A 134,601-nucleotide genomic window follows, 5' to 3' on the forward strand; every position below is an offset into this window, starting at 1 on the left:
CGCACCATGTTGTGTTCTGTAGTCGCCCTGATAAAATGATTGTGGCACATCTTTGGAACTTCTTGAAACATAAGGATGATGAGCACAGGCACTTAAAAAAAACCAAACAAGTGAACAAGTGCTGGTACTTTTAATGATGGGGGAAGGAGGAAATTTAGGCAAAACTTCAGTCAGTTTAGAAAACATGTATTTCCAAAAGGATCAAATATGTAGATATTTCATTATGGTCAATGTTTAAACCCTGAAATGTATTTTGAAAGTCTTTCAGCTCTAAGTATATAAAAGGTCTTTTTCTGGAAGTGCTCTTGATAGTGAGAATTTGGCAATTCAGGGCAGTTTGTGGGGCAGGACCTGCAAAAAGAAGATGCTTCTAGAGGTGCTGGATGGGGTTTGTGTAAACGCATGTCCTCTTTACAGCTGGAAAGGAAAGACAGCCATGTCAATGCCATTTTATCTGGACAGCTGAGGTTTAATACTCTATGGAGTTAAGCAGTGAAAGTAGAGAATCATGAGTGAGGCTTCCCACCATGCAGGTACATTGGGGGGCATAAGCATGATGATGTCATCCAGGGCCTTAATGAAGGGAGTGTAGCTTTGTGAGCAGCAAAAGCCAGAGGAAACCTCAAACCCCCAATCAGGCCAGTTCGCATGATGTTGGTGGAGTAACTGTATTAGTAGAAACCACATTGCTGATTAGTGTGTTAGCAAAACACATTATGTCAGTACAGCCTAACTGGGCAAGAAGGTCCTTCTGCTCGTAGCCTGTTAATTGTGGATCTGTACTGATCTCTTTACTGCCATGTTAGATGTCAGTGCTGACAGGGTTTTTCTGGGAGAGCTCCCCCAATAACCCCTTTTAGAGCCCTGCCCATTCCTGAGGAGCCAGAAGGGGAAATAATAGGGAGCTGTGTCTTCAGAGACTGGCTCTTCCTCTTAGAAACACTTCTGTCTTGGAGCTGTTTGGATGATGAGTGTTCAGTTGAAGTCATTGTTTGTGCTTCAGAGCATAGCTGAGGTCAAGGAGAGGGGTGTGGAGCTGCCGGGCTGGTGGACGCGGGGGACAGTTGGGTGCCTTTGGTGTAGAGCTGGTAATTAGTGTTAAAAGGAAAATTACACAAGAAGAAAGAAGGGAAGGAGCAAGTGGCAGATAATTGAACCTTTGGGGAGCCTACAGAGAAAGGATGTTGGCACAGAGCTAAAAGTAATTTACAAAACAGAGAAACAGTTGTTAGATAACTAGAAGCAAAAGCGTAACAAGAAGAATCAGGGATGCACAGAGGCCTAGCTAGAGAGGGGAGCTGGAAGGAACAGGAGATGCTCGTCCTAAAGTGCTGTGCTCATACCAAAGGCTGCTTTTATCACGAGGAAAAATAACCAAAACAGAAAATAAACAACCCAAATAAAGCACAGATTACTCCAGTTGGCTCATGGGGCAAATCGTCACTTTCTTTGAAGCAGGTATTTGGGGTAGGCCAGGAGAGGTGCATCCTGAAGGAAGAAGCCCTCTGCCCAGTGTTCCGGGGTGGTCCGTCAGGGCCATCAGCACTGCCGGCTCCCTAGCTGGGTCAGTGGAATGTGACACAGGCCAGGCTTCTCCACCGCCTGCTTCCGGCTCCCTTCCTGCCCCCCTCCCTGAGGGGGCTGACTCCAGCATATGGGATTATTATTACAAGCCATAGTTTCCAGCTCCTGCCGCATTGCACCCAGAGAGATGAGAGATGTGGAAGTCTGGGCACGCGCTCGTGTGGTGAGGCACTTGAAAAACTGGGAATACAAGAATTGGGGTAAAAGCATTTATCTTTGAGGTTTTTAAAACAGTGCTGTAAGTGATAATCTTACTTCTGGGCATTAGTGCTTTCTACAGTGAGTAAGTGGTCCAAAATAAGTTATTTTACAGTGTAAGGCTATTCAGATTCCTCCTTTCACTATTTATTACACATCCAGATCAGTTTTGTTCCTTAATATTGTTCTACTGTAACTATATCATGAGAGAGATATTAACATGCCACACTTTCTCAAGCTTTTTCTCCAGAGACAACAGCTTTTTTATAACTTCATCATAGCACAGATCTATCAGGAAAAAGATGTTCCTTTACAAGACAACATTACTACCTGTTAGCCTACAATTTCACTCTCCCCTTCCCCCTATTTTAGTGCCATGTTTACAAAGAAAAATGTGCTTACTTATTTTAATGTGCAACAGTTTCCACAAAGTGCAGTTGTCATTTTGCAAACTTAAGGTTGTCCATTAAAAAATGCAGATGACTTCCCACTAACAATACATCATTTCAATTCTCATTCTTGAAATGGCAAATGAAGCTTCACTTAGATCTGTATTTATTACACATTTTCCTAGCATTTTAACCCCCCTTTTTCTTTTAACAAATGTGAAAATCTTGGTTTATTTCTCTCATGCTGGAAAAAGACCCAAACCAACACTCCACTGGCCTTCAAGTTTTTAGCCATATGGATGCCAGTGTTGGCTGGGTATTGTCATTCTTTTCTGTTTGCACCAGAGGAAGTAGCCCCATGATTCAAGCATGGGTTGGTGCCACCTGCAGCTCCAAGAAGGAGGAATGCAAGTGTTGCATCCCGGAAAGCTGCAGAAAGGACTTTGTCCCTCCACAGCCCAAGGGCAGAGTTACTCTCCAGCCTCCTCTGCTGTGGGATTTGTTCCACTCTTGAGAAACATCATGTCTTTACACCTCCACAGTGAAGTTATAACGTTCTCCAAATGCACTTTTACAAAGTAAGAAAAGTCTTCCCAACACAAAGTTTGTAGGGAGATGGATCTGAAACCTTTGTGAGATGTCCAGAAAAAGGAAGCCTATTGTCTGTCTCTCCCTCCCCATGTGTGACAGGTAATCCCAGGGGTTCTAGAGCACTGTGAACACAGTATTTGGCAGTTCACGCCAGGGACTGCAGGTGCAGCTTCTGCCCCTGGCCATGTACCACTTAGGATGCCAGCACCCTGCCAATGCTAGCCTGTCCCTGCTGGGGCTTGTGCCACTCCACTGTGGCCCACCATGCCATTCACAAGGCCTCTGGCACCTTTCCTAAAGCCCTTTGCTATGAAGGGAAGTGCTTGGTGCCATGCACCATGCATGTTTGGGAAGAGACTGTTGCTCTGGATCAGCTCCCCAGGTGGATGCAATCCTGTATCCTAGGCAGCATCATCCAGTTTTCTTTCACCCAGGAGGAATCCAGCCTGCCTCCTCTGAGAGGGCTTGACGATGTGAACCCTCCATCAGCATGGAGGGCTGGGAGAGTCACTTTGAAAGTGTGATTGAGATACGGAATGGATACCGTAAGCACACTCAAGGAGCATCCTGGTCTTTATGGCGGTCTCCAACATTCTCTCTGCTGGGTCTGAACAGTGTAACATCACATCTAGCCAGCTGCATCTGAAAGCACATTTGGAGGCTTCATGTGACCTTTTCCTCCTGACCGAACAGAGCACTTTGAAGCAAACACACTTGTTGCACCAGGTGAAAACACTTAGATTCAGCTGTGTGTCACCGTGTGAATTTGAATCGCCCCGCTCTCATCCTTCCTTCCCTCTGTGCACAGGAGTTACCATCACCCGTCCTCTCACCCGAGGGATCCACCAACGCTCCCAGCGCTACGAAAACCGGCTTTGAGGAGGACTTGGAGCCGGGAGAGCGCGCTTGCCTCCTCCGCCACAGAAGCCGCTTTCCTGTCGCCTACGGCAGGAGCGGAGATCTGTGGCAGCGCGGGCCCCGCAGCGCGCTCAGGGACGGCTGCGTCTCCCGCTCCAGCTCCCGTCGCAGCGCCCGCCAGCCCCTAGAGCGGCCGGAGTGGGGATCGGTGCCGGGGCAGCCCCGGAGCCTGGGCTCGGCCCCCGCGGGGCGGAGGCAGGTGCGGGAGGCGGTGGCAGAGCGCGGCCGGGAGCTGCCCCCGCGGGGGCGCGGCACCGCCCCGCACCTGGGCCCGCCCCGCGGGGGAAGGGGTCCGCGGCAGCGCCTTGCGGTGCCCGTGCGGTGGCGGGAGCATGCCCCGGGGCGGCGGGGGTCGGGCGCTCTAAGCAGCGCCATGCGGGGCCGGCTGCTGGCGCGGCTGCGGCGGCGGCGCCGGGTGCTGCTGGCCCTGGCCGCGCTGGCTCTGGGGCTCTGGGCCGTTTACCTGGAGCTGGTGGCGGCGAGCGGCAGCGGCGGGGCTCTCCCGGACCGCAGTGAGTTACCCTGCGGGGCGCCGGGGGAGGCGGGGAGGGGAAGGCAGGGCGGGGGCCGTCCCGTCGCGTTCTGTCCCTCGCAGCCCGGCGCGGCCCTGGGCTCCCCCCGGCGCTCCGTCCGCTCGGGAGCCTGGAGCGGTGCCCCGGTCCCAGGCCGGCGAGGGGCGAGGAGGGGAGCGCCGCCGGCCGCAGCAGTGAGCGGCCGAGCGGTGCTGGCCGGCGGAGAGCCGCTTCCTGGGGAGCCGTCGGGGACGGAGGTGGGTTTTGTTCCTCGGGAAGGGGATGAGTGTTAGGGGGTTTCACTTCTGTGCCTTTGGCCGCTGGGGTCTCGCCCTCCGCTCTGTCAAGAGACCTGTCAAAACGTGACCTTGCTGAAACTGTTGTGCCCGGAGTCACGGCTTTGAGTGCCTCTGGTCCTTGGTGCTCTAGTGCAAACCTGGAAGGCAGCAGAGATGCTTTGAATACGGCTTTGGTGAGAGAAGAAGTGTATGCAAACGAGGAGGGAATGCATACCCTGGAGATGTGCACCGCTCGCCTAGTAACGAGTTCATTCCGTGCAGACTTCAAGGAGCACAGCAGGGATGGTGCTAAGTGCACCATCAGTTAGCTGCTTTTTTTTTTTCCGCGAAGTAGAGGAAGCCAGTTATTTCTATGCGTGTCATGCGGGGGTTTATGCTTCTCTTCTATTTTTCATTTACAGGAAAGTTTTGAATGGCCCAAAGTTTTGTAAAAGCCCATGATGTTGTTGCTGCTGTTTTTAAATATCAGTGCTTGGTGCCAGTCTAATTTTATAATAGTTTGTCAGATACACACAACCATTTAACTGTTAATGCTTTTCTGTATCTTGGTCCCTTCATTACACATTATAAGCCCCCTGATTCTTAGTGCCATGAGTCCAGCTTGGTTTCAGTCATAAAGCTTTAGACCCTGGTTGTGCAAGTTGCTCCATGAACATTTACTCCCACAAAGTCCATTACAGTACTTCAGCTTATCCATTTGTTCTGTATTATATGTGCTGTTATGGCTAAAACCAGGTTTATTGTTCCAGCAGCGTAAGAGATCTGATTTCTTTGGCTAGGATAAATCCTCTAGTTATAATCCACTTTTTGTGCCTGGTGGAATTAGCTGGGACATGAGAAGATGGGTTGCATCATGACTCTACTTGCCATTACACCTTTCATGCAAACTTCTTAGTGAACGCCACTTTACCAGTACCACCTGGAGATACTTAGAGAAGGCTGTAGAGATATGTAGTGGACTTGTGTGGTGCATCAAAGGAAGAAACCAAACCACATGGAGGTATTCTAAACAGTGGTTATACGGAGATATGAGGGGCTGAGTCAGGTGTTTGGAGACATCCAGCTGACCTTTCACTGCCAGCAATGCAAAGGGAGAGAGAGGAGATGAGAGAAAAACAGGCAGAGAGCATGAGGACAGAAGAGATGTGCAGGAGCAGATGACTTTTCTTATGAATTGAGTTCTTCCTCTTTGGTTTTAGATGGGGTTGTTTTTACATCTCTGTTATAAAAGTCATCCTGCTTTAAGACTGAAACTGGAAACAGTGACATGACTACGGTCACTACCAACTAAAACAGAACACGAGGAAAATAATTACATTATATTAAAGTTCAACTATGTAAGAGTCCAGATTCCCCCAAATCCACCAGTGACGTTGCTGCTCATTGCATGTGGAAAACATTTAAATGCTGCTGGAGAGAGTGGGAGCGTGAAACCCTCTGGCAGGCAGCTCTGCAGCATCACGAAGGGAGAGCAGCGTGCCCAGAGAGCTGAGGCTCTAAGGGCACTCTGGGCACTCAGCATCATGTTTTCCTGTCCTTCTGGCCAGTATCCTGGAGCCTGCCAACAGGAGGAAGGTTAATCTTTGACCCTCTCCACCCTTCTTCTTGCCCGAGTACCTCTAAGAGCCTGTTTTGTTTTAAGAGAAATCAGAAGTTGGAGTGAAAGACAAATAGTGTTTGTTTTCCTTTGGCTGTTAACACTAAGTCATGTTTTCTTCCCTGGAGACTGGGGCAGCTGTGTTTCTGACTCCACGTGGTGACTCTTTCCAGAGATCTCAGGGAGATGGTGCAGGAGGGAGTGACTCCCTGAGCAATTAATACTTTCCCCCTCTCATTTCTGCACTGTTTTCTGCTGCATGTCCCAAGTGGGAACCATAGGGTGAGTCACACCTGGAACCAGCCAAGAGCTACCACCTTGATGTACCTGATGCAACAGCCTCAGCAGTTAGTCTTGACAAAACACAGCACCTATTTATTGGGTAATTTTTCTGGGCAAAAGGTGAAGAGGCTCCATCCATTGTGGTCAGAAGCTGAATAGCTGCTGGGCATGGGAGATCTACAGGAGATCACGGTTTCCATCTCCTATGTCCGTAACACAATTTCTTCTTGCCTCCCTAAAAGCTCTTTGTAGAACAGCCTGGGTATGGAAAGCCAAGTATGTTTTCTTTTTCCAGAGACATGAGCCCTCCTCTTGGAAGGCTTAGGGAGGCACAGAAAGTACTCACTTTCCTCTCAGCCACTCAATGGGATGAAGCACAAGCACTGTGATGCCCCCATGCCACCCCTGCTCCTGGACCAGTGCTTTAGAGCAAGTCTTGAGGCATAATGGATGCTCCCCAGCTTTCTGCTCCTCTTCCCTCACCAGATCAGTGTGTGGCAGAGGAACCAAATGTCAGGTGGCCAGGGTATGGGATTTTGAGTAAGCGATGCTTAAAACTTGGGGCCTTGACTGTCTTCCCTTGATGTATGTGCACCTCTGCTATGGAACAAAGTTAAGCATATAAGTAAGTTTGAATGAAAGAGAATAAGCGGCCTAGGAGAATATGCTGTAACTGTTGGTACCCATTGGTTTCCGTGGTGCTGCATCACCATACACTGGGGAAGTCTATGGGTGTGAAGCTCATTTTGCTATAACATTGAAGTCAAAGGTTGAGGGAGCAGCCTGAGGTGCAGAATTCATGCTAGGTATACCACGTGTTGGGATTCGCATGTGCTTAAGTGGTCTGGGCCTTTTTCTAGCCACTGGGAATGGTTGGGATGGGCTGGACAGGGCCAGATAATAGTATGGGCTCTCACAAGTGACAGCTTTCCTTTGAAGGTGATGCTGAAGTGAGCAGTTGGGCTGGCAAAAAGAAAACAAGTTACATTTTTTCTTGTGATGTGACTGCATCAAGGTATTCCTTACATACTCTTCCCAGGGAGCCTTGCTGGCAGGACTGTGTCTCTTATGGGTGTTCCTGTTCCAGTTCTTGTGGGGCTTGCCTTGTTCTCTTTAATTAAGCATATTTGTCTGACTTGCGGCCCAATAGGCATTTATAGGGATCTTTGACGTGTTTACAGCTGAGCGAAGAAAAACAAGCAGGCTGATACGAACTGAAGATGGGCACAACTCTCCTCACATGAAATGTGGCCTGTTGTCATCCAAAACAAGCTGTAACGGGCAGGACACTGCCTCCCTGCCAAGACACCCAAGGAGCTGGAGGCAGCCTGTTTACTCCTGCTGCTGACAGGCGCTAACCTCTGTGCAGTGGGGTCTCCAGTAGAAATGTTTTTCTCATCTTTAGTAACTGCTACACAGCACACTTTGCTCCTGCAAATGAATGCTGGAGACAGGGAACCTTTCCCATTTGAAGAGTGAATGAGGTGTTGGAGAGGGAGATAATGCCAGTAAAGCACAGAACAGCCAGGTCTGGTGAGCACGTCCTGCACCCTGCCTTTACTGCCTAAAGCTGTTGGCTTGGCAGCACGGCTAGAAGAGGCAATGGCAGGGACAGATCTCCAGGAAAGACCCCCACCCCCAGGCACTGCCTGCTCCCGGAGCTGCTGCCATGGTCTGCTTGGATGGAAAGGCTGGTGGGTCAGGGAACCTCCTCCCGCTACTTCTGCTTTTCTCCTCTGTGCCCAAAAGTGCCTCATCTTGCCCACCCATGCAGAAAGGTATGGCTGAGGGAACAAGGCTGGCATCAGTGAGCTGTGCTTGCAGGCAAGGAGGATGTACAGCGGTCCCCCTTTGCTTTAAGGCCTGTGTCAACACAGTAAAAGCAAACCCCAGTCCTTGAAGAAACTTGGAGGTGAGGTCATTCCCAGCCGTTGCTGTGCAGACTCTGCCTTTTTTTGCTGTAAGGACCATGGTGTCTTTGGAGGCTGAATCACTTGCACCAGTTTCCTTTATGGCAGGTGGGAGCACCACACTCAGCCAGGCACAAGCAGGGTGTGCAGCGTTAGATTAGATTGCTGGAGGTGCAGCTTGCAGGAGCAAGGGATCAGGGGCCCTTCTTCAACCTGCCTCCCCTGTCTGCTTCAACCTACCCCTGTTCTTCCACTTTTTATTGTTGTGTGTAAATAACACTGGGAGTATGTTATCTTCCTATCTTGGGTTGTGATGAGTGGTTCTGTCTCGTTTCTGGTGTCTCAGCCTGCTGCTTTTCTAACTCAGCAGTGTGCAGTCCCACTCTCTGAAGTGAGAAAAGGGAGGTGTTTGGAAGAAACCAGAGATCATAGATGTGCAACTAAAAAAGTCCTTATGGCAAGGCCTCTACCTCCCCAGTATGTACATCTTTAGTGTCCCTTTCCTTCCTCAGAAAACTGGTTTCTTACCCCAATCCCACCATGGTGAGCTCTCTGATATTCGGGAATCCAGGCCACTACAAAGCAGCACTACAAATGGCTTTAAAACTGACCCAAGTGTTGGTGTGAATGGGCAGGTGCTTGTGTTTGTATGAGAAAAACAGCTGGCAGAAAGCTGAAGTTGCTCGTTTAATTTAATGCATCAGCTTCCTTCTCTAGCCTCCTTCCCCAGGCACCTTCAGAAGCAGCTATGCATCGGGGTGAGCACACCTACATAATGCAGGTTCATTCACATGCACACAGGCTGACTTTGGCAATCACACACACACAAGGTGACTTGCCTCTACATGCAGAGTATCGCTCCTTTGCATAGCTAATTGCACCAAAGGTTACTCCGTGCCCATAGGGAGAGATTGGACCCTGTGGCTTTCCAGTGGTGGCTGAAGTATCTATTTCTTCTCTGTGGAAACTGTTAACCCAGTTAAACTAGGTATCACCCACAAAGCACCTCTTCCTGACTGAAGACAAGTGTGGGAAGCAGGGTAACATCTGTGCCATGCAGCGTGAGTATAATATTGCTGTGCTTTTAGAGACACTAGTGAGACCTTCATCTGCAGCTCCCCATGCCAAGCAACACTGCTCCCCACAGCACATGGTGGGCTGCTATAGCTGTGAGGAGAAGGATGGGCACTGCAGTGCCGCAGAGTTTTCACGTCCAGGTGGGCAGTTCAGTCTCGCTGGAGGATGATGAGAAGTGCTGGCACATCTTGCTTTGCAATGGTGCATGTGAAGTAAGTTGGTATCCCCAGGCCCATGTTCACAGCACAGACCGCTATTGCTGACTTAGCGGGGAAACCCCTGAGAGCAATTTGGATGCAATGAGGTTCATTGACACCGTAGCCAGGAGGTGCCTGGACCTCATGCTGGCTGTGCCATACTTGTCCTGGGTGAGTGTATCCTTTCCCTGCTGCTGGGGCAAGTGCTACAGGTAGTCTGTGAACCTGGCTTTTTTCACCTCTTGGCATGAAGTGAGGTAGGGATTTGGCACTAAGTAACTTTTTTTGTGGAGCAGCACTGAGTTAGGAGTTGCAAGTGTTCGTTTTCTTGGAACTTGGCCCATACTTTTTCTGGCTCCCAAATCATTTGCAAAGATCACACATTATCATTATAAATAAACTCTTGCAACACGCATTTATATACACGTTACCTGTGACAGACTTGTGTGGTGCTGTGCCAACACAGGATGTATTCCTGCACCACACCTTCCTGTCTTGAGTCAGACTGGATTAGGATCACTTGAATCTCATGGAGCAGTGCCCTCCTGTGCATCTCCTTCCTCCCTGCTGTGGGGTTGGCAGAGGAACACTATTGTCTTCTGGAGGTGTGTTTCTGCATATGGTGTAGTAACGTGAAGGCTCTGCCTTCTCTTGCCTGCAAGTTCAGGCAGATGTTAAGGAAGAGCGGTGCTGGGAGAGATAATGGACGTTGCCTTTCATCTGGCAGCTTGGAATTACTGACATCTGCAATATGGCAGAAGGCAGGATGTTTTCCTGGGGAGAGATGTTGCTTTGTAGGTCATGGCAGTGATGATGGGGTTCTTTCACCAGTGCTTACAATGATAGTACCAAGAACTGATGGGGTTATATATTTTGTTATGCTTTGAGTTTCCTTTCCTATTTGTTCTAGCTATGCTTTGATGTTCCCTTTTCGAATCACTTCCCAGTCCAGTTGCTTTTTTCAGGCTTGCAGTAGTAACAGCTGAGAAGGGCTTTCCAGAAAAGGAAATAAGCTGTCTTATTTAGATGTGGTGTGAGATTTAAGAAAGATCCCTGTAAAGCCTTGGGTGGAAACAGATGTGAACCTGGTACTTAGTCACTTATGCTTTTCATGATAGAAATTCATAGTCTGTGTGTGTAATCAGCCAAACCAAAATGCACTAGGATCTTGACCAGAGCTCCTCTGTGCTTATGTTTCCCTGAGACTCTCCCTTGCCGAAGCACAAAGGCTTTAATATTCCCCACCTGGAGAGAGTCCCCTACACTTTGAGATGCTAAGATGGTCTGGCGCAATGTAAATCAACTTTCTTCTCCAAAAACATCTCAGAACAATAATTTGTGTTGACATAATAAAGAATTTTGCTCACCTACGCATAATAATGATATTCAACCAGTTTGAGGATGTTGGATTATTTCAGGCTATCCAAAGATTGTTGGGTTGTCTTGCGCATCAGTGCAAAAGGTCACTAATTTTGATTTTATAATCTCCTAAGGCTCAGTTATTCCAGCATTCTGTGAATATTTCTAATTTGAGGTTTTTTTGAGGAAAAATAGGTCAATGTGGCTTCTTATCCCCCTTGTTTCTAGAAGCTGGAAAAGCTATCACCTATTACTTTACTTTGTAAGTCTACCTGATACCCTTAGGTGGCTAAAGTATTCTATCTTGTTCTATTCCTGCTTTTCTGTGTCACTGTTTTCCATCAGAGATGCAAATGGTAAGTCTCAGGCCTTTACATCATCCACAGGGGTTTTCTTGCTTCCTGGTTTCCATCTCGGTGACCTTGATGTTGATTTCAGACAGTCTAAATATTCTTGGAGGTGTTTTTCCAGTTGAGCCAAATATGAGCAATTGACAGCCAGTGCTACCCAATAATGTAAAAGCACTGCATACGAATCAAAGACTTGACTATGGGGCCTTCTATAACAGGAATGATTTATCTTCTGTCTTTCTTTTCCGCTAGCCCCCTTCATTGTCTTAGGAACTAGTGGGCTTATAAGCAGGCCTGTGTTTCACTGAAGTTGTGTACATTCATGCACACTAAACAGTAGTTTATTGTCAGATATTATTGTAGTCCATTAACCAGTAAAAGTATCTGATCTGCATCATCACCTCCTAGGCTGCAGAACTGCCTAGTAGAGCTCTGCTGAAGTGTGGATGATTTACATTAATGATACATGTATTTTTTCCTGCCATTCTAAATAAATCTGTTTCTGCCTTGCTTCAAGAGGCCACTTATTTCCATGTCATTAGCGTGGGCTGTTTGACTTGGCCCGTATATTTGGTGTTGGCAACCCTGACAGCTTCCTCAGTGCTGCTGTTCATTTAAGCCTGGTTACGATATCTCCAGCCCTTCTCGTAAATACTTCACTTCCTAAATTAGCTTTATTTATGTTTTGTAATGTTATTTTCTGTAAATTTGCAGTAGTCATGTCTGGGTGCTGTTAACCCCATCTCAGCTGCAGAACCAAGTCCACAGCTGGCTGAGAATAGCCTGTCCAGACCACCCTGTACTAATAGCCTCAATTACCTGCTGTGGCAGCTCACCCAGCATCAGCTGCCACAGTCCATGTTTTGTTGTAAGCAGGCCAGCTGGGAGGGTTTTATTTGTTTTCAATCAAAAATGCAAAATAAACCAGGAATCTGCCGAAATCAAGATTTCCTGTACAACCTGACTGAACTGTAATTTCCAGAGGGGCACCTTGAAAATAAATGGCCTGCCTAACATAAGGAGTAAATATAACAAGTCTCATTATGGGATTGCTATGTCTTGAAAACATAAACGCATGTCTATTTCAGAGGGAGTTTTGTGAACAGCAGTCATGACACAGTCTGTACTCTCCTACCCATGGGAGAGAGTAGTTGCATCTACTTAGAAATTCAAAATAGCACCTAAGCCAAGGTGTTAAGAAAGAACACGTTATTAAAGTCTTTCCCAGGTCCTATGTTGTCTCTTTATTACTGGGGGGAGAGGAGAGGAAAGCAGTGAGAAAGTTTGTCCTTAAAACTAGAGAATAGAGCAAAGGTGAACCTTGGAGTGGAAAGAAACCCTGCCATCTGCAGGCCCCACAGATCTCCCTTGCTGGCTTCCAACAGACTCTTTGTGTTGTGCCACCACAGCAGCCCCAGGGATGCCAGGCTCTACCCAACCGCCTCTATTGGGGCTCCATGCAGAAGAGATGGAACCTCTACACCTTTCCAATTGGGAAAGGAAAGAAAGGCCCATGCAACACTTGGCAATCAACAGTGACACTGAGGAATGCTGGTATGTCTTATGCAGGCTGTCTGTGCCTCCTTTTCCTGTTGGTGGGATGTTTGGATGCTTCATCCCTTCACAGCCAGTGTTGAGCGTGGGGAAATGAGTTTCTTGCAGGGAGCTGGGTTGGGGGGAATTATCACTGAGGAGCCCTTACCCTCCTGGAGCCCTGTGGTCATCATCTCCTGCAGGCAAGCCCAGGCACAGGATGAAGAGAGGGTTGGAACCTAGGGCACGTAAGGGGAGGGAGGTGTAGGGCAGTCCCCACAAGGACAGACTGAGGGAACTGCCTCTGGTCATGAGGGTGGTGAGGCACTGGCACAGGTTGCCCATAGAAGCTGTGGCTGCCTCATCCCCGGCAGTGCTCAAGGCCAGGCTGGACAGGGTTTGGAGCAACCTGGTCTAGTGTGAGGTGCCCCTGTCCATGGCAGGGGGTTGGACTAGGTGATTTTTAAAGGTCCCTTCCCACCCAGGCCATTCTATGAGTCTGTGAGACAAGGAATGGTGTAACGCTGCTGTGCGCAATCACCATCTCTTCCTTAGGCTTATATTCAGTTTGCAAAGCAGGCTTGTACAGCAAAACCAGCTGATATATCGGCTGTGGATCACTGAATTATTGTTTATTCTCAAAACACTAAGCCTGCATCATTTCTTTCTCAGTTTCTCTGCTGAAACTCAAGCCCTGTGCTTGCAGGGTGCTTTAGATCTGAAGGACATTTTTTGAGCATTTATAATTTCTCTCATACAATTCACTACTCCAAGAATTGTTGTGTCTCTTCCTGCTGATTTTGAGACCCGCATCCTAACAGGAGCCTCAGCATTACTGCTTCCAGCTGCTTCACCTCGTAGCTTGTAATTTTCACTACACTGGTTATGTAGACCTCTCTTGCTTCAACCCAGCAGGTCTAGCTTTTCCCAAGCCTTGAGTGATGATCCTCTAGGACTGTCCCCCTGCCTGAAGTAAACACCTGCATGGATCTAAATTCATATTGGTCCTAGAAAGCGTTTCAGTGCCAAACACAGCCCAAATGGTGGTCTGTGTAAAAAGGTTTTGTCAAGTTGATGCTTGGTTTGTCTCTACCACCCGATGCAAGCACCGGAAGTGATTTGGTATCAACCCTTGTTCTCCTAACCCCTCACAGGCAGGGACAAAACCCTCTTTATAAAGGTGTTGAATTCTTCAGGGCCTAAGCAGTCAGTTTTGTGTGAGGAGGAGCAAGGCAGGGGTTGTTTCATCACCTCTTTGTGCCCAGGAGCCTTGGCTGCTCCAGCTCCACCACCAGTTCCTGGGGATGTTTCCGATCCAGCTCTTTTGCAGCCACTTCCTGAGGACAGGAAGAGCTTTGTAAGGTGTGCGAGTTGAAGGACAGTTGTACTGTTCCAGGTTGTGCTATGTTGGGAGCTCATTTATCCTTGGATAGATGTATTCTAATTCTGTCTCTGGTGTTTTGGTGTCCTGCCTCTTCAGGGAATTGGGCGTGTTTTGTGAGACGAGGGCTTGACAAACTTTAACCTTAGTAACCTGTGTTTTCCTTTTGCCTGCGGTTACTGGCTGTAGCTGATCACGGGCGCTTACTTGTCTGTATTGCTCACTAGTCGTGGGGTTAAGACACCAGCATTCAGCCTGGATTAATTTGCTTTTCCTGCCTGTGCCTTTTCACCCATTGGCAGCTTCTCTGTTGCCGCTCACCTGCACTTAGTCCATTGCTAATAAATGCCTCTGCCTTTCATGTTCTTTTCCCCTCCCTCTCTGAACACTCATCTTCCTCTCTGCTGTTACTTTGAAGAAGTCCTGAGGGATGGAGTGCAATCCAGAGGGACTTGGGCAAGCTTGAGAAGTAGGTCCATGCAAACCTCATGAAGTTCAACAAGGCCAGGTTCAAGGTCCTGCACCTGGGTCAGAGCAAACCCTGGTATCAACACAGGCTGAGGGGTGAAGAGATTCAGAGTACCCATGAGTAGAAGGACTTGGGAGTACTGGCAGATGAAAGATCGGACATGAGCCAGCAGTGTGCACTTGCAGCCCAGAAGGCCAATCATGTCTTGGGCTGCATCCAAGGAAGCGTGGCCAGCAGGACAAGGGAGGTGATCCTGCCCCTGTGCTCTGCTCTGGTGAGACCTCACCTGCAGTACTGCATCCAGCTCTGGAGTCCTCAATACAGGAAAGTTGTGGACCTGTTGGAGAGGGTCCGGAGGAGGGCACAAAGCTGCTCAGGGGGCGAGAGCACCTCTTCTGTGAGGAAAGGCTGAGACAGTTGGGGTTGTTCAGCTGGAGAAGACTCTGGCAAAACCTTATTGTGGCCTTTCAGTTCTTGAAAGGGATCTATAAGAAAGATTGGGAGATACTTTTTAGCAGGGGCTGTTGCGACAGGATGAGGGGTGATGGTTTTAAACTAAAAGAGGGGAGATTCAGGCTGGATGTGAGGAAAAAATTCTTTACAATGAGGGTGGTAAAATACTGGCACAGGTTGCCCAGAGAGGTGGTGGGTGCCCCAACCCTGGAGACATTCAAGGCCAGGCTGGATGTGGTTCTGAGCAACCTGATCTACTCCTGCTTATTGCAGCAGGTTGGACTAGATGACCTCTGAAGGTCCCTTCCAGCCCAAACTATTCTATGAGTCTATGCTAAAGCTGACCCATAGTCATGCGCAGCACTTGTGATTCCTCTGAACATGCTGCTGTTCCTTGCATGTCTTACGAGGCATTTCCAGATGCATCTCACTGACTCACACCACTTGCTGCAGTGGGAAGAGGGTCTTTCATGTGTGCTGGTGGGACAAGGAGGGATGCACTCCCTCTCTGAACTCCCATTGTCCCCTGCCTCAGTCTGGCTAGTATTATTTCAGTTTGTCTGTACTGTCTAATCACTGTCTGCATTCCATCAGCTCCGGCCATGCAGCCGATTTCCTTTGCCTTGCAAATTGTAATTGCTTTGCCAATTAACTCTGGGTCTTCCAGTGCTCTCTTTCTTGAGTGCTTTGTCCAAAACCCTGTGCTTCCCAAATGGCACGATAAGTTGGGTTTTCCCTAAACTTAATCCTTTTTCTTGTAACTCTGTGTTTGAATTAGATATCTGACATAGGCACGTCAAAGAGGGAAAGAAATATTTCAGCAAGTTTTGCAGCTCATGCAGAAGTAGAGAAAAAAAGACAAATGAAAGACAGGGTGAGAGAAGAGGCAGCATTGGAAATGAGGATGATAGGGATTACTTAACAGAAGTATGAAGTGGCCAAAAATAGGGCATAGTGAGATGAGTGCTGAAGTGATCAGAAAACAAGCCACTAGAACGTTAAGGGGCCATTAACTTTCCTTAGGAAAAGACTTAAGGAGAAAGAACTGAAGGCTAAATCAGAAGCAAATACTTGGGATTTCAGTGGAGCAGAGAGGATGGAACTGATAGTCTTGGATGCAGAGATCAAAAAGAGATGTAGAAAGGACTCAGAGGGTACAGAGTAAACCACTGACTCTAAGTTTTGAAAGGGGTGGAGGAAAATGCAGGGATAATAATTACAGAAGCTGGTGGGGACCATAAGCAGCTCCACTGAGATGGTTAGGAACGTATTTGGTATCACAAGGGCATTTGGTGCCTTGAAAATTAGTGCCTTTCTACTGCAGTCAGTGTCTGTGAAGACATCTGATTTCCCTGTGTAGAGCATTGTGCTCTGTACTGCAGGTGCTCTGCTTGATTTGCAGCGTGTGGTTGCCTGTTTTATCGTGGGTGTCTGGCAAGCGCTGAGCACTTGGCCAGTTGTTACTGTAGAAAAAGGATTTGCAAATATGGTCAGGGTTTTTCACATGTCCCTCTTTATTTACAAAGGATGTAAAGTCCCTTTTCTCTAGGTACAGTGGAAAGTCAATGAAAAGATGTTTGGTGTGTAGTCCTATGGTCCATGGTTGGGTAGCATTTAATCCTGAAACTCTGAATTTGATGAGTTTCATGCTACCGCTGCTCCTTTCATAATCTCAGGGCTCCATTTCTGTCTTTCTTTCCATGCCCTTTTGGGGTTTTTCTCTTGGGTGTTGTTTGCAGAGGTACAGCCCAAGTTTGCATCCAGGCACAGGAGAAAATTCACCCCACTCGACTTCCACCTCAAGCACCAGCTCCCACAGTAAAGCCTGCGATGTTACAGCCATCAGGCTCTGCAGTGAGGGCATCCCACCCCTGGCTAACTATCTTGGAGTAAACAGTGTGGTGGAAAAGGGACCCCTGGGGGAAGGAGCCAAATCAGGCTCTCTTAGGAGTAGTGTTTGTGAAGTGGTGCTTGCTTGGCGCGATGCACTAGAGTCTGAGGTGCACCAGCCCCGGATCTGTCCAAAAGTATGTAAAACATGTGGCACGTTATTGCGAGCTTGCATCCTAAATTATCCCTCTGGGCAGAGAGCAAGTCCTGCGAGCACTGCCTGCGTCTGGGATCATATCCCCTGGGGAGCTGCAGTTTGTCCTTGCTCCATCTCCAGGGGAGGGATTTGCTTCAGTGTGGTTCCCTCCTGCCTGCCACGGGTTTATATTTAGCTGGCAGTGTGTGGCCGCATGGGCCATTTGAAGGCAGTGTCTTCCAGCCCTCACATCAGTGCTGCCCATAGCTTTCCATAGCGGTTGAGCTGCTGCTGCTGCCTGGGTGGAGAACAGGAGGCTAAAATTAGCAGGGAGCAATTCTCTTGCCAAAGGTTGTGTCTGACCCAGGCGAGTCTGGCGAGGGGGAGAGGAAAACAGTCTTAAATCTCTCCATGCAGAGTGCCTAACGTGCCTGCTGGCTTCTCTGGGGTCTCCATGTGATGGGTAGGGATGCCCTGCCAGGGGGAAGCTTAAGCAGAGGGGATAGTAGGGCATTGCCAGGATGGTCTTGGCACATGGTAGGAAATCCTGATTCTTGGAGCTCTGTTTCATTCTCGCTCTCCCTTTGAATATCAGATAAACAGTCAGGGAGGCCAGTTCTTGCTCCTGGATGTCTTCAGAGCTGCAGGCACCTCCCTGCTTAGGGAGAGGTTTTCTGGGCAGATGTGGGGTTTGGCTGCCGTAAGAAAACCAGTGTGTATTCATTGCTCCCACCCCACCAGAACCAGCTGCTGAGGACCTTGCTGCCCCCCGGAGCTGCCCACCCTAAATGAGCACTTGTGCACTCTATTACAGGGCAGTCTACCGGCAGGATGGGCTCCAGGAGGGGCTGTGGCCTGGTGGTTACAGCACAAATTTGGGTGAACAGGGAAATGTGCCATCCCTGTCTCTGCTGGTGAGCAGACGAGGCCTCAGAACAAGCTGCTTCAGCAGCCTGTGCCTCAGTTAGCCTCTATAGTAATGATGTTGATAATTGTTATTTATCCTTTTGAGATACTTAATGCCCATGAATGGAAAAGCATTAATTGGTCTCCAAATGACTTCAGTGCAAGGGGAAAGCTTGTTGTTTCATTAGTGACTCTTCTGTTGGACCCAGCCTGCCCTGCCGCTACGGTCTTGCTGGTTCGGCTGCCCCAGGCATGCCATTACCTTGTCTTTTAAGAATCAATGTTGCTAGCGTGTGATGCAGCATTAGGAACTTGTCTGGGCCCTGAGAATGCAGTTTTCACCTCTGACCTTTCCCATTCATTGCACTTGCCTGAATTGCACAACCCGGGGCAAGAAATAGGTGGAGGGTTGAAGCTGAGGTGGGGACCCAATCCCTAAACCCTATTCCTTTTATCCATGGACTTTGGAAAGACCTGTCTGCTGTATGTGCAAGGGCAGCACAATGGCAAACTGTGGCAGTTGCAGGGACAACTGCTGTGCGGTTTGCATGTTATCCGTCCTGACAGCTCAGGAGGAGGCAGTCTGAGGGATACCACGGCTGTGGTGGAGCAAAATGAGCATCCCCTTGAGCCTAATGAAGGTCAGAGCAAACATAAACAAGGTCTGCATTGAGATTTCTGTATTTTTCAGCAAGGGTTGGTGGGCACTGTGCATGGGGAAGGCTGGGCCAACTGAAAAGGAAGGAAAAAACCCAAGAAGACAGGTTCAAGGTCTACCTGACAACTGTTTCTGCTGAAAAGGAGGTGAAATTCCCTTTTTCCTGTAAACAGCAGAGAAACAGGAGCAGCTGGGATGGCTGCGCTAGGTGTGACCAGCTATTTTGGAATGTGGCTTCTCTGTTTCTACAGACAACATGTGCTAGTCCTCTGTCAGGTCCCTATTACAATGAGTGTATAGGAAGGAGAGAACTCCAAGAACTGGAGGGGATGTGGTACTGGCAGGGTCAATTCTTGCTCCCATCTCTGCTGCAGGCACAGGTGCCTCCTGCTAGCACTGCTCTGCAGTTTCATTCTGGTGAAGTGAAGGAAACAAAGCTTTCAAGTGAGTGCCTGGCTTCCCTTTCCTTTTCCCTGCTCAGGGTAGAGTGAGGAATGTCTGTGTGTAGGACATCAAGGTATTTTTAGCAAGGGTAAAGAAAAGCAAAATATGAAATACATGCCAGCTGAAGCTGCAGGAGGAACTGCACTCTGTGTAGAACAGTCCAGGGTTATTGCCTTTGCTAAGGATTTAGTTGCCTGGTACCCAGCAAGGTGAAGAAGGCACCACCATCTACAGACTTACCGGGAGGCTGGGAAGAAGATGGCTGTGTCCTGCTCTTTCTCCTTCACACAGATCTGGCATTTCGTCTAGTACAAGATTTCATCCTGCACTCCTGGCAGCTCCTGCCTCTCTGTGCTGACATCAGGAATGCACTACAGAGCTAGAGCTGGGGCGACCCTGTGGGGCACTGGCATGGATGAGACCAGGGGCTTCCGCAAGTTGTGTCACTTCAGTCCACAAGACTGAGATGGTGGACTTGTCTTTTCCCTAAATGCTGTTCTGTGATGGAAATACCACTTTTTTCCTGCACTTGCTGATAACAATGAGAGGGACCTCCTTGCTCTTAATAATCATCATTTACTAAGGAGCGGGAGGGGGAAATTGTTCTTCCATGTTCTCTTACCCTCGCTGACCTCTGTTTTGGCATTGACTCCTGATAAAAACACTAATTTCTAATCAGTCAGCCACTTGAAATTGCCTGCCTTTGTTGTCTGAGGCTATCCAGGAAGAGCCTGCCTTCCAGCTGCAGCGCAGGGCTCCTCTGTCCACACCAGGCAGGCTGTCAGCCCAAGGTGATACAGAGCTGCTGGGAAGATGCTATGTGGCAGTAAGTGCTTTAGGTGTTGTGTAGCAGGGAGGCTCCCTCACTGCCCTAGAGAAGGCACTGGTAAAGGGCTGGTGCTCCCCTGAAGCTGGGACAGCATTTTATAGGTAAAGGAAGGAGGGCTGGAGTATGGCTTGGAGGGTGCACCTGTGTTCTTGTGCTAAATTCACTTCTGCAACCAGTCTGTTTAAAATCCACCATCCCAATATTCTGCTGCCTTCTTCCTGCAGAGCTGGGCATTTACAAGGTCTGCTGAGATCCATGGCAGCATGGTTGAACTAGATGATATTAAGGTCCTTTCCAACCCCAACTGTTCTATAATTCTATGATCTGTTCTAGAAGTCAAGTTGCTAAAATCCACAGAGGTGACTTTCTTGGGCTCTGCAGGTCTGGATACTGCTTATAATTCTTGTCTTCAGACCCTAGAACTGGAGTGGTTTGAGTGGGGTGAGCTGGCTCCGTTTCCCTGGGTGGTTCATTAACTGGCTGAGCAGGACCCCATATCCCATGGTGTTTGATCTGAATGTATTTCTCTATTTCTGAGTGTAAAGGCAACTTAAGGCTTTGGTTACTGGAAAGTTTTTGTCAACCATTGCTTGGCTGAGGTCAGAGGTCCCTGTGGGGAGCACAGCTCAGGTGAATGATGCTGCACTGGTCTTTGACCTGGGCAGTGCTTGGGGGTCTCCTAGAGCAGACATTTTCAAATAAAATGAAAGAATGAAAAAGAGAATGAAAGACAAAGTGGTGATGGGGGGAGGAAGGATTTTGAACCACCTCTTCTGCTGGTGGCAAATGCTCACAACAGCCCTTACCTAGCCCTGGCCACCTCGGCAGTTCCAGTGGAGCTGCTCTGCTCCGAGGACAAGGCAGAGGCTTGCAACATCAGTGCTTTCTCATAAGCATAGTAGATGCATTTGTACAGTTGCAGGCCCATAGGCTATGATTCTTCTTTCAAGCTTTTGGATTATACCAGCTATGGATTTATGGGTGCTAGGGATTTGTCACCTCACTTATATGGTTTAAATGGAACTGTAAACATCCCCATGTATGTTTCTTTGCATTAGTTTGGAAATAATCCCTATTTAAAATCTATATGTGATAGTATTTCTGGATCTGTAGCTTTGTAAAGAAATGGCGGTAACTTTACTCTCTGCGGGTATGTGTATCTCAGGTTCTAAAGGCCTTTATCCCAGAGTCCAGCAACTAGACCAAGAAACCAAAGGTCTAACATTATTTTGCATCGTGTGCTAAGATAGTTTCACGACAGTGACTTTTAAATGTCCTGTGCTCTGAAGGCACCTGTGCTCCTTGTATCTGCTGAGCACATCTAACCAAACCTGTTTGCTCTGGGTTAAGAATGATTATTTCCCAGCAGAAGAATTGCCCCACCGGCACTCCACATTGTGTTTTTTCAGATGGACAGGGAATTCGATACTGAGCTCTACTGCACAGCAGACAGCTAGTGCTAAGGCAATTTTACATACCCTTCACTGACCCAAGGTGGCCTCCATGGAGCTGATCTGTAATGAACATCTCTTCCTTCCTCCCTCCAAGCCTGGAGGAGGCCACGATGTGGAGGTGAGGTCAGGAGTTTAGCAGCTGAGCAGTGTGCTTCTGCTCTTCAACAACCTGCTGGCAGTGCTTGGTGCATTTATAGACCAGAGGCATATCTTCCATGCCAGCTTTACTACTCTGCATAAAAGCCTTGCGGGCTGCAGTGGTTCTCTTTGAATAGGACCAGGGTGTGAGACACTTCATTATACTCTACCCTGATGTTTTAACATTAGGGTTAATGTTAAGATGCAGCTGTGAGATCACAAACTTGGATGCTGTGTTAAAATACCAAGTGATGGAGGCTGCATTCTCTACTTGCCAGTAGAGAACCACTTACCAGTGGAGTAAGTGGTTTCAGGCACTGTTAAATGAGCTTTCTCTCCAGTGTTAGTCCATTGTCAACACAGGATCTTTCTTGTTGTCTTCCTTGTTGGTGACAGCCAATGATCCTCTCTGTGTAAGATACTCATGCAGTGAAAGCACGACAGGCAAGAGACTTTAGTAAATAGTATTTGCTTAATAGGTGCTGCCGTCTCTCATGTAAAAGTGTGCTAAGGAATCTTTGCACATATGGAGGCACGTCGCAGATGTGTGCTGCAACTTCCATACCTGCTCCCTGCCCAGGGGGAGTCAGCAGCACCTGGGTAACCCTGACATGTTCCATCAATGTCTGCTGTACGCACTCATTCCTATATGCTGCTGCACCAGTTTTCCTCACCTCCCAGCTTCCCCACCCACACTGGCATGGAGGCAAAGCCCTGCATCGCTCTGCCTCTCCCTGCAAAACATCTCTCTTCCCATCCCTTCATCTCTGAGGCTGTCCACCCGCCTCGTCTCACAGCTTCACGCTCCTCTCTGTTCTCTGGGCGTGTAGGTGTGCTCCCCATGTATTCATTCCCCTTCATATGTACGTACCTGTCCACCCCAGCATGTGAGTACCTGCATGTTGCTGACTTCGCCTACTTAGTGCTCTTTCATAGTGTTCCCCTGCATGTTTTCATGACCTTGAAAGCCTTGCTCTTTCCTGCCAAGCTCCTGAGACTGCACAGCTTGCTGTGCATTAGAGTGTTTTTCCCTTCTGGAGTCCTTTAAGGTGGAGAGCAATGTTCACAAATGTGGTAGACCAGATCCTGGAATAAATAAGAGATGACATGGCTACGGCATTGAAAGTTTCCTTTCTAGGGTTGCAACCATGCATTTCAATTTCAAATTCTGACGCTGCCCCACACTGGCTCCTTGGTCTGTGCACTGTGGAGGGGAATCACAGCCTCCCTCAGCACTGCTCTGCCACTGCATCTGAACACAGACCAGCCATACCTTCTGCTGTTGTGATCCTCCTCCTCTGGACAGGCTGTTCTCTTTAGTCCTGCCCTTTCCCACTCTGTACGTGGGTACCAGTACATGTGCCTATTCACACCACAGTGTGGGTTTTGGCTGCTCAGCTGAAGTAGTGGAGCTGGAAGAGGGTGGGAGGCTCTGTGCCGGTAAGGACAGTGCAGCAGAACAAAGGCAATGTACTGGCACTATACGGTCATCTGCCATTTTCTTTGTGGCCCCCTCAGCTACTCAGTGCAGCTTACTCAAAGCTTTCACGTGGCTTTTCCTCTCCTTGACTTGCAGCATTCCTTGTTCACCCCACCTTGGGTCTTTCTGCACCATATATGCATCTCTGCAGACCAGGAGGCACAGGTATATTTAAGCTTGTAGTTAATCAGGGAGTGTTCTTTTTTAGCATCCTGTTCCTCAATTGTTTTACAAAGGCTTTCTTAATCTCATTTTGCTTAACCAAAGCCGCAGGATCTTCCTGTTTTTCTTCACAGTTTCTTTAGTTTTCGAATACTGGCATGTATGCAAATACCTGAAGGTGTTGAGCACCTTCATAAAGAAAACACAAAGAAACTAGTATATCTCAACAGGAAGCGACATTAGAGCAAACAATCGTCTCTTGTAGCTCACTAAGATGAAAAACGACCTTTCTTTTTGTTGCTGAAAAAAAGATAAACCTTTAAAATTGTAAGAAATCATTATTAATTTTTGAGAGTCTTGTTTGTGCTCCCATTAACCAAGATAACAGATATTATTAATATATACAATATATATTTACACATAATATATAATTATTATATTATTACTAGTTGTCCAGTCACTGCAGGACATTCTTAGAGGTTAACAGGGCACAGCACCCACAAACAGCACCAAGGCAGTCTGTAAGGATCTTAATATTTCAACCCCATACCAAATTCTTCTATATAAAAGTGGGTGATGCTGGCTGAGGATGGGTGGAAATGGGGCAATTAGAAGGATGAATCCAAACCATAGCTACTCCCTTGGCTCTGGGTGAGTTGCTGTTAGTTTCTGAAGACCTTCCTTGGTCTCTAATGAACCAGAGAGAAGTGCAAGTGAATGATAGACCTTGTTCCCACAAGACCGCTGCCATCTGCTCATATCCATTCCTCAGTTTGGTTCTGCCACTGCTCCCACTCAACCTGGCTTGGACAAAGCTGCCACCTGGGCCAGCAGCACATGAAGTTGAGCTACTCCTGCTGCAGATAAAAATCATGTGGAGAGTGCCACAATTTGGGACGCTTCCTCCTGGCCATATACACATGGTTGTTTTCATCCATGTACTTAATCTAAGGACAGATGCTGGCTCTATAGGGTCATTTGGGCTTCTTGACTTCGTGGTGACTCCTAAAAACCTCCTCGCACATCTACTGGTGGCAGTAAGCAATGGTAACTGAGCTATCACAATGCCAACCTCATGAAGTTCAACAAGACCAAGTGCAAGGTCCTGCACTGGGGCCAGGGCAATCCCGAGCACAAACACAGGCTGGGCAGAGGCTAGATCGAGAGCAGCCCTGAGGAGAAGGACTTGGGGATGTTGGTTGACAAGAAGCTCAACATGACCCAGCGGTGTGCGTTCGCAGCCCAGAAACTAACCGTGTGCTGGGCTGCACCAAGAGGATTGTGACCAGCAGGTCAAGGGAGGTGATTCTTTGCCTCTACTCCACTCTCATGGCACCCCACATGCAGTACTGTATTCAGCTCTAGGGCCTCGAACAGAGGAGGGACGTGGACCTGCTTGAGCGAGTCCAGAGGAGGGCTGTGAAGACGCTCAGTGGGCTGGAGCACCTCTCCTATGAAGACAGGCTGGGAAAGTTGGGGTTAGGGTTAGGGATTTCCTCTGGAATCAGTGGCAAAAATCCTATTGACCTCAAGCAGAGCAAGATGCTCTGCTTGCTCTACTTGTAGAGCAAGATGCATCTTACTGCAGCTGAGTTTTCAGTGCCTTGTGTGAAAGTGAGGTGTCTAGTAAAACAAAATGGAGCTCTTTCCTTACTCTGGGTATGCTTGGCTTCCGCTAGCACAGATGAGCAAACCTGCAAAAATCACACCTGTCCACCATGCAGACCTAGTAGAGCATTTCAGTGCTGATTAGTTTAAATGAGACCTGTATTCACATTCATCAGTTTGATGCTGTTGGAGTTGCAGCATTGTTTGTTGTTGGTTTGGGGAAAAGGGCTGTAGGTGATACAGGTCTCAAACAAGTGAAATGGCTAACAGTGCTGATAGTCCCAGAGGAGAAGGCTGCCTGTCTCCTGGAAGGGGTACAAAGGGAGCAAGACACAGGGAGGCCGGGGATCAAGAGGAAATAGCCAGAGCATGAGCTAGGGCTAGGGTTACAGATAAGCATCCAAGGAAACAACCGCAGAGCAGTCAGGATTAGTGGGTAATGGAAAAGACTAGGACTGGGACAGCTGGGTGGGAATAGTCAGATCCAGCAGGTCAACGCCATCCCCAAGATGGATGAACTAACCCCTGGCACCCCTTTTGGGATGGGAGGTGGTGAGGAACTGTCTGCATTATGTTTGTACAAGTGTATTTCCTACATGAGTGGCCAGATGTCATCGGTTGCTTCCAAGAACCTTTTGTAGTTTCCAGACCTTCCGCAGGACCATGCTTTAGCCAGACTATTTGTGGTACACAAGGACATGGTAACAGTCAAGCAGCCCACGCTGTCTGGACATCTGTATGAAGACAGCACTGGACTGGCAGGAAGATGTCCACGTAGCAGCAGCATTTGACAATGTTGTGTGCTGCAAGGACAAGATGGGATCATGGGCCCTGTAAGGCTGTGGGCCAAGCTCAGCTTTCATTTAAGCAGATGAACTTCTGCTGAGTTCCTCATGTATGTGCTAGCACTGAACTGAACCCCTTGGAGTAACACCCCGTTGCTGCACCCAGCTTCAGCTACTCCACAGCAGGACACCCTTTACCATCCTCCCCTTTGTGCTGTTGTCAAGCCTGGCTGAAGTGCCTGGGTTTCTCCAAGGGTTAGCTTTAGGCAAGCCAGTCTCATCTCTTAGAGTTCCTATGGGAGGGGAGTGTAGGATGCCACAGCAGTCTCCTGACTGCAAGAAATGCTCTGCTTGACATGGATGAACTTGCTAATTTTGGGGCACCTGGGTTTGAAAGCTGGGCCCTGTAAGTCTGGTTGAGCCTGAAGCTGCTCTCATGGCCATTTACTGATCGTGCCTCATGGGAGCATAAAAGAAGATCAGAACATCACTGCAGGGGGCAAACACTGTTCTCAAAACTGTGCTCTTCAGGGGAGTTACTCCAGATTTACCATGGCATTTCTGAGAACAAAACTGAGCCATAAGGAGGTGATTAAAGTCAGGCTCATATAAGATTTGATATGGTCAAACCAATACATCCTTCATGTGCATAACTGAATCCCCCTCAGTCACTGGAGTTGTCTGGAAAAGCCGCAGTACAACCAGGCACCATTTACCTGAAAACAAAAAATCCAAGCAAACCTCTTTCAGGAGTTGTCATGCAGGTGGCTGCACGGGAGGGTGAGTGACCCAGCAGTCAGTTACTCACTAGGCTGCATGGTAAAAATTGGCTAAGCAACAGAGCCGTCTGCCTTGCTTGCTGCAGCTAATCAAAATGTACATAGAGTGAGGGCCAAGGGCTGGATCTCAGCCCACAGAAGCCAGTGGAAGAGCTCCCACTGGGCTGAAGCCAATGTGGTCCAGAGCAGCTTTGTTTTAAATATGGAAGAGAACGTAAACAGGCATGACTGAGCTGTGACATTCCCTTGAACCCAGATACATCTCCATCTGGAGAAGGGCAGCTAGCCTGCTTCAGTACTCAGGAATACCAAGAAGTCTAGGAAGGACCAAGGGGAAAGAACAGTGAAGGTGGCTGCGGCAGAAGAGATTTACTTGTGACAGGATTTACCTGTGTAAGATATCTGTGTCTACTTTGTTGGGTTGTTTTTTCCCTCCCACAAAGACAAAAGGGTTAAACCTGATCCTACAGCAGAATTCAAAGTGGCTCTAGAAATTAAATCAGTCTCGGTTTCCTCCAGCTCCATAGCATAAGAGTTACGCCATTAAATTAAAAAGGATTATTTGGAAGATAAGCCCATTGTGTATGTGCTGGGTAATTTCAGCAGAGTTAATTCAGTGCTGCAAGAGCCAATGATGTAAGGTGGTGCAGCTGGATTTTTTCAGTTTTTTCAGGGGTTGGATAATTTTATGACTAATAGCAACACTTGCAGCTACGCACGGTAAGAGGAGAGTCATCACAATTTGTGCCGGAGGCCATAACCTGCCTGTTTGCATAGGTCATGAGGACATTTTTTTCTCCTCTGTAAAGTGATACAGCTAAAGGTACTTCTGAAGGTTGTTTTCTTCTGCCTTTTAAACATTAGATGCTGGCTGCTGGTCAAAGGTGGATTATCTGATGGGATGAACCGCTGGTCTGATCTGCTAATTACTGAATTCCTACGTAAGGCTTTTACTTCCTGCACAGGGAAGTACTGTGCTGAGCCTTTTCAGCAGGACCTTTTTCTCCTAAGGCAGAATTAAAGCACCAGCTCTGGTCCCTAATTGAAACCAGCAGCGTTCAGTAAGTTTAGACCACATTTGCGTGCTGAGTAGCCCTAGGCGGGCCTCTGCAGTTTCTGTTCCATGCACGGGAAATATATTTCTGGCAGAAGCTGTTAGAGTTGAGTGAAGAAAATGCAATAAATAATCTACCATATTTATTTCACTTTGTGTGTTTGCTTGTGGAACTTCCAGGAGCAGATCAAAACCTCCTCACAAGTATTTGATCTTGTTTAGCAACACTTAATCACATGGGCTTTCCTTTTTTCTCTTCCTGATTTGACTGAGGCTAGCTCTTTGATAAATCCTGTTGTGAATGCTCACAAGAGGTGAAATTGGCCATCTCTGAGTAAACAAAACAACAGGTTGAAACATGTTGGGGTTGATTCTTCCAGGGTGGTTCAATGGCCTGGAAAACTGGGAGAAACTACCTTAATCACCAGGACAATGAGTGGGGAAAAGAATCTTTTCAATATTGGTGGCTGTGGCCACTTGGTTTTGCTCCATTCCTTCCGCTCCTGTAGCTGTGCAGCTCCACACAAATCATATACAGCTGTGCAGACAAATGAGAAGCTGGGCAGTTCTGACCATTGGGCAAGGTCCCTTGTGGGTCATGTTTGGGTCCTTTTCTTTTTATAGAGCAAAATATAACCTGGCTTGGTTTTTGAGCTTGTGGTTTGCAGCACCATTGGTTAGAAACATCCTTTTGAGTTAAAAACTCAGCAAACTGGACCAAGTTGCTGAAAAAGAGAAAGTGCTGGATAGTGAGATGCTGTCCTATATCAGCTCTTTACTGTAATTGCATTTTGGTGTCTCCTGGGTCCTGATTAAAGCCTGCACATTGGGTCGCTGAGCAAGTGTGTTCTGCAGTGGCTCCTGCCTTGCTTGTGGTGTTGAAGCAGTTGGGATTTCACTAGGGATTTAGTCTTCCATCTCGGGTTCACAAGTACTAGGGTCTCCCCAAATCCTGCTCCCACTAACCCATTTGAGCTCAGTGGTATGTCTTGCCAGACTGGGGAGAGGAGAGGACTCCCACCGCTGTAAGAAATGTGACCCTACACTGTGAGGACAGTGTAGCTCTAGGAGTTCCCCTTGCCCTTGTATCACGCAGGAGTTAGCATTTGGTGTCCATCACACGCAACCCTTGCTGGGGTTCTGGGAGTGTGCCGGAATGGGTTAATTGGTGCTTTTCTCATGTCTGAGATTGGGAAGTCCTGGGTGGGAGAAGAGCTTATAAATTTTTCTCATATGACAGTTACTCTTTTCCCTACCTCGTCATTGCTTGTTTTCTTAGCTTTACCCTAGGGTGAGGGATGAGTCATGAAATCTAATGGGTTTTCATGAAAAGAGCCTTGGGCACCGAGCATGGGAGGACCAGGGAGTGGTGGCTGATCTCTCAGGGCCTGTGACAGAGAGCTGTCCTCAGCACAAAATGTGGTGATGCCTCAAGCTCTGATGATACGGGAGGCTGGTGGGGAAGGTGCCAGCAGGAGGCTGGGGCAGCTGAGGAAAGCAGTGTCAACCTGTTCAGATGGCAGCCTGGCCTCGAGTCAGCCCTAGGGCTTGCCATGGCAGCAGCACAGCCTGGACCAGGTGGGTGGTTGCTCATTGCCTCAGTAGCAGGCGGATTGCTTACAACCAGGGAAGAGGGGATGAAAAGGAGAGGAGGGACTTAGCTATCACTTATTAGTGCTATCGGGTTGTGTTTCTTTCCAGTGCTGTAAGACTGAGGCAGGACTTGCAGGCAGTTGATGAAAGAGGAGACAGAACTCACCAGGAAACACAAGAGAACTTGGAGGAGGAGTCTCAGGAGGGTCACTGGGAGATGGCAAGGTCTGGGAGCTTGCCCAAAACTGTCAGAGGCTGGAAGAGTCTGAGAGGGCAAGGGATTGAGAGGGGGAAAGAAATTAGATAGACAGCATGGGGAGGCCAACTGAAAAGTAATGGGAGAAACTGAACAGTCATCTTGTTATTGCAGAGTTGGTAGAAAAAACTTGGGTTTTTTTTTGTTCTCTTCTGTGCTGTTTCCTGTTCACTAGTAATTTTAAGCTAGTGTTACGCCTGGGGTGTCTTTCCTGTCATTTGAGCTGTTGTTGAGTGAGAGAGCTTACCTGTGCAGAGACCCTGCCATATTGCTATCACAACTGAACTCCGGTTTTATGAAGAAGACCCATAGGAGTTTCTAGGGTTAGCTATAGGGCTCAAATTTAGAAGCATCCTAAAAATTTCTGTAGAGTTTGCTGGAAAATTATGCATGCTCTATATGGTTTTTGTAACTTTCTTTAAGTCTGTAGCACGGATGAAGTTTCTAATTAAACTTTCCTTTCATTCAAGATAGCCCAAAATAGTTAGAGATGTTCATAAAGAGCATCCCTCCGCAAGGGTAGCTTACAGCATCTGAATGCTTTAGAGACCAGATTTCACCAAGGGTCTGGGACATGCTGTGTGTGTCTCATCTGTTTTTGTGACAATCGTGCTTTTGATCATATGCAAAGCTGCATAAAAAATGTTACCCTGACATTTCCCAATTATGCAAAGTTAGAAGCATTTGAAGTTAAACCCAGTGAGGCTTACTTTGCCCGCTTCAGAGCTGCGGAGACCTCTAGATGAGATTTCTTCTCTTCTTTCACTAGAAAGATTTTGTTCTTATTTGTAATGAGGATCAGAGTGCCCAGGGGCCTGATTTTTTCTGATAGAACCAGCAGCATTCCTGTGACAAGTCCATGTGAGCCTGAGTGCTCAGACCCTGTGAGTCCGACTCTCCATCCTTGTCATTTTTGGTGTTTCAGAAAGTGAGATAATCAAGCCCCACGGTACTCCTGGGAAGCAAACAGGTTTGTGTTATTCTCGTCATTAAAAGTGACTGAAAAACAGTTAAGGAGAGCACACCAGCATGCAGGACATGCCCAGACTTCACCAACTGTGAATGCAGTTGCATTCATGGGCTAGTGCATCCCTTTTGACAGTCATACAGTAATGGCTTGTAGTCAGTTTGTATTTACTCTTCATGATGTTTGTCCTGTTACTTCATTGATAGTGCAGTTAGGATTACTGAATTTTCCACCATCAATGCAGCTGTTTTTCAGGCAGGGTGAAAGCCCCATCTTCACAGTGACGAGATGTAAAATCAGCGCTGAACGAACACCCAATATTTCAGTCAGTATCGCAAAAACAACATGACAAAATTCAGTCAAGCAGTCCAGATCCAGGTAAAAATCAAGTGTGTTGTTGTGTGGGTGTTGCTTTTGGTGTCAGCTAAAAGAGCAAAGGTGTAAGAGATCCTCGCTGAGCCATTCTGAAATGGTGTTGTCTCCATTTCATGCGCTACCCTAAGTTTTCCTCCTTGCCTAACTGTCACCAAGACCCAGGGCAGAGCAGCAAAGAAATGAACATGGCAGAGGTGAGCATTTTGTTTGTTTGCCAGTTTTCTTGCTCGCATATTGCATCACAGCAGGACTTTTTTTGATGGATAAGCTCCCAGACAATAGGCTGCTGACAATCCCCTTGCATCATTTTGGCATCAGTACTCAAAGTACAGGAGCATGTCTAACAGTGGCAGCTATGTGTATTATAAAATATATTAGACAAAGCCCTTACGTCCTGCAGCAAATGGGATTTGCATTCTGCTCCAAGTATTCTAAATCCTGTGAAATGCTGATGTGGTAGCCTGGATATTATTCTGTAGTTGCTTTATTTGATTGAAAAAATCAGTATCTCATTAATATAGTAGGGACATGAATCACAAACTCAGCTTACAAAACCTCTCATTATTCCTTCTAGCATTCAATCTCTTTTGTCCTTCCATTCTCATTTTTCAGAAGATTTTTGATCACAGACTTGAAACTTGCTGTGGAGAAGGTGGATTTGTAGTGGGGAGGTGGAAAGCACAGAAAGGCAGAGGAAGGCTCACAGTGATTTGCAAACTCTGAAGTAGTTACTTGTATTGCCATTTTAGGTTGGGATCTAAAAAGGCCCCTGTGTGGCTTGGCTCAAATCCCAGCACTTTCCCTTGAGACTTCTGCTTCCAAGATACGTACAGGCAGATTTCTCAAAACCAGTGAAGTTGTAAACTTCTGGGGGTCTGAGTTATCAATGTATTTAGGTGACTGGCTGGTTTAAAACTACTTTCACAAATGATTTTTGCCTTGCGTGGTGAACAGATTGGAGTTCACTTGGAACAAGGCAAATAACAGTTCTGTACTTCCGGAGAGCAGACTTTGCCATGTTTGGGGACTTGCTTCAAAGAATCCCATAGGAGACAGTCACAGGGACCAGAAGAATAACCCTATGCCCCTGTACAGGCAGCTTTACAGGAAAGGACCTTGGGGTCGTGGTGGACAGCAAGTTGAACATGAGCCAGCAACCTGCCCTTGCAGCAATGACCAACAGCCTCCAGGGCTACATTAGGTCAGATTGAGAGAGATGATCCTTCCACTCTTCTCAGCCAACAGGAGACATCTGTAGCATCATGTCCAGTTCTGGGCTCCCCAAATGAGAGACATGGACACCCTGGAATGAGTCCTGCCAACAGCCATGAAGGTGATTACAGGACTGGAGCATCCGACATACAAGGAGGGGCTGAAAGAGCTGGTGCTGCTCAGCCTGAAGAGGAGGCTCAAAGAGATGTTAAACCATGTGTATGAATACTCCCTTCTGGGAGGGAGTAACTAATAAGGAGATGAACTCTTCTCACTGGCATCTAGGGAAAGGACAGGAGGGAAAGGGCACAAAGCAAGCCAGAAGAAATTCCCTTTAAACACAAGAAAAACTTTTTTTGCTGTAACACTGGAAAAGTATTGGAATAGGTTGCACAAAGAAGCTGTGGAGTCTCTGTCCTTGGAGGTATGAACACCTGACTGGACATGGCCCTGTGCAATCTGCTCTAGGTGACAGTGACTGCTCTGAGCAAGAGTTCAGACTAGGTGATTTCCAGAGGTGCCCTCCAACCTCAGCAGTTCTGTGGTTTTGTATTAGAATGCACAAAAAAATAGATTAAAAGAGAATAGCCCTGGGTTATTTGTGGAGCCTGGGAAGTCACAGGCACATACAGTCCTCATCTCCATCCCAGGAGACACCATGTTAGGAACTACTCCCGTAAACCAGGGTGTAGCACTGTATTGTAGTGTTTCAGGGCACCAGAGATGAGGTCTTCTAACAGTGTAATACCTGGAGTTTTGTGAGTGACTGGAGTCAGAGGCACACAAAGGAGAGATAGATGATGAACAGCTAGACCTTTGGCAAAATGCAGCAGAGAGGCCAGCTGCTTTCACTTGCCTTCAGTTTTGGCAGAACATGCTAGAAATGGGTATTTTGACATATGTGGTTTAAGTTATATGAGGCGGTACACTCATACCATCATGGAAAGGAATGAAATTGAACAGAACCAATGGAGCTCAGTAGGAATCAACACCAGGAGCCTGTGGAAAAGGTCAGTAAAACTTAGCAAAGAGGCTGAGAACAGAGTTTGGATGAAATCTCAGGTCAGCATGTAAATAACCAGTGTCAGACAGCATTTTCATTGGGTATTTATCCTGGAGCTGGTATAGGAATTACTGTGTGAGTTTCCTGTACTGAATTACACAAGAGGCAGATTGGACAGTCGTTGCGGTTCCATGTGTCCTTAAATTCATTAGGCAGTTGCTGGATGAGTGCTGGGCAGTAGGAGCCCCTCTTCCCTGACCTGTGGAAATTTCCAGTGTGTTGTAAAGAAAACGGGAATTTTGCAATCAGTCCTAGCAAGCCACCTTAAGCAGTTTGCAGGGTATTTTTAATGCTCTGGTAGGAGACTGTGCCACGGTTAAATATTCCACTGAAACAGGATAGCTCTGTAAGGCACGCTGGCCTGGCTCCAAGGCAACTAACCCGGCCGTCTCCTTCTGGATGAAGGATCACCTCCTGGAAGGCCTCAGGAATGCCTGCTGGTGGCAGGGATTGCTTGCAGAGAACGGGGGCCCTGCAGCAGCATTTGGCTGGCCCCTGCAGTCTGGGCTCTGGAAAGTTCGTCTGCATCTCAGCTTGAATGACTCCCGGTTTGTTCTTTCTGGGACAAAGAATGGTTTCTGTGAACTCCTCATGGTTCCCACATTCTTACTGGGTTTTGTCAAGTGTGTTGCACCCCCTGGTTTGGGACCCAAAGCAGGACACTGATGTGCAATTTAGTCAAGAAAGAGGAGAAACAGTATTTCAGACATTGGTATTTTGGAATTGTGTCATTGGGTAAAAGCTCTAAAATGAGTTTACACAACCCTGATTCTTCCCCATAGCAACCCATGTTATGTAAATAAAGCCACCCCAGAAGCAAGTGTCAGTGCTTTGCAGTTCTTCCCTTATGCACAGCAAACATTTGCTTGAAGGCAGGATGCCTGGAGGGAGGACTGGCAGCTTGTTTTGTCCACATGAATTCTGAGCCTGTGTCGTGGAGGAGCTCAAATGTGCTCTTGTCCACTTAGTACTCTGGGGCTTCATACATTTTGTAAGACTAGGAGACTAGGTAAGTGTATAGGGTTTTCTGTAACGTATCAAACCGTTAGTCATAGAATCATAGAATCCTAGAATGGCTTGGGTTGGAAGGGACCTTAAAGATCATCTAGTTCTAACCCCCCCTGCCATGGGCAGGAACACCTTCCACTACATTAGACTAGGTTGATCAAAGCCACATCCAACCTGGCCTTAGTCCATCTTGTATGTCTGTCTGTCCTGACTAGTAGTCAGTATCTGATGATGATATGGAGGAAATCAGTGTTAGAAAAAGCACCTTTGCTAAATAGGGATGGTGGTGTTGAGTTGAGAGGCACACGTGCAGTTCCTCTGCAAAGAAAGATTAAGGCTGGCATTTCTGGTTAGAGGCCAAATGAAGCTTTGGGCTTAGATTTAGTGTTGTCAACATCTGATGAGACATTTCAGACATTCTTGAAGAATATCCCAAAATTCCAGTTGCTTTTTGCTGGTATTTTAATCAACATTTGATCATGCATAAACCTGAGCCAGGAACTGCAGCTTCAAATTTTGAATCAGAATCATGCAAGTAAACTTGTACACAGGGATTGCATCCAAGTTTCTGAAACTCTTGGAGTACTTTTAGAGCTTTATCCAAAACCCATTAACGTTATAGAAGGACTTCATCTGACTCAGAATTCGGTCATCGAATTGTTTCTCATCTGATGTACCTAGAAAGCAATACCACAGCAGTACCTCAACCACTGCACTGTCAGGTCCTCTTTGTTATTTAGAAGGCTTGTTATATTTCTCTGGTTTTGGTATTCATCAGTATGCCTGCTTTTGTTTCCTCTTCAGCATGACCATCAGATAACTGACAATGTTGTCCCATGTTTAGGGGTGTCTCTGCCTTTGGTGTCAGAGCAGGGCATCCAATGCAGAGCCCTGGGAAAAGCAGTCATTCTGCTACCCTTAAGAACGGAGGCAAATTAAAATAGTTTTAACAAATCATAAGTTATTTCTGGGATGGCCTTCAACAGTGTAGGTTTAGCTTGTTTCCTTGCCTCGAGGTTGGGTCAACCCTACCTGCACCATTTCTGGCAGATGTTTGTTCAGCCACTTCTTTATCTTTATTCCTCCCTTCCTTTAGTCTTGTCCCCAGACTGCCTCCAGTCACCACTGGAACTGATAATATAGGGTAATAATTCTATCACAATGCTCACAGAGACCATGGAAATAACGTATTTCAGCTTGAGTGGATTACTGCTTTTGAGGTGAATTCAGGGGAAGAAACTGGCGACAGAAGCTTTGAGAAAAAAAAACGAATAGAAATGGTAAGTAAAGAAATAAATAAGGTGCGTTTTGGGCTGGTTTTATTTTTCATGGAAGCAGTGGATGACATTTTTTTACAGCACAAAATTCCACAGAACTTGACTGAAAATCACTCTGCAAGCACTTGGGAATGGTGCATCTACATGGAAGTGCCAACCTGTTGAGTCTTTAGGAAAATCCCCATCCAAGGTAAAAGAGATCATGTGTTAGCTTTGTTTGATTAAGCAATAACAAATGCTGACTTGAAGGTCTGTTGCACAGTTGATGTTCAGCTTAACATCCTAGACAGCTCCTGTATAAAAATAAATCTCTTGGAAAGCTCTTTGAGGAGCGTGTGTGCTGCAGTGTTTGGATCAGTTAAGAAAAATGCATTTACCAAAGCTTTCTGGATGATGTATGGTATGGATGACCTTGTTGAACTTGCTTGGGCACAGTCCTATGGCATAAAGAAAAACAGATGGCAGAGGTTGCTGAGCATAGCATTGCCATTTTCTTTATTTACTTACTGTTGCAGGTACCTCCCTGTGCTCAGGGGAGGGAAACCACATATATATGTTGCTTGTTATTCACTGCATTTATTCAGATACCATGGACATCAAGGTTCATGGTTGAAAGCATTTAGAAATGCGCTTCTTTTTGCAAGAAATCTTTACTACTGTCAATGATGATGCTGTACGTACAAATAAAAGCGGAAAGGAAGCATCCCAACTTTGTCTCTGAATGCAGTGCATGCGATTTGCTGCACTGAGCTGGTGATATATGGAGGCAAATGTTAGCTTTCATTAACCTGTTACCAAAGTAGAACAGGCCTTTATGGCTTCTCGTGTCTCTAAGGGCATGGCTTCATGGGTGCCTCCAGATGAAGGGGAGAGTGCCAGGAATACCACTTTCAGTGATCATAACCAGGTGGAACATCTGATCCTCATGCTAGTCACCTTGAGGGCCAGATAGGAATTGTTGAAGTTGTTATCGTTATTCGTATTAAAAAGGTAAAAAAGCAGACTATGCAGAGCTGCAGAGTGAGTCAGTGATTGAGGATGTGGTCACTGAAGTGATTTGGTAGAAACCCATGTAGATGTTCCAGGATTAAGGATATTTTTCTTCAAAAAATAATGTCAGAAGTTACTGTATGGCAAAAAAAAAAAAAAAAAGAAAGGTGGGGAAAAAAGAGAAGCATGAAACTGGAGTCCACAAAATAGCAAATTATTTTGATCTTGAAAGCAGGAATAAAAATCAGAACTTTGACTTGTATCAAAACACCTGATCCTGTGCTCTTCTGTCAACCTGCCAGTTTTTCCAAGCACTGCAAGTATTGTTCACGCAAGCCAAATATCTTGATCTCAGATCAGTAAATGGTTTGATGTAAATCACATGTTTTAAAGACAATGACTGGCAAAAGCCTGGCTTGGTGAGTGCAATACTGTGACATGAACTACTCAAATACCCTTAATCTTGGTATGACTAGAAGCAGCTCTTTTTAACAGTTGCAGAGGCTGCTTTGAGAAAAATCTATTGCTGTGCATGGAGAACATAAAAAGCAATACATATATGTTTGGTTTTGATGACAGTGTCTTATGAGGAGGCAGATACAGAGTTAGACTGCATGTAACACAACGTCTCAGGGTCAAGCACACCGTAACTGCAGGACAACTGCCAGGCATTCTGTAAAATACAGTTGAACTTGCCAGCAGTTAATGATTTTAACTGCACAACTATTGTAGTTGTAACGTTGAAAATCTATTTTATTATTTAAAAGCTTCTACATGTGTTTTGTGAGGAAAAGATGACCCATGGATTACTGGGAAAAACAAAGTGCCCTTTCCCCCTCCCCAGTTTAATTCTTCAGGGCTCATTAGTGTAACTTTGAAGAGGCAGAAGAGAGGAAGATGTATGGTCAGAGGGGTGCATATGGGTAGGAGAGGACATGTGTCTGTTGCTCAGGGCCCCTGTTGGCTGCAACTGCTCTGGACAGGGGATTACAGCTGCCGAGCCTCTCCTGGCTGTAGTCTGTAGCCACCCTCCCATGCCAGCATCAGCTCCTGAACCTCCTCTGCCTCCAGCTTGGCAAGTGCAGGTAAGCAATAGCTTGCCACTGGTTTACTGTAGCACACACTAGGTTGAAACAGAGGCATTTCTGGACCTGGCTTAAGAGCTCAGCCCCGTAATTTTGAAGGGTAGTGCAACTGGCAGCAACATCATGGGCTTTCATCATGGGCTTCCTCGCTCAAATCCAGCAGTGCATGTCCACGTGCATAACGTCGCTGAGCTTCCAGGAGGCAGCCAGTATTTGTCAGATAATCTCACGGCATAGGTGGATTCCATTGTTTAGCTAGGGCAATGGAAAGTTTTAGTGGCAGAAGCAAGGTCTGAATTTTATCTTCCGCAAAGCAGGTTGCTGCCCCAGCCATTGCTTATCAGTTCCTCCCTTCCTGTATGAAATACACTTCCTATACCTAGAGGGCAACAGCAACAAGGTATTATTGCTGTGTGGGTCTGCGAGTGAAACTGCATGGGTGCCCTGGGTAGTTAGGTCTGCTCATTTTCCTCTTGTTTTTGAGAGCACTGCTTTGCCTTTTCCTCCATCATATTTCATGTGCTTTTAATGTTCTCCAGAGAGCAAGCTCACAGGCAGCAAAGCCATGCAGTTTCACAAAGGGAATCAGAGTTGTAAGAGGAAGGAGGAAGAAGGGAGTAATTTATGTCTGCACACACAGCCTCTAACTTGTGCTTTATCCCTGGAGGAGGTCAGCAATCATATTTAAAGGGCTCTGCACTGATCAGAAATGGAATGGTTTGCAGGGCTCCCTCTGTTACGCCAGGTTTCATAATTTATTGAATCCTTTTAACTTCAAGAGCATTGTTCTGATCTAGATCTGAGGGCAAGGAGTTAATTCTTTTCTGCCTATGCATTTTATTGACTTAAATAAGTAGCCAGGGAGAGTCTCTTGGCCTGACTCCAACCTTGAATGACTTTTTTGTAGTTTCTCTGTCCTCCTGTCTGTGATTCATGACTTGACCTAACTTCCACTCACCCCTATGGCCAGAAAACATTTGTTCTTCCTTTCCACTTTATCCTTCCCCCACATCTCTGTTGTTAGGAGGTCAATTTTTACCTCATCTTTACACTTTGTATGCTTGGTGTTGTGGGCCTGCATACTTGTGTGAGTGGTAGACTAGGAGGTGGGTGTTGCTTCCCCAGCAGTGTGGTTCTAGCAATAGGGGTTTGCTCTGTTCAGGGTGCATGAAAGGCATGTCAGACTCTCTAAATACCCTCTTCCCTAGAGCATGGTGCAGTGCTGCCTTGGCCAGGTGACAAGGAGGTGGCCGCTATTGGGCTGCAGCGACAAACCCGTGCTGCCTGGGATGCACAGCAGTGTGGCAGCTTGTCCCCATGATCTCACTGGACAGAAGTACTTGGTTGCTGGACCACAACCTCACTGCCCATAACAACATCATGTGGTGGGGTGAAGGCACTCCCAGCGCGTTGCCTGTGTGAGTGGGGCATCTAAGTGAGAGTAACTGAGGCAGGGGGTAGAGTTGGGGATTGCGTTCAAGGCAGGAGGCTTGACGCATATGCATGTGAGAGACTGCAAATAGCTCTTTGAGTTGAGCTCCTATGTCATGTTCAGTTTCAAGCAACCTTCCTCAGCATCTTTTGGACTAGTATGTTTGCGAGGCACCTAGTGGTAGTATTTGGGAGTATTTGGTACCGCACCTGCATACCTGTTCAACCAGGAATAATACTAGGAAAGACTTCAACTAAAATTGGAAATCATGTGGGATAACAGCAAGTAGAACAAATTCAACAAGGATAAGAGGAGAAATAAGACTGTCCAAGAGGGGTTAAAACATCATGCCAATACTGAGGGGTCTGTGGGCACTGCAAGTAATGAGAACAAAAGCCTGTTTTATACTTGCCAGATTTGTCCTTGAAACAAAAGAGATGGGGGACAGTCTCGGATTAGAAGGAAAATGCTTTTTTGTGCAAACCAGCCTGTGGACCTGCTGTTTCCTGAGGCTGCTGAGTGAAATCATTTAACAGGGTTACAAAAGGGCTGGATAGCATGTGGGTGCTAATAGCATTTGCAGCTATGTAAGCAGCAGTAACAACAGTGGAGTAATCAAATCTCATCCTTCAGAGGAGAAGCTGATCACCTGAGTGGGTCTGGGATTTCCTCCTTTCACGATTGCCAGGTACCGTCACAGGCTAATTGAAATGTTGACTCCTGCTTGGGACCAGGGGCATGACAGTGGCTTGATGGATCTAATCTCTGAACAGACAGCAGCTCTGGTCACACTCCTGCCCCAAGGCCAGATAGCTCCCCTGGTTCTGCCACTATCTGTTATCTCTGGCTGTGGCTTTCTGCTTTACTAATTCTTTATTAATTTTTGTTCCCTTGAGCCAGGCTTCAAGTACATTGCTCTGGCAGAGCCATAACTGCTGGATGAGATTCCCTATCTCCACTTGCTGTTCCTGCAGCTTCCTTTACTTTTAACCTGAGAGCAGTAAAAAGCATAGCTGAGAAGAGGCAGACATGGCCCCGGGCCCTGAAAGGACCCAAGGCAAGAAACATCTTCATCATATTTTCTCTTGTTACAGCTTTTCTGTCCCTTAACAGTTGGTTCACTGGCTCTGCAGGCAACTGGCTCCAGACCGGCTGCCTTTTGTAGGTGTTTCTGCTGTAAGATGCAGATCTGTCTCAGCCTCCTCATCAGCCTCTTTTCCTTTTCTTTGTGTCCATCTGCCTCTATTCTCCGAAGCAAAATCAAGCCCTGAGGGCTGCCCATCTCAAATCCAGAGGGGCAGCTGAGGCTTAGCCCCGGTGGGCATTAGAGGGCCTATGAGGATGCTGGGGAGGGACTCTTCATTAGGAACTGCAGTGGTAGGACAAAGGGTAACAGGTTAAAACTTGATCAGGGGAAGTTTAGATTGGATATAAGGAGGAAATTCTGTACTGTGAGGGTGGTGAGGCACCGGAATGGATTGCCCAGGGAAGTTGTGAATGCTCCATCCCTGGCGGCGTTCAAGGCCAGGTTGGACAGAGCCTTGGGTGACATGGTTTAGTGTGAGGTGTCCCTGCCCATGGCAGGGGGTTGGAACTAGATGATCTTAAGGTCCTTTCCAACCCTAACTATTCTATGATTCTATGATTTGGGTCCCCAGCAGGCAGCTGCCAGCCTGCCTGATGGGAACAGGGAGAAAAAGGACTACTTTGCTCTGAAGAACCACTATCTTCATGTTTCTGGGCAATAGCTGATCTCCAAGAGGCTTGAACCTTGGACCACCAGTGCATATAAGTAGAAAGAAAGGTGGATCTCTGCTTGTAGAAGGGGGGTTGGCCAAGTGTCTGGTTTTAAACATAGGGAAAATGTCCTAGAGGTTGGCTTGAGGATAGAAAAAGTAGTTTGAGTGCCCTCTGTGCAAACCCACTGTCATTGACATGAATATGTCTGCCCTTCTGCCCCCTACCTACAAGGCGATGTTTTGAATCCTGTGGCCTGTGATGGGGAAAACCTTGGTCAGAAGTTGGCCTCAAGAAGTATTCTGGCTGTAGGAAGCTGGAGGAGATATGTCTCTTCTATTACACCCTCTCTTCTCCTAGCAAGGAAAGCATGGGCAAAGCCAGGTCCTCCTCCAGGGTTGCCCCATGGAAATCCCCATGGAAAAGCCAATCTTTTGAGAAGGAACTGGAGCACCAAGAGCTTTCTCTGAGGGGAGTGTTTATCCTATTACTTTTTGAAAAGTCTTTCCTACCATGCTGGAAAATTAGCTTGCCAAAGTACAAATTACCCGGTAAGGAAATCTCTACCTCCAGATTAATTCCCCACTCTTTTGTCTCCTCTCTGTTTGGCTGATGTATGTGTTAGGTAAATATTTGTACAACGCAGAGAATTGCCCCCCTTTCTTCTCTTTTCCAAGGGTCAGACAAATGTCAGCCATTGGCACTTGTGTGCAGCTGGGCCTCTGTGTTTGCTGTGAGGCGGGCTCAGTGCCAGCCATGCACAGGAACCAAAGCGCCAACGAGCCTGGGGGTCACCGCAGTGGAGCAGTCGGAGCGCCTGGCTCTGGTGGCCAGCATCCTCTTCCCAGGAGAGGCAGGTTCCTGATGCTTTGTCCTGAACTTGTTCCACAGAGCAGCAAAGTCCTGAGTTTAACAATGAAATCAAATAACCTTTGCACAAAGAAGAAAAACCTGCTTCTCTTGGTGTCCTTTCTCAGTGCATCCCAAGAATGAACTGACTTTTGTTGCTGTTTTTTTATTTGCATAGAACCATAGACTGGTTTGGGTTGGAAGGGACCTTAAAGCTCATCCAGTTCCAACCTCCCTGCCATGGGCAGGGACACCTTCCACTAGACTAGGTTGCTCGAAGCCCATCCAGCCTGGCCTTGAACACTGCCAGGGACAGGGCAGCCACAGCTTCCCTGGGCAACCTGTGCCAGTGCCTCACCACCCTCATAGTGAAGAACTTCTTGATGTAATATCTAAATCTACCCTCCTATATTTAAAGCCATTCCCACTTATCCTGCCAGTACATGCCCTTGTTAAAAGCTCCTCTCCAGTTTTCTTGTAGCCCCCCCCGCCTTACGTACTAGAAGCTGCTTTAAAGTCTCTCCAGAGCCACCTTTCCTCCAGGATGAACAATCCCAGCTCTCTCAGCCTGTCTTCATAGGAGAGGTGCTCCAGCCTTCTGATCATCTTTGTGTCGCTCTTCTGGATTCACTTGAGCAGGTCCATGTCCCTCTTGGGGGCGCCAGAGCTGAATGCAGAACTGCAGGTTGGGTGCCACGAGAGTGGGGTAGAAGGGGGAAACCCCCTCCCTTGACCCGCTGGCCAAGCTACTTTTGATGCAGTCCAGCATAAGGTTGGCATTTTGGCTGCAGGTGCACAGTGATGGGTCATGTTGAGCTTCGTGTCAACTAACACCGCCAGGTCTCTTCAGGGCTGCTCTTAATCCATTCTCCACCCATGCTGAATTTGTGCTTGGTTTCTCTCTTATTTAGCCAGTCACACTCTTCTGGGTCTCTCTCCTCTAAAAAAAGAGTGTGCTTCCATCTCCAACTAGTACAATGAGTCAATGAAGCAGTGAGTGCTGAATTTCATGCAAACTTCAAAGTCTGTTTCAGCCCCATTGCAAGTGGGTCTGTGTGTCCAGCTTCAGGACATACAAATAGTGGTTCCTGCTTCGTTACTCACCCAGGGTGTCAGACTTTTTCAGTCTTCTGCAGAAGATAAATATTGATGTTGAGGTTTTTAGCCATAGATTTAAACTCATAGTTTCCTATCAGAATCTGAGATTGGGAAGAACTAGACCATAAATGTGTGGTCGTTCAGCATCTAACAGGGTCTGAATTGAATCCCATATATCTAAGCCAACACTCATATCAGGAAAGCAGGACAGCATAGTTGCCTCTAGGTCTCAGTTGTATCTCTGACTATCTACTTTCACATTTTCCACATTTCTTTCATTTTCTTTCCATTTATTGTCCCTTTTTTCTCCACATCATAGGAGACAGCTTCAACATCTGTGCTTTCTGCTCACCTGTGCCAGACCCCACAGAACGAGGTTCAGGAGCGAGTAGAGGCAGCGTTTTGCAACCCTGTTTGTAGGTGCAATAGCAGGCCAAGAGCTTAGCACAGACAGAGAGAGTGGTTGGTCAAAGGGTCGTTTGTGAATTCTAGTTCCTGGGATTGGTTTGGGTTTGCCTGGGCCTCTGCATAGCTCAGAGATGGTTTGGAGCTGATCTATGTCATGTGCCTTGTAAATGCCCTCCAAAGTAAACTGATGGAGCATGTTTCTTCTTAAGCCACAGTGAATCTCCCATAGAATAGAATCATAGGATAGTTTGGGCTGGAAGGGGCCTTCAAGGTCATCTAGTTCAACCCCACTGCAATAAGCAGGGACATCTTCAACTAGATCAGGTTGCTCAGAACCACATCCATCCTGGCCTTGAGTGTCTCCAGGGATGGAACATCCACCATCTCTCTGGGCAACCTGTGCCAGTATTTTACCACCCTCATTATAAAGATCTTTTTCCTCACATCCAGCCTGAATCTCCCCTCTTTTAGTATAAAACCATCACCACTCATCCTGTCACAACAGCCCCTGCTAAAAAGTCTTCCCATATTTCTTAAAGGCTCTTTTTAAGTACTGAAGGGCCACAATAAGGTCTCCACAGAGTTGTCTCTTCTCTAGGCTGAACAACTCCAACTTTCAGCCTTTCCTCATGGGAGACATGCTTAAGCCCTCTGTTTATTTTTGGGGGCCCTCCTCCGAATTGTCTCCAACAGGTCCATATCTTACTGCTGGGTTGAGTGGGCAGGGTGAAAATGGGCATGCTGCCTCCAAAACAGTCGAGGTTTCCCCAGCAGTGGACTGTGCTGCCTCCTCAGACCATGTGCCCAGCACTTCTAGCTGCAGGAGCAGTAAGGAGGGCTGAGACCATTTGTCTCAATGCTCACTTGAAGCTGGCAGGATGGTTCCCTTTATATACCAAGGCAGCCAATTTCTCTGGACCTCCTAGAGCTTTAGGGATGATTTCCATTTTTAAGGAAAATGGGCAGAAAGCCTGTCTCTGCTCCCTAGTGTGTGGGTATTGAGCTGGTCTGCCACCAGCCTGCATGAACCAAGTGCTTGTGGAGGTTTTGGCACTTGTGCTTTTCACAATTAAGCTATCGTGCTGTGTGGGCAGAGTGCTGAGCTGCTGGCAGGTTGGTTCATTGCTCACTCAGTGCCAAAATGTTTAGCAGATTGAAAACTGCATAGTGAGAGCCACCGTAACACTGCTGAGAGGCGTGAGCTCTGCTCACCAGCACCGTCTTGTTAGTGATATGGACGGCAGTTAGGGAGAGCTACAGAGTTATGCTGCATCTGCTCGTCTTTGTCCCTCTTGAGCACGGGAGGCCAACGGAGTTGTAGAAGAAAACCAGAATTGACCTAGCTCCTGGATCGAGCAGACTGGGAGTGGTGGGAGCATCAAATGAAGTTGTTTTGGACCTGGAAGCTGACTTCACTTAAATAGTGATGACCTTAACTGCATCACTGCTACTATTTTAGGCATTACAGCTGAATGTCCCATCAGGTGCATACTTTGCCATCATTTCCTTTAAGAAAAGAAGATTGAAAGCTTTTATTGTGCAAATAGGTGCATATTCGGAATAATTTTATTTTGATGTTTAAACTGATTAGTAGTCTGGTTATTTTTCTTTGGGATTGCTGGTTAAAGAAGTTGGATGTTTTTAGCTTGACCAGTGGGATTATCTGAGGGATCTACAAAGAGGTTCCCAGTCCTGTGGTGATTAATGAAATCTCTGACATGTGTTTTAGAACTGTGATAAATCTTTAATAGAACAAATTAGTAAGAAGGAGGGAAGTGCTTTTTGGGAAGACAGAGGCAGTTTCTGTCTATGTCAGTCTGACAACTCCAAGTAACGTAAACAGCTTCTGGTCTCCACTGGACCATTGCAGAGTGTCAGTGGTCTCTCAGCCTTGTAAAGCACCAGTTTGTTCTGCTAACTGCTGCAGCTTCTTTTTTTAGCCTCTACTCTGACATCTCTTTCTGTTTCCTCCGCACAGGATACGAAAGCTGGAGGGAGCTGGCTAAGGCTCTGGCAGACACCAGTGTCCCAGGTGGAGACCCAAGTGCTCAGGTTTACTCTCCGCAGAAGCCAGGACAGCAGGTGAGAAGGCTTGGGATGTATTCCAAGCATTTAGAAGGGCAGACCTTCCTTTCTGCTGCTGGCTCTAAGAGACAGCTCTTCTTTCACGCAGGAAAGAGAGCATGCCACAGGGCAAAATCTGAGCTGACTCACAGCAGTGCGAACATACAATGACTCCACTGTAGTCAATTAAGTTATTTTAGATGTACTAAGCTGCAGCAGTGGGCTGCAGCTGGCTCAGTATGTGGCACAGGAAGATTGCACTAAGCAAGATGGAAGCAGAAATGGAAGGTCAGGAGAGTTTGTAGCTCTTTAGTGAAGCACATCTCGGTACTGTTGCCTGAATTAAGTGTTGGAAGAACTATTGCTTGGGCTATTTTGAAGCAAGGATGGGAAGAGAGAAGAAAAAAGGAGAATGGCACAAGTTTTAATTCTGTGCTAGCAAACAGTTATCAAGTGCTAGTATCCTTTCCCCTCAATAGCTCACCATGGAAATTTGCTGTCAAAAAAGCCAGGGAGCATTTTCACCCCATTGTGGCCATAATAGCTGGTCAGTCCTTTGGAAAGGGAACTTGGGAACTTGCCTTTTATTCACAAGTTCTTGAGCCCTCTTGTGTAGGTGTCAGTGCTGGGTCGTTTATCAGGTTATTTTGATTTTTCTCTGCTTGTATTTCAGAAACTAGAGCTGCAAAGAGGTGGGAGGAATAAATCAAGTTATGCAGGTGTGAACAACCCTGTCCTGTGGATGCCAGAGGTGGGTGCCTTTCTCCAGTGTTTTGTATGAGGGAGCTGTAGCTAGAGACCTGTGCAGCAAGAGAAGACAGGTCATTTGCTTCACTAGAAGCCCACTCCCTATCACCCCTTCCTGGCTTAATAACACTTACAGACCTGAGTAATCATCTGGAAAGACAGGAGTGTCCAGATTCCTGATAATTTGGTGCCTCCTCCAGCCTCCAAGGCACCGAGGACCCACCCACCATTCCCTGAGAGCAGGCAGCCCGCTACCTTCCTGAAAGGTGAAGTTTGTTCAGGGCTGGGAGTGGGTAGGGCCAAGCATTCAACAAGCAAATACATGACTGTGGCATGCAGAAGTGTCACACTCTGCTCTTGCGCTGGCATTTGCTTGCTATCCAATCCCTGTGTGTCATAGGTAGAGATTTCTCCACTTCAGTGACACTTCTGATAAACAGAGACCTTCTTTGGTGACCCTTGAAGACTGGTGTAAACATTCCCTTTGTTTCCTTCATGCCTCATTTATTCTTTCCTCCCCTGTTCCCTTATCTCATCATTCCTCTTGGGATAAGGGAGCAATGCAGCCTGCTTAAAATGAGAGGGACACCAGCCAGGGGGCATTTAGCTGATGGAGTCAGTTCACTAAATTCCTCAAGGTGATTAGAGACCCGCACAAGTTAGAAGGGCCTCTGTGGCTCCCCGGGGGCCGGAGCAGGCTGCTGTCCCTGGGCTTAGGGCACTAGATGATCAAGATGATTGCTGGCCCGTAGAGAGAAAGCACTGCCTTCCAGCCATCGTGCTGAGCAGTTTAGGTCCCTGCAGCATAAGCTTAAGCCTTCCTGTAAGCAGCCAGCGCCAGTCACCCTCCAGTGCCCAGAACCAGACCAGACCATTGATCTGTTCTGCTGCATTGACTCTGGCGAGTGAATGCTGGTCCCACCTGGAGCCTGGGGGCTTCCTCTGGCCTTGCAGGCAGATGAGCAGTTGTTGTTGGCAAAGAGCCTGTGGGACATCAGGGGCAGGACTGCTGCTATGCACGGGAATGACATGGAGCATTAAATGCTCCCCTCTCCCACAGCACTGGGTGATACAGGCTCTGCGTGGCATCCACCAGCCACTATGAGGCTTTGCTCAATGTCTCTGATCCCCTCCCTACCTGGTGATTTCACAAGAGCACATTAGTCTTGAAACCTGCTGGCTGTGGTGTGCAGTGTGGTTGGAAATGCAGCTGGCATGGTATGCAATGTGGCTTGGGTGAAGGTATGTGCTTAGCACAGGGCTGACGTGCAAACCCCTCTGCTTTGCTGGTGAGGCAGCCTCATGCCCTTGCATGCCATGGCACTGGGCAGGGCACCCACCAGCCTGCAAACCTACCACCCTGGTGTGCTGCTGCCAAGGGTGGAGCAAGCAGAGAGGTGTTCTGGTCAAAGGGAAGGGGTAGGACTTGAGGTGTGCCGTGCGGGATGGCCCCAGTTCTGGAGAGGTGCTGCGTGTCTCCTGCCTTGTCCTGCACTGCTCCCTGTTGGGGAGGAGCAATCTGCCAGGTAGCAGGGCTGCTGCTTCAGACGGCTGTTGGGAGTTTGTGGGTGCCCAAGTCCCCCCATGCCCTGTGTCAGATAGTGCGCAGCAGATGCTTCATAAGAAAACTTTGAGCTCCAGAGCATTCCAGACACCAGTCTGGGGAGCTGGTTTGTGTGGCTGTGCCCCACACACATCCTGCCATTCTCCCCCATTGGTCCTTCCCTCTAACACTGCTCCTGTGAAGCATTCACCTCCTTCACCAGTTTTCGCTTTATCTCTGTAAGCCACCCTGACTGCAAACAGAGGCCAGCAGTTTACCAGCACCAGCTGCAGGAGATGGAGAGCGATCTACAGACACAGCCCTGCACAGAGCCGCTTGCTGTCCTCTTAACCGCTGGCTGAAATTACTCCTGTCCCGGGGATTAAGTTTTTCTGTAACTCTGCCCAAATTAATTAGCCAAGGGTCTGTGATCCTATTGTGCTCTCCCAGCAGCATCTCTAAGAACTCAATTGCAGCCTGACTCCTGGGGTGAGGGCAGCAGGTTGCCTCCCACAGGTCAGGGAGCCGGGCTTTGTTTGAATGAAGAGGTATATTCTTGACACGTAAATAATTAACAGGGTTGCAGGGTGAGTTGGCAGCCAGCACAGCCAAAGAGGAACAGGTTTCAATTCTCCTCATTCAGTTTGAGGAGATTAAATCAACACTTTAAGTCTTCAGCCTGGGATAATGTGATGGGAAAGTGTGCTTAGGAAACCCCTAATGAACTTATACCTTGTCTATGGTGGGACAGTGGGGTTCAGCCTCACTCCTGAGTTCATCCAGGTGCCCATACACATGATCTTGACCCTCACTGTCCCTTTTAGAGCAAAGCCGTCCAGCTCCCAGTGTCACCCAATGCCTCCTCAGGCTAGAGAGACATGGGGAACTTTGTTCCATTAGTTCAGAAAGGTGCCTGCTGTAAACTTGCACGCTGGGGCCATGAGCATCACTATTTGGCACTGCCATAGGTGTGGGGGTGAGGACTTTCACATATGTGCTTGATTAGCCCAGTCATTCTCATTTACCTCTGCAAAAGCCTCTATTCATTTCTGAGAGGTGAAAGGTCCAGGCAGCGCTGACGTGCATTTAAAATGTCCACTTCTCTTCATGTCTGCACAGCCTCAGGACTTCCTTCTCACTGGAAGGTGTAAGGGAAGTCCAGGAGCACAGCCCTTTGAAGGCAATGTCTGTACAGGTGCATAGGTGCTGCACAGAATCGGAGTGTTGTGGTAGGGCATCCTTCTGCTACCAGACCTTCCCTAAGAGGAAGCCTCCTTTCCTAAGAGGACTAAAAGACAAAGCTGTTGCTGCTGGCTTTGTCCCTGCCCGTGTCCCTTCCCTCCCGGCTTGCTCCCATCAGGGCTCAGTGGGGCAGGGGCACTTTGTCACTAGTTTGTCTTGATGGATTCCCACAAGTGCCCGGCGCGGCAGAGCTTGCAGCGAATGAAGCCCAGCTGCTGGCTGCTGAATGTCAGCCAGTCAGGGGAGCTGGGGCAGCAGGAGGAGGGGCTGCAGTCGCTCTGCAGAGACAGAAGAGTCTTATGAGCTCCGGAGTTTCCAGTTGGCAGCACAATGTCGCCTTTCTTCCCTGGCTCAGGCCCTCTCTGTGCCCTGTTTATCATCCCCGGCGCTGTGCATTCCCTGGGCTGCTCACAGCTATGCAGATGATTTGTCTCCGTGACGCCAAAGCACCAGGTAGTGCGTCCACTGATTGCAATCCTTCCAGCTTGCTGCTTGTCCCGGTCCTTGCTCACCAGGAGGGGCTGGCTGTGTGGTGCCACTTCCCTGGATGGTTTTGACATGATAGGGTTTGGGGTAAGAAGAGATGTTTGCATTCTTCTGCGTGCCTGATCCTTCTTTACGGTCCGTTTCCTTAGGAGGGGCTGATAATGTAAAATTCCTTGCTAGAAGGAAGCAGAAATTCCAAAGTCTCTTAATACAAAGCCAGGGCTGCAGGGGGTGTTAATTCACCATGCTCTGCAGGAAGGGTTGGCAGTAGGGCTCAGAGCACGGCTGCACTCCCAAATTCATGGAGGCTGCTGCATCAGCACCAAAGTAAGGGCCTGTCCCAGCTCCCACCTCCCTGCACTTGTTGAAGTTCAACTCTCCCTTCCCTCGGGCAGCCCTGTCACTGTGTGTCCATGGTCTGTGCTCAGGAGGGTATCAGCGTGCCCAGGCCTCCTAGGGAAGAACAGTTCTGTGTGCGTGCTCCTGGCTGTACTCGTGCTGTGCTGACAGTGCCCTTGGTGTGTGACCTGTGCCCATTTTGGATCCAAGCTGGGTTCTTGCAGTGCTGCTATTTCAGCAGTGTGGAGATAAGCAACTGGGAGGTGGGGTTGGGACAGGGATGGAGCCAAGGGCACGAGGAGCCCTTGAAATGGGAATGCACAGACCACGTAGTACCAGCTCCCACTGAACATCCAGACTCTTGGCTTCTATTCCTGCTTCTGGTCCAATCAGTCTATCCAAAATTTTCAAAGCAGACATTTTTAAGGGGAGGTGGAGAACTTCATTTGTTGCTTACCACGTCCTGAATTTCCAGCCCTTTGAAAGCCAGGGCCAGGTTGTTCCAAGCTGGTAAGTCAAAATCAGTAGTCATGTTTTAGAAGGTTCATTGGCATTTCTCAGGAGCTGTGTGCGTGAACTGGGAATGATGGTGCCATTTATCTATTACTGCAATCTGCAGAAGCAGGAGATTTTTACTGCACGTTCCACAGGAGACCCAAATAGCAAACGGAGGAATTTCCCGGCTGCCTGCAGTGGGCAGCCATGAGTTGAGTTGGAGGGACAGAGGTGATAGGGTTTCAAAACAGCTGCTGCACTGATGACTTGTGGGGGCCTAAAATTAAAGCTGAGCTCAGTTTTCAGTCCCAAAGCAGCGCTTTGGGCAGCCAACACTTATCTGTCAGTAACGTTCTCCTTTTCCCTTTCAGAGGAAGCAGAGAGTAAGTTAGGCTGCTGTAGCTCAGGAGGAAATCTGTGGCTTTAGAAAAGATTCTGAAACTGCATGCAAGAAATGCTTGCTATTTATGTTAATTATTTCTAGTAGCTTGAGTGCAGGAAAGCAAAACTATCTTATTAGAATCTCCTCTTAGGTCGCTTTGTAAAGACCTTGGAGACAGAAGTTTTGGGCTAACAGTCTTAGGGACCATCTTTTACACCACTGATGGAGTACCTGGTACAGTTGGCAACAATAAGTTGCCTTATTTTTTAGTAGCTGCCAAACTTTGCAGTCAAGTATTGTATTAGAATGGGACTGGTCCAAGTTTCCCTTGTAAATATTTGAGCAAGTCTAGCCACTCTTTTGGGACTTCCCTCATACAAATTTTGACATTTGGACTGCCCCTTGCCAAAGCCAGCCCAGCTCCATTGCAGTCCTTAGCCTCAGGAGCATGCCCTGGGTCTGTCTTTAGCACTGCAGTGCCAGCCTCTCCACAGTGTGGGAGTGTTGTGCCACAGTTGGTAGAGTTCTGATCCTGTTATCTGCAGTGTGCAGACAGTTCTCTTAAGAAGAAAAAACAGCATGACTTGTGGATAGCAGCAGACTGCTGTAAGACTCAGTTTCTGGCAGTGACTTCTTGTGGGAGCTCAGCTTGTTCACCTCACTTCATGCTCCACAAGAAACAGCAATTGTCATTATTTGATTTGGCTGAGAAAGGTAGTGTAAGATCCTTGGGTGTGAACCTGGATTTGGCCAAGGGACATGGGACTGCACAGCAATTATGTTCCAATTGAGTGTCTGTCACATTTGCAGTGATTTATTTGTATCGCAAATCCCTGCAGAGTCCCAGGTTTCTCTTGGCTGCATCCATCGCCCTGAGCCCTCTGTGATTTTGTGCAGCATCACTCTGGGGAATTGCATCCACTTTGTCTCACTGCTTTTTCTCTTGCCTGACGGGCAGAATCCAGGCTGAGGGGGATGTCAGCAGAGGAGGAAAGGAGATAGTAGTGGGGGACGCCACAGGCTTGCAGGCATCACTTAAGCCCTGGCAGTGCAGACACCAATGAGAGAGGGCTGACGAGAGACCGCTCAAGAACAGCAGTGGTTGTGAATGTGTTTTGCCTGGCACATAGAGTTTTCACGTGCATGACTAAAGCCCACAGCTCGCAGGGAGCATTACTGCATAAGCTGGTGCCAGGCCAAGCCTGCTCTGAGTCTTTCCTTCAAGCCACGGTTCATTACAGAATGAAACCCCAACCCTCTGCCCTGGGAGACATAATTCAGTGAAGTGGTTTCTCTGTCAGGAGCACACCGAGGAGCTGGGTCCTCCCCCACCGTGCTGCCTAAGCCCCGGAGAGACTCCCCAGCCAAAACTAAGAATTTGCTGCCATCTGTAGACATCTGGGTGCTGTTCAGGCAGTTTCCCCGGCACTGCTCACACAGCCCTTATATAGGCAAGGCAGACACGGACAAACCTCCCCAGTCCCAAAGCAACCTATTCCTTTCTTCAGCATTTTGCCATCTAAGGTAGCTTCTAGAGTCTCCAGCTTGTTTATTTTCCACTGTTGGATGCTGCTCCTGTGAGGAGGATCCCTGTACTGACTGTAGGCAGAGAGCTTGGACTTTGCTGGGGGGCAGCCAGCTCCTCCCTTCTGAATGCCTCTGACAAAGTCTGTCCATTGAGGAGTATATTGCTGAAGCCCCACAGCAGCCAGCAAGCTGCTCCCAAGCTGTGCTCCAGGTCTCCATGGGGCAGTAACAGCCCCTCCTGGTGGGGTCAGCTGGGTAGCAGGGACAGCCACTCATACCCACACTGCACACCCTCCTACACTGTCCAGGAGGCGGACCCCCATTTCACCCATTATTTCTGTGTCTCTGTGAGCACATGGAGGCCATGCTGCCCACTGACCCACCTGTGCTGCTGCTCCCACCCTGCTGAGATTCAGTCTCCCTGTCCTACCATCCTCCATGAGCTTTACCTTCCTGACAAGTTTTGAGAGGGTGATCGGCCATCTACCGTCCTTAGGGTGTCCCTTCTTCCTTGGGTCAGGAAAATAGCCCTGAAATGGTGAGAGAGGCCAAAACACCTTCTTGGAGAACATAAGATCCTACACTCTCTTTGGTGGATCATGGGGGACTATTGCCCCCTTAGGGCTGTCCCACACCATGGCCTCAGAGCACAGCCCTCAGGTTTAACACCTCTTTGGTGGAGCAAACTGGAGTGAATGGCAGCCATTTAACAGAGACATCCTAAGCATTATCACAGTTCCCTGCTGCTATCCAGACTGTCACCTGTGCCAACCCCAAACCTTCAGGAGATGAGAATCAGAGGCCTGATCCCATGTCTCCTGCAGACCAGCCTGCTGCAGCAGCGGCATCTTCCTTCACTCTTACAAGCACTCCAGTGCTGAGGGTTGTGGATGAGGTTGGCAGAACAGGGGGAGGGATACAGGGGATGGATACAGCAGTTCACAGTGCCTCACTTCTGCCCCCCAGTTCCAGGGCCAGGCTAATCTGCATGTGTTCGAGGACTGGTGCGGCAGCTCCACTGAGCAGCTCAGGAAGAACCTCCACTTCCCCCTATTCCCCCATGTGAGTAAGACTGTGACACCCTCTGTTCCAGTGCTTCCCAGATTTGCTTCCCACTTGCATCACTTTCTCTCTTCACATCCTGTCCCTATCCCTCTCCATCACCTTGTCTCTCCTCGTGCTCCTGAGTATCCATCACCTCCCTCTCCATCACTTCCTTTGACCTCCTGTGGGAGTGGGAAACTTTGACAAGGGTTCAATGGTGGCAACTCTGCTGCTGCGTGGGGAGGGTCATTTTACCCATGCATCTGCTATGTCCCGTCCCCACCATCTCACCAGCATCCCCCATGCAGCTCTCCCCTCCACAGCAGCACTTGCTCCAGATTGTCTCTCATCTGGCCTGCTCTTTACTGCTGCCTCTCTCACACTCCATGCCCCATCCTTCTCCCAGTGCAAACCTCATGCTTCCCCCTGTCCACCTGTCCTAGGGTTATTGTGTCCCTCTTTGTTACTGTCACATCTAATTAACTTTATTATTTTTTTCTTCTTCTGCATCAGACACGAACGATACTGAAGAAGCTGGCTGTGTCCCCAAAATGGACCAACTACGGTCTCCGGATATTTGGCTATCTGCATCCTTTCACCGATGGTGAGGGCTCTGAGGCTGCTGTGCTGCTGCTCTTGTCTCTTCTCAGCTGTCCCTCCCTCCCCTCCTGGTACTAAACCACTGGTGTCCTCACTCCTGCAAGCCCAGAGCCAGGTCCCTCACATGGGCAACGCGACTAGCTGTGCGTGACTGGCTGTGGCCTTAGCATGGATGGAAACACATTTGCCTCCCCTGTAGGGTGGCAAGGAAAAGCACAGAAGAAAACAGATGGGAAGTGGTAGACAAAAAACAATGCTGTCACGGATGCACAGCCCCATGGTGTGTACGTGAGCACAAGCAATCCCTGAGCTTTCTCCCTCTCCCTTGCATGCACAAGGCTGTACGTGACATCATTGATGTTCCTGCTGCTCCCTGGGTGCATGAATACCATCTGACAGCAGCTGACATTTGTATCACCCAGCTGCATGCTTCTGCCCAGAGCAGCCTCCTAGCACTCACCCGCATCTCCTGGTCCCCTGTAACCCCAGCCAAAACAGTGGGACTCATGCACCTCTGTCTCCCTTTGGCTCCACATGCACATTCCTCCACCCAGACACAGCATCTCACACAAGAATTTGCTCTGGAAACAAAAGAGGAGTCCAGGAAACTTTGAATGGATGTCTTAGTTTTCCAGGTTAGATGGGAGGTGAGGCCAGTGCAGAAGGGATAGTGAACCAGTTGCACCAGTAAAGTTTTGTTTTCAGTCACAGCAGAGTTGGAGAATTCAGAGAGGTTCAAAGGGATGGGGGTGGTAATATCAAAAGGGAAAAATGGAAAAGGGCAAAGACAGCATTTTAGAGAAGCAGAATCCATTTTGTGCTCTTATCCCAGAGCCCTACTCACTCCCTCCATCTCTTGACAGGGGAGTTTCAGTTTGCCATTGCTGCGGATGACAATGCTGAGTTCTGGCTGAGTCCAGATGAAAAGACCTCTGGTCTCCAGCTGCTGGCCAGTGTAGGCAAGGTACAGTGCATGCTGCATGGCTTCTTCCATCAAGGCTTTAATGGTTCTGTGGGGATGGAGACCCTCCTGTCTTACTGCCTTGGACTACTCAAGTTTCTTTTCCTGCCCAACTACAGACAACACTACCACAGATGCCAGATGGGTACGACACGACATATCTTAAGGCAGTTACATGTTGGCAGTGCTATTGGGAGCTCTGTGTTCGTGATTCAATCTGTCCTTAGGTTACCAATCTCACAGACAACTTCCCAGGAGGAATAGCTCAGTTTTCCCTCTTCATCACTCCTAGTGCAGTAATTATAGCAGGAAGAAACTCAACTATAGCTTTTTCTGTCTCTTCACAGACAGGGAAGGAGTGGACTGCACCAGGGGAGTTTGGGAAATTTCAAAGCCAACAGTCAAAGATGGTGAGGTGAGTGAGCAGAGCCCCTTGCTCTCAGCATCTCTGCACGTGGCCAGGAAATCACAAGGAGAAGGAAAAGAAGCTCAGGCTTGTTCTGAAGAATTTAGCAATATAGAGGATGGGATTACTGTGGGGTATCGGCAAAGCTGAAGTGACACATCCACACCTATGCCAGCTACTTTGCTGCTTTACTGCAGCAATGCAACACTGCATTTTTCTTCCCTGGAGGAGGCAGCCACCAGCAGATCCAGACTGCTCTATATGAACTGTATCTCAAGCTTCCTGCTTTGGAATGGCCAGGTTTCCCAGAGGCCAAAACCCAGCAGGCAAGACTGAAATGGAGCTATTCAGACTTAACTGAGAAGGGGCTGGAGCACTCCAAGTGCTCAAGGGAAGCTCCCTATCCCACTGTCCGCATCTGGGTTTTCTTGGCAGCCCTAACTCTGCTCACCCCGAGAATAGGTTGTTTCAGGGGTGTGGTTGTTCTCATCTCATTGTGTGCTGACAAGCTAAGAAATGTTCCATAATGCTCTCAGTGACAGACACGTTGTTCTTCACAGGTTGTCAGCTGCAGGCAGGTACTATTTTGAGGTGCTGCACAAGCAGGATGACAGAGGAACAGACCATGTGGAAGTAGCAGTGAGTCTGTGCAAATGGCTGTGCTTGTATGCATGTCTCTGCAGAGCTCGGGAATGACTTTTGTAACCATGTCCCTCCTTTCCCAGGCCCCAGCACCTCTTTTCATGAAATTAATCTAATCCCTGCCAGAGCCCTTACCTACTTCTACGTGGGATAGTCCTCGCTGCATGTCAGGACCTTTTCCTCTGTTTGCTTAGGATAGTTCTGCCCTGTTCAGTCTCTGCTGCAGCTCTTTGTCCTTTCCTACTTTGGATGTGTCCTGGGGGATCTCAGCTCATTGCCAGTCTTTTGCTGCTAGGTAAACTCGGTCATAGGAAGGAGAAAGAGGAAGCTGTGAACCCATCTGGTGAAAAAACATCTTGTGCCTGTTCCTTTTGTTTAGGCTTGGTTAACTCCATAAGCACTTCATTTTAATGTGTTTCTCTGTTCCAGTGGAGACTGAATGACCCAGAAGCGAAGTTCAAAGTCATTGACTCCAAATATCTCTCCCTTTTTTCTAGTAAGTATCTTCACCACATGTTTCCATGAGCACCTCCCCATTCTTCCAAAACATATCAACAGTGTTTCACCATGAGCCATAGTCTAGCCAGGCAAATACCATCCATACAGATCATTACAAGAAAGAAGTAGAGACAGGTCAGGAGAGAGATGTCTTAACAAGAGTGTGACTCATGATTAGATATAGGAAAATTGGAAGTAATTGGGATTATTTCAGGGAAATCTAGAGGCAGTGAGGAAGGGCACCGAGGAGAGTCTGCAAGGGTGACAACTTTTCCAGATGTGCAAGTAACATGGAATGGAGAGTGCCTGCAGAGAGCTAAGGGGAATGTAAGGCCCAGAACATGGGAGCTGTGGTGATATGTTGGCATCTGGACATGATCGGGGAGAAGGGGCTGCTGTAGCACTTCTAGGAGATTTCACTCTAGATGCTGGACACAATGGGATACACCAGTGATATGGGGTTTGCTGCTTTCTTCTATATCAGCCTCAGGTCTCTTCAGGTTGCTGCTGGATTGCAGCAAGCACATAAGCACAGTCTCTTCTGTTTTGTAAACCCTTCTTAGCACATCAAGTGATGCCTTTATCAGTTAAGGAGCTCCTCAGTCCTGTTTATCTAGCTTTGTCAGCATTGCTTTCCTCTGCCAGCATTCCCCCTTTCCATATCTACCACTGTTTCCTTCCAACATCTCTGGGCTTTTTTCTATGCCAACACTTTTGCCCGTGGAAGACTCCCTGATGTAATCAAGACATATGTTTGCTGTGTCTTGGATCACAACCTGCTGCTGTATTTTCTGAAACCTGCCATTTGGCCAGGCCTAGGCTTTCAGTTAGTCTTCTATGCCCATCCTTTTTCCTTCTGCTCTTTTCTTCTTATTAATTCTGGAATGACTCACATCCCAGAAGATCCCTTTGTGGCTGGGCACAGTGCTGCAGTCTCATCTTTACCTGGAACCTTCTGCCCATACAGTGTTTCTCTCTTCCATACCAGCCTTTGGCTGTATCACATGTCATCCCATTCCTTCTGGGTTCCCATGTTCAGTACCCAAAAGCTGCTAACCCCAGTGTCCTTGGCAGCATCTTACCTTTCCCTCCTGGTTATTTATTCACTTCCCCACATCTCAGAGCAAGATCCATGGAGAAATGAAGGCCCTTAGCAGCAGCACCCAAGAAAAAGCATAACTAATATCCAGTTTTGAGTTTAAGCTTCCCAGTGCTCCTAGCTTACTGTGGGTCTCCATTCCCTTGCTGGCGTACCCTTCTCCTTGGCCACTGAAGGCCTTGCGCCAGGGTCCCAATCCTTTTCCAGCAAGACTAGAGAGAAAGCTCTGCTCTTCAGGTTTCTCCTCCCATTCACGTGTTCTGTCTCCTTTTAGAATAAATTTAATACTAATAATTCAGAAGGGTCCAGTGATTCCTGCCAGCATGGGGCTTCTTCAGCACACCACTGCTGCTGTGTCCAAGGTAGAAGGTCGTGTTCCTCCATTACTCAACTACCCTATAGCTTCTGTATTTCCAGCTTTCTGAGTCAAAGCCTTTCCTTTCCATGGTGCCTTTGCAGTGAAGCTCCTGACCAGCCCCATTTAGGCATTACTATGCCAGAGATAGTGTTAGTGCCACGGATGCAATGCTATTTGGAAAGGGCTGACACTGGACAGGGGTGCCTTTTGGGGCCAAGGGACGAATTAGCTCTTCCTCCCCCTTCCGTTCTCCCTCTGGTTTCTAGACGAGACACTTTTAAAGATGGATGAGGTTGGACACATCCCGCAGACATTGGCCAGTCACACGAGGCGACCCGCTGACAGCACAGGCAGCAAGGCACACCCAGCTGACATGTTGAAGCCTGACCCCCGGGACACTCTGTATGAAGGTAAGACTTGCAAAGCAGATGAGGAGGTAGCTACAGCCTGTCACAGCATGTGCAGTAGCACAACTGAGAAGGATTGTCCTCCTTTGTCATGGTTATCAAAGGCCACCTATTTTTCTCCCCATTGCAGAAGAGGGGGGCAGCATACAATATCTGTCACTGTAGGAGACAAAGCACAGACTAAACCCAGCTCCTCGTTCTTGGCATCCAGCTCATACAACATCCCCAGGCATAATGTTTTTGTGTAAGTGCTGTAGAGGAATGTGAAGAGATGAGCTGTGCAAGATAGTTTACTTGATGTATCTGTTAGTATTTCACATGGATAAGTAGAAACCAGGCACAGAAGTAGCTAAGCTGGTGCACTGGTTGCAGCAGGACTTCTCCAACAGCACTTGCCTATGTGTTTCTTTTTCTCAGTGCCTCTGCTCAGCAAGTCTCGTGTGCGCCGAGCATTGCCAGACTGCCCATACAAGCCCAGCTACCTGGTGAATGGATTCCCTCTGCAGCGCTACCAGGGACTCCAGTTTGTAAGTTTTACTCCTTAAGCAGGTATTTGCCCAGGGGAACACAAGGAGGAAGGAGGGAGATCACATTAAACATGAGGGTCTCTCCACTGACCTGAAGCTCCTGGGCAGATTTGACCATCAGCAGTTCAGGTCTGTGCATCCCAGTACAGGAAAAGGGCAACACTAAGAAAAGGGAGATGAGTGCTACATGCTGTTTATGGGTGTCACTGGGGTACAAATGTGTGTGTGCCTTAGAGAGCTCCTCGGAACTCAAAACAGAGAGCAGAGCTTGCCTTCACATGGAGCCTCAAAATGTCCAAGGATTTTCTTCCCCATGGGTGAACTGTAGTCTGTGTGAACTACTAAATACCCTGACAAGTCTTGAGGGGGAGCTCACGTTTATGGGGAATGCAACATAGCAGGGATTCATCCCCCATATTGCAGAGCAGACTGAAGTCACCAGTGTGGTTTGTCCTCCCTGGATGCCAGCACAAGCCTACACTCCCTGAGGGACTTGCATCCCTCAGCCTTGTCTGGAGATCTCCACACATGCTTCGTCTCCTCAGGAGGACTTTCCCACCTCTCTCTCAGCTAGTTCTTGCTCTGTTATAAGATTGAGATGCACAGTTACAGAGATGGACAGACAATGCTGAGAGAGAGAGAGAAAAAGGCATACCCATGCACACATCCCAGCATGCTTCCTTCTGTTTTCCATTCTCACAACTTGCTTCCAGGTGCCTCAGAGAAGCAAACAGTGAGCAACCCCTGCTCTGTCTCAAAAGAGCTAGTTACCCTGCAGCTGTGTCTGGATCACCTTGTGACTGATACTTGGCATTTATGAGGGTTTTACCTTATTTTCCTCCCTTCTTTCCAGGTTCATTTATCCTTTGTTTACCCAAATGATTATAGCCGCCTGAGCCACATGGAGAAAGATAACAAATGCTTCTATCAGGAAAACCCGTATTACTTGGAAAGGTAGGATGCTGCAAATGAAGGGTCCCTAACAGGGTGGAAGGAGATGGTTTGAAGGCTGGAATTGGGGTGGAATTTCATACTTACTTCTGCAGGACTCTCTTAGTTCTTCAAGATCTCCCTAAGCTTTGCAAAACATTAAAACATTTATAGTTTATTTCGTTAACTTATATCCCCTTTAAATGAAAATATATTTAGGTCTCAAGGGGAAACTGCCACTGCTTTTCCTGCTCCGTTAAGCCAGTAGCTGGGTCAGAGCATGTTTATTCCATTATATCAGAGAGTGTATTTCCGGCAAACTTTGCCTGATAGCAGCTGGAGCCTCCTGATGGCTGTTACTGTGAAAACCAAACCATGATCACCATCAGGCATCTCTCTGGGGGAAGAAATGCTTGTCATTCATCTTCACTGGGGTCCAGCTCTCAGTGGTGGTCCTGTGAGGGAACTACCACTTGTGTGCTCCCCAGTGCAACCTTGTGTGAGGACTCTGTTCCGTGCAGGAGGACTTTTTTGCAGGGTAAGGAGAGTCACTTTTCTGGTGACATAGCTGATAGTGGCCTTCCTGTCATCAGGATCGTCTTACTCCCTACAGGACTGTTTTGAGGGCTGAAACAGCAGATCATAAGTTTGGGAGGGAGCTCCTGGGGCTGAAGTTCTTATCTTAGTAAAGGACGGACAAGGTGGCTGCTGTGGGCTGGAAGGTGCCACCCAGGTCTATTGCTTTCACAGCTTTAACATTTGTATTGTGATAGGGCTTGGGAATAGGGGGGCATTTTGCTTGACATCAAGCACGCAGGGAATGAAACAGTCCTGGAAATCCCTCCCAAACAGTTGAAGTACAGGCATATGAGGGCAACACAAAGACAGTGGTGGTACGAGAGAAGAGAAAGAGAGATCATTGCAATTGCCTGCCTGAGCTGCTTTTGCAGCATGATGACTTGCATTTGTGAGCACTATATCATAAGTGAGCAACTTAAAGGAGGCTAAAGAAGTGTTTCAGGGTACTTATATTGGGATTTCCTCCTGCACTTATGAGAAAATGTCTGAAAGGCTGAAATGGTAAACAAGGAAAATGGATGTCTTTGACAGTGCAGAGTAAGGTCTGATTGACCAAAGATATGAAAGATGGTGATGGTGAAGTAGGATCTAGAGGTGCTGGGTGGATGTAATCAGAGTAATGGACCATCACCCCTGAAGCAGTGGCCATAATTTATTTGGAGAGGGCAAAGTAAATTTTCTCAAACTTGTGATTTGCCCTTCCCTCTGCAGATTCGGATTCTATAAGTACATGAAAATGGATCGGCCGGAGAAGAGCCTGGACTCTGGAGAAAAGACAGAGCAGCCAGGTAGGGGCCATAATGTCAGAACCTGGAAGATCCTTTTATCCGTCACTTTGGTGTGTGATCTTCCAGCACCAGTTGAAAGAAGTAGTGGACTTTCTGTACCAAGGAAGTCACAGCCCTTCACTGCCAGGTTGCTGTGGCTGGGAAGAGTTTTTTGTGGCTACTTTCACTTCTTTTACGGGCAGGTTGGGAGGTCACCAAACAGTGGGCTGTAGTGGGCAACGGGACAACTACCTCTCAATCCCACATTTAACGATGCAATTCCAGCAAAAATGTGGGCAGAAGTGACAGAGCCAAAGGTGTGCAGCATGGCTTCCAGGTGTGCAGCGTGGCTTCCTGTGCTCATACCTGCCCTGCAAAGCTGTGGCCAGAGTGATGACTAAAGGCAATGGCACACACCTCCTCAACCTTTGGCAATGCTGATAGGCTAATAGGTGCTGAGGAGGGTGCACAGCTCCCATGTGTTAGAGCATCCCTGTCCCTCTGAGCAGGAGACAACGCTGAGATGAGGCAAGAAGTAGCTGCCTGTGGTGGGGCTGGTGATGGGTCAGGACGGAAAAGGTAGTGGGAAGGTGTCAGAGATGTAACTGTGATTACTCCCACAGGCTCCCAAGAGGAGAATCTGGATGATGTGCAATATGCTGAGCAGGATGTGGAGAGTACCAGTGCCCCCGACCTGCCTGGCACAGGGAAGGCAGAGCTGGCGCACAATGCTGCCAGCAATGTGGTGGGCAGTGATAATGTTCATGAGGACTATTCCCTTCGGGAGCACCGTCGGCTCCTCTCAGTAGTGGGTGGTGACACAGTGGGGGGGACACAAAGGACAAAGAGGTCTGCTGTCAAATCAGCCACGGTGGCCTCTGCCAACCACAGCCTCAGCCAGGCTGGCTTAGAAGGGAACCCAGTAATGAAGAGACCCCGTCTAAAAGCTGGCGTCAAAGACAACTCCAGGAGCCCTCCGCAGCACGCCAGGGCTGTCCAGGGGAGAGCAACTGTCAAAAAGGCAAACCCTCCTTCTAAGACTGTGTCTCAGCAGCCTCTCAGTGTCCCCAGGAACTCAGGGGTCATGAGTCCCAAAGGACTGAGACCTCAAGGAGACCTTAGCACTACTAAGGATGGGCTGCAGCCAGTAAGCACTGTGCCAGCCAGGAAGGGAACTCCAGTCTCTGGCAAGGCTGGCAGACGTGCTGTAAGCACTGCCAGCCCCAGCCACCAGCCTGGGCTGACACAGTGGCTGAAGCAAGTGGAGTCCTACATTGCTGAGCAGAAGGTGGCCAATGATGGGGACATGGCTAACGGAGAGGTGCAAGCGGCATCTCCTGCAAAGGACAAGTCTGGGCCTGTGGCGGCAGAAGAGGAAGAGGAAGAGGTGGATGGGGAGCCAGAGGAGGAAGATGAAGAGGATTTTGATTACGTACCAGTGTTCGACCAGGCGGTGAACTGGGAGCAGACCTTCAGCACAAGCAATCTGGACTTCCATATGCTGCGCACAGATTGGATTGACCTGAAATGCAACACGTCAGGAAACTTGCTGCTAAAAGAAAGGGAGGCCCTGGAAGTCACACGTGTCTTCCTGAAGAAGCTCAACCAGAGGACTAAAGGGTAAGGCACCATGTAGAAACTAAGAGGTGGTATTCCAGAGCTGGTGTACCATGCTACACAGGGAATACTTGTCACGTAACGAGACAGTGGGAATCAGAGGATAAAGTAGATGTGGGAAATAAGACTTCAGGCAAGGAATCTATGAAACAAATTGGGCTTTAAATTCCTTTTTGTCTGAGAAATTGGACTAGTTGGACACCAGACCATGTCTGGGGGCTGAATATTGCCCTCCAACAGCTGGTGGCAGTAAACCCAAAAGATTGGAGGTTTCCATCCAGCTGGTTATCACTGGCCTTTTGCTGGCTTCCTCCTTGCAGAGTGTAAGTATTGAGAACACATATTAGCATTTTACCAGCTGAAGATTAAGAAACCCTGGTGATACGAATTAGGACTGGACCTCCTTGTGCTCGTTGTTTGGTGTCTGCCACATCTCAGCTTATGAATCACTTAGGACGTAGGACCAGAAGGAACCTGTCAGATTATGTGGGTCCGTATACTGACCTCATACCCTACACTGTTATCTGAATGTGTCACAATATGGTTCTTTTTCTTCCCAAGCCTTACCATCTTGATTGCCTTTCTGGCAAAGATATACCTTCTCTAAGCTTCTATAAGCTAAACAATCCAGCTCCTGACCCTTCTGTTGAGTTGGCCTCTATTTCCACAGTATTCCTATCTGTCCTTCTCCATGCGGGTTTTGGTTTGGGTCAGTTTTCTTGTACATTAGTGACCAGTATCCCGGATGTGCTTATAAAGTGGATGTTATTAGTTCCCAATCCCTGCTGGAAGTAGCTCTAATGCTACATCTTAAGGTTGCGTTTGTTTTTTCAGTATCATATCAGTCATGGTCTAACTGATCAGTACACATAAGCTTTTCTCAGCATTTTAACTGTTGAGTGTCTATTTTACAGCAGGAACTCTTGTGATCCGAAAGGGCATGACCTGACATTTCATCCTGTTTTGACCATTCTGACCATGTAGCTCACCCCCATTTTTACAGTAGAACTGCTCAGTCCTACTCTGTGTAATTGGCTGATAAGCTGTCATGAGCCAATTTCACTAGCCCAAACATACTCCTTGTGCCAAGATCGCTGTGGGAGGTGTCAAATACACTTACTATTCAATCATTCAGTCACATTTGTTATTTTCTGTGTCACCTTTATTTAATTTCCCTTGCCAACTTGGCTGGCTTCCCAGGTCTAATCCCACACGCTTGTACATTTAGGAAACAGGTGCTAAGCCTTCCCATGGGACTTTGGAAGTGATGCAGCAAAGCAGAGGGAGTCTGGGGACAGAAAGGTTTGTGCTAGCCAGGAGGAAAGAGCCTAGCAGAGCCGAACAGGCTGGTGGAGGGCGAGGGGCTGGTGTACAGGGGATGTGCTCACCCCCGCTGTATCCCCTGCAGGCGGTTCCAGCTGCAGCGTATTGTGAACGTGGAGAAGCGCCAGGACCGCATGCGGGGCAGCCGCTACCTGCTGGAGCTGGAGCTGCTGGAGCAGGGAGGGCGACTCGTCCGCTTCAGCGAGTACGTCTTTGCACGGGGCTGGCAGGGCATTGGTGGCGATGAGGAGGAGGAGAGGAAGATGAGGAACCTGGCGTGGGGTCGCCGGCGGCACCTGATGGCTGTGGCAGACGAGCCAGAGCTGTGCTGGCCACAGGGCTTTTCCTGGAACCACCGTGCTGTGGTTCACTTTGTGGTGCCAGGTAAGGGGGACATCGAGGGATGGCACAGTGGGAGGTTCCCAGCAGAGCACTCCTGAGCAGCGGGTCTGGGCCAGCCTCAATTTTCCTGTTTGAGTCACTTCCAATTTCTGTTCTCTCCAAATTAAACCCCCTCAGAAATAGACTGAGCCCAAATTCCCAAATTTGGCTTGTAAGCTCAAAGAAAACTCCTGTCACGCACTGGGAAAGAACTAACACTGATTCCTGAGCTCTTTGGTCCAGGTTTTCAGCCTGGGCCTATTTCAGCATCCCTGCAAGGCTAGTAGGGTTTGAGGGAAGACAAGAAGCCTTGACTGTTGAGAAGCCACAGGATCATTGAAATTAGCTTTGCTTTGATTCTCTCCTTCTTGCAATACAACCAGTGAAAAACCAGGCACGTTGGGTGCTGCAGTTCATCTCCGATATGGAGGAGCTGTTCCGAGTCACTAAGGATCCGTACTTCAACATCATCATCACAGACTACAGCAGTGATGACATGGATGTAGAGAAGGCTCTGAAACGGTCTGCCTTGCACAGGTGGGAGTACTGCTTGGTCACAAAAACCAGCTCACATGCACATGCCTGCAAACACTGCACGTCTGCCAATCTCTGTGTATTGACTAGCCACAATTTCCTGTGATATCCCAAAGATATCCATCCATATACATGAATATGTTCTTATTATAATGTATAATTATGTATATGTATAAATTATATACACTACAGTGTATATAATAGTCTTATAAAACGGTAAGACTATACTTACTGTATTCATCCATACAGATGCATCTCTTTTCTCCTGGCTTTTGTTCAAGTTTGCAAGAGAGAAGAGAAAGCAAGTCTCACAGCGAGGGGGCAGGGGAAGGACAAGAAAGCTCTGACAAATGGGACAGTGTGGAGACCTCTGGGGACTCCGCTTGCTGGAGTAACTGTCTGGCTTACTCTACTCTGTTGTGTACCAGCCTTTGCTGGTCATTTCTCTTATGTACCAGGGTTTCCAGTAACAGGTCTAGCCCTAGGGTAGAGCTGGACTAGAGCTGAAAAGACTGGCTAGGGACTGCCCTATCCCTGCTTCACAAGAGGGAAGACCCTCAGGGTATGCTGGGGCCTCCAGCAGTGCTGAGCTTGTGCACTCCCACAGAGCAAAGGCTTTCCTCCTCCCCGAGAGGATACACAGGGGCATGGGCAGCTCCACAGCCCAATGCCTGCAGTGTACCACTGCTAGTGGTGCTTTCTGTGCTCACCAGCATATATCACTCTACTTTACCCTCTGACCCTCAGCTATCGGTACTTGAAGCTCACAGGGAATTTCGAGCGTTCTGCCGGGCTGCAGGCGGGGATAGACCTTGTGACGGTAAGCCTGGGGGCCTTGGGGTGGAAGAAACAGGGAAGGTTCTAGTATGTGTCTGGTGCTCTGCCTTTCACACTGAACATGCTGGGGTTTTAGGGAAGGGAGTAGCCTAGCAGAACAGATCAAATGTAGATGTGTTTCCTGTCTCTCTAGAATAAGGGTCTCACCCTTTATTCTAAGGAGCCTGTGGTCCATTCAGTTCTCGGTCCGCCTGCTGGGACTATCGAACAGGAGGGAGGACAGCAGTAGCAGCTTTGTGATACTGGCTTTGACAAGTCACAGTTACAGTATTTCACACCCTTTGTTGAACAGCCCCTCAGTGGCTGTTTTGCCAGCCTCTAAGATCTCAGTTTCTGATGTAGCAACAAATGGCTTTTTAATTCTCTCCCACATTTCCCACATCTTCCTGCCCCTCAAGAAAGACTTACTTAAAGTCAACCAATTTCTTTCCCAACCTGTGTGGCTGGTTCCAGGACCCACACAGCATCATTTTCCTGTGCGACCTCCACATCCACTTCCCAGCTGGAGTCATTGATTCAATCCGGAAGCACTGCGTGGAAGGCAAGATGGCTTTCGCACCCATGGTCATGAGGCTGCACTGTGGCATGTCCCCACAGTGGCCTGATGGTAAGAGGGAGTGGAGCCTCTTTGGCTCAGATCTTGGGGAATGGGGAAAGAAGGAGGGTGCCTGCCACCTCTACAGTTGTTTCTCTGGTGCTGTTGAGGTCTGGAGCTTAAGATACTTCTAGGGGCACTAGTTGAGGGTACATTAGAGATAGGATGGGTTTTAACAGTGTCAGGAATCTGCAGTTTGAGATCAGAGAGCCAGCAGAGCCCTTTACATGACACTTCTTCTAGGGCTCTCTATGGGTTTGAGAACCTTGACAAACTCCTCTTCTGCTTCTTTCTGTCCATTTCTTTCTTTGATAAGGGGGCACAGCCTGTCCTGAGGAGAGCTGGTTGCCTCGGGATGAGGGAAACCAATCCAATTCAGGGGGAGAAAAGTGGGTGGCACAGATCATCTGATGTTAGAATCATCCCGATGTTAGACAGGTGGCCATCCTGAGCCACCCAGGCACAGGGACAACCCTTTGAAGCTGGGGTGGTCTAAATATACTAGGTACTATGCTGCCAGACAGGAGATGTGAGAGGCTCTGCTAACAAGTTCGTAGGGCAGTCCTAACACTTCCCAAAGCTTTAATATGGGTGGCTCTGCCTTGGTGCTGAGCTGAAAATCTGGTATCAGCATCAAGCTGGCGTCATCAATGGTTCAAAATGCCCACATACCTGTGCCTCTTTGTGTCATTCTCAGGCTACTGGGAGGTGAATGGGTTTGGTCTCCTGGGCATATACAAGTCTGACCTGGACAAGATTGGAGGCATGAACACAAAAGAGTTTCGGGACCGCTGGGGAGGAGAGGACTGGGAACTCCTGGACAGGTAGGAGTCCCTTGTCATCCTGAGCAATCCCATGTTGACAGCTGTCTTTCCTTCTAGCCTGTCATATGTAGGCTGCTCCTGACCAGTCCTGCTTTCAAGGGTGCATAAACACTCAGCAAGTGTCATTAGATAGATTAGATGCCTGAGCTATTCCTTACTCCTCAGTTTGATTGAAGTCTCTTGACAACAGCACAACTTAAGAGAGATTTCCTGGGGCTGAGCCCCCAGTGTATCTTTGTTATCCTGTTTTCCCTAAGTGTATCCTTCTCCTTTATCCAGGATCTTGCAGGCCGGCCTGGAAGTGGAGCGTCTCTCCCTGAGAAACTTCTTCCACTGGTTTCATTCGAAGCGGGGCATGTGGAACAGGCGCCAGCTGAAGACACTGTAGCCTTCAACCCCAAAGCTGCTCGGCAGCACCGTCCACCGTCTCGTCTCAATGTGCACTTTATCAAGGCGCAGAGCCGAGCACACAAACTCTTCCTCTGCCTTCAGAGCCCTCTAATGGGCCAGCACAGCCGAGGAAGGAATGGTCAGGCTAGGGGAGCAAGAGCTTCTCCTGTGAGCTGTTGTATCCAAGACATGGGGTCTGTGTCTTGCAGGGGGAAGTTGTGCAGGTGAGATGTTGACAAGTGAAGGACTTGTATTTCCTGCCGTGCGGTCTGGCGAATGGTACAGTGGGAGAGGTGCCATATTTCCCATTGAGTCTTGTGTAGCGCAAACCAAACAGACACAAATCCCAGCTAAGCCCAGAATGGTTTATTTAGAGTAACACAGCTTATCCTTCAATACTTGAATGGAAAAAAGAAAAAACAACAACCCTTCCATTTCCCCTCCTTCCCCATCTCTCCAGTATCCGTGCTTTTGGACAGGGGACCAAAGGAAGTTCTCTGGACTGTACTGTGTCCACATGCCCATATGCTGACCCAAGGAAATCTTGGGAGGAGCTCTTAGGCACTTTAGGCTGCTGGTGCTTAGACGTTTCTCTGTGCTTTTCACTTTATTCATTAGGAACAACTGTGCTCATATTCAGCAAATTATGGGCCACGGGTGGAGATGCAAGTACACTTCCCTTATGAGAGCCAAGTTTGCCCGCAGCTGGGCAAAGTGGCAGGGATTGATGTTACAAGCCCACTTAAATTATTGATCCACTGCCTGAGGATAGTGGAGGGGTTATACAGAGAAGCTAGGAGGGCATCTCAGGAGGAACTTTGCAGCCTTATCTGACAGACCTGTGTGTTTGTCCTAATGATATCAGGGAAACTCTAGCAGGGAAGAAGTGGCAATATTTTATTAGTTGAAATATTGTGGATTTGTCAGAAAAAGAGGAGACAGAGTGTTCTGCTCTCCAAATCCTGTACATTTATGCCACATCTAAAGGTTAATTTAATAAGTTATGGCCTCACAGTTATGTCTTGTCATAGTTTGACTTTTCTGTAAAAAGCAGGCTTCATGGTTCAAGAACCAGCACAGCTGTTGGTGCTTCATGGTTGAAGAACCAGCACAGTTGTTGGTGCTTCATCGCTGGAACAGCCCTGGGAGCATTGGCCTGGTATAGAGGAGGTGGCCTCAGGTCTTAGCATATGCCCTGGGTGCAAAGAACAGCGAGGAGAGAAGAGGGTTGAGTGAGTAAAAGGAGGTGCAGACCTATGCTGGCATTTATCCAAGGACTGTGAAAAGAGCCCTTGTCCACAGCTGACTTGATGCTACAGGGAATTCTCATCCCCTGTAATTCCTGTTAATGCAAGGCAAGATTTTTTACCTCTGTAACTATTTTACAAGACTACAGAAACCCAGAAACCCCGGCACACTCAGTGCTCTACATTAGAGCTTCAGTGTTCCCATACCATGCAGAAAAGGCTGCTACTGGTTGCAAGCTTCAGGGAAGAGCATGACATAGGTTCTCATGGCACCCATCTCTGCACAGAGTGAAAAGTGAATAATGAAGGATGTATACTGTGCTGACAAGGTACTAAAGTTGTTTGCTGATGGAATGAATGCCAGTTCAGAATAGGCATTCATTTATTATTTATTCTGTGGTGCTTGACAAGTCCATCAGGCTCCACTATTGCAGTAGAAAACTGAACATGCAAGTTCCGGCACATGAGGTAGAGATCTCATCAAATCATCTGCTTGCCTCAGTCCAGGTTTTGTGACTGATGGAGTCAGAAGAAGTCAATCAGATTTCAGCAAGATTTACTGTGCAGTGTACAGCTATGGTGAGAGCTGTGTCTCTGTGGAGCCTTTGCCAGAGTGCAGACACTCAGTATCTCAGAAGAGGCAGCCTTAGCCTTCTGCCCAAGCCAGGACAGTCTCTTTAATTGAGGGAAAGTACTTTACCCATGCAGAGACCAGGAAATGAAACACTGCAGTTGGGGTGAGAGGGAAGAGGCTGACATGTCTTATGGGAGTTTAGGAGGCCAAAGCCCTTTGATGCAATAAGCTCTGTGTCTGCCTGGAATGTGCAGTGTCAGTCATGCTCCTGGTGCATGTCAGAGCCTGTGCTTCACTCAAATGCAGGCACAACCCCACGAGTGTGCAGGTGAGCTGCTCTCCAGGCCCCAGGACTGTGCCTCCGCAGCCTGCCTGGGCTGGCTCTGTCACGCAATCCCTGTGGAATGGGGAGAGGCTGGCAGGGAAGGCAAGCTCTGGGATGAGGTGAAGCACCAGCAGGACCCAGCTGTGTGACCCCATCAAGCAGAGAACAGCATGATGCCCATTTTGGAAATGGAGACCCAATGGATTCAGTGGCAGCTCTTATGTCATGCATAGAGTGTGCTTTCACATCTGGCTTAGATGTGGTCTGCAGCACCTGAAATTATCAGCTGGTGTTCATCTGCAGACACTGGCAAGAATTAGGTGCATCCAGAAGGTAACTCACTTCGCTTAAATTGTATGAGTAACCCCTCTTTCTCACCAGAGAGGACAATCAGGAAAGAGTGGACTGGAAAGTAGAGTGCAGCCCTCACCCCAGCACTGCCAGCAGAATGTGAGGATTTAACCCCCATGCTTTAGCTGTGACTGTGCTCCTTTAGGATCATAGAATCATAGAATGGTTTGGGTTGGAAAGGACCTTAAAATAATCCAGTTCCAACCCCCCTGCCATGGCAGAGACGTCCTTCATGCCTTGTAACCCAGGCCAGGGGCAAGTAGAACTGTTTACCTCATGAGGACTCCTTGGTGGAGATGTAGGGAGTTTCAGTCTGGTTTCAGTCCAGTTTTCTGATGGCCAATGTCAGCACTGTCAAAGTTGCCATCACAAAAGTTCTTCCCTTTCAAGCGCAGTGGAGATTCTTAGTTGGTGTTTAAGCATTGCAGTAGTAGATGTGATCAATGCTACTTGGCACTAGTTGGCAGCCTCCATGGAGGAGCTTGGAGAGGACCCATGAGGACAAAAGCTGTCTTCCAGCCAACATGCTCACAAGACCACTGTAGGTTGCAGGGAGAGAAGGGGCTACACACTCCCCAGCTTGCTGGCCAGCAGCAAACCTTGCAGGAGCGGGTAGTCCCACAGCTGTGCACTGAAAGGATGTGGCCATGTGGCCCACCATGGTCCCTGATCAGAAGGCGGTTTGCCCTATCACTAGTGTTGCATGGCATGCACTGCTGCTGTGAGGAGGGCTCATTTCTGGGTCTGGCACAGCTCTCAGAGAGCAAGAGGGAACCTGGCTTCACCATGGCTTGGAAGGTGACTCCCCCAACAGTGATTTTGTTTCTGTCACCAGGATCCTTTTAAGATGATGGGCTATGCTGCAGCAGAGACTTTCCCTGGGGCAGGATGTGGCCAGGCTGGGGACTCAGGTACATCAAGTGGGATCTGCTCACAAATGCTGACTCTGTCTTCAGGACTATGAATTGTGGGGCTGAGGCTTGTTTTTCAGGTCAGCAAAGGGAAATAAGAAGGGCTGGCTTTTATTCTGAGAGAAAGGTATTGTGTGAAAATTACAATGTGACTTTTTTTGTCATTGTCTTTAACATTTGCATGGTATGAACATCTCGTCTCTTCTTATTGCCTAAAAATGTCTCAAGTTGATTGTTTTTTAGATACTGATGCCTTGTGTCAAAACCTGAATTGTACCTTTGAATTATCTGCCTTAAAGTGGCTCTGTGCCTTCAAGATGACTCCTGGGCCATCCCTCTGTAGAGCTGGGGGATATACTGGTTCTTCCTCATGTTTCATAAATACATTGTCTTCCTACAAGAGCTTAGTTCTGTCTGTGTGTTACTCACTCCTGCGTCACCATACAGTAGGGATTAGGAACCAGGTGTTTCTCCTCTGCTTCATATAACCGAAGACGTAGGCAGTACCAGAGAGACAGGTCACTCTCTGCCCAAGCCAGCAAGAGCTCTGCAGGAAGAGATGGGGTGCAGCGAGCAAGGTTAGCCAGGAGCAAGACCTGTTTTGGTCCTCTCTAGGGCTGTAGAAAGTGGTGTGGCAACAAAACAGTTTTTCTCCTGTGTTCCTGGGTTTATCACATGAAACAAGGTAGAAACATTAGATAAATACACACATCCCAGAAAAGCACAAGTGCAACGTCATCATCACAGAGAGAAAGCGGAGAGCGAAGCGGTCCCTCTCACAAGCAAGGAACAATTCCTGGAGAAGACTGCAGGTCAAAGCTTAGACCTGAGTTCAGTAGTTGGTATAGCCTACACAAATGAGAGGTCAGCTCTTTCACTGCAGCTGGTTATTTAGATTCAAATTTGGCCCCTTTTCATTTCAGCTGCGCCTCCTTTGAGTATAAAAAGCTTGGCAGGGATGGGAGTCAGCCCTGGAGAGGGAAAAAGGCAGCCAAGTTTGCTAATGAGTCTGATTACATTATAATGGTAAAGATTATTAAAGGTGATGGGGAAAAGCATTCCAGTGTGCTGCTATTAGTCTTCTGCTTGCCTGGGCTGGGTGGCAGGAAGTCCTCTTTCCTCAGGCCACATGCTGCCATACCTGATCTGGCAGCTCTCTGAGATGATGATGCTGAATTCAAGATCTGGTAATGAAATTCCCTTCACTGCTTCTTTCCCAGCTGAACCTTTTCTGTCTTGGGGTTTTCCTCTCTTTACATTCAGTCATCGATGCTAATTGCTTTGCCTCCTGCTCTGAGAAGCAATAAGTCATAGGATTTGGGATCTGCACAAGATGCATAATTTTCTACCTTTTCATGAATCCAGATGGTCAGTAATGGCTGAAAGCCTTTAGCTGGTGGTTTTGCATTGGCTAGAACTAGTTTTGCTACCTCTGCAGTGAAGCCTTTCTCTAAGGGAGAGCAGAATAACAAAGGCTTCCCAGGAACGTTCAGCCCTGTTTGCTGTCGGTCTCACCAGAGACCAAGGACCAAGATAAGGAGCAAACTTCAGTGTTGCTCCAGACCTACCATCTCCCGGATGGATGAGTCTTTACCTGCTTCACCAAACAGATCCCAGACTGCGCTCAGCTTTGTTGATTTAGATTCTGGTAAATGCACAACTGGTATTTTCCACCCTACTCTTTCCATGCAACTTTCCCTCAGCTGTCAAACTCCGCTGCCATTTGCAGGCACCAGCTGATGCTGGCCCATAGTCCTGCCCAACAGCCCTTGTGGGCAAAATCATTCACACCCCCTCCAGAAACAAAACCACCAACTCTGACTTAAACAGAAACTTAGTCCTGGAAATTCAAATACAGACTACCAATGAAATCTGCCTGTGTCTGGTTTTAAGCATCAGGCACTCCTGTAGCTCCTGAGGACCAATACGTGGGCACTTTGGTGGCATTTCTTTCTCAGTGGTAGAAAGAGTATGGAAATGAAAATCCACATTGAATGCTCATTCTGCCTTACAATGAATAAGAAATAGTTTAATAATCAGAAAAGCATGTCACTGTTTAAATAGGCTTACACCAGGCTATCAGAATATCAAGTTTTTAGCATGATAACAGAGTTACAAAATTTAGGATCAAAATTTTACTCTTTAAAAAAAAGTATCTGTAAAGTCGTTAATTCAAAGACATATTTTAAAGGAAACAAATTGTTCTAGTACAAGAGAATTCCCAGCATCGTCAATGTAAAAATGATATATTTAAACCCATTTATGTTAGTGATGAGACCTTAAATTATAATGGTGATGTTTTTAATAAATTAATACACCATGCACCTGCCATTTCTCATTGTGGCAATAAGCCTACAGCATCTCCTTCTGTATAATGTTTCTTCATTTTCTACTAAATATTGTCAGGCTGTTTTTACATCATTCCTGATTGGTCCCTGGCAATGACATCATACCAGAATATCTATTTTCTGTCATTGTTAATTTTCCAATGCTGGAATATCTGATTGTTTCCTTAACTGTGTCACGTTTAATTTCAGACAACTAGGAAAATATATGAACTGGTTTTAGCTGCATTGATATACACACGCTTTTCTATCCTCCCATGAGAACTTCTTTTATTTATAGTTTGAGAAATCCATTCCAACATTCGGGAGGTAAACTACTGGATAGCATTGCTGTAAGTGTAGCAAATTATGCTTGAGACAAAAAAGCTGGACTTCCCTTGTTTACTTAGCCTACAAAGTAAATTGTTTAGTCTTCTCTACAAAGTGAGCCAATATTGAGTATATGATGCATAGAACAAAAATAAGAGATGAGATTTACAGAACTGTGCTTTGAAACTGTGTACCTGCTGCTGTTCCTGCAGATTTCTCTAGCAAACCTTGCACTAGCTTGGAAAGGCAATGCTTTTACCCCTTCAGAACTGCAAAAGCATTACGGTAAGGGGCTGGTATACCAGGACACAAACACAGTCTGGAAAGTTTAACCCAGTTTTCTGGATTCATCAATGGGCTCCTGCTGAGGTCGGTGAAAATGTAGAGAAGGAGAGCTTTCCCCACCAGCTGCACTGCTCAGATCCTGCAGGGAAGACAAGAAATACCAGTATAAGGTTGCAGCAGGCTCCTCCACGTTACATGGGCAGAGAGGCACAGTCATAGTGTACTGGGTCACTTGGCCACCCCTATGGGTGTGGGGTGCTGCTCCACAGTGCTCACACCCTCCTTGACCACAAGCCAGCAGTGTTTTTATAGAGGCTTTTGGCCTCTGTATCCTCCCTCATCATATTATGTTGTCTTTCAAGCTTTCTTACTAGCTGTTGGCCCAGTATATTGCATTTAAACTATGTTTACACATTGCAGGTCATGTAAGCAAGGGATGTGAACTTTGCTTCTTGACCTAAAGCACTTTTGACCTAAAAACGTATCATTCCCTCATTGACCTGACACAGGAACCCAAACATTTGGTTGGACTCTTATTCACAAGACTCTTGAAAATGAAAGAGTCTTAAAACAGCCCCTTGCAAACCACATTGGCTGTCGTGAAGAGCTCTTCCTCCACCCCACCAGCACCTTCCTTTTCTTCTGCTCAGATAAGGCTGCCATCTTTGGATACCTTCTAGAGCGCACATAGTTTTCTTTCCCAAATTTAGCTCCTATCCACAACTCCTATCCGTAACTATCATGAGGTTGGCAGCCTCCTGGAAACCACTTGCTGCTCGTAAATCCCAACAGTTGGGATATTTGGTGCTCTTCCTTTAAAGACAAAGTAAGGAGAAATCCTCCTCCTCTGAGGGAATTTGTTCATTGGCTCCAGATGCTTGTGGGACAGGAACATGCCCCTGGAAAGGCTTTGTTAATTTGTGCAGCTTTGCCTTCTCCTTTTTCACCTTGAAATTATGTTTTCTGAGTCCAAGAGCCTTTCTAGGGGCTGGCAGTGATGGGAACTCACCTCTTTCTTACCTGACTCCATTTGCCAGTGACTTAATAAGGTCTAAAATTCCTGTTAGGGTAGAGGCCGGTCTTCTGCACCCCAAAGGCCGTGATGAAGATGTTGAGGATGACTGTGATGAAGATGAGAGCTGTGGCAGCATTGTTGAGTATATTCAGGCGGGGTTGTTTTGCAACATCATTCAGGTTCAAACGAGCTGTGCAGCACGATGCAAAAAGAAAGGCAGATTTGTAGCTTGACTCCAAGTCTTCCAGCCCCTGCAAGCCTTCCCTGCCCAGTAAATGTCCATGGTGCCCTGCAGCTGGGGGAATAGTCCCAGGAACTTTACAGGGGCCACAGCTGATGGGCATTGATCAGTTCAGATATGGGAACGTGCTGGTTACTGGGGCTGTCTGGTGAATAAGCCATGTGAATAGCAGCCTTGTGGCCCCCTGTCCCCCTTGGCCTCACAGCTGGCTACAGCCACTGCGGCTGCCACCAGGAAAGGCTGTGCCATGTGCGGCAGCAGAAGGAACACATCACAGGATTTCAAGTAGACTCTGATCCCATGTCCCACGTTAAAAACCACATAGGTTGTACAGGAAAAAGCAGCATTCTTCACATATTTAATACTGGGCATGTGTTGAAGGCCAAAGTATAGCAACTCCTGTATTAGACAGAGCACTGGACAAGCCTGTCTGAAATGGTGGTGTTGCCTGTATGGCATTAAGAAAACTGTGGGATTGGTTAAATGTGAGGTTAATATAGGGTTAATATCTCTTCCTCAATTGTTCTCTTAGGCCCCAGCTTGAGTGAGGTGAACGATACAGCTAAAATGCAGTATCTGCAGGAGCTGTATGAAGGAGCATGTTCCAGGATGGTCAGCAAGAGGTAGAAAACTTAGCCCTCTCCCTGCAACAGGGATTCAGCAGTGGGGAAGTAAGGGAAAAGTAATGCTCAGTGCTGTTACGCAAGAGAAAATCCCAACCCACTCACCACTTAGAAAAGCAGTAACACAAACCTCCCCACTGCCCACATCAAGCTGTCTTCAACCCCCCTGCTTGCAGCCAGGGGGAATGCACTGGGGAGACAGGCTTCTGCCTCCCACCCCCTTGCCAGCCAATGGGGTGCCCTGCCCCTGCAGCACCTTGCGAGGGTTCACGCGCCTCGGTGGCCACCTTACCAGTGATGATGAGGAGAATCCCGATCACCACCTGGAAGAAGAGGGAGATGCTGATGAGCACGATGAGGGTGGCATAGTACTGGAAGGATGACCCCTGCTCCAGCACCGCTTTGAGCTGCGTGACATTTGCCATGAACAGTGCCACGTCCAGCATGCTCTCTGCCACACTCTTCTTCGTTGCGTAGTGGTTGATGTTCATTGGCCCATTAATCCGGAGCCGGGGATTCATGCCCTGGGGAGACAGGAGAAATCACATAAATGATTGCTAAGGTGACAGACCCGTCTGCATCTAACAGGCTGCTGTCTCCCCATGGGGCTTATCTAGAAATCCTGGAAAAGAGTCAAAGTTGCAGTTAAAGCGTGTTGAGAGTGCCCAGTCTCCCCTCACAGTCGCCTAATGATACTATGAGGCACAAGGTACCTGCAGGGATCAAGAGCTCAGCAAGGTTAGAAAAATACCGGGTATTTTTATGGAAAACAAATTTGTCCACAGTTACAACAATGTAGATTACCCAGAGCCAGGGATTTTGCAAGGAATATTAAATTCTCTTCCTTCAGGACACAGACAAGCCTCAAACTTACAGGGAATTAGAGAGAGATCTTTTCGCTGGGTCAGGTGTTCAAAGGCCAGTTCAGCTTAATGTCTTTATCAGTGACGGGGATCAGGGAATTGAGTGCACCCTCAGTAAGTCTGCAGATGACACCATGTTGGCTGGGACTGTTGATCCACTGCAGGGTAGGAAAGCTCTGTAGAGGGATCTGGATAGGCTGGATTGATGGGCCAAGGCCAATTATATGAGGTTCAACAAGGCAAAATGCCAGGTCCTGCATTTGGGTCACAAAAAGCCTCGTGGAATGCTACAGGCTTGGGGAAGAGTGGCTGGAAAGCTGCTCAGTAGAAAAAGACCTGAGGGTATTGGTAGACAGCTGGCTGATCATGAGCCAGCATGTGCCCAGGCAGCCATGAAGGCCAGTGGCATCCTGGCCTGTATCAGAAATAGCGTGGCCAGCAGGGCCAGGGCAGTGATCATCCCCCTGTAATGGGCACTGGTGAGGCCGCACCTCGAATCCTGTGTTCAGTTCTGGGCCCCTCACTACAAGAGAGACATTGAGGTGATGGAGCGGGTCCAGAGAAGGGTGATGGAGCGGGTCCAGATAGGTGTAATGGAGCTGGTGAAGGGTCTGGAGCACAAGTGTGATGAGGAGCGGCTGGGGAACTGGGGTGTTTGGCTAGGAGAAAGGGAGGCTGAGGGGAGACCTTATCACTCTCTAGCTGAAAGAAGGTTGTAGCAGGGTGAGTGTCAATCTCTTCTCCCAAGTAGATAGAACAAGAGGAAATACCCGCAAGTTGCATCAGGGCAGGTTTAGACTGGATATTAGAAAAAATTTCTCCCCTGAAAGGGTTGTCAAGCACTGGAGCAGGCTTCCCAGGGAAGTGGTTGGGTCACCACCCCTGGAGGTATTTGAAAGATGTGGTACTTAGGGACATGGTTTCGTGGTGGACTTGGCAGCGCTGGGTTAATGGTTGGATTTGATGATCTAAATTATTCTGTGATTCTATGACTCTGTAACTGTCAGTGGCTGGAATTTGTATCTCCTCTGAGCACTTTTTGCTTGCTACTGTCTTAGACAAGATGCTAAAGTAGATGGGGCAATCCACATTTTTGTTTCTGAACTATTTCTTCAACTCACCAGGCACCATAAATGCACTGAGACAAGGGGTGGGATCCATCACACCTAACTTTAATCATTCAGGCACATTTTTTTGTCATTAAAAAGAAAAGGTATTTACAAGGGGGAAATCACCTGGTTGCTCTTAACCAAGTGCAAGCTGTAGGTTATTTGGCTGCTTTTAGCCATCCACCTTTTCTCCACAGTTCTTGTTAAGGGAGTTCCTCTGTCAGCTGTCTTGATCCAAATGATTGAAAAAAAAAAAGATAGAAAAGGGAAAAATAGTTTTCAATTCACCCAAAAATATCATTAGCTGGTAACTAATCACCAGCAAATGCACCAATTACAAAAGACTTGGATATATTTGCAGCAAGCTATGATATTCTTTCTTAAGAAGAAAGAAAAACAACACTTACACATAGCACACAGTCTGCAGTTCTGGGTAATCATCATCTTTCTGTCAGCTGTAGTCATGACTGGTAGCTTTGCCCTCAGTGCTGTCAGATGGATAACCCCTTAAAGCTGGAAATAAAAGCTAGGTATGGGCCTCAGGTTATCACTTTTGATTGGAGGGGTGGAAGAGATTTCTCCAGGTGCATACTGGAAGTAGGACTGTGTCTACAACATAATGGTAAGTCCTGTTGTGGTCCTTTTATATCAGATAAAGTACAAACCATAAGCTTTCCTCTATGTTCTGAGCATGGCACTGAGAGAAGGGCTCTGGCTACTGCTTCACGCTGCTGTCCCTGGTCTTTGTGCATCCCTGTGCAAAGGCGGCTTTGTCTGTGCCAGGGTGGGAGGATGTGCAAGGCTAGTGATCCTGGGAGAGTGCTATATGTCATAGTGTGTCTGATACTGAAATTGGGTCTGAATTTCAGAAGGGGTTCATGGTCTGTGTCAGTGATGACCCTCATGTGAGAAAGAGGCATAGCAAAAAGTAAGCAGGAAAGAATGTGTCTGGTTTGAGCTATTAGTGAACTGTGATCCTGAAGAAGTGGCTGGCTTGAGGTAAGGAAGTGCTTTTGGGGATTTTTAGGTTTTTTTTTCTGAGAGCTTTAAGCGTGTAATTCTTGTGGTTTCTAACAGTGAAGTTACTGTGGTTAAACAACTCCTTCACAAAGCCCATATTGCTTGCTGTGTGGAAGGTAGAAGTTAAAAGATACTGGAAGGAGATAAAAGTACAAGTCTAGAGAGCCAGTAAAGACTCTAAGGCAGTGCGTAGGGGTTAAATACTTCTTAAACATTACTGTCTGGTGTCTGGAGCAGACTAGAGGTATCTTGTATCTCAGGGAAAGGAAGCCAGCAAAATGTCAGATCCTGGAAACACATCTTAAAAATCTTTATTTAAGTATTGCCCCCTCTCAGCTGGCTCAACAGTACATGATCCTGTTGCAATAGAGTAGTACCCCTACCAACTGGTGCAAGGTTTGAGATTTGACTCCTTTCATGTGTTTTCTTCCTTCTTCCTGAAGAGTCAACCCTCCTCCCTGAAGCATCACAAGGCTGGGCATTGATAGTTTATGTCTGTGTAATGATGAGTTAAGGGTGTGAGAACAAGGACGCTGTACAAACTAGACAGAGCTTTTGTCAGATGAGTGACTGGTACAAAAAGGCCGAGACATCTGTTCCCAGTTGCTTGTGTGGAGACAAACAAAGCAAATCAGGAGCTCTTGTTGAATGAAAACATGTCCTTCTTTTGAGCTGCTCCCACGCTTATTTACCTGGAGCGTGGAAAGAGGCAGAGTTGCAGTGAACTGAGCTCTGTGTCCTAGATGATTGGGCAGTGAAAATAAACAGCTTTCACAGTGGCTTTTCCAGTGTGTATGAGCACAGCGGCACGTTCCCCTCTTTGGGACATTGTGTCACAGGCAGGGACGGCCACCACTCTCCACTGCAGAGTTGCAGGATGTGGGAAACGATTGCACTTGGCAATGAGAAACTGATTCCTGTTTCAGAGTTCTGTTAGTCCAGGCTTAGTAGATCCACAAAGGTGGCCAAAAGGTTACTGCATGGTGAAAGTTGGACACCAAGCTTTCGTTTAGGCAGCTAAACAAACAAACAGGATGCGTAATGTAGGTGGCCTTTGCAGAAATCCAGCTTCTCTATGGATTTGGCTCTTCCAGAGTATTCTGCCTAGTGCAACAGCTACAAATGCAAGCCTGTAGTCTCAAATAACAACAGGCTTAAACAAACCAGAAGTCTTCAGAGACGCAGCATTTGGGTTAATGCAGGAGGATGATTTTGCATGGGATTTCTTGGTGCCATAGCTGTCACCAGCTAACCACTGGATCTGTGGGGTATGAATGCATGGCTGTGACCCCACTTTTTGATTTGCCACAATGCATGCCCAGCTTTTCAAAGTGGGACTACTGCTTTTGCTTAAAGTTCAGTCCTATAAACTGCTGGGACTCGGGAGCTGATTCACAAGCAACTCAGTTTTCCCTGCAGCAGGATTGCCCAGACAGCTGTGGGATCACTGGGGAGATAAAATTATTCCATTTTGGCAAGGAGAGCCGTAAGTCAAGTTGCAGGACATACCTGAAGGCTCATCAAAGTGATTTATGTCATCAGGCTTGTGCTGATGTCTTTCTAGTCACTCTGAAAGTCTTCCCCTTCTGAGAGTGGGGATCACTGTTTTTTCTTCCCCATACTGCATCAAAGAGAGGAAATCTGGATCTGGCAGTCAGACATCAAGTTTATTTTGCAAGCATTGTTGCATAACCAGCATGTCTGCTGGAAAGCACCACCTACCAGTGTTCCTGAGATATGGCTGTATCATTATTGCCCCCTTTTTAAGGGGAGGGAAATTAGGAGCTAAAAAAGAACAGCGCTGGCTCAACTGGTGCTGGACTTCGGCTGCCGTGTCCCATTTCAGGACATTTTGTCTTCCCATATGAGACAGTCTCTTTTCCTGCAAAGACTCCACTGGCTTCAGTCTGACCTCAGGCAAATCCTCTTCTGCTTCCTTTTGTGTAAACGTGGCACAGTGATACAGATCATTACAGGGGCCAAAGAAGGCACCCGTCTATGTTTTATAACTCTGAGTCTTTATTCTTACTCAAGGCACACACACAAATATTTAATTCTCACTTATTTTTAGGTTTTGTATGAATTTTTCTAGGAAAAAAAGCCTGAATATCACCACAAGAGTGGGATTGGGTTTATTTTTTTCCTTATTAAACTTATCTCTGGTTTTGCCATAGGGAGCTGGCAGGTTCCAAGGCCTGTGAAACCTGGCTTTGGCACCAGAGGGCATGCTGAGCTCCACAGCTCACTGAAGCTGCTTGAAAAGTTTCCACTGAAATTAGATTTCAAGGGAAACTTTTTGCTTTCTCTTATGCATTTATTTTTGCAAGAAATAGCTAGTTTCTTCTGAAAACTTTGGGAGGAATTTCAGCTAAATATGGGCAAAGGGGGTGCAGAGCTTTCTTAGCTTTTTCTAAAGCTGCTTGGACTGTTACTGTAAAACCTACAGTTTCTCCTGTTGTACTGTTCAGAGCAGATCTAATTGCAAATCTATGTGCTTTGTGGATTTTGTGACCTTATCCCCAAGGGAGAACAGCCTGAAAGAGACAGTGGGGCAGCATGAGGCTCACAAGTATGAGAATGATAATCCTCTTCATGGGAGTGCTCTGACAGAGGGGGATGTCTGAGGAGAAGCTATACCATTGGCCACTAGTTCCAAGGGAAATGCTGGAGGCAGCCAAAGAAAACAGAGACATGAATGCAAGCCATGCTCTCGGAGGGGTAGGTGCGGAGACGCCTGCTGCGGGGATCCCAGCTGATAAGCAGGCAGCCGCACACAGGCGAGCGCACACAGGCACGCACACACGCAGCATCAGGGACCTGAGAAAATCCAGGGTATTTTTCCACAGCAGCTGCCAGTTGGCAGCTTTAGAAGTACTTTGTATACATCAGTTGATGAAGGTTAAAGCACTCAGAGAGTCGTCATCTTGCAAGGTAAGAGAGGAGCACGCCTCCCTTTCTACGAGCAGAAAGCAGAGATTGAAGGCCCTCCTCTCAATCAATACTCCTAAGTGCACAGTGATTAGCTACTCTGCTTTTTCCAGTAAAGCTCGCTCCCTGCGCATCCTCATAAGCTCATTTGGGATGAAGGGAGCCAATGTCGTATTTCTGCCATGCCTGGGCACAGACAGCATGAGTGGCAACGCTGGGAACAGCAGCAGACCAGGAGTCTGCCCACCGAGCTGGTCAGGCTTCTCTCACAGAGCCATATGTGTCTGCTTGCAGGCAAGGAAGCAGGTTTGTGCATAGCCACATGTGTGCAAGAGAGGGGACACACAAGGAATGCTTTGGTTAATACCAGCTATGTTGTGAACTCTGGGAGGCAAGGGCTGCTTTTCTCCAGTCTGGCACTGCAGCAAGCATCTTGGCTGCTTTCCACAAACAAAAGTAATAGTAAACCTTATCATGGATGCTGCAAGCAGAAGGAAAATGGAGTGCTTAGGGCCAGTCAGACTCTTCAGCCTCTGTGGAGGCTGTCAGCTAGTCCAGTTGTGCTCAGGGCTTTTTCCTTTTAATATAGCCATCTGTTCTGCTCTCTAGGGGTCCTGTTCAGAGCCAAGTGGTTGTGTTGCCTTCAATTCATATTGGATAAACCCCAGAAAATAAGTCAGGGATTCTTTCCTGGTACCCCAGCTCTCCCCGTGCATGGTGGAGATCATTCCCCTACACTTCTGTGACAGGTCACTGCTCAAGGTAGCAGAGGGATCAGACACTGTTTGGATGAGAGCTCTCAAACCAAAAAGTTCCAGGAGCTGAGAGCCAGTGCCTCGTCAGAAGTGGGAGCCTGGGTGGTAAATAGCAGGCACAGATCCTGTGTGCTTGCTAAGCAGTTTTCATATTCTCTAGTCTCACCAAACTCCTACTTTCCATTTGCTTCAACCACCTCCTGCGTCTCATCTCACACCCACAAGCAAGCCTGGTGAGCTTTCTTGGGCAGAGATGTCACAGCATGATGCAGCACTCAGGACCTTCATCCTTGACCTAAGGGGTGCTGAGGCAGGACACTACTATCATTCAAGGAATGAAAGTGTGGTTGGGTGAGACTGCCTGCACAGCCTCTCTGATTTACCCAGCTGAAAGGCTGGCCTCATATTCTCACTACAACCTCTTTAAATGAGGTCACACAGCAAAACCTAACACCACACAGAGCTGAAGGGTTGGAAGTGGGTAGGGAAGCCAGGCAGTCCCCTGGCTGTGGCTGGCAGGGGGAGCAGAGCCCCATGAGAGCTGGGGTGCCTCTCCTCGCCCTTGCCCTCCGGCTGACACGGCAGTCTGTTCTGTTTCCCAGCTGGCTGCGGCACTCGCAGCCTGCAGAGACCTGCTTGTCGCATCAAGTGTGCATGCCCTGCTCTCCTTTTCTCCCTTTTCGTGCTTCTTCTCATCTCTTATTCATCCTGCAGACCCTTTCTGCCCCAGTCTGCATTTTCTGTTCAGCTCCTCCTCTCTCCATACTTTCCTCACCCTGTGCCTTTCACCTTGTCTTTCTTTCACAGTTCTTCCTGCTACTAAGCCCTTCTCCTTCATGCACCCCCTTCCCTCTGCTGTTCTCTTTTTTCTCTCCCGGTGTTTTCCCCATCTGGCACTCTGTGCTGCTGTATGGCAAGTTTCTTGAATCCGTTCACTCTCAGATGCCACTCACAGCTTCCTATGCTACAGGGCAACATAAATTATGTATCACTCAAATCCATATTAAACTTCCTCGTTAAATGTATTTATGATACTGAATTGAAGGGCTCCATGAATTGACTGGCAGGCTGCAGGGCTGAGCTGGAATAGGAGGTCATTTTTCTTTCCCAGGTAGCTGTGGATGAGGACAAGATGGGAAGGGCAGTGGCACTGGTGGAGGAGCCTCCATTCATGGCTCAGAAGCACTTAGTGGGTTTGGGGGCTGAAGAACTGCTTGGCACCAGCAATTACAATGTGCTGATGCATGATCTCTGGTTGTTGGACACGAGCAATTGGGTGTGTATGTGTGTGGGGGGAGAGCTCTTTGAATGTATGGAATTGGGAGTGCACTCCAAAGGATTAGTGGGAACAATTATTTTCAAAGCTAGGATATAGAAGCTGGAGCCTATTCAAGTCACTAGTGTTTAGCACCCAGAGCAGTTTTGTTTCCAGTGTTTTGGGGAGGGAGGGGAAAAAAAGGCAAGGGAAGACTAAAGCTTTACAGGAAAAAAATTAAAAGTAGGTTAGCAGAGAAAATGAGTTTATAAAAAATGGAAGAGCAGCCGGGAGGCACAACAGTAACTACTGCATTGTGCTAACAAAGCTAAACATGTTAAGATGAATAAATCTGCAAGCTGGATGGCTTATGGCCCAAAATATTAAGAAAATCTGGGCCTGATCACAGGCTGCTGCCAGATCCAAAGAGCAAATGTGTTCATATAAATCATTTTAATACAAAACATTCCTAAAGCAAGGTCCTAAATTTGAACTTCTTCCACGTTGAAGGGTGTTTGCATCCAGTGCTGAGGGGTCAGGTTGATTTTTAAAACTAAGGGAACATAGAAACAGCTGTACTGGATCAGACCAAAGGTCCAGCTCCCCACTGACTCTGGTTTGTAGCAGATGTGTAGGGTAAAAAAAAAAAAAAAGGGAGTCTTAGCAACAGTCCCTTGTGCTGTGTTCATTCAGTGACCTGCAGCTCTGTACTGTACACAGAGCCATCCAAGCCCTGGTCTGATGCTGGTTTTCATGTGAGGAGCCCTGAGGTTGTCATTTGCTGTGTGACTTGGGGAATCCTACTTGCTCTCTCTGGATGTTAGTTTCACCTGTAAACTAATGTTTCATATGTAAACTAATGAGAACACTTACATAGGTGATGTGTAAGGAGAAAGATGGCTAATATCTACTGTAGAAGTACAGCATATGCTGGTGTTATGTATATAGTACACATCATCTGAATTCATCATGCAGGTGAACCTGATGCTGTTCAAATTAGGCAGGTGATTTTCTTATTCCATGGGGTCTTTACATCTTGTAGCATTTCCCAGGCTAAGCATCACCCTAAGGATGTGGAGTTCAGGTTCACCTGCAGACTTAGTTTGACATATGTGCCCCTGGTCACCCTCTGAGTGCTTAGGGCTCTCCACAGAAAGGAAGCTGTGAGAGTCTGGGTGGAAAGACGAGAGGACATGACTGAAGGTTTCAATAGAGACAGAGCTGATGAAATCACATCCATAAACAGTGAAACTCAGGGGGTTTGGTTCCTCTATTATTTATAAGGCCTTTCATCCATAAAGCATTTTTTCCAGTTTCATGTGTACTAACACTCACAATGTCTTTGTCCTGCGGGTGAGTGTCTGTCTCCTATTGCAGTGCTCACCAGCCTCTCCTAACAGACCCTACTGATTTAGTCTCACCTGGGTGCATAGTATTCTCTTTCTTCAAAAACTGCCAGGCTTAATTTCCTTCTTTGCCAGAAAGCTGAGCCAGTATCTGGATCTAAAAAGGCTGAATCTGCTGATTTTCTTCAGAACTGGCACACTGAGTTGTGTCAGTTTGCAGCTGAGCATCTGGCCTCATGCCATCAGGAGAGGTGAACAAAAAAAGGTGTTGTTGCTGATCTGAACTTTGGTAAATCCTTAATCCCAGTGTTTGTATGGTTTTGTTTTGGGTTTGGGGGTTGGTTTTGTTTTGTTTTCCAGGTTGGCCAAAGTAGGTATTGACTACAGAAACTAGCGAGGTAGTAACTGGGGTTACAGGGGCAGGTACTTCTAGTCAGCAAAGCACTTCAAGGTAATGAAGTCTGCAGAGCCACAGCTCAGGTCTGTGCTAGGCTACTTGGGAATGCCTCACTTAGAAACAACATCAGCTGTCACTGGGAAGATTTTAAACACATTAGGAGTGCTCTAACAAATAGCTGTTGCATTTTAACACAAGAAAATGCAAAGTGATGCATGGCTATGGTAGTTCAGATTCAATTAGTGTTAATGCTGTTCCATTTAAGCTCTGTCTTGCAGGGCTGCCTCTTGACTGGTATCCTGCTGTGCCAAGGAAGGCTGCTACTGCCTCACCAGAGCTGGGGCGATGGGTAACCTGGAGAGGATGTGAGGTGCTGTGCTCGAAAGGAGCATGGCTGTGTTCTCAGCATACATGGTAGCAACCTCTAAGAATCACTGAGCATATCCATGGTGTCTCTCCCAGCCTAGTTGAAGAACTGACATGTTTGTGTGCTCTGGGTTTAGTTCTGCTTTGTCTGGGGTGAAAACGTTAGCATTTCTGATTGTGGCTTGGTTATTGTCTAACAGAGGCTATTGCTCTTGTTCTTGGATTGATTATGGCAAGTCATTTAGCTACATTTTGAGGGTTTTACTGCTGCTGTGGTTGAAGCGGACAAGAATGGGACTGTGTGGGTAAAGGCGCTTCTAGGAGTTGGAGAAGTCTGAGCTTGGCTCTAAGCTGTTGTGTAATTTCTGGCTCGGATTCTTTGCAAAACTGAAATAAAACTGTTCAAATTCTCATATGTAAGAGCTTCCCAGCTCAAGCAAATGCCTTCTTTTTATTTTTAATGTGTACAGTAACTAGCACAATGGAGCTCTGCCCTCAGTCAGAGCCTTTTACCCTAACTCTATTAGAGATAAAAAGTAGGAGGTTCCTCAAAGCTAAACTGAATTTTCAGTAGGATTGATTGTTAATTTGTGCAGAGCATTTACACATGTAACCATCACCCAGGTTTTAATAAGTGAACCAGTTGAGGAGCCAAAAGGGAGCATCACAGATCACTGGGAGATGTCAGAGTACAGAACGAGATCAGTGTCCTACACTTGTGTCTATTCCATTCGCTACAAAGCTTCACCTACCTGACAGGAGTTATGGATGGCTACCAGCAGCTAGAATCATTCATTTATTTCAGGGCAAGGTGTGAGGCATAGCTAATTTCTAAAGTACCCACAACAGGACTTTTTTATCTCCAACACTTGTTGTATCAAACCTTCAAGGTGTATATTCAAGTTTCTTAATTGAGTATGAATTCATGAGCTTAAACTAAATATCTCCTTTCAGTGATAAACCATTGAGCTGTTTAGGCATGCATTGCTTCAAAAAGGGTTGATATGAAGCAAGACTGAATCAAGAAGATACATGAAACAAATTCCACTAGTAAAGGCAACTGTTTTTCACCTGTATCCTATGTCCCATTGGATATATCTGCTTCTTAGGCGTCCTCAAAAGGCAACGAAGAAAATTGAGCTCATGTATGCAAGTAAGCTCTTGAACGTATAAGTGATATCTATGAAATAGTCTGCCAATCCAGTGGGAAACATACAAGTTCAGAGTTTTAAAGCAGTGGAAAACACTCAGTGAAATACCTTGGAGATGCCTAGAGGTATGCCATTCAAGCAGCTAAGGTTAAACTTTTGTCCCTCTGAAGCCTGTAAGGAGGTAATGTGCTGAATACAGCAGCTTTTTTTCTCCTCTCCTCTTCTGGAAAAGATTTGTCACTGTAGTTCAAGTCAGGAAAGAGATACCTCAGTTGCAAAGGGAGGGGATATGTCCCACAAGGCAGGGATGCTATTACTGTCTGATTCAAGTGGCACCCAGACACCTCATCACATTATGGGTGTTTCGTTATGACAGGCACAAACTTGCTTAGGAGCACACAGGCAGCCTGCACAGAAATAACCTAGAATTTGATCTAGTTTTCTGACAGATGCAGCATTACCTCCCTTCTTTCAGACTGCAGCTTGCTGAGTCTTTGCCTACCATTGGAACCAAATAATCCCACCCTTTGTCTCTTCCTACCCAGTTTTCCAATTCTCATTGGTATATCTAGTGTCTTTGTTCAAGGGGGATGCAGACACTGGTTTGGAGGCACTATTGCAAAGCAGATGCTCGGGGTTCTCTGCAGTCTTGCTGCTGTTAGGTGAAGTTACATGAATCTGAACCAACCGGAAAATCCAGACAGGGTCAGGGTAAGTTTTGTGTCAGAACCTGTTTATTTGGCCATATGTGACAGAAACCTGAAGCAGCCAGAACCTTGAGGTAGAATCACCTCACATCAAAGAGCAAAGAAACCTCTCTAGTCTGTAAAACTGGAGTTATGAGAACAGTCTGTTAAGCTAAAAATGGGGTAAATAATTAGAGAAATTGTTGGGTGAGACACACTAACTTTTAAAACACAGTGTCTTTGCACAGTGAGTCTATTCCTTCAGTCTTGGTCTCCCTCCCAGGAAATTTCATGGACTACCTGGTGTGTATAAACCTGCTGGTCTCCTTAAAGTCCCCAGGACAGCCTTCTCGCTGATGCTCGCTGAGTTACTTGCCCTCTTTCCCCTACATAGCCCTGTGGCATGTGCTTCGGGTGTTCATTCCCCTCTTCTAGAGCCTTCTGATAGCCAAGGGAACAGCAGCTGGCACAGAGCATCCGTTCTCCCACACCATCCTCAAGCGGGGTAGTGTGTCCCAGCTATGCCCTGTTTACTGGAGTAGGCAACTTACAGCCTCTGTACAATAAGTTGGAAGTACCCAGGCTAAGCAGTTATGGCAGCTGCTGCAATTAGTGTAGTTAAGCCCCTACAGAGGCTCAGCTCTTGTAGGGAACCCACCATTCACAGGCAAGGTGTTGTCGCTAGAGAGCACTGGGGCCAATGGACATAGCTAACTGGGTCACTAAGGAAACCCTTCCCACATATGGAACAAAGGAAAGATCCAACACAACATCCTTACAAAACCCCGGGTACAGGAGGAAAATCTGAAATCAGCGTATATCTAGTATCGTGTTGCTTTACATGGGTTTAGCAACTGGAGGAATCCGAGTTGGGAAACTCTGACTCTATTGTTCCTATTAATAATTTAATTGAAAGCTGGGCCAAAGCCTTGCCTCAGGATGTACAGTAAAGCTCTGGGAGGAGATTTAAGGTGGTTATATAGTGGAAGGTTTTCCTTGGTAATTAGAAATATTGAGTTTGGCTTTCCCTTGCCCTCCTGGAGGAATTTCAAGGGTGGGGTCATCCTGTTGTTTGGGTTTATAGCTTGATATGTTGACAAAAGTATTCATAGGATGAGGTTGGTTTTCCTTTTTCTTTCCATTCTTCAGTGCAGCTTGATGGTGCTGCAGCAGCTAATCATACTGAATTCAAGGCAGTAATATAATGGGCTATAAAAATGGTATATGAGTATGTTAAACATAAATGATGAATTTCTGTTGGGCAGAGATCAGAATTGAAACAGCTGGTAGCTGTATCTCCCATTTCTAAAAAATGGTACTGTGACTTCCCTGCCCAACTTCCACTGGGTTCAATGAAAGTTAAACAGTTAAAACACTTATCTTTTGCCATCTCAGCTTATGTTCACAATGTTAAATTAAATTATACTCCAGTAGTGTGGCTCTGAAAGCATCTCCATTAAGATACTTTGTAAGATCAAAGGGGCAGAATTGAAGTGCCAGGATCATAATAGTAGGGTAACAGGTGTGTTCCTCTTGGCAAACTGAATTACGTGGTTAAAGCTAAACTGAGATCACCAGGTCACTGGCACAACAGAGGAATTAGATGAGACAATCTGCAACTTGCATTTCAACTGTGGGGTGCTGGAGAAAGGAAGGCAAACTCATTTAGGAGAAATCAGTTAAAATGTGAAGGATGAGGCATGCAGGAATACAACAGAAAAGGAAAGGATCCCTGCTGCTTTTGCTTTTTATTTGCAAGTTGCTTTGTGTTGGTGCCTGAGGCTGAGTGGGGAGTGGATGCAGTGGGAAGGGCTGTTGCAGCTCTGTCTCACTCTGGTGGATGTTCCAGCCACCTCAGCTACCCCTACCTGAGTTCAAAAGCTCCGCTTTGACACCTCAGGTCCCATGTCACAGCACCCAGCTGTAACTTCTACACCAGTATGTCTTTCTAAAACCTAGGATCTTCTCCCAGGATTTACTTCTAGGAGGGTGGCAGGAAAAATAGGCCAAATTAGATGAGATAACCAGCAGGTGGTGCTCAGTTGTAAATGCAAAAGGTTGCTCCGTTGTTAAGATGGTAGCAAGAAGTTTTGCAGTGCAATCAGTTATGCTATGCCTCTGCTAATATGCTAGCAATTATTTCCAGTGGATTATGAATTTAGATATAACGATGACTAAAAGGGGTTATATGCTTTCTAGGTAGAGCCCTAGGTTAGGAGCTGTTGCAAAAGCATGTTGTATGATTTGGAAACCTCTCTGACCAGCTGCAGAGCAGGCATCAAAGTCTAAGGGCAAAGAGTTCGGAAAGCATAATTGTTTGGTCTTCAAAGATGCCTGATATAACTTACTAAGATAAAGTGCCACAGGAATCCACACAGTCAAAGAAATACGCGGTAACTGTAGAGTGCACTCTCCCTCCTTTTCCCTCTATTAATCACCTGATTTAGAGTTAACTTAGTGCTTTTATATTGTATGAAAACAAAACACAAGGCCCTGGACTAAGTTGTGACTGGAAGATAATAGCAAGCAATGTTTACAAAAAAGCCCAGGAGGGGAAGCTCTGTAGAAAGAACTACTTCAGAAGTTGGTCATGCATGTAAAAGTGGCTCTTACTAAATTTGCTGTATATTTTTTTAATGGCTGCTTTTGTTTAATCCTAGCCATAGGTTGTATTCTTTTGTATATTGAATACCAACCACCTGACACACTCTTCCAGTAAAGTTTCTTTTCAGGTAAAACAGTCTCACCTGCATTAACACTACATACCTTAGATGTCAACAGTAGTCTTCTAAAGTCTTAAATTCCTCTTCCTCACACCCCAGGAAAGACACTGCAGTAGGGTTTGGGCAGTATTATGTCTTGAGCTTTGTTTCTCATGCAACTGTTGCTGTGGCTGTTCAGTTTTATGTAAAAGCAATACTAAATGTCAGATAGTGGCTTAGAAATAAAACTGGCCTTGGCCTAAATCCTGTGCAACCTCATTTACTGATAGTGTGCAGAATGTAAGCAAGCATAGACTTCATTCTTCTGTTTCAATTTTTAAATCAATGATCAGGGCAATTGTGCTCTGAAGAGAGTGTTTCTGTATAGCCTTAAACTGTGAAGGGCTGCTTGCCTCGGATGTGGCAGCAGAAGGAACACATACCATCACTTTCTACCCTAAGACATAGATGACAGCTTAGGGAACAGCATCTCAAAACCAGACTGTTCAAGTGTCCTAAAGAATGGGGTTTGATGCTTGAAAAAATGTTGAGGGCTTTCTAGATTATTAACTAGAAATGAGTTAGTAAGTATTCATGGGCTGCTAAGAAAGTTCATGTGGCTGAAAGCATGCCCTGCAAACAGCAAGTATGTATAGAGAGGAAGATCAGATTGCTGGCTCCTTCCTAGCTAGTGGAGCCAAGGTGCCTTGCACGGGTTTGTCTCTGATAACAGCAGTTGGGTGCATCAGACCTTGTTGTTGTTACCCATCCAGTCCAACATTCTGTCTCAGACTCATGAAAGCAATAACTGACCAATAGATCTTCCACTCCCAAATTAGTAGTGGTCTTCCTAACCATTAACCTAAGTGTTGTTCCTCTTAATGAGCTCAACAGGGCTGGAACTTCTAGTATAACCAGTGGGAACTCCTCAGCCACAATACTTTGCTTAGGCAGCTCTTCCAGGCTACAGTGCAGCAAAATACTGCTATCTGAAAATTATACACTCTGAGGCCTTTCTAGTCAGTTGAAGGAGGTAGATGGAAATAAACTGAGCTTCATTATGCTGATATATCTAAAGTGTCACAGGAAGTGCTTTGCATTGGGGAACCCAAAGCAACATTTAAGCAAATGGCTGTGGAATGGCCTTTTGGCTGCAACTAGCTTCAGCCAAGGACCTGTTTGATGTGTACCTGACTCAATGGACACCTGTGTTTCTGTTGAAAGCTGTGTGGAAGAAGCTTCCACTGACCTCCCTGGGGAAATAGGAGCAGACATTTAGTGGGCAGTGCTGGGCTGTGGGTGTCTGTCCAGGAGCACCGATTAATAACTCCTATTGGCTTTGGTGGATTTGGCACACTCAGTATTTCTGCAAGTCAGACTGGGTTTAAATGCATGTGAGGCAATCTTCTCTAGTGTGATTAATTAAGAAAGATACATTTAATTAGGCTGCAGAAATAAATTAAGAACATCAGAGCCCAGTTCAGCTGAAGCCGTGCTTGCTTTGACGACCAAAACAATGCCTTTGAAACAGTTTCCTGTGAATTAACCTCATCAAGGAGTTTCCCTATGAAGTATCCTTGCTAACAACAGAACTACGGGGGGGGGGGGTGTTATATCAGTGCATTCGAGGAAAAAAAAAGAAAGAGAAGAAACCCCCCAACACACACAAAAACCTCCAAACCCACATTAGATTAGATAAATCTAGAATTGATTACTGGACACGCCTAGTAGTTATGGAAAGTTTAGTTAGTGATGTCTAAGATTACAGCAGCAACTACGGATGCTCAAACTGAATGAAATTATCACCACTGACAAGCAAGACAACTCTGGTGGACATCCTAATGTCTCATAGAGGTAGCATCACTCAGATGCATCATATCTTAATGTAGAACATGAGATGAACAATTCAAACTGTGGCCAGGAAGGAATTCAGAAATGGTCATTGTCTCTAGCCGTGCTGCCAGCTTCACTCCAGCTGCTGATATGGCACCTGCACTTTTGAATTTGTATCCTCTTATCACTGACGCACTTGAGGGTTTGGCAGGTGATTCATGTGCCCTGATTCACAATTCTTCCTGGGTGAAGTTTGCAGCAAAAGGCATTATCTTTCATGTTGTATGCATGGGGAAAGAACAGAAGCCGTGATTAGATTCTTCCCTAGCATAAATTTTCTTCACTGTGACCTACAAACTTCTGCCTGTGAAGCTGGAACTGAGATCTTGTTCTGTCAATTTACACACCATCTCTTGCTTATCTCTGGGTGGTTTATTCAGGTTATGGATTAACTGAGGCAATCATTTAGCAACACCCTGCTCTCTACTGCTTCCAGCCCAACTTGGTACAGCTGCATGACGCTATGTGGGGCTGCACAGACTTACTGACTTAGCTCACTGCTAATTTAGGCATCTCCACAGCCTGCTTTCTCTCTGAGCTTTCTCTTCTCCTTTATACTTTTGGTGCTTGCTGTCACAGCCTGGATGCAGTAATACCCTGCTACAGCAAAACATCAATTATGACAGTTAGTAGAAAATCAGGAACTGACTCTAGATTTCTTTTTTACACTTTTCTCTTTTTACTTTTCTTTTATCCTTGTGGAGAAGCTTACCCAGGGCAGAAAATCCCAGCAGCTTCTCCCTTTTCAGTTACTTTTGATAGAAGAGCCATGGAGTGACTCCATAGGAGGAGGAAATGACCTGCAATAATCATCAACTGTCTATCCAAGGACTCCCAAGACCAAACCAAACAAAGCCTCTCAGCAGTTCTCAGAATGCCAGCACAGTTGGTGGCTTTGAAGTGCCAGCAAGAGCTGTGCTGGGGCATCCTCTGTACTCTCTTACGGACACCAGAATGAGAGCCGCAGGAAGAGTTCACGTAGCAAAAGCACTAATTCTGGAGCTTAGGTTCTTCATGCAAGTAGATTATCACAGAAGTGGCATTACTGTCCTGTTCTGGGCCTTGAGGTGCTGTGGGACTTATACATAAAGGCTTGGGGTCCCAGCCAGACTCCACCAGCATTAATGGAACACGTAATTGATTTTTTGGTGAGGTAACAAAATACATCCTGCAGCCCTGTGAATAAAGAAGGGTCTATTCACTTAGCAAGGCAGGATTCAGATGCACAGAGTCTTGGGGCACCTCGGAATGATCAGTAACTTTCCCAAAGGCAGTTTACGCTATCATTCTGAATGTTTACCTTCACAGTACAAACAAAAAAAGAGGTGTACTTATTGATGGGGTAAACAGGTACACTTCTCCAAAGAAACCAGTTTGGTTAGTCAGCCTGGGTGTTGACAAGAGATGGAAGGAAATAATTAAAAGAGACTGCATAGTAGGTATGATAATTAGCCATGTGGTTGGTACCAAACAATAGAGGCTTATGCAGAGCCTAGGGAATGTGGAGAGATAATTTTACCTTTCCCAAACAGGAGGGCATCAAGCTGTGCTTCCCTGCCTGGGAAGTAGGTCAAGAGGAAGTGCACTTTCAATTCATATTCATCTCATAATTATTTCACGTACTGAAGAACAGCATTTCTGTCAAGGGGGAGATGCCTCTGTGGCCAGTCTTATGGAAAAACAATCCTCCACTCAAAGAAACACCATGCATATTTCACGCTTTCAGCAGCAGCCCTGCCTTCCACGTGAACTCTCATTGCACTTCTGTTAGTCCTGACCTTGCCAAGCTTCACAGTCACTCCAGACATCATCACGAGTGGATCCACACTGCCGGATCCTAGCACAAGAGTACACTGCTGCACATTTGCCAATAGGACTCAAATCAAGATTTGATGTGCTGTTGCTCCTGGAACTATAGACGTCTTTCACTGGTGCTATTGGAGAAGCAAGTGGTCCTGACAGAAACCTTTGTATTGGGATATGTTAAGCAGGAGACCATTAAAAATATCTGTTTTGGTTTTGATTCTTAAGAGGGGAAAAGAGAATACTTTAACATGCATTTGCTTATTTTCATATGTAACAGAGTATAACTTAAGTTGGAAAGTACCCTTGGAGGTTTGTCCAACCCTCGGCTCAAAGCTAGGCTACTTTGTAAAGATACTTCAAGTTGTTCAGGGTCATATCACTAAAGTGTTAAATGGATAGAGTGTCCAAAACCTCTCTGAGCAACCTATTGCAATGTTTGACCACCATCATAGAGATTTTCTTTTTCTTAGAGGTTTCAAATGTGTACTTTAAAGATGAATACAAAGTTTCTGTAAGGATAAATCTATATTAGTCTGGGTAGAGAACAAGTGTTGTGTAGTCATCTATAGTACCTTTTCTTGGTATATATAAACTATGTTTCTGAAGTAGAAGAGAGACTTTCCAAGGAAAAAAAAAAGTAAAAAATCAATCATTTATGCTCAATTTTCCCCATGATTTAAAAGAATATGTAAAGGAACAGCATAAACAAAAAATAAATTAAAAAAGCCAAGGAAGTGAATTAGAGAATGATGACAACATGATGGCTCTCATTTTGTGTTCAGTTATAGAGAAATGTAAATATGAGATCAAATACAGCCACTCCAATTTGACAAATCTTTTGTATGTTAAGAAAACAATATACATAGGATGTCAAATACTACTCTTAAAAAGCACATTGTTTTCAAGCTGCAGTGTACAATCTCCACATATGCCACTTATTAATGTTTCTTTTTTTTAAAAAAAAGACCTGATTTTAAAAAAAGAATTGCCAACAGCACAGAAAACCAAATCTGCTGCACCAAATCATTCATGTTCCAGATCTTTTTCTGCAGTAAGATACTCAGTAGCTATTTCTATTCCCTGCCCCAGTTAAATGTTCTTTTTTAATAAATCGTTCTTGGTTTCACCATAACTGAGAAATAGCTGCAGTATTATTTCATCATCATGTTTTCAAGATAACTGTATTGAACTCCACTGGATATAGGACACCATGGGTTTTAATTTAGTCTGGAAAGTTGAGACTAATCCTTTATGTTAGTTTTTGCAGCTAAAGAAGCCAGTAAAGTCTGAAATAGCTGAACCTTTTCTCATCCAAGTTTTCAAACTTAAAAATGAGTTAATAAGAGGAGGCTGGTTTGGTGGAAAAAAAATCCACTCCTTTAATTCCTGTACTGGAATTATTTCTGCTGTAAAACATAAAAAACAAAACTCATCCCTTGCATCAGTTATATTGCCTTAAGTAACAGTATAACTGCAGGCGTGCCTGGGATGAATAAGTCTTTTCTTAATGTTAACAATTGACATTTTCCTTCTAACAGACACCTGCATTTTGCATACCAAAACCTCTTGATTTCCCTCTAATATATTTTTAGTTTTTCCCTGCTACCAGCCATTTTTACCTGTTTTCTATTTTATTTTCTTCATAAAGAGCAGTGCTAAAATTAAGTGAGTAGCTATAATGCTGTAGCAAAGTTCGTATTATATTTAGTAAGAAAACTCTTCATAGAATCATAGAATAGTTTGGGTTGGAAAGGACCTTAAGATCATCAAGTTCCAACCCCTCTGCCATGGGCAGGGACACCATGCACTAAACCATATCCCAGACCTTTTTCTTTCCCTTCTCTCTCCTCATCCCCACCCCACACTTCTTTCTAGCTATTGCAGTAGCTATGATTCAAAAAAAAAAAAAAAAGGAAGAAAAAGAAAAAAGCTATTTAGGATTTGTGTTTATACATGGTTAGATGCTCCTCGTGTTGTGTGTTATCATACTCATCTTCAAACAACAAAAAGCCTACCAAGAATTAGCTTTATATTCATACCATGTCTTTGCTAAATAAACTCTCAATTGTAATAAGGAGTCTGATCTCATAAGCATTAGCCCTTTCAATTTGAACAAACTTCGAATTATTATTTGTGTCATCAGGAACACTTGCTCTTTGCTTCTCTATAATTCTCAGACAGCAGCATTTATCAGGAAGGAAAAGCATCAACTAGGCAACTTCATTCATCAGTTCTTATTTTTTTGGGTACCTTACACATTTTGCATCCTTCACCAAGTTAGTCCAAAAAAATCTTGCAAGCTAATGCTATGCATTATTGTTTTCCTCCAGGGCTCCCCATTCCAGCACGGCTTATTAACAGCACATTTAATCATCAATACTGTTAATAAAGCACAAGCATCTTAAAGGTTTAATAGGAGTAAGTACACAGTATTTTAGCGCTGCTTTGAACTTCTAGCCTTTTTAATTTCATTTTCCCTGTACCCTCTTACTTCTTTGGTAATAGCACCTATAGCAGATTTCCAATTTTCAAGCTGAGTAGAGCTGGTTAATTCCTAGAATAGAGACTGCCAGGGCAAGCCTAGTAACTCCTGCTAATGACAAAGCAATTAGAATAAATTGGAAGAGGAACTGAACCTTAATCCAGGACATTCTGAAACAACATTGTAAATAATCTCAGTTTTTCTTGTTAGGATGTTAACCCGGGAGCTTTCCATCCTGGTTCTGACCGGCCCAAGCAAAGACACAAGATTTACTTTCCATTATGTTTACTGTGGTTTTGTCTAGTCATGTATTTGGTGCTCTCAAATGGTTTATTTTGCAAAGCAACCAGGAAAATTATGAATGAAAGTGGTTGGGAAGATAAACTTGGACGTAAATTGTGAGATTTAGGCAGGGAAATGTGAATGAAAACTGTAAATTATTCTGGGAAAGTTTACTAGATTATTAAAATCTGCAGTTTCATAATTGTGAATAAGGATATCTTCAGTTAGCTGCACCTCTTTATTAAGTGAGGAAGTAAATGTAGCCATAAAACAATATAACAAAGAAATGGGGAAGAGGAGAATAAAATGGCAGGAGATAGCAATTACGTAAATTAGCGACTGGAAACATAAAGAAAGGAAATACTTAGGAGGGAGCAAAAGAAACGTCTACCTTGCAGCCTAAGGCATTTTAAAGAATATCAGCCATAAAACAATTCCTAACAACAGTATAGCTTATTTGCTAGCAGAAGATAGTGAAAGCCACTATTGATTCAGGAAAGGAAGAAATACTCAACAGTTCACTTTTGTTTAGAAAGAAGCAGTATAATGTAATCAGGCATCATGGGAATGCAGAAGTACCATCCAACCTTCCCAAGTAACTAAGAAAGATGATTAACAGCAACCATAAAGAATTAAAACACTAAAACCCAGCACGCCTAACTAGCATAAGATAAGAAAGCTGTGTGAGACGCATAGCTTTCTCTTGCTAATAAGTATTTGAGCAATAAGGAATCTTGAGTCTGGAGGAAAACTATCTCAAAGAAAGCCAAAGCAAGATGGCTTGGATAATCCTGGCCCAGCTTGCTTGATAGTAAAGTTCAAATACTGAGAAAGCTTGATATGGGATTCAACTAATAGAGGAGAAAAGGGAATATACTGTATTGTCCCAGTATAAAGTGAGATTTGATTTTTTTGGCATTTTTTTTATTTCAGAAAATACTATATGAATATATTCATTGTGTTATATGATACCCTGCTAAATTTATTGCCCTTTACAGCCATTTATCATCCTCAGTGACATGCTCTGGTGGTCCAAATTAGCTAATGCTATAGCTGGATTTGGCACAGATGTTGATTGTTAGAGCTGGAACCATACAAACTAGAATCAAGTTGTTGACTGCTACTGAGACAGTGCGGTATTTTTATCTGTGTCATTTCTTGAGCCCAAAGCTGGGATAAAATAAGTGTTGTAAAAGACCCTTGCAAGTCTGGAGAACAGAGTGTGTGAGAGGTAGCCTGTGATGGAAGGCATTTGGGCCATGATAGTAAAAATATTGCTACGGGAGCATGCAATATGTTTTTTAACAAGTATATATTCATTTTTATTTGTGGAGATAGGGGAGGCAAAAGATCTTTAACTTTGTATGTGAAAAAGTGAAACCAGCCTCACTTGAACCAATAAGGGTAACTTGATTCTAATCAACCTAGTCATATGCCAGGTGGTTTTGTTAGGCCAGTTTGCATTGATTTGGTGTGAAATAATAGGTAAAGGTAACTGTAACCAGTTTCATATCTGGTCTTTTTATTAATTGTTAGGTGAAGCACAGTTTATGGGCATTAAGAACCCTACAACTGGAAGGCAGTGATTCGGAAATGGATTTCAGCGTCCTAATGGAAATAAAGCTGAACATGAGCTTGCTGTGGGATATGGCAGTTATACAGTGATGACAGGAGCAGGGTTGTGTTCATAAGATTCACTAGTTTAATATCAGAATAACATGAGAAACTCTCTAACAGCTGAGAAACTCATAAAACCTGGAGTGTGCATAGGAAAAGAGCCACACAAATTAGGAAAATACAAAAAAAATTGCCTTCCAATGGGAACCTGAAAGAGCTCCAGCTGTTTAAAAGAAGACTTATTTCAGACTTCAGTAGTACAGGGTCTAGCTGGTACTAAACCAACTATGTATTATTGCTGGAGAAAGCATATGAAAAACCTTGTAACAGGAAGCTGAAGTGGGGTAAATTTACATTAGAAATAAAGACTGAGAAAACTTGCCAGGAGGGGGTAAATTCTTCCTCTCTTGAAACCTTCAAATCAAGATGTGACACTTCTGTATGCTGTAGTCAAATACTAACGATTGGATTCAGTAGAGAAGCAGTAAAGTGATACACCATCAGTCTTACACAGAAGGTGACACTGAATAATTCAGGCATCCCCAAGGACCTATGAGTATCTGTTCCTCTTCCTAAACTTTTGAAAAATATTGCTGTACACTGGTGAACTTGAGTCAGCTTTGGTGCTGATATAGCAGTTATTCTGTCAATCTGTTATACTGGAAGTAAAGTTAGACTTAGTCAATTCTTTAGCTTAATTGAATAACCTGTGAGACATCTTTGTTCAAGCAGCTCCATGGGATAAGGATATTGATTCCAAAAAGTGTAAGTTTTAGAGATTGCAAAACCAAGGGTGCTAGGTGCTCATAAGGACCTTGCCATGTGATGACGACAAAGTATATTTCTCTTGGTACTGGATTTTATGTTTGGTTGGTTGTTTTTTTTTTTTAACAAACTTCTATCTTCCCTGAAGTAATTTCTCTGCTTTTGCTTAGCTTTCTGCCAGAGAATAGCACACACTCTAAAGTCTCTCCCATATATCTGCATCTTCTATTGTTTTCCTGTCTATAAATTATCTAGTGTGACTTGCAAAACCAACAATAAATTGCAGAGTTAAATAGACAGTGAAGGCAGTGTATCATTTGGATCTGATTATGTCCTGACATCAAAAGTTCCTTTTATTAAATTGATTCACCTAGCTTTAATGAAATCCCAAAGTAGTAAATGGTTGGTCAGTAGGATTATGCAAGGTTTAAATAGATTTCTGTCCCTCGGAAAAGCTGTGGAACTGTACTAATACTACTGCAGTTGCATGACAAGCTGGATAGATACTGAACTACCTGAAGGATCTTCCTGATTTCTCTTTCCCATAATGGTCACTTTGATAGGACACTATGGGATAGCACTTGAAGGTATTGTTACATCTAGCTCTTAACCTCAGCATTGCATGCCCTTCTGCAGGACCTTTCAAGTATGTCAGTAACTAAGAGCACCAGAGGGATGTTTCATGTGTGACTCCATGAGCATAATAATTTCTTCAGAAAGTGAAGTTAGTAATGAAATAGGAAGATTGAATAACTACTGAAGAGCCCATGGCATACTGGTACATGTGACATCTTCCTTCAAAGGGCAGACTTGAGCACACAGAATGCATGTGGCTTCTGTGCCGCAGCTAAGCCTGCCCTGCCCAACTGTAGTTTACAAACACCTACAGAGAGATCTTCATATCTGTAAGCAACATAAAAACACAGCAGCCAGTGACATGGCCACTGGCTGAGCTCAATCTTGAACCAGAACTATCATCTGCTTCACTCTCCTATACCAAAGCCAGCTGAAGCAGTACATGAATAGGTTAACCTTTAGAGAACAGGTTAGAAAGGGGTTGATTCTTGGTATATGCTGGACAAGTGTGAGCAGTAGCTGGTCTTGGCTGGTGAATATCCAACTGTTTCCAGGGTTTACCTGCAGCAACCTTAATTACATGCTGTAGCAGCCATCGTTGAATTTCTTGTAGCATAGTTAAGATTGTTGTATTCAGCTGGAGAAAACTTGTACCTCAACCAACAGCTATATGTGATCAATAACTACATAGTAGATAACTGACTGCTTTCACCTCTTTCTCTATTTGCCAGGATCAAAGAAGGGGAACATTTTATGCAGAAAATCTCAGTTCTCCTGCAACAGTCTCATAAAAGATGAACTCTGCTTTTTTATTAATTGGTGTATAGTAAGTACAAAGTGTTTACTCAAGATATCTTGCTACAGAGTTTGGAATTTGCACTGTGTTTACTAAGACCACACACTCGGTGGGTTTTACAGCAGTAGGATTAGAGAATCCAGTGAGTATAGATACTGTTGTGATACCCAATGCTTTAACACTGAAGTCTTAACTAGAGAACTTCCAAAGCTGAGTGAGTCCCTGCAGCCTGAGGTGAAGAGCCAAGCTTTTCAGCAGAAAGCTGTAACTGATCCAGATCTTACGTGGCTTGGATCCAGGGGAGAGTGCGTAATAGGCACTGATTACTTGGTTACATTCAGTTTATTTTGTTCTGATCTGGAAGGACGCTGTTAAGTGTTTCAAAATTGTCTGGGAAAGAAAAGTCAAAGGAAAAAAAGAAAATCTATATTATGTTGTGAGAAAAGGTTTTAACTAATTAAAAAATATTTTAAACACTTTGCAATAGAAAATGCCAATGCAATCAAATCCAAAATAGATATTTCAAAGTGAAAAGATGAAATGTTCCATTCTGAAACACATTTAGGTAGTTCTGCCAACACAGTTTTGAAAAGATCTATTACAACTGTCTCTTTTTTTCTTTTCCAGTGGAAAATAATCCCATATCAAGATTTTCTTCTGACTAAAACTTATAGCTAAGCTGTTATATTGCTCCAAGTAAATGTTAACAGTGCTTGCTCAATATTTTATTATCAGCTCTTTCAGAACACTGAGTTGTCTGGGAATAAAGAAAACCCCCAACAAACCCAAACGTTTCCTATGAAATATGCATATGTCACAGTCATCAAGCTGGCAATAGTAACACAAGCATATATTTGGAAAGATGGCCATTTTTTGTTTCAGAAGTATTCTTCATAACAAAGAAGATTATAAAGTGATTCCAGACTAGAGTTTTAAACGTGGAGAGAGGTTTAAAGCTTGCTTTGTAATAAACCCAGATCGTGCATATGTGTAGCCTCACTTGATAATGTTAATGTCCAGTGATTTACAGATCATAATAAAAAAAAAAAAAAGGAGAATCATTGTTTGACTAGCAGCTGCTCAGGAGAATATTCATTAGTTTAGATCATGACTCAACAATGTGGTTCAGCAAACATAGTTCAGCAGTTGGAAGCGCACTGTAAATGGTTTAACTTTTTTTCTGGGTTGTTTTTTTTTCATCTTGGCAAATATATCCATAGGAAAAAAAATACTGGGCAATTGCATAGAGACGTTGAATGTGTGCCACTGGTGAATAATAGCATATATAGTGGACACTGATTGCAAAAGAAATTTTAATCGGTGCTCAGCTATCAAATTATACTCTGGCAAAAGCTCAAGTGGTTAGTATCTTATATTTTGTGGTCAAATGATGTCAGCCTCTGAGGACCATCTGGGTCTACAGGATGGAGAATTAAGGGCTTGCTATCAAAAATACCCTGTCCCTGTAAATAGTCAAGTCACTGGAATGTTAGCAAAATCACTGAAGTAGGTCTGAGCTTTTCCAGCTACAGCTAGGGTAAGAGGTGGCTACTATTGCAAACAGATCATAAGTGCTTTTAAAACTGCATTTAATCCCTTGGAGTACATCTAGAAATGGAGAGAAAAACAGAGAAAGCACTTCTTACATCAGCTATATATTTGACAGCTAAATGAACAAGCAGACCCATTTGGACTGCCTAGTGTTTCTGGACAGCTTGCAAGTCTGTACTCTCTGGAATACGTTCTTGAGCTGACTAAGAAATCACTGCATTCTGGAAATGACATCTCCATGTGAAAGAAGTTATTGTAGCTACCTGGAAAATGCACAGAAAGGACCTTCCTGGCAGTTGTTTTCCTTTGTGAATCCAAGATCCCATAGAAAGAAAAGCCGTAAGGAAACCTAATTAATAGTGGTGTCCAGTACAAATGGGTTTTCATTCTATTCAGTTCTTTTCTACTCCAAAGACACCTCCCCCCCAAATGATTTCTACTACCATGGCATGGGGCTGTGCAATGTGCATGCCTTGCAGATGTGTTTGAAATTCCCTGAGTAATAAAGTAGATGCTACCCCACTACCACCGTTTTCCCCCATCATACTTACATACCACAATCATCTTTAGAATGAGGTTTCGGGCAACATGCCATTGTGTCTTGACACTGACGAAACAGAAAGAGTAGAGCATTCCAGTGTGAATGTTTACTGCATATTGAAGATGTCCCAGATGAAATGATTTAACTATCTACCTTCATAATCCCTTCATCAAAGTCAATAGGAAAAGGGTGATGTTGGTTTCCTGTGGAACCCCTCATGATGGGTACATGGGCACATGCCTAATTTGTCTAATGTCTGCCTCCAGGCCTGCCCCTGCTGATGATGTGTTCCTGTGCACACAATACATTCTGCCACTGCCTCCAGGGTTATCGTCCATCTCCTCTTACATCTCTGCACATTTTACATACTGCCATGTAATCTTGACAGCTTTATTTTGGTACAGCAAGTGGTCTTGTGTGCTTTTAATTCTTCTTATTTATTTATAGACAATAACTCTGCATCTACAAAGGGATTGCCAAGTCTTGGTAGCATAAAAGAGTGAACAAAGTGAAAATTTGGGGAAAAAGTATGTCAACAATTTGAGGCAACTGAATCAATATTAACATCAAATTTGATAACTGTTACCAATTCGTAACTGTTATTTGATAACTGCTATCAAATCCAGTGCAGGCTGAAAGGAATCACAAAAATAAAAATTTTGTACAGAGTTATAAAGTCAGTTAATTGTGGTTTTCTTAATAATATGTGATGAGAAGAAATGTTGTATGACTCAAGCGAAACTAAGCTGTCATCCCATGATCCCAGCCATTCAGAAGCATTACTGAACTTCAGCAAGCTCCACTTGTTAGGGACCAGGCTAACATCCAGCAGATGCTAGTCTGCTAACATCTTCAGTGGTGGACTGAACCTTGTAAATTATCTTCTTTCTACCATAAGAGTAGCTTTATTGGGACTGATAAAAAAGCAGGACCCGCTGAAATCAGCTTTGGAATTCAAAAGTGAAGTTACTTTTTTCTTTCTTAAGTAACATGGAGAAACCACTTTCTTTTCATCTCATAGTGTCTCAGGATCTATGGGAAAACCTGCATGGGCTGAAAAGCAGGGCACCTGTTTAGGTACCCCAGTGAAAGATCAAGACAAATTTCAACTGAGTTCCAAAAGGCTTTGTAAGTGCCAACTTCACATGTCTCTGCAGTATTTCTTGCTTTGTCTCATATACAGCCATAGGAGGCAACAGATAATTTCAAGCTAACACCCCCTCGGTGACAACAAATATAGTCAAAAGGAGAAAAGTCCCTCTTCATGGAGCGGAGGTTGGTGTTGAAGAGTTCCAGATGTGCTCCAGGTTATAGGTTGAGGTACTGAATGTAAATCATGCCTTTCTTTCCTGTCTCTGTGGGTTTGGCTGGAGATGCAAATGTCCTTGCTATTTCACACTTCAGATTATTTAGCAATGCTTCTCACACTGAGAGAAGTTTAAATCAGCAATTTAAGAACCTAAAAGAAGAAAGGCTAACAGCTATGTTGTCCTTAATTAGCAAGCCACAATTACTGTGTATAACTAAATCAGAGCCTGGAGTGTGAATTTTGCAGCAGTTGTAGAGTGATGATTAATCCCTAAATGAAGGTTCCTCCTGTGTTCTTTAAACTCCAGGATCGTTCTCCCTGTTAACAGAGGAAAGGAGTTTGCTAAATTATGTTTGATGAATCTTACTGGCAAATATGCTGGCTGGTAAAGACAAAAGCTGTTGTGTTATTAATGCATCAAAATTAATGATGCCAGTATAACTGGTTGTCTTTGGCACAAGTACAGAGCTTGAGGGACCAGACATGGCGCTGCCCTATTTGTTACCATGGTAGGCAATTATGAAAGTAGTACAGATCTGGACTTGCATAACTTGAAAACAGTTCTGAGCAGATTGTGAATTTCCAGGTTGAGAGTAAAAGAAATATTCCTCTCTCAAAAGCTATCATTCAGGACCCAGAAGGAATCTGCCCCACTTACAGAGGAAAACAAGTACAGTTTCAAGAGCTATGATCAATGTTGTACTGACTGCTGGGTTTTCACAAACCACTCAGGAAAATTCAATTGATTTGCACTTAATCTGGTGCAAGGCAGTAAGAAAAATCTAGGTGTGGCACCAGTTTGATATTTTTAGCTTGAACTTCTCTGGCCGTATCGTTCATAGCTGGGAATAAATATGCAAGGAAAATGGTGAGTGGCTTCTGTGAGACTGCAATAACCATTCAATCTGGGTAAGACGGTATATCTACTTGCTGCTTTAGATAGCTGCTTTACTTGACATTGGAGCTTGGTCGAACTATAGAGTTAGCTTAGGAAATGTGATTGCTTATAAGTATTGCTTCAAACTTCTGCAGGGTAAATGAATAACATCTGTGATATGGAGATGGATAGCTTTTCTACTTCCTGACAATGAAAAGCACCTATTTTGACAATCCTGCAGATGCAAGGCTGCAGAAGCTTCATCAGGAAATGGCAGGCAACAGTGAGCATCTTTGATGAATAAGAATATCAGGAAAATACTGAGTAAGGTTTTGTGTCTCCTGGCTGCAAAGAAAGTTCTTTGAAATTACCTGCAGACTTGAATGCAGTCCAGTAGTCGAAGCACATTTAAACAGTGTGCTAAGCAGTGTGCTCTTTGCATGTGCCAGACGTAAGCAAGCCGTGATTTACGCGTGCAAATGCCTCTGTGCATACGTGCATCTTAGCTCAGCTGGAATTTAACATGAGTGCTCTTGAAAACTTGAATTCTGAGTTATGCTTCCTACATTGTTTGTTCTTTCATATTAGAACAGGCTCTGCTTCTGAAAGATGCAGAGTGGAACTTTACAAGAAGCTGTGGAGATAAAAGTTTTCGCGCAGTAACAAATGGAGGTGAGTTCCAGTGAGTCATCTGCTAAGTTTTGAGGGCAGATGGCTGATGAGAAATTCCAAACCGTTCTTTTACTACCACAAAAATCTCTCTAATCTCTGCCCATAACTATAGGGTTGTTCAAAACCAAAATCTATAGAGATGAGGACGGTTTGCTTTCTCAGAACTTAGCTTCCAAATACAGCTGCTAAGACCAGTTTGTAAACTTCTAACCTGTGTCCAATTATAGCAGTTACGCACCTACCCTCTCTGTGCAGAAACTGAGTGCTGAAAAGTACAAGCACACATACATTTGTGTGGAGGTGAAGACTCTCCAGTGGGGTGATGTTGAAGCTTCTTTAAGGATTCTGACAAGATCCTCTCCAGGTCCAGGGCAAGCAAAACTGGACAGTAAAAATGGACTTGAATTCTGCAGCGACTCACGGCACTTGGTGCACTTCTGTATATTTGAGCTTAGTGATAGATGCTGCTTCAAGCCACAGGGAAGATTTGTGGGTGCATAAAGCATTAGACAGCTCTTGGTGCCTGTGATGCCTTGCCATCACGGTGTTTCACCCCATAAATTCTATTCCAGTTGTGTATCATCAGTTCTAACTGCCTCTCTTCATTCTTTTGTGGTTTCACATGGTACAGCTCTAACAGGACAGAATTATTCTCATTTGTATTTGTATCCGAATGCAACTTCTGAATTACACCAGTTATTCTGCTTATCCCCTTCTTGACTTGACCACATTATCTCAGAAAGTAGTTATGGTCATCTATAGCTTTAAAACTTGCTTATAGTTTCACATTAAAACTATCAGCTATAGCTTGCTGATAGTTTCACATGAGAAAGTGAAACTATCAGCAAGAGATCATTTTCTGCATAACTCCGAGGGTAACACCTTGAAGCCATGATGACCTATGAGTCCAGAGCAAAATGCTCCTGCTATGAGTCTTGTGCTCTCTTGCACTCTTGCTGTTCTAAGAGCCTGCTCTAAGCCAATTCAGCTCATTAAGCCAAGCCAAATTAGGGGGAAAAAAAAGTCCATTTTCTGCAGCTTTCATAAGCTGATTGTTTTGAGAAAGGTTTGGCAAAAGCCAGGACAAGGGCAAGGTGGGATGTGTCTCTGGGAGCAGGAGATAAGAAGGGAGCAATGGGTCATAGGCTGAAGAGGAGCAGAGCCTCCCTCTTTTGGGAGCAACAGGCTATTAGATCATCCTGATATCTAATGTTTCTAGTTGTTAGTCATTGCCTTAGACTGGCGGTGTCATGACAGAACCTTTGTTGCTATTGTTGTTACCCTTATGACACAGAGGAAACATGACTTGTTTCACATAATTTCCTTCATGTAAACAGTGAGTAGGAATTTCATGTGTCTGTGTGTTCAGGGCACAGACAATGACTTCTCAATAGCTTTTGCTGCTTGATGAGAGTGCTGGGAAATAAGGGTGGTGATGACTCTGGAAACGGCTACAAACAGCAAGATATAATCCTCACGTGAACTATACACTGAAAGACATGTAGGAAAGGCACCACTTATCTCAGTATACGTTGTCCTCTTAAGGTCACTTAGGTAAGGTCAGTACAGCAACATCTGATGGTATACTTGTGCCAAAGAGGCATAAGCAATCCAATTAAGCCACATAAGCTGTTAAGGATGCAGTAGAAGCTGTATTTCCACTGAAAGTTTTGCCACTATAACATCACCAGCAACATCTTCACTGTATGGTACATGAAATACAGGCTGAGATTGCATGCTGTGGCACCCTTTCACAAACCCCAAGATGCTGCCTCACTCTGGGCCGCATGTCAATGGTTTCCCAGAGAGGCAGGCTAAGTGTGGGTCTGGATCCAAAAACTCTAGCAGTTCATACGTGGCCTACACCAATCTCTTATTTCAAGACCCTAACTTTTCATGGTCTTACGTATGGTTATACACATTTTTAAAGTCCTAAATTGGTCTCAGAAAACACACAAGAGCATACCAAGCAGGAACTGCAAGCACAGTATATAGAATTTCACATTAGAGTAAAGTAGCTGTGCATGAACTCACCTAGCACTTTGTGTATTTGCACAGTGTAATCTTTGGTTACCTGATTTGTGTACAGGTGCTCAAATTGTGTGTGTGGAATGTCGGCAGTTGATTTACTGAGAACATTAAAAAATAGGTTACTATGTCTATGCAAGCTCACTACAAAGAATGCTCCCAAGCTTGCCTATACATGTTAACTCTTTTCTTTCTGTACCCTCTAACACTGTACACAATAGCCCATCTTCTAAATCAGTAAATCAGTGGCAACATCTTTGGAGCATCAATTTCATTTACCTGTCCTCAAGGAGATCATTCACCATTTGCAGGAGCCTTTTGTGACCCTTAGATGAAAGACACTTCATCTGTGTAAAATATTATTATTATTGTTTTTGGTCTAGTGTTTTCAGTGGGTTATTTTGGAACCCGATGTCCTGCCAAAAGTAACACCCTGAGAATCTTTCAACAACTGTTCCTGGGTGTTCTGTAGATTACTGCTGTTTTCTCATGCACTGTCCCTGGGAATTGCATTCTCAGATTAGAAAAAAATGTCAGTTCTCTTCCCTCTGTGAAAAGAGCTGCTGTTCAGGCTCTATATTAAAAGATTAGGCTTGTACTTTCTTCTGGTGACTTATAATTCAGGTTGTGTTTTGTTTTCTCATTAACCCCTTTGCAAAACAGGTTCAAAATGTTAAATAAGATTGATGTGAATGATCTTGTAGCATTATGCAAACACTTTGCATAGCTGAGAATGGCCAGTTAAAGGAAGACTGGTGGAAAATTGGACCCAGACATTCAGTCAGCAACTTTCCACCCTGCAGAGACAAAGAACCTTTAAGAAGCTAACTTTATAATGAGGAGCTATAGTACAGCATGGCAGAAATTAAAGGGAGGCCCAAATCCCCTTAGTGACAATTGTGTTTTTCAGAGATCTCCTGAGTAGATGTAGCTTTGAGAGACCTCTGGGAAGGGGTGTAGCAAATGAGGCCTTCTTACGAGACTGTGCTGGAGAAGCAAATGCCTCTGGGCCAGAATAGGAATGGGAAAAGATTAAAGTGGAATTTCTCTGACAACTGAATGCCCAAATTCTGCAAATATAGTCTTCTTCTGAAGCACATTCACATTCAACCACTGAACATAGAAGTTTCTGGGGTGGGAAACAAAATTTTGCAGGAAATGAATTTTCTTCTGATTCCTTTGTCACTGTATTTGGTGTTTATCCTGTTTCTCACTTCAAAATGGCCTAGGGACAAAAGAAGTGGGGACCACTGATGCAGAACAAATGCCCTGGATTTCAAGTGGGGTTCAATCAGTATGTATTTTGTATCAGAGCTGGATTCTTGCAAGGGGGTAGCCAAAAAGCTGCATTCAAGTGAACTCCTAGGTGTTTGAGGAGGGATAGGAGAGTTAGGAAGAAGGAGTTAAAAAAACCTGGACCATGTGGAGCAGTCTAGGCTCTGGATGCCAGTGTTTGTAGTGTCAGGGTGGTTGTGACGGTCATTAATTGGCCTGGGCTCAGAGAAATAGCTCATATTATCTTCACTGCATGGTTTCAGTTGTGCAGTGAAACATTTACACATACCTAGCAGAAGGTGATGGAGGAGTTTACCCCTACAGTCTATTCTCGTTTGATCACACTCTTCCTTTCCTGGTTTCTGCCTCCCCCAGCAGAGCTCACTGTAATTGGAGCGGCTCCTCTTTGTCAATAAGTTGTGCAGTGACTGCAAACTGTGAAGGGGTTTTGTAGTGCCTTTTTGTGCACTCTTTACAATCTATTTTTTCTGGCAAAAACCCACACCAAACCAGACAAAACCAAATGTCAGTCTGCTCCTTTTTTCTTACTCAGTTTCTCATATCCTATTTGGACACCTTGATGCTGTTGCTGATATGACCAAGAAAGATGAGCAAAAGAAACATGTTTCCACCAATTAGGATGATTATCATGACCAGTGACTCTAAATCTATATTTATCCCTACCTAAAATAAATATTTACCTAAGATAAATATTTAGTGAGATTATTGCAATTGTTCTCTTCAGTTCTTGACCCTGGCACCAAATAGTCTTGTTTTTGTTGGGCCTTTTGAAGAGGTTTTACCTTGTAACCTCCCTTGTGAAGAAACAGTGCCTCAAAGGACACCTCTTGCAATCTTCCATCTTGAAGGCCTTCACTCAGATACACCTATTACATTTGAACGTAACTGCAAAGTCCTTCCTTCCCTGCCCTCCCTTCCTTGATTTCATACATCCTCCTAACACCTCAGCTCCTGCAGCATTTGAGTACAGAATGTGAATTTCCCTCTGCTCACAGGTATCAACATGTTAGCATTGATTGTGTACGTAATACAGGTGCCTTGGGCAAAAGGCAGACTGAATGCTGCTTGGTAACAGATACAGTATTCCCACAGTTTTGTGCCTGCAGAATCTTATCTATAGCAAAACCAAGAGGAGTCACAAAGTCCTACAATGCACCAGGAGGAGAAGAGGGCCTTCAAAGGTCTGTATAGATCTTTCCATACAAAGATTGCGATCGGTAAATCACAGCCTTCTCTCAGCCTGTGCGTTTTGCTGGTTCTAAGACAAACTTCCCACAACTGTTGCTCTCCTTTCTGCTGAATCAGCCTTACAGTTACACCCACTCAGAAGATGATAGCAAATTACGAAGTACTTTGTCATGAGCAGGGTACAACTGTATCATGTATGGAAATAGCCGATAGAGCCAGAGGAGTTACTCTGCTAGATTCCTCACTGTCCCTTATTTCTCCAAGGGGTCAAGAATGGAGGCAGTGTCTCTGATTAAAGGATAGCCACTGGGAACAGTATCTTTTCAGACTGCTCCAGACAGATCTGCAACACTATGTACCCACAGTGTACTTCATAAACAGATTTATCAAGTCCATAGACATATGTGGTTAATTGTACACGGCTCATTGTAAAGCCCTGTGCTCTAGCTCTTGTGTAACTCCTTTGAGGTTTATTTGGCTGAACTTTAATTTTCGTAAGTCATTTGATAACATATAAAATAAAAAAAAAATAAAAAATGGGAGGAATTTAAAAATGATGTTAGGCACACCAATAACAGACAGACTGGGCTCCTAGCTGAGCAACAGCTCATCAGAGAGGAAAAAACAGGGAGGGGAACAAAGGAAGAAAAAAATGGCTTTTGGATCAGAATAAAGAGGATTGTGTTGTTATCACTCGCAGCCACAGAGTGATGCATCTTTTACTTTTTTAGCTATTCTTTGCTGCTGGCAGCTATGGGGACACCTTTCCCTGCAGCTGGCCAAGCATCTGAGTCAGTTGCTCCCACAGGAGAGATAATGTCCCTGTTTGTACATTGTGCGAGTGAGGCAAGAGGAAGCTCTTTAAAACGACCCTGTCCCACCCTGGCTGTAAACACCTGAGCTCACCACCACGCTGGCAGTCATCCGAGGCGTGATCCCATGCTCCCTCCTGGGGATCCACAAGAGAACTATTTTGCCATGGCCCAGAAGGGTGAACACTGTAAGACTGACCCGGTTCAGTAATTCAGGGTGATGCCTGGAGGCTTGTGGCTGAAGGTAGCTCAGAGGGGGTTGGAAATGAATCAGAGGGTTACTCAGCTCGACTTTAACATTGCTAACCAAAAGCTAATCTAATTAGTAGCCACCAAGACCTGTTGCCATCTGCTTTTGAGTTGCCTGTCTGAGCCTGGTCTAGAGTTCAAACCTCTGTGTAAAGATACAGATCTACACCGTGCCTGCAATGCTATCCACATCAGAGATGGCTTTACTTATCTCTTTTTTTTTTTCATGGTCTCAGCAGAATAATTGAGCATTAGATCAGCTCAGAGATGAAACACACCTCTTGCTATACTTAGTAGCTCGGGCTAGGACGAAGATGGGAGCTCCATCTCTGATTTCTGGTGACAGAGACCTCCAGGACTCAGTTCTCTGTATCCCTTCCCCTCATTTGCTTACTAGCATTCATAATGTGTCATTTTGTGGTCTCACTGGAGCTCTCTTCTGGGGCTGCACTCTATTATTTCCTCTCCTTCATGATTTGCTTCCCCTTCTTAAGTAGGTGTGTTTTGGCGTGTTTGTTTCGGGATTTTTCTTTTTATTTTTATATTTTTTTCCCTCACTTTTGCTTCTGCTTTTGTTTTTTCTTTGATGCTGAAGATATTGCCTCATCTGAGCGTGTGTTAGCTTTTTTATTTTGGTAGGCCCATATCTCTTTCCCCCAAGTTCTGTGTAGCTATACTGGGATACACGTAGTTTTCTCCTCAAAACCCATTGCACCCTGGCTCCTCATCTGAGAAGGACAGAAGAGGGGCTTTTACTGTGTGGGTTGACTTTGCCCATCCCTCTCTGGATCTGAATAGGCCAGCATTATTTCACAAGTGCTAAATCCACTCACAATGGTTTTAAATGGTTGAGCTGCTGAGCCAGCTGAACAGCAAACACCAGAGGGGAAACCACATTTTGTAAGAGCTTCAGATTCCTTCAGACTGTACGTGTAGCCATTAAGAGCAAAGTAAAAACCCTTTGACACAACTCCCTTTGGCAACTTTTTCACAGCCCCATGCCAGAAATGGGGACTGCTTAAGGAACTGGTCTAGAATCAGCTCCCAAGAATCTAGCACATGGAGATGAAGATGGAGTACAAATCTGTTTCTGCTGAAAGAAAACAGCAGCATATTATATTTTCTTGTAGCATATTAATCCTTTGCTAAATGTCTCTTTAAGAATTGATTGCAAGTCAAGGTACCACATGGGCAAAAGGTGGGAAAAAACCAACAGATGCATATATTATTCAGGAATATTTTCTATTGCATTTGTGTTTGTGTCTGTTACTCTTTCCATCTAAGTTATGAAGAACCCAGATTGTACATCTCATGGTCTTCTGATCGTCCCAGAATAACTAGATTTCCAGCTAACATGACCAGCCAAGAAACATCCAAGAATGAAAATGATTACCCCATTGCTATAAAATGAATGAAAGCCTGTCTAAAGGAGCTGCTACTTCTGTCTCTGTCTGGACGTCTGAAGGCAGGGGACTTCTTTTTTCCTTAGATGACATAATTGCATAGTGCTTAAGCAAGCTCTTTCACAATGATCTGGATCCTCAGTAATGGAGGTTTCCTAGCCCAGACAGTCTTGATAGAGCGATTACTTTGGGCAATTGCATTAGGGCAGCAATAATAATTGATGGTGATAACAAGGATGAACCTCCCCCCTTCAGTGATTCAGCTCCAGTCAGCAAAAAAATGTTTGGCCACAGCCTGAAATCATACAGGGGCATGTAGGAACATTTCTTCCTGAATCAGCTAAAAAAAAAGGTGCAATCTTGAAGTAGAATGGTTGGACCAAGGACTTGTGCGGTCATCCTGAGTCAGAGTTTATGTTTAATGTAATTTAGTTTGTTTCACTTTGGCTTTGGGGTTTGCTTCCTACACCAACACGGTTGAACACACTCTAGCTCTGACCGAGAAAGAGGTACAAACACAGCTGTGTGCCTGAACTTTTGAAAGTGTGTCAAAATTTGTTTCCAGTTGATGCTGAAGTTACATTCAGCAGGGAAAGAATTATGTTTGGTCTCTTACCATGTCAGCTTCAGTTAATGTTCTTCTTTATGTCATGTGAAGAAACAGAGTGGTCTCTGATGGCTAAATAAAACAATCTTTAACAATTTCTTCAAAAAATGGAGGTTAAGAGTTTAGCCAGTGGGACATAGAGATGAAACCCCAGAACACATTGCTGCTCCATGTCAATCTACCCACCCTTACAGAGATGCTCAGTCTTCCTGCTTCTGTCACTTTCTACTTGTGTAACCTTGGGTACATCAGTGGCCATTTAACTGTCTTTGTCGTGACTTAGTATCTGTAAAATAAGCAGGTAAACACCTCTTGCTCATTGTGGGTATTGTGAAACTAAATTTATTGGTATTTATAAAATGCCTGGGGAACTAGGTACAGCAGCACTTCCTTCTCGCTCAAGTCCAATGAGAGCACAGAGTATCACTTTGTTGTTATTTTCTGCAGAAACATTCCTTCATTAAAACATAGGTTACAGAAGAACCTAGGTTCTTATTGAACATAGGGTTGGTTGACCTTTGCCTCTTGTTAGATTGGTGGGAGCAGTTATTTTTCTCATATAACTAAGGTCTGCGGCGAATTCGGGGTTAATCCTCAAAAATATTATTTAGAGCTGTGTGTGTGCAAAGAGAAAAGTCCTGCAAATATTCATAAATATTTGCAAATATTAAAAACCTAAAGAAAAAAAAGGGAAGGCCCGAACAATCCAGAGCCCAGTAAGTACATCACCTCATTTTCTTGTTCTCATTTCTCTAAACCTGCTAATAGGTTTCCCCCAGAATTTCCAGCACTCACTGAACCTTGACCTAAGCAGCTTCATGAGAAATTTTTTCCCCAAGGGTTATTTTGGCTAGAAAGGTCTAAGATCCTGAGTATAATGGTTTTCACAGCTGTAATTATAGAGTCACACATCTGATTCATGTAATTTGACAAGGAATTATAACTTGCCCAGTTCAAAGGAGTGTGTCAAGGTGTATGGTAACTGGTGATGTGAATCTTGCAGCATCTGCACATGGGCTCTTCCATCATTCTGGTGTCCAATTCAAATGTTTCTGTTATGTGTTTACATACCTGGGGCAGTTTAGATTACAGTAGTGGAGCTCATTTCTTGTATTGCCTTTTCTCAGAGAGGGTGTTATAAACATTTGACTCATAAGCCAGGGATGGGAAAATGACAGTGAAAATGCCCATGCACCCTTTTGTACTTGGAGAAGCTCACGCTTCTGTGTATGGTTAATGTATGCATGCAGTATTGCCCATTTTTGGTTCTCAGAGGAGAAACATAACAAATGAATGCATATTTTTCAAGCAGGGCTGAGAAGTGGTGACTTGGGCTGGAGGCTTCAATTTTTAGTGGCTAAATGAGGAGAGGTGCTGTACCTGTTTTCAGCTATGGGTACCTGTTTTTCAGGTATGTGTTTTCAGCTCTCAGGCGTGGGCTGGAATGAAGCTGAGGGAGGTAACTTTTTGACAAAAGATGCAAAAGTCCATTTAGATGTGGTTTAACAGGTACTTCATGGTCCAGAGGACTCTCACAAAGATGTTTCAGTGGGAGGTTTTACTGCTGGCCAAGAACCGTGTACTGCCACCACCATAACCAGATTTATGACTGCTCACTAAATAAAACCCAGTCCTTATGCACTCAAATCTTCAAGGTGCAAGTGTGGGTGAGATGTATCTATCTCAATGTGTGAAACAGGTACATGGTGGTACCCCTAAAGGTTGAGAAGGACATGGTGGAACAGGGGGAAAGGTGTTCTGCTGGTGTCCTCCGTCACACAGGAGGGTTGTACTGGGATAGTTTGGTATGGCTGCTGGCTAACCTTGTCCTCCAAACTGGGTGTAGCTGCACTGACTTGCTGCTACTCTTGGTGGGGCATGGGGCCTCTACAATGCAAAGGCCTGAGTGTGTGTCCTTGGCTCCCAGTGCTGCATAGGCACCATCTTTCTACCCTACGTCCTGTGCATTTCTCATCCCTACATGGAGACCCCATGCCTCCTGGGCCTGGGGTCAGTGTCCTTTGGCAGTACATCCTCCTTTCTCTAATTTGTAGTGCTGAGAGGTAACTTTTTAGGTATACCAACAGAAATTACTGTTTAATGGCACATGTTATTGCCTTTTTTTTTTTTTTTTTAGGGTCGTAAAATGGTTTTGCTTGGAAAGGACCTTAAGATCATCTAGTTCCAACCCCCCTGCCATGGGCAGGGACACCTTCCACTAGACCATGTCACCCAAGAATCCACCAACCTGGCCTTGAACACTGCCAGGGATGGAGCATTTTCTGCTGCAGGATTATCTTAATCCTACCCTAATCCTAAACACTTTGGAAGAATCCTATTTAACAGCAGTTCCTAAAACCTGTAGTCCAGTGCCTCAAGATGAAAAATATTATCCCAATGTTTGGGAAGGGAAAGCTGAACATTCACCCTAAGTGGGAAGGCTGGCCATGTCTAGGGAGAGCAGGCAGGAGCAATGTATAGGAGAGGGGAGAAATGCCACATCTGACTATAGAACAAGGGACCAATTGTACCGGCTGTAAGAAAAAGTCTACTCAGCATTTTGTGATCACACTTATCTCTCTGTCTTCCAATGTGAGCGTTAATGGTTTCTGGAACCAGCACAGGTAATGCTACACAAACTTGCATGTCCCTGCAGCCGGGAGAGAAGAACATAGGATCGTTCTTGCTCTGAAGTGTGGTACCCTATTTTACACCTGTCTTTTGACAAACCAGGGCATGGTGAATCTCTGCCTAAAGTCTAGCTAGCCCTGCAAATGGCTTCACTCTTAAGGAGCAGTCTGAAATCTTGCAGTCTGAGTGATGCCCACCACTGACAGCAATCATGTTTGGGCCTTCGCTGCCTCTACATGCCCTCACGGCCACACAGTCCTAGTAGTTGGCAGTTGTCTGATCCTCCTGGGAAGCACTGCAGGACAGCAAACCAGAATGCTAACCCTGCCAAAAAGTGGTTAGTTTTCCCTGAGTTCAGCTCCAAGAGCCAGCTTTACCAGCTATGAATAGTGCAGGTGGTGGAGCGCACTCCTGGGATTTGGAAATGAAATCCTGTTTGAGGGGCTATAGAAATTGTGTTAGTTTAGTTAAAAGCATGGTGAGAGAAGTTCCTCGGAGTCCTGATGGTTGAGTTGCACACACCATATGGGGATGTCATAGGGATGGCTCTTTCTGAAGCACTGAGATTTTCTTTCTGAAGTGCTCTTCCTCTCTCTCAATGCAGACTATCATTATCCAGGGACAAATTACAGAACCCAAATAATGCTACTGAAGCCCCCTGGGGCAGGGACATTGCTCAACTGGTGGTATTAAAATGCTACCATTCTAGGAAATCACAGAAGGAGAGTAAAGGTCCTAGAGAAGGAACTAGAAAGCACAAGCTGGCTGTTGCTGCAGAATCAGGAAAATACGTGCCCAAGCCATGAACTTCTAGGTACATCACAGCCTCAAGACATACATGAAAGCCACAAAACCCCCACAAAACTAGAAGTTTAACCCAGCTGTGAACACACTCCCTGCATCCCCTCATCAGACCTAGACTGAAAGTGGGATGTGGGAGATGGGATTTTCAGTGCTAAGTGGGACTTTCCATTTGTTTCATGGGCATTTTGTAGAAGTCCACACTGTCATGGCTACAGCTAACTTGGTTTATCTGCCTGTCTAAAACTACTTGCTGTAGACCTTGTCAAAAACTGAGCACTGGAAGTAAACTATGCAATTATTTAAAATCGTTTTTCCTTTCAAGTTGCTTGTAAACCTGTCTTTAATTTCTGCAGATGTATTTTGCATTCAAAGTATTCACCGAACAGCTTCTGCCAACAAATTATCCGTGTAGGGTCTGTTTTCCAGAATCATTATTTGATCTGTTTACTTTTTTTTACTTCTGATGTATGAATGATTCCCTAAATGGTGAGGTATGATTTCTGCTTCTTGTCCCAGAGGATTGTAAGTTTTTTTATCCAAGGAGTAAGAAACTATAAAAAGAAAGACGCAACATACAATACATAGCCTCTCCTGCAATGTGAATATGGATGACATCTATCGAACACACATTACTTAAACATTCATTTATACAGAACATAACACTTATACATGAATAAGAAAATGAAAAATACAAACTTAATAAAACTCTGGAGCCATTAAGTATCAGCCCCGATCTTTGCTCCATTCTGCTATATTCATCTGGGGCTCTGACAGGTTTAGCCGTGGCACTAATGTGTGAGTGTTACTGATTTCAGCTGTCCACAGACTCTCTCCTGGTTACTGCGGCTGTGGTGGGAGTGGTGGAATGGATGTTGTCTCAGCCACCCCTATTCAAACCCTGGTACATTAGCTTAAATCACCAATGAAACAGGGCTGTGTTAAGATGCCAGATCATGAACTGTAGCAGCTGAGATACACAGCAAAACAGATTTAATGGGTCTTTTGCTGCTGAAAAGAATGGTCCTGTATAGCTCTCTCCTCCTCTTTATGGAAGGATTGGAGGTGAGAGTCAAGGGGAGTAACAGCATAAAGAAGTACAGATAAATCAGCCAGAGTGTGTCTACCAAAGCCACACTTGTAATTTATAAACCTTTGTTTCTGACATAAAAATAAATTGGTAACAGGATCTTGTTGGGTTGTTTTATTTGTTTCTATCTCAAATATGTTTTTCTGATCCCAGGTACTCTGTCATATCTCATCAGGTTACTGATCTGCCTTCCTGGCTTCTCATCAATGCAGGTACTTAACAGGGGAAAGTGAAAGTTTGGAAACCACAGATAGGGATGTCTGGAAATAAAAATGTATAATTCAAACTAATTCATGATAAGTTTTATCCTTTGATGGGTAAATTAATATTTTTTATTAAAATATTTTAATTCAGATTTTATTTTTTGTCTTAGCCCTTTGCCGCTGGTACAAATCTGGTGAGGCTGCTCTACAGCCTTGTGGCTTTTTTTCCCATTTCAGTACCATTTCCTTTTAGCATGTCTCTGCACAGTTTGAGGTTTTGTTGGTCTTCCTAGAAGTCAGAACTGGAAAACTGACTCCTTTGAAATACACAGAACAAGAGAACTTTTGTGAGGGAGAAAGTGGATTAACAGGAGATACTTCTTGCTGTTAAAAAGCAGTCCTAGGTCTCACTGATGGACAGTTGGTGTATAATTTCTCCAGTGCAAGATACCACTTGCAGTCTGGTCAGCAATTGTGCCATTGCCTGTAGGGAACTGAAAACCATATTTATTTTTATCCTGCTATTGGCTTATGGGATTTGAAAGTACCTTTTCTAGCTTGCATAACGTAAATATTATTACTGGACCTCCCAATCTCTTCTCAATGCTTTCTCTAATATTTGACCTTCTAACCTGCTCCAGGAGATGGCAAATTCCACAAGCTGATGACATGCTGGATGAGGGAGTGTCTCCTGTTATTGAGACTTTCAATTCTGCTGAGTGAGCCCCTGTTCTCCTGCTTTAGGATAGGTAAAAAAATTGGGGACTGATCAGTTCTCCTTAGAGCTTTCTTAAATCTTCATTGCCTCTTCCAGCTCCCACTTATGCTAGTTTTCATTCTGTCGATACCTGTCTGCCATAGCCATGTGAATGTTGTACAAGAAATACCAGCAGTCCTGTGCAACTGCTTCAGGCACAGGAATAAATAAATAAACAGGAGTAAATAAATAAATAGGAATAAATAAAAGTTCTTATTTCTGTATTGTATCATAGTTAACTTTCATGACTGTTTCTGCTGCTCCATCTAGGAGCTCTTTCAGGAGGACTGAGTCATGCATTACCACCCCAGAATGTGCAGTGCACATTCCCACAAGGTCTTCATAAACCCACAGCTGGGAACATTCAAGGAGACACCTGCTCTGTGCTCAGTGCTCAGAGCAGGGACTCAAAAGAGGCTTTTAAAGGTACTTTCAACTGAGAGGCTTCTTTTTTTTTCTCTATCACTGATCAATCCTCTCTCACCTCACACTTGTCAAGTCACTTCATTGCTAGGGCCCTCTGCTTGTCTTAGCTATATGGTGTGAATCCTGATTTAGGATCTGGCTGAATATACCAATTTGTTGCAAATGGGTGATTTAGTTCCCTTAAGGAATCCCCATCAAAGCTATTAACGAAAGTTGTTTTAATACGATGTTGTTAAAGTGTGACAACAAAGTTAGACTGCAAGGTTCATTCTATTACAGAACGGCACAATCATTTGAACAATGATTCAAAACTATCAAGGGACAAATCAAAGTTACCAAGACAAAATCAAAGTTGCAAAGGCACAAATCAAAGTTACTATACTACAAGGTTATGCACTATACCAGTCGCTTACCAAAGGTCTGTTGTTGGTAAAAGGTCTCTCTCCCTCAAGGAGCAACCTTGCAGGGCATCCCAGCTCAAGGGGAGATCATGGCCGTGCAGCCATGCTACTTAGCCAAGACAGCTCAAAGAAGGCTTCCCCAGGTTATCATATTCATGGAATAAAGTGGTTGGCTTGTAGTCAAATTACATGCAATGGGAAAGGTATGCATGAGATTCCTTCTATCCACAACTTTCTTTGTTCCTTGATAAATGAGTCTTGGAAAATATACCTGCTATTCATGTGTTAATCACATGATCGGTGTTCCAAGCTCATATGCATCGATGCTCACTGTGTCACTCTGCTCCTTTGTGGGTTTTCAGAGAAAAGATTGAAACTAGAGGAATTCTTGTCCCATTTACAGCTTAAGCCTTTACCTCCTCGAGACCATGAACTGAACTATCGCTAGTTTGGTTAAGGGCTTGAGTGCATCTGTCACACTAAGTGGTCATATGTAATGCTCTTTCTCTCCCCGACAGCACTGTGTATTTTTTGGTCATAAACATGCAGGAATCTGTGTGCATTCATGTATATTTTGTACTGTCTGGTGGCTTCATGAAATCCCTGTCAGGTGTCACAAAGAAAATCTCAGTAGCATTACTTTTGTTGTGGCGACCTGTGTAGAGGTGGATGGAAACACTCCACACCTTTCTGCTCTAGAAACAGATAGGAATATTCGTTTCAAGTATGAAACTTGAAGAAACCTTGACCTTCTGGGCTTACCTATTTGAGTATTGTAAAGGCTCAAGTTGTGGTGAAAGAGGAAAATCTAACCCCAAGATTTTTCAGAAGTTTATGAGCATTTGAATGGGTGAAGTTGATTTCTTCACCTATGAAAAATAGGCTTCAAATCCATGATAGACCTGAAACTTTCCATTGGGTATAATGATTTAATATACAAGGAGTTATTTCGACTTTTTATTTAGCCTCATTTTCTTGTCCTCTTTGCCCTTTGCCCCCAGTTCCTGGCTTAATGATGTCTATATTTCCCCCCCTTTCCTACCTAGTTCTAGGAAAGCCTAACCCCTCTTTTTCTCAGTCCTAAAAGGAGTACATTTTCACCAACTGTCAGAGCTACCTGTGTATCTTCCTCCGTTATCATATCTCTTATCTGAGCGTAACTATTCCACGTCTTCCAAAACTGCTCTGCATCTCAGTGGAGATACATTTGCAGGACCAGGGATTCTTGGTCTTTTTAATTAAGGATAACTGCCCTGATTATTTCCAAGGACACAGATCTTTCAATTTTATCTTCTTTGACACTGGCCAAAGAAATATTGTGACCCCAGACAGACTTCTCTACTTTCAAGTTCAAGGACCATTACAGACACAACAATCATCTGCAGAATTTGGACCCTGCTGCCAACCTACGTAGGAAGCTGTGCCCTGGGCGATGCTTCGTAATCTTCCCTTCTCCAGAGTTGTCTGAAGTGCAAATCTGGACTTGAACTTCTGAAGTTTGACAGGTGTTTGTGATCTGGGCTTCTGATTCCATTTCATCTCTAATAGTTTCTTTTTCTAAACACTTGGGTAGTTGCCCTTTCCTAGAACACATGCTGAGCGCAAGAAACAGCCTTCTTAAAAAACACAAACACTCAAAAGAGGAACACAGAGAATTGAAAGAGCTTCACCAAAAAGTTTTGTTTCTCTACAAATCCTGCATAGGAAACCCTGGCCTCTGTGCTCCCTCAACATTTGCTGTATTTGTTTCTTTTCCTCCTCTCCAGATGGGAAGCACTTTCTGCCAAACAGAGGAAGGCTTTGAGGGATGAGGAACGACTCAGATTTTTGCAGCTTGGAAAGTATGTGCTGCCTCCTTCTGAGAGCTGAAGGCTAACCTCTGCCCTGCTGCCCCTCCTTCCCCAAAAAGCAGCTCTTCCCCTCTTCTTACCCTCACTTTTCTGGAAAAAGGCTCATAACAGCTCCTGGCAGAACAGGGCAGAGATTCTGATTTTCTTCAAAGGAGAACAGAGGAAAAAAGCAGCATTGAGTTTTCAAGGGGAATTGTCTGCCAAAGCTAAGGAGAGAATTATAGTAGCAGTGGGTATCTCCCCTGAACCAGGGGATCTTCCCTCCCGCTTCTCCCTCCCCTGGGTATATCCCCAAGATGGACTCACTTGCAGATTGATGCTCTCCCGTTCCAAGGCCATCCTTTTGCCCTCAGTTCCTTTCCTCTGCAGCCGGCTCGCGGAGAGGGACACTCTGCACTCCCAGAGACTCTTTTCGCTGGACCGAGACGCGCAGCTGCTGGAACAGACCTGCTATTCATGTGCCGGCGGCCGGCCAGTCGCCTTGGCATCAGCTGGGGGGGCGAGAGAGGGGGTGGCACACCAATTCTTCATTGTCCAGGCAGTCCCTGGAACAAGTGTCCTTAGACTTTCCGTGACACTTGTGTTCATTACATGTCTGTGCTACCTCTCTGAGTCCAGCTGAGCCTCATGAGGTCACTTGGGCTGGGACGCGGTGATGCAGCCAGTGTACCAAGAGGTTCCTGGCATGGGCTGTACAGCCGATCTCGATCTCTCCCCTCTGTCACCAATGCACAGCAGAGCGTATGGATGAAAAACTAGCTGTTGAAGAGATTAGGTCCAGAAAGTTGCACCTGCTAGTTGCTGCTGCAAAGATACTGTTACATCTCAGATAAAATTTGCTTTTTAGTCTCTTTATAGTCCCTTCTCATTTCTCCCCCCAGCCAAAATGCCTTTCCTTTTCCCTCCCCAACACTTTACTTTTTAGAGGAATTTGATATGTCTGGTCTTAGTTGAAATGAAATCTTGCTTTTTACTTAAGCGAAAAACAACTACAAATGAAGCTGGAATGGAAATGTGTGCAGCCAGAACCAGGTCACAGTGTAGAAAAATATGTTGTTGCTATTAGGTGGAATCCTCAGGCAGAAACATCAGTGTAATTCTCTAGATTTTAAAGAAACTCTGCTACTCTGTGCTACCTGAAGGTCAGGTAGGAATGTTCGGCTTTTGAAGGACAATTTCTGTAGTTACAGTAGCACAGAAAACTGATGCTCAGTAATATATTCTGTTTAAACAGTTTAGCCAAATGCATGTTCTAGTACTCCAGCCTGGCTGAAAGTGCTGACAAGTCTGTCAGTAGATGATCCTGTTGCATTGATGCTTCCCAGCAAAAGGCCTCCGTTTGCAATGAAAATACCAGTGCTTAGTACTGCAAGTTCATTTCAAAGTGCTGATGAATTTAACCTCTCTGCATTCCTCTCAAACAGCTTTCCCCTCCCACCCCCCCTTTTTTTTTTAAGCAATGAAATGTGTTCAGGGACCACGCTAATGTCACACAGGAAAGCAGAGGTGGGATACAGCTCATTTCATCCTTAGGGCTTGGCCTAAGGCTGAAAGCTCCTCAAGAACCATGAGGCTGATTCTAAAAAGCTCATGGTTCCTACTTTTGAATGAAAATTGAGATCCCTGTGTCTTGTTATCAATGAAGCGGTTGTTTGAATCCTACAGAGAAATGGGGGTGAGGGGACAGAGGCTGCTCATTGCTACTCTTCAGCACCTGTTGGCTTTTGATTTTTAATGTTTTTTTTAAATGTAAGAAGCATTCAACCCAAAATGCAACCATCTATTGCTGTTGTTGACTTGCTTTCCTGGTGGAAATATGCATGTCAACTAAAAACTCTGCGTACGTATACCATTGCACAAACATTAATACAGATAATTACCTGTTTAAATTTACTTTTTTTTAGTGTAGTCTATAAAAAGATGCTCTGACTGATCACTTTATAAATAAATATTGTTTATTAATAGGTAATTTACACCAGGTGGATGTCCACTGTGTTTGCTGAGACACTCCTGGGAGTTAAAAGGATGTCATGTTCTGCAGGTGCTTTGTGAACAGGCTTCCAGCTAACAACCCATGAAGTCTGGCCAAAGTTTTCTGAGTTCCTATATGTGCCATAAGCATAAAAATAAGTACAAAATATTTCCTATTGGTCAGACAGGAATGAAGTATCTATCATTTTATTCAGTAGATAAATATCACCAGTGTACAAATTTCAGACAAGACTTTTTGATATATAACAACATGCCTTTCTAAAACTATTTTTAATTAGTTATCTAAATGTTATGCTAGGGGCTTTTTTTTTTTTTTTTTAAACACAGAGAGCTATTGCAAAGAGTAATAATCTTGCACTGTGTCCTCAGAACACCTACAGAAATCAACCAAAACTTACAGTAACGCTTGTGTCCTTGTAGGCACTCCAGTCAAGCCAGGTTCTCAATGCCCTCTCCCAAGATAATATAAAAGAGTCTTTCTGCAAAGCATATTGGTCGTAATGGCTGCACCAGTGTGGTGGTATATTTCCTGCTCCCCACTCCTCTGGGCCACTCTACTACCTCAGGAATTCCCATCAGGCCTTGGCCTTTCTGGAATGAGTTGGCCAGTGAAGTGTCCCTTGACCATACCAGGAACTCTTGTATGGCAAAGGTAGGAGGCGGCACTGAACATACGAGGGATCCTGTCGCCTGGCCAAGGTGGGAAGCAAAAGTAGGAATAATCAATCATCCCGACAGCGCCGGAACATTCCTTCCCTTGATTATAGCCAGAGTGGAATGGTACCGCTGTTACTGGAGTTTTAAACAGTTTCTACTGACTCAGGTTGTGGCCAGGATGGAAACTTACTGATGACTAAAGCCAGTCATCTTGCCACCCTGTACAGGGTGGTACTAGGTGAGGCCCTTTGTGCTCTCCTGGACCACATTGGGCTGCGACCTGCATCTCCCTCCATGTGGGAGGCCTCTTGAAGGTCGTGAACTCTTAAGTTTGAGATACTCAGAGGACTGCTGCCAAAAGCTGATGATGGGCCTTGGCCAAAGACTCCCCACTTCTCAAGGCTCAGCCCTCACCCACTGAGAAGTGCTGAGACATTTGATGTGAATATTTCACTGAACTCAAGGGGAATTTTTAAAAGGTATATCTTTATACTGTATACATGTATATATATATATATGTTTGCATCTGTGTGTGTAAATTGATGTAGATACCATATAGCAAGTGTGTGTAAATTGATTTAGCTATCCTATAGCAAGTGTAGTAAATCCTATCGACTTTGTAAATGTTAAAATCCACCTCGGAGCTGCAGACTGTTGCTAGGTACAAGCCATGGAAAAATCCCATCTGTGGTGAATTGGTATAATGATCCTTTGGGTGATCCTAATAGATTACACATGCAATCCTTTAGATATAAACCGTTGTCCAAGCCTGAGACTAAGATTGGACCTAGCTGCACCTGAAGCTTCACTAGGAGCTTAGAAAGCAAGGGGCTCTACTCTGAGCCTTGTGACTCCATGGCAGAGTCTCCCTTACTCTTTTGTGTCTTTGGCCTCTGTATTAATAATTTTAGCTCAATTTTACCTTTATTTTCCTTTGTATGTATCATCCGTGCAGTAAGTAATAGACTGAACCTTGCCATTGACCTTTTTTTTTAAGAGACACTTTCATAAATTCATATTAAAACCATTATTCCTAATATCTTTGAGGGTGATACTTTGAGTGACCCTAAACTACTCATTTCGCAACAATCAGGCCCTCTTGACGTGTCTGGACCCAAACAAATTAGACTGAGAAAGCTTCAAATAATAAAATTTCTCTTGGAAATTATCTATCTAGGTTATTAATAGCAAAGCTCAGAGCCAAAAAAACATAAGAAAAGAGAGGAGTGGGTTTATTTTAACTTGAATTGTAATAGCTGCCCAAGAAAGGAGTGCCTCAATGAGCAGTTATAACTAAGATTTACTTTTTACTATAAGTGATACAAGGTACTACATTTTCTAAAACTATCTTTCTAGTAAGTGTTAATTATGCTGCAAGAATGCACCACTGTAATGGTACAAAGATTAGAGCATAGAAAATGTAGCCTAGCTTCTAGAAGGGCTTGTGTGACTCTCTTCCAGTCTGCTTTTTATAACATAGGACAATTGGGACACCTCCAAAACCTGGCTGTTCTAATGGAGGTTGATTGATTCGAGTCCTTCTGGTAATGAGTACTAGAGAAGGATGGGGAAAGAGCAGTATTCCTTAGAAGGAGGGTGGGGAGCATCTGGGGCATGACAAAGAACAAGTATGTGATTCTCCTTGCAAAATCAGCCCACGCTAGCTGAGAGTGGAGGGGAGGCTCTGTGGATCAGCCACATTCACTTGGGAGGAGCACGCATGGCAAAGTTGCTTATTTACACCCCCATCCTCTTCCCTCCCTTATGCCAGCCAAAGTGTTTGTGCAGCCAGTGAAGAAACCAGACACAAGAACTTTTTCAGCTGGAAAAAAAAAAAAAAAAAGAAAAAGGAGTAAGTTGCAGGCTATTTTTTTGGCTGGGATCACATCCCTGACCTGGTTCTGCACATAACTGCACAAACACTTATGCTGGCAGTAGGGAGGGCACCCGGCAGGAAATAGAAAAGGCAGCTGGGAGTGGAGAAGGGTGGGGACAAGCCGGTTCAAGCAGCATTGCTGCTGAATGTATAACCACAGTGTTGCAGTGCTGGTGCTACCAATGGGGCTGGCATCTGCAAAGGGGACATGGGAAGAACTCCAGTTCTTGGGCTTTAGCGCTTGCCACTAGAGACTGCCAGCAGCAGGAAGTAGGCCATGCTGTGTAAAGATTCTTCAAGACAAGAATTGATCTTCCCTACCACTCTCAGATCTGTGGTGTTACTTGAGAGAGAGCCATAACCAAGACCACAAGAGTTTATGTAGGACAACTACACTTCTAACAGAGCAGAGTTACCTGCTCAGGGCACCTTCACTTCTTAACTCTCCTCAGACCTTGATTTTGTGTCACAAAAGTGCTTTGGTTTTGGTTTGGAGACAACCTTTCTCCACCCTGTAACTTTGGGCCACCTGTTCACTATATCAGGAAAGAAGTATGCTACTGATCCATTATGAGCTCATTCACCTGATTCTCTGAGAGGGTACCTATAGAATTTGACCTGTTTAGCCTTACAGAATGAAAAGCAAGAGGGATGCTGATGCCTGCAACAAATCCAATAAACTGGAAAACTCCAGGGAGATGGAAACACATTAGCATTAGCAGAGAAACTAATTAATAAACTGTCCAAGAAAGAATGCTAGGTTAGAAATTAGGGGAAGGTTCTTGGCTGCCTAAGTGCTGATACTCTGGGGAAGCCAGCCAGTGAGAGCAGCAAGGACAAGCAACTGAACTGGACTGGAGAATGGGTTTGCTGAGTTTACCAAAAGGATTACCTGGTAGGGTACCTGTGACAGCCAGGCACTGGCCCTGCTAGCCATCCTTGTCCCAGGTCCTATTTTTTGTGTTTCACTGGTGGTTGTCTATGAAGAGCAGAAATCAGCAATGCAAAAGTGGAGGCAAGGGACTAGGTAGCCAAGGGCCCCTTTTTGCAATTTCTTTTGGAGCATTATCCCCACGGCCTTTCAATTAATAGTTGGATTATAGTTCCTGGTTGGCAGGACTAGCTCCACCTTTTATAGGAGAGAACCACAGAACATAGTGTAGCGTTTGGAAGAGTAATCATCTTAAAGAAGGCTCTGGAGACAAAGAACACACGGATGAAAGTAATATTTCTAAAACTCTTCCAGAGTGATAGGAATGAACATGCACTTATCCAATGAATCATTAAATTATATAAAAGCAAGGCTAGAAGGGTTTTTAAAGTCATCAATTCCTTCTCCCACTCCAAGAGTACAGCAGGTCAGTGGTACCTGTCCCATTAGCACACAGTGCTCCAGCCTGCTTTGAAAATGTTCCAGATGGAGAGATTTCTAAGGCAGCCTATCCAGTGCCTCAGTAACTCCATCCTAACAGCTAGAAAGGGTTTTGCTAATATCTAATAAAAACTGTCCCTTCTGCAATTTTAGCCTGTTATTCTTATCCTTTCCACGTGGGAGAGAAGAGATTATTTCCTTCCTCTTTGCTGCAGTCGTTTACATTTTTGAGGACTGTTATCATGTCTCTGTTCAGTCTTCTCTATATATAAGAAAACAAAAATTCCTTTGCCGTTTTCTCATAGATTATATTTCATAGGTCTCTGAGTGCTGTTGTTGATCTCTGAACTCTTTCCTGTTGAATTATTGGAGCGTTTTGAACTGCTGGCAGTCTGCACTAGCGCAGGTGAAAATGGTCATAGGGGTGCAAGTGAGAGAAATAATAATCTTCTGTGTGTTTGGATTGATAATGGGAGTCTGGAGCACAGACTGTAATTTTCACGGGGGTCTAAGTACAAGTTTTCTGTCTGTCCTTGAGAGAAAACCAGTACTTCCCACTAGAACATCAGGACAGATGATAGACATGAAATATTCTTTTAGCACTGTTCAACTTTTCAACTTTTTAAAGTTTTGTGGTAAGCCACAGTCAGAATGAGAACCAAGTAAAGGTTGATCAGGCTGTAGGGAGTCCAAGGTCACCTCCTGAAGCTCATGTCACCAGCTACTGATAAATCCCAGAAATCCTTTGTTTCTCAAAGGCAGGATTTGGAGTGATGAAAACTTGTCCCATTTGGAGAATACTTTCTGAAGCCTGAATGCTCTTTCTTCAGTTGCTAGACTGTTAAATTTTGTCTTCTTTAGTCAAAAACTTGCACTGGAAAGGTAGACTAAGAACGTTAATTAATCACAGGCCTGACAGGAGGAGATATCACTCAAGAAACAGGGAGCTCAGCTGGACTATAGCCTGACTGGCAGTTCCTTGAGCTCTTTGAGAGCTTGAGTGGACAAACAACTCCTTGTCAATCCTTATCTTCTACATGGGGAAGGCGTGAGAGGTTAGGAAAGGGTTATGTGCATTCCAGTATACACCCCCTCTCTTTAACACCTTAGCCACAGACTACAGAAATTACAGGTTGCTTCATGCTCTCTTTTCATCTCATTAGTTCAAGACAGACAGATACTTAAGCTTTTTCAACACCAGTGGGTCAGGAGGCACACACGTGCATGCGCACACACACGCAGAGGCACACCCCCTTTATATGATCAGTGTTAACATTGCATGATCTTTTAGAGAGTCATACTACATACTTTTTTTCTGAGTCCTACAGTGACTACCAAAACATCTTCTGTGATACTTCTGAACCTAGAACTTGCTGATATTGAAATTTCCTTGTGGATATTTCTATTGACTTCAGTGCTTAGGGCCTTGGTCCATATCTGACTTTGGCTTCAGCAGTGTTTCCCAGCCTTGCTGTGCCTGGCAGCTTTGAAAGCATTTTTTGAGGGTAAAGCTTAGAAAGGTCATCTAATTGAAATGCCTCTTACCTGCACCTTTGCTTTTCTTCTGGAAGAGTCCTTTGAATCTGACCTTTGGTAGCTGGGCAAAATAAGGATCTTGCCTTATTGCCTCTTTCTGTATTGATACTTTTCCTGGTATACTTCTCTGCTTGAGCTGAGTCTTTTCTGAATCTGACCCTGGCAGCAGATCTTGCCACGGGTTCATTTTGTGTGCTGTGAACAAACGCTACAAAGTTCCCTGCATGGCATTTCACTTATATGACATTTTCCCAAGAACCTATTGAGGATTACTTATAAAAATTCATAATATTTGGATCACTCTCCTTTGCTTCATCTGGAGTTGAATACATTTTGCAGAAAATGAAGAAATTCTCTACAATGAACAACTCCCAAATTCCCTTTTGTACCCTTCCTCCTTCTAGTGTCCACCCCCATCTCCCCAGCTACCACTGCAGAGAACTGACCCAATGAGGAGTAGATTTGCAAAATGGTATGTTAACGGCATTCCCCTCCGCCACCTTTGTTTATTCCCATCTTAAAGGCACACACTAAATATAAAAGAAACCCTCAGCTTTGCTTGCTCTCTCCCTTCCCCCATCCTCTCCCTCCTGGCAAAGTTTCCAAATAAACCTTGAAACCCACTATCAGTTGTAAAACATCTAATCAATGAAAGACAGAGGAGTCAGTAATATGAAACCCTATGCCTTAAGATCTTAGTGTTTCTTACTGAACTTCAGTCTAAGGTCAGGCATTGTAGCTGCTGTTAGGCTTGATGTTCATTGAATACAAAGTCAAACAAAGGGCAAGCCTGAGTGGGTTATTCCTCTGTTTACAAAGCAAGCAGCATACTGACTTCTGGCAAAGTGGACATTAAAAGGGCATCCTCATCTAAAAGACTATGGAGACAAACAGGGAGATTTTGTATGGCAGGACCTGGAGCATCTTTCTCAGTGGGTTGCTTTGTCCCTGAGTATTGATGAACTGCAGACAACTCAAGCAGCAATGACTGCAAGACGCTGAAGGACATAATTTGCAAAATAAGTGTTTTCAAAAGCAAAGCCTGTGCAAGATAGCTGAAGTCAGTACCTCCTACAAAGCCCCTTTAAATCCACAGAAAGTCCTCCTGTCTACAGTTAGCTTTTACAGCAGCCCTAAAGGGAGACAGCAGGGGATGGGGAGATTCCAGCCATACTTGAAACAGGAGAGGACAGAAACCATTTAAGGATGTAAAAATACAAATGCAGCGAAATGAAATTACAACAGCAGCACCTGACAACCATAGGAAATTTACCAATGTTTTGGCATCATATCTTCAGGAACAGGAAACCCCATGTTTTTATGATGGCTCTAATTTGATAGGATTTAGCTCTGAGAAGTGTACAGCAACAAGACAAAATAATCGATTTTTATGGTGGAAGGTGGGATTAGAAAATATAATGCAGATATTGGATCTGTGTCTTGAATGTACTTTTGCTTTCTTACCATGAGGTTCCTAGGAAAAACAGCATTTTCGGGCTCAAAAAGCGTTTCTGTGCAGACATTTATGGATAAATGTACCTCACTGCTAGGATCTCCCTACAACAAATGAGGACTAAGAGGTTTTAATGTCCGGTGTCTTCAAAGAATTTTGTCAACAAGCAGCTGAGATGTGTTTACGTTTTAAAGATAGTCTATTTAGTTGAATTTCGAAGTGTTACAAGTGTTGTGGTTATGGCAATGCCTCAGGTCAAGACCAGAAATACAGAGTGCAATAATGTGTATTATTCAGAAGGTCACATTACTGAGGACAACCCACACCGCAGCTAGTGGAAAGACTTTCTTGAAAAGGCTTAAGATCAACCATGTACTAATCCAGTAACTATGTGCAAAATATATATTTATTTACTGTCAAACTCCCTTTTTGCACTGCAAATTGCAAATAAAATACTTATGCTTAATCTGGTTGGACAAGTATTTTAGCTTAGACACAAGAGCTACTAAGGTGTTTCTGTATTACCTTTTTCACTTCCTCAGCATTTGTGATATTTCTGAGAAGCTCTTTTAAAGATCTTTTGCAGTAAAATTTCCCAGTGGAATGGGAGAATTTCAGGCCTGACAGAGAGTCTTACTTGACTAAAATCATTGGTCTCTACAGTTTTGATTCTGAATCAGACACAAGTATTCCACTGGTGTGGTTCCAAAGGATTTGCTGGAATCCCTCTGATTTACACCCATATGAGATCAGCATTAGGCCCCAGTGTTTTCATTTTTCATTTGTTATTCTTGGCCCTAGTGTCCTTTTACCACTGTTGAATACAATGTTCCTAAAACACCAGATGTGCTTGTGAGAGGAGGGAACACAGCAAAAAAAAAAAAAAAAACATAGATTGCAGGGATTCACTAAACAACACATGATCTGTGCTTTTTGCCCCATAGTCTGAATTCTGGGCTTTAACACTAGTATAGCTGCATTTATTTGTACAGGACTGTTTCTGATTACCACTGGGAAATGAAGTTAATAAATCCTTCCTAGCATAAGTACTTTTGTTACAGTAGCTTCTTTCCAGGATCATTGTGCTATGCTTAGAATCAGCTTGCACAATTACTGATGCTTAACATACAACATTGGTGATATGCTTTGTACAAATTCAGGGTTTCCAATCACTTTTATAGTATTTCAATCACTATATTGCTTATTGGTTTCAAAGTATTATGAGCTTTGCTGCTCTTTCACTACAGGCAAACTCAGCACTCAGATGCTTGGAGATCTTAAGTAACATAGTTATTACATGTAGTTCATGCCAGTTATCACATAGTTTATGCCAGTTAAAACTGGTGGGAGATCCAAATCTGCCCCAGTATCCAGGCTTCTTTTATGTGGTAGGAAGAACAGGTTCAAATCTGCAGAGTGATGGACACTCTGATCTTAAACAGTGAAGCATTAAACAAAGTGCTGAGCGTTGAATGAGTAATGTGACCAGCGACCCATATGCTCTTCACCCTGCACAGCCAAGTCTTGTGTGAACAGGGAAGCCAAGGCTCTATATGATCACCTGCATTATTTTGTACTTGAACCTGAGCTCCGGATACTATAGCCAGGCTATAGCAAACTACTCACAAAGTCATCTGCTTAAAAGATCTGAGGCATCTTCACTGGCTATGGAAGCTACACAGAATTGCTTTCTCCCATGTCGAAATTACCAGGGAAATATTTTCTCTCATGTTGAAATTACCAGGGAATTGTTTTCTCCCTTGTTGAAATTGCCATTACCACTGAAGACTAGGCTGCAGATAAGGGAAATGAGTGGATGGAAAAAAACAGCCAGAGAGCATCAGCATTCTAGTATGTATCCCATCAAAAATTAATTTTCAATTTGTAAGAGTGAGTTGTTGCTAAATTAGTCTTTTGCAATGATAAATGTTTTGAAACATTTCTTAAAGCATTGACAGTCATGCAGGCTGCAGCAGTAAGTTTAGTACTTTAGAGCTATGTTATGTTCTCATTTATACCGCAGTATATTTGGAGTTAATCACTTGATGTCAGAAATATACCTTATATTAACGCTGGTACTAATCATGCCAGAATCTATTCGAGTATCCACTTTCTGCCGCACAAGAACTGAAATCAAGCAACTGGAGCAAGTTCCAACCCTTCACTACATGTGCATGAATAAAAGTATTGGTACTTCCAAGTAGCAGTGAGTCCATCCTGGTTGAGCCATGAAGCAAGGGCTGGCAAGAAAGACAGAAGAGAGGGGGAAAAGGTGCTACCCTTGTTAGCACCCTTGCTTCCCGGGGATCCATAACTGACTCAAGATCTTCTGGAAGAAAGCAGAGACCTTATGCAGATTCTTACTGGTAGGATTGCATCAGTATGGTCATTTATTATGGCTGTTTCTCTAGGCTGAAATTCTTCTTATGAGGTACTCAAAATACAGACAAGGTTAGTCCCTCTTGTCCTAAAAAATATTAGAAAACAGTCTTGGCAGTACTTTCCCCTAAGCCAATTTCCAAACTGTTATTCTGCAGGCAGAGTGTTCTATATGGGGGTGGCTTTCAGCTCAGCAGTAAAACCAGGGACTTAACTAATTGTGTCAGTTAAAATCCTGTATCGCTTTCTTTGTAAATCTCTCTTATCCTCCATGGGCAATCAATTAAATTATGTCTAAAATTCCCTCTTAGTTTTATTAGAACATGATATTGAGTACTTTATTCTTAGATACCTTGAGTAATATGCATTCTTTACCTAAAACAGTCATCTCAGAGGTGGCTGAACTGCAGTGGTGAGCAAAATGTTCTTATGTATATAGTAAATAAGCACATGGTCTATTTCACTAGGTACTTGGAGATCTTTGGGCAGAAGATACAGCATAGTCAGTCAGTCCTTGGCAGGAGTACACATGGGCTTAGGTGATGGGTCAACTGAGAAGGCCAGGAGTGTCGAGAATCTAGTAACAGAAGCTGAAGACTTACACTGAGCCACCCTTTCTCCTCTTTTCACTTTTTCATACTCAATTTTTCAGTGTTACAAAAGAAAGTGCATTTAAAAACGATTTTCTATGGCATAAGCAAAAGGTGTCAAAGACATTAAAACCTAAAATAAGCACTGTGGCTTTAAAAACACTTCCACTTTTCACTGTCTTACCAGTATTTCATCTGGGATCTGAAGGGATTGCTCAAGGAATAAGAGACAACCTATGTTAATATTTTAAAAAGTCTATTAGGGTAATGGTTCTGTGACATGGATCTTCGTGACAGGTCATCAAATACCTGTGCTCCAGAGGTTTTAAGGATTTGACTGAAATGCACTGAAGGTAATGGACACGTCCCCAGACACTATAATGTACCCCTGAACTTTTCACTCTGCTTGTGCAATTTCAAGTGTTTGCTCTTTCTGCTGTAAATTGTCCATTCCAGAAGGTTAATTATGTATCATTAGTCCTTTACAAAGTCTTGGGGATGCTCCTCAAGGTAGTAAGCAAAGGAAAACTAAATGGATGTTATTTTTCAGTCCACCATCCCATGCTTAGTTCTAAGTGAATTTCATGTCTTGAAAAATGTCAGGTTGATGGCCCATGTGCAGGCGTTCTCCTTTCATCTACAAACACTTACTCCAGCAGCAGAACAAAAGCTTTCTCCATACTGATCCCTGACAGTACATCTTCAAACTGAAGAGACTTCAAATGGGAGGCCCTCTAAGTCCTTGATCTGTCTGGCAGCTTCTCTCACAAAGGGGCAAATTTGCGATGGTGCTTTTTATGATACGCTTCTCTAGTAGAAACTCAACTGGGAGTCTCAAATTGTCTCAGAGATCAGTGCTGTCTAGTATTATTATTCACTGGTGTTCTAAAAATAGTTCTGATTAGATTATAATAGATAGAAATCCACAGAAACAGCTTTGAATGTTAGCAGTTTATTTTGGAATAAGCAGAATTTTTTCCTAGTAAAATCTATCATTATGCTAGAAAAAAATTGCTCCCAAAGGAAAATCATTTTGTGCTTTTTATATGCCTCTTAACTAATATAATGGGTGTTTTGTTTTGTTATACATTTTACAATAAAGCTTGTAGTGTGGAAGCCAAGAAATATGATAACAAAAATATTTCTCACAAATATCACCAGTCTTGTGGAAATACTGACCGTGGTACCTGATTATATCAGGCATCTGTGACTGCCCATCATGTAGGAGTTACAAGGTCACCATTATCTAAACAGGCAGAGGAGAATTGTAGTCTTTCCCATCATATAATCCACAGCAAATGCAAAGTGTATTGGGGGTTATGAGTTAGTGTGGTAAGGTAACCATCTTGTTCACAGATGCCTGAAACTATTTCCAAAAGCCACTATTTATAACTATCAGATTCCATCCTGACTCACATTTTTTAATCCTCTTTATAGTAGAATCACTGTTTCAGGAGCGGTTCTTCTTTCTTGAAAACTAGTTTAGAATTCTTTTCCTGTCAGACATCCCCAGCCATCTGAATGAAAACAGCAGCTTAGAAACTGGTACTTTATCCTAGTCACCTGCAGACAGAGGGTCTGGGAACATTACCTGTTTCCTGATTTGAAACATCGCAACCAGATGTTTTCCCTCATCACTGAGGACTGATGGCAGCGTGCATCCCTCAGTCATGAAGGAGAAAAGGGAGGGAAGAATGCAGAATAGTTTTACAAGCATCCTGGATGGAATGATGTTGAGAGAAGGAAGTTCCTGCTCTTTACTGTCACAGGACAGCCTTGCCTTCTGCCAGCCTATGATAATGAACACCACAGGCACTTGCCTAAAGGGTCTCAATTTAAGCTTTTTTCCCCCTAATGAATCAAAGGAAAGGAACAATTCAACCTACCAAATAGGAAAAATCCCTGTTGTGCTTCTGCCCAGGCAGAAGTGCCTGCCAGATACTGCAAGGGAAGGCCTGCCTTTGTGCTGGACTGTTGGATGTGTCTCTGTGTCCATCCCCTACCAAAGCATTGCATCTACCCCTCCCTATTTGCATCTCTCATCTGGGACCAGTGCCCTTGGGTGAATTCCCAGCACCTGTACATTTTTCATTACAGAGGTGGACCAGCTGCTTCTG

General features: G+C 45.2%; 2 protein-coding genes and 1 long non-coding RNA gene across 3 annotated transcripts; 2 read left to right on the plus strand and 1 right to left on the minus strand.

The window, feature by feature from the left end:
• The first annotated feature begins 3,766 nt into the window (after window positions 1-3,766).
• Window positions 3,767-70,726, plus strand: B4GALNT3 (beta-1,4-N-acetyl-galactosaminyltransferase 3). The gene is made up of 20 exons (XM_062616579.1): window positions 3,767-4,192; window positions 44,751-44,854; window positions 45,510-45,587; window positions 52,564-52,659; window positions 53,155-53,245; window positions 54,105-54,205; window positions 54,550-54,617; window positions 55,169-55,247; window positions 55,680-55,746; window positions 57,472-57,615; window positions 58,030-58,139; window positions 58,993-59,093; window positions 60,360-60,436; window positions 61,039-62,035; window positions 63,441-63,739; window positions 64,120-64,273; window positions 65,018-65,090; window positions 65,561-65,714; window positions 66,400-66,526; window positions 66,806-70,726. Exons 1-20 carry the CDS (start codon window positions 4,054-4,056, stop codon window positions 66,912-66,914), a joined length of 3,168 nt encoding a protein of 1,055 aa, XP_062472563.1. The 5' UTR covers window positions 3,767-4,053; the 3' UTR covers window positions 66,915-70,726.
• Window positions 70,727-72,332: 1,606 nt separating this feature from the next.
• On the minus strand, window positions 72,333-121,096 carry NINJ2 (ninjurin 2). Its single transcript, XM_062616590.1, has 4 exons — window positions 120,936-121,096; window positions 75,435-75,666; window positions 74,284-74,468; window positions 72,333-73,402 (listed from the first exon to the last, which is right to left on the minus strand). Exons 1-3 carry the CDS (start codon window positions 120,966-120,968, stop codon window positions 74,305-74,307), a joined length of 429 nt encoding a protein of 142 aa, XP_062472574.1. The 5' UTR covers window positions 120,969-121,096; the 3' UTR covers window positions 72,333-73,402; window positions 74,284-74,304.
• Window positions 77,165-94,551, plus strand: LOC134162459 (uncharacterized). The gene is made up of 2 exons (XR_009964333.1): window positions 77,165-77,736; window positions 92,321-94,551. It is a non-coding gene; the product is annotated as an uncharacterized LOC134162459 (long non-coding RNA).
• Window positions 121,097-134,601: the final 13,505 nt, after the last annotated feature.

Source organism: Pezoporus occidentalis, unplaced genomic scaffold (genome assembly GCF_034315485.1).
Source record: "Pezoporus occidentalis ecotype Australia unplaced genomic scaffold, CSIRO_AGI_Poc_V1 ctg19, whole genome shotgun sequence".
NCBI classification, from domain to species: domain Eukaryota; kingdom Metazoa; phylum Chordata; class Aves; order Psittaciformes; family Psittacidae; genus Pezoporus; species Pezoporus occidentalis.

Bases quoted from the DNA above. Each gene is read 5' to 3' on its own strand.
- B4GALNT3 (XM_062616579.1), top strand. From the start codon at position 4,054: ATGCGGGGCCGGCTGCTGGCGCGGCTGCGGCGGCGGCGCCGGGTGCTG. The intron at 45,588-52,563 runs GTGGGTGCCTTT...TCTGCCCCCCAG, and splicing joins CTGTCCTGTGGATGCCAGAG to TTCCAGGGCCAGGCTAATCT. The intron at 57,616-58,029 runs GTAAGACTTGCA...TCTTTTTCTCAG, and splicing joins CCGGGACACTCTGTATGAAG to TGCCTCTGCTCAGCAAGTCT.
- NINJ2 (XM_062616590.1), bottom strand. From the start codon at position 120,968: ATGGCCTTGGAACGGGAGAGCATCAATCTGCAA. The intron at 75,667-120,935 runs GTGAGTCCATCT...CTGTCTCCCCAG, and splicing joins GGGAGAGCATCAATCTGCAA to GGCATGAATCCCCGGCTCCG. The intron at 74,469-75,434 runs GTAAGGTGGCCA...CGTGCTGCACAG, and splicing joins GATTCTCCTCATCATCACTG to CTCGTTTGAACCTGAATGAT.